We start from the raw sequence: 115,771 nt of genomic DNA, 5'->3' as shown, positions 1-115,771 counted from the left end.
GAGCATTCCTGTGATATATAAATTGTTATAGAATTTGGTAAAGAACGGTAGCAAACCTCGCAAACTTTCTGAAGCTCAAGAGAACATTTTCTTTCCTACAAACAAGAAACATTTCGATTGCGAAGAATTGAATCTTGTCGATCAATTTTAATCGAATCTAGAGATTGATGTAAATATTCCAATACATACATATAAAGATGATTATTAAAGAGTCGATAGGATGGGGTTATTGGAGAATATCCCGAAGATGAATGATTCCCCAAGTAAGCATTCAATCTTGTTAATTAATAAATTTTAAACCATCTACACCGTAAGATTTTTATTAACATCCTGTTTCAGGATGACAGCCTGAATCCAATGAATAACAATAATAATAATATTTAGTTTAATAGAATACTTTTCCCCAATAAAAATCTGCCAATCCCTATCGCTGTATGCAGCATAAGGGGGTGAAAGCAACACCTAACTTCACGAGCAATTATCTCGTCAACAGCACAAGATATTCGAACAAACTAAAATGTAAAAAAATAGCCACATTCTTCCCGCACGTTCTATAATTTTTTAAAATTTCTAAAATTTTCTACCGCTGTTTGAGTACAGAAAAAAAACAATTCGTTACAGTCTAACTAGAACAGACAATTGCATCACTATTCAAAAGCTGGCCGTTTCTAGCGCAATTTCCAGTTCCAATAATTAAATAAACCCGTCACAAAGCATGTACATTGAATTAGGAGCAAAAGATTTGCAGCGAAATTCTATTACTGTTTGAACGTATGTTCTGAACACCATAACACTTTTCTGTACACCTGTTGCCACGGACGGCTGCGATCAACTGTCTACCGATACTTGGAACGTGTCCTGCTACCGATCATGTTTTACTTACTCTCTTTTTTACTTAACGTCAATAGATGTCGACATTGCCGTCTTCGCGTTATTTCTAACTCTTTAACAACGTGTGACATTCGCTGAATCATATCTGAACCCCCAGTGCCGTCTCTAAAATCCCCAAGGGGCCCGTGTGTTATCAATGTCCCGGAACGACGAAATCGAGAACGCGGAACGATAAAGAGTAGGAAGAAAATGGAAAAAAATGGGGCTGGAATCGTGATTTACCAAGGCTCGTCGCGTTAGCTAACGAACACAGATATCTCGTATCATCGGCAGAGTTAGGCGGTCGCCGGCGCGAAGTCAGTCGCGCTGATGGTGCTGGTATGACGTGGTAAATTATTTATTCACCGGCGACTGCGGGTGAATAATGGATCTTCCTTCGGCGCGAATGGCACCGGAGGAACGTTATTGATCACCGAAATATCAAAAGTAGGCGTATCCATCACCGATGGACCACCATACGCACGCATGGCTGGAGGGGGGGTGGGGTGGGGTGGATAGGGGGAGAGCCGGCCGTGTGTCGAAACGGTACGAACGGTTTCAACCACAACACACCGGGACCGATGTGTGGATATCCAACGACCCAGACGAGAGACGAGACGAACACACCAGCGAGGAGAAAACGGACGGACGGATGGACGGACGGACAGACGGATGGAATGCTCGGGCTGCAACGTGCCAGGGCCTGTTCCGACAATAAAATCGATTTTTCATACCGGGCATTTATCATACACCCACGATAATGGGTATGTATGGAGATACGGTATAAATATTTCGAGGTAAATAATCGTTAGCTCGAAAGAGAGAGGCGGAGAGGGGGAGAGGGTAACCGAGAGAGAGTGCGGAGAGAGCATTAATAACGCCGGTGTCCTTTTCACGTGCTAAGGGAATTGACAGCGAGGCAGAATCCTTCGTTACCGGGCTGCGCCCCGCCGATAATGAGCTTACGGATTATTTTATAAGAGGAATTCTGTTTCCTCTTATTGAATAAATTCGAGAATACCGGGAGATCGAGAGGTCGATCCGACACGGATAAAGCGAACAGTGAATTGGACCGTGGAATATCGCGCTGATTCGGCGGGGGTTGTCGCTGTCTTTTTCGAACAGACTGTCTTCGGGGAGCAACGGGATGCCCGCTGTATTGACGAGATTTGATTGTTAGGCTGTGTGTGTGTGTGTGTGTGTGTGTGTGTGTGTGTGTGTGTGTGTGTGTGTTTGTGTGTAGGATTTCATTCGGAAACTGTGTTTAGGTTTTAGAAGTGTTGCAGCTACCGTTGGTGTTGTTAACAATTTTTAGGATACGTTGGATAGTTTTTCGTTCGGGTGTGTCGAACTGGAAAAAAGAGGGAACACCTTTAGCTCAACTAGGATAGCGATTTTGGTCTGTTTTCGAGTATAATTATCTCTATATTTATCGAATAAGACGTATGAAATTTTCTCGTTATGAAATAAACGAAATAAAGGGGAAAAAAATTTAATATGTCCCAGTTTTGCAATTTAACCTCGCGAAGCTAAATTATCATGATCCTAAAAATGATTACTATGAATGCGACGTGTTATGCAACGTATGCACTAAAATTTTTGCTAAACTTTGAAGCAATTTTATTTAATCAGTTCATGAATATTTAACTTTGATAGTACATATATAGTTTCTAAACATGTTTAAATATGTGGATTTATTGCAGTGATCGTTGCTTCAAACGAAAACTCATTTCTACCCCTTGTTGAACAGTAGTGTCACCCATGTGCGATCGGTATGTGACAAATTAATTATGAATTATCTAGGCTAAACCCAGCATTAGAATTGCAAACAATTTAATTGGAGAAATCAAAAAACGATAAATTAATGGGGTGGAATTAGGGTCGAAATATTGCGAAATTAATTCGATCGGTTCCACGGTCAATTAAAGGTTTATGGCTGCCATTGTTTATGGGATGGCTTCAGGAAGAGATGTTTGAAAAAAAGGAGGACACACCCGAAGAAGTATTTGGAAGGTTCTCCAGGAACCGCTGCATCAAAGATTCTATAAAAACTGAGACCCCATAAAATAGTCTTCACGGTGGCCTTGTCCTGATCCTAGATTTACGCGTATTAAAAGGGAATTACAATATTAATAAGGTCTGTTTAATGGGTCGGTGGTCTGATTTTGAGAGCCTTTACAACACGTTACGATCTCGAGTGGAAGAATAAAATAGTGTAATCACTGTAATATGTCACGCGGAAGAAAAATGTTCTTCTGCTCCGTATATTTCTCACCTGCACTTACCGACATATGTTACCAAACAGTCACTTAAAAATTAAGTAACTTATATTTTATTATTCCACTTGCACATGACATTAAGTAAGCAACAGAACAAATTGTATCTGCGCTAGTATTCTAGGTCAAAATTTAATGGGATAAAAATTGTTATTCAATTTCGTCGTAATTTCAATTCAATTACATCGTCATTTTTATTCAATTACATCGGTAATTGGTAATTTTACTTCAATTACATCAGTAATTGGTAATTTCAATTCAATTGCATCAGTAATTGGTAATTTCAATTCAATTACATCAGTAATTGGCAATTTCAATTAAATTACATCAGTAATTGGTAATTTCAATTCAATTACATCGCAAATTGCAATTCGTCATTTTAATTCAATTACATAGTAATTCATAATTTGAATTAAATTATATCATAATTCATAACTAATTTAATTACTTAGTATTTTGTAGTTAATGTAATGTAATTTCTTAGTATATTATAATTAATGTAATTTAATTATATATATATATACTTAGCGTTCTGTAATTCTACTCCAATTGTAATTGCGAATTACATTCTATTATACATCATTGATATGAATGAAGATCTAAATTACGAATTGCAATGTCACTGAAGTATAATTGTAATTCCAATTCCTCGAGTAATTCAATTGTAATTCCGCGCAACTCTGAATTAAACATTGCAATCATTTGCCTCTAGAACATCGAGTAGCGTGCCGTGGCATCGTTGCAATGTGACAATTGAGCTCTAGGTAAAAAGAAGCGAACCTAAAAACCTGATTTCCGGTGCAGCTCCTAGATACATAGGGCTTTCGTTCGTGTAAGAAAATTAGTAGACTCGCGTGACACATGGTTGCAATAAACAAATTTCCCCGGACAAGGTTCGGCCTCGTGGCGCATAGATTCTCGGCGCTCGGCCCGATATTTATATGCGTGCGGGCTGTATCGAGATGCACTCTCGTATCCGTGGAGGTATTCGTGCCGCATTCGGTGGCCCGACAATGGCGGCCAGTAATAAATTATGAATCGAAAAAAGGAAGAACAACGGCAACAAGAAGCGGCAACCGCGGCGAGTTACGGTTTCGCGTTAAATATGAAATACTGCTGTCCGCGTCCCGACCGTGCGCTCACGCAAACACACACGGCGGAACGGGTACACACAGGTACACCGATGCTTGTAGCAGCACGGTATTAAGTAGCTGTTTAACATATTTTAATTGCCACATTAAAATTCAAAATGTCACGGCGCCGGTATCCGTCGTCGCGCTCGTAACGGCCTCGGCTAATAAACCTTCGTAGATCGTTTGTCTATAAAAGTCTGATTTTTAGGGATCATCCGGGATCTATGGCGCGGCCATTATCTCCCCGTTCGTTCCCGGTACGCCTCTGAGAAAAGCCGACAGCTCCCGTCCCTCGGAAATTCAATTATTCCGTCGAAACTAAAAAAGTTCGTATCATTTTTTAGCGAATAGTCACTTGTGTTTGTAATTTAGCTTAGATGGTAATCAATTATTTAGTTCACGTTTCTTTCGGTACAAATTGTTGGAAATAATTTTGCATCGTTCATTTTCTGCATCAGTTGCAAGAATCGAGAATTGTGAATCAAGATTGATCGACTATTTTAACGATTATTAAACAGTTGAAACTGATCTAATAGTACTACTTTTAAATTCTACTAACGATTCTATCGTTTTGTATTTCATTTACTTACTTTTTCCCTAAATCAGTCTTATAACAAATAATTGAAAATACACGTATTCAAATAAATAATAATAAATACACTTCCTATTAAAATCGAATAGAGCGGTTGCCATATTTTTTTAACAATGCCCCAGAGATTGATTTCGAAAATGAAGTCTAGCAGTGTTATTTTCAGAAAATTCTTTTTTTAGTGTTATTGCTTTTTAATGCATTTATTTTTATCACAAATGTTATGCAGTCCAATAACGAATAATTTAAAAAACCATGTATTCGTATAAGTAATAATAAGCTATGAAGTCCAATAACGAATAATTTAAAAAAGCATGTATTCGTATAAGTAATAATAAATATACTTTGTTTTAATATTGAATAGATTGTTTGCCATCTTTTCTAACAAAGATTGATATAACAGATTGATATATTTTAGGTCGTTTTTCTTGATGATTTCACTGTTTTGTATTGCACTTACTTATCAAAAAGAGTAATGTCAAATATTCTTTACAATAAAATATATAAATAAATCATGCATTACTTTGAATGATTTTGTAGAATTTTTCTATATAATTGTTCGCGCCATTTTAAATAATTTTACGTACCATTTTAAATAATCTTATGTATCATCTACAAATAATTTTGTATACCATTTTAAATAACTTTATGGATCCTTTACAAATAACTTTGTGTACCGTTTTAAATAATTTCGTGTGTACCATGTAAAGTAATTGTTTGTACGATTTGAAATAATTTTACGTACCATTTTAAATAATCTTATGTATCATCTACAAATAATTTTGTATACCATTTTAAATAACTTTATGGATCCTTTACAAATAACTTTGTGTACCGTTTTAAATAATTTCGTGTGTACCATGTAAAGTAATTGTTTGTACGATTTCAAATAATTTTACGTAGCATTTTAAATAACTTTATATATCATTTTAAATATATTTCCATGTGCCTTCCCTAAATAATTTCTCCTTATTTTGCTCGATAAAATTGTGATCGCGATACAAGGTCGAGAACTGCGCAAGGGAAAACTGCGGGATTCTAATTAATACCGGTGTAAACATTCTCACAGACGATTTCCAAGGCAACCAATAAACCGTGTCGGTCCCGACCGCCGCAATTAGCGTCCCGCTGATTTTCAAATGGGGGTGTTACAATTTGCTTGCGAAGTACGCACTCGTGGGACACTCGAGGCCGCCTCGTCTCCCCTTTGTCGGAGCAATCGATGACATTTTTCGGTCGGCTTGTCGGGATCGAGGGCCAAAATTATCGGCGACAAGTGCCCTACGCTCGAGTAATCGGCGCACAGCCAGATACAATAGCGATCGGCTCGCAAACGAACGTTCTTATCTCGGTAACAAACTCTATTTACGCGGACCACTTGCTCGTGAGTATCTCCCTGGAATCTATGCGAACGAGCCTCGCTCCTATTTCCATTATCTCCTCGGCTTTTTTATACTAATCGGCCGATACGGTCTCGATAACTGTCCTTTCTATTCGGGAATCGTTATTCTGTTGCGGGAACGCTAATTCACCTGTCCGTTCATTTCTCCGCAGCGTGCGGAATACGATTTCCATGTTAACTATTTCATAGTCTATGAAGAAATTGATTTTTTTCAATTGCTTCAACACTTCGAAGTTACTTTAACTCCAAAATCAAGACGGTTTTTCCAACCTAAAACACCATTTACATTTTCTACGATTATTTTCATTTTATTCGTATCATATTGATCCTGTTTGCCCATACAACGCTTACGTTTTTAACAATTCATTAAATATACGTTTTAGTAACGTAAAGATTCTTTTGAAAAATAATTTAGTAATTTTTCATGGTGTGTCTCTGGATCGCCAGAATTGTATCTAATGGTGTGATGGCATTTAATTTTGAATGCCATTAATTTGGTCCTACAATTTTTGCATTTCCTTACAATTTTTAAACGAGGATGCTTGGTCATCAGAATTTTATTTTGCGATATCACGTATTGTGTTCGTGCAGGATCCTTTAAGAAAATAGATTAATAATTTCTTAGCGCTACATTGAAATTTATTTTTAAAATGACGCTGCGTTCGACCAACAGAATTTTATTTTATGACGTTGAGTATTATGTATTTATTAAAAAAAAAGAGTTTCATTTTTCGTTAAAAGAACTATGTACGATTTCAAATAATTTTACGTAGCATTTTAAATAACTTTATATATCATTTTAAATATATTTCCATGTACCTTCCCTAAATAATTTCTCCTTATTTTGCTCGATAAAATTGTGATCGCGATACAAGGTCGCGATAAAAGAACTATGCAACATTCGTGTTCATTAAAGTCTGCTTGAAATTTTCATCGCAGATCAGCCCGATCATCGCAAGAGATGAAACAATATTTTTAATGATTTTATCGGCAGTGTCGTAGCCGAGGGAACCAGGACTCTCGGACGGAATTATTAGTATAAAATGCGACGATTGCACAATTTCAAGTTGTTTACAGCGTGACAGAAGTATCATCCGCGGATCCGGTGCCGAGTTTCCAAGTAGAAACGATCCGACCGTTTATCCGAGGGGTTGAACGCTGTAATTATCATTAGCGGTCGTAATGTACTCGAAGGCGCGCTGCCTATGATGTCAAGAGACTCGTTCGTGTACGGCCACTTCTCGTTCGTGGCAGCGAGATCTGGACGCACACAGTTGCATGCAAGTACAACCGTGGACAGGTATATTTACCCGGCAACGTTTTCGACCCGTTGCGTTATTAGCGCGTATTTCACGGGAAACGTTTACGAGCAAAAACCGCCGCCGACGCCATTATAGATACCGCGATTTTTATTGAGCCTCGGATCGTTTGCATAGTTGATTACGAAACCGTGATTGTTGCTGCAGTCCTTTGAAGATTGCTCATTTAGGCCTGACGCCCTCGTGAGCCTGATCGAAGCTTCTTAGAAAATGGCGGAGGATGTCCTTAAAAGAATGTTGGAAATCACGCGGTTCGCCGTTTACGAGCCGGATAAAACTCGTCGAATTCGAATTATTATCGCGGTGTAATAACAATAGAATAAACAAGAAAATATAAACAGATAATACCACATCGCGTTTAAATTGCAGATATTTACATGTTTATTACACGTACTCCGTAAAATTCAATAAATTGTTTATATCAGCTGCTCTTACTTCATTCATTCGAATCGGTTTTATTTCTCTTTCAATCGACCGTTTATGTAATTATTCATAAAAATAGGAATTTTCATGAAGAAACAGTGTATAATCACGTCCTTGGAAGTGATAAGTATGACTGCTGATTTTATGCATACATGATAAAAATGAGTAGATCAAATAGAACACATTGAAGACATTTATTTTATTCGAAAATACCATTATTCGTAACTCGATAAGATAATTAAAGAAAGGAAGGAATGCATAAGTGGCTTTCGTATCCTGCAATTAGTCCAGAAAATTTTTATTTTACATAAAAATCCGAGGTCTAGCGGCAAGACACCCTTTGCAATTTTGATTTCTGCCAAGGATTCTCAGAGTGCCTCTGTTCATTCATAGTTTATTTAAAACAATGTCATTTTCTGTACTAAAGAGTGCTGTAACAAAAATTATTTTTAATTAACAGCCTAAATAAAAATATCATCCCTGTGTCTCTTTGAAGAAATTTCTTCAAAACTAAATTTTACGTGAATTTATTATAGTTCCCTAATTTTATTGGAATTCGCAAAACGCAAGAATGTTGACAAAATAAATTGATGTCGTACGACTGAATAGTTCAATTTAAATTTCCTTGAATAAAATACTTTAATTTCATAACATTTTTGAGGCTGTTGGCGTGGCAGCCAAAGTGTTAAACGGTGTTAAAAATTAATTTAAATAAATGTTTATTTAAAAATAAATATCATTTTTCTATATTTCATATAAAAATCTTTGGTACATAAATTTTCTCCGTATTTAAAATAGCTTGTACTCGGCGGTATGTAAACTTGAAATACTTCTGGTCCGCTAAGGGTTAACCCTTAGCGGACGACGACTTTTTCGGCAGAGTCAGGTAGCAGAACGAGACGATTTTTGCAAATATGTCAAGTGTCTTATATGGTACAATAAAGTGATCTTACATATAAATTATCTTAAAAATACGTTATGTTTCGTTAGTTTATCTATATTCACACTTTTATGAACATAATTTTACAAAAATTATGATTTGTAGTTTCGTTCGGTGTGATAGTTTATAAAACATTGACCAAGATGCATTCTTGGTTTGTCTGGACATGTATCACAGAAACAGGTCGTCTCATGTATTCCCCCTGGTTTGTTTTGATTGGAACAAACTTTGTAATCTTTCTTTGTGACAGTAACAATTACCTGCAGTTTTCCGTTTAGACGAATTTCGTCAGAGTTGGCCGTCGAACTTGAAGATCTATCTCGTGGTTGACGATAATCTCCTCTCAATTTGTTGATCAAAATTTTGCGAAAGTTCAAATGTGTAACTGGCTGTTCGTTTCTCTGTCTTTTTACATGTTTGTAGAGAATGTACGAATCGATTAAACAAATTTCCAGTCCCCGGAAAAATAATTTGCTCCACCACTTCAGGGACTTTCACATAAAACAGTAGGTTGGATAATGTTGGAGATAACAAAATCTAACATAAACACCGATTGTCGCCTCTCACTCGCCATTCGTCCTGCCGCGCGAAACACCGTGGCGACCGAGAGTCGCCTCTCGTCCGCTAAGGGTTAAAATATCGTTCGATCAGTAGAATGCTACCTGACGATAAAATAGATTGCCTTGATGTCCTATCTACATTGTTAGTACTGTTTCGTCTTCTGTTGTTTACGTTTCACCGTGTGCAGACCGTAAACGAAGAACAATCACATATTTTCCTTCCGATCCTGAGATTGTGCGGATCCCCGCAGAGGCTCCGCCGTATTACGCGGCGAAGAATACGAGGGTGAAGACATAGGCAGGGGTTGACATGCGGTTGAAATCCGTGGCACGACAGGGAACGCAACCGGGGGACTGTATGGCGCGGTGATGACATAATTGGTATCATTCGGAATCTTCTTTCGAGGTGGCCCATGGAACGATGAAACAGCCCCTAGTACACACGCCTGCTCCATATGTAGGAGCCTGGACGTCCTCTGACAATCTGCCAGTGTTGCTGTGCTGACAGTGAATATCGTGTTATCAACCATTTTTCAACATAAAGATAATCGTCAAAAGTTGCCAATCAATGTCTATTAAAATGATCAAAAATTAAAGAAATCGTTCAAGCGAATTGTCCAGTTTCTCGTTTCAGAGAGATTAAAGAGAGACTTGCTCTTAAGGTTTTAATTGGAACAGTGGCATCTTAGTTTTATTGATACTATAATTATAAGAGTTTAACTATATTTATGTACACATGCACGTAATGAATATATCGATAGATGTCGCCTAATAGGTGTACAAATATATTCGTGACTTTCAATGGAGAGACTAATTGGATTCACGCTATACTTGTCATTGATTTGTTTGTTATTGTTATTGCCAATTATTGCCAATATTGCCAATTTATTGTTATTGCCAAAACATGAAAGTAATTTAAATTAAGAATAGATAAAGAAAGCAGGCAGAATTAATTAGCTTCAAACCTCAACAATTTTATAAAATTGAAGTATTTTATACAATGAAATTAATGAAATTAAGAAATTCTAATGGATTAGCGTAAAAATGTAGAAAAAATTAAATTTTCGATAATTCTGTCACCCGCATGTGGATGACGCTCTAGTCAAAGTGTTAATAGTGTAATTATGATGCACTTTTTTAACAGCGCAATTATAAGATACTACATTAATAATATAAATTATATAAAAAATAGGATCAATTTTGTTGATAATATAATCATGCTACATTTGTTTAAAAAACTGCGCTGAATTGATTTTTATAATTCAGCAAGTTCTTTTGAGATTATTATTGTAGAAGTTGTGTGGATTAGAAGGTGCGAATTTCTTTGCAATATGTATGTTTATTGTCTAATAAACGTCGATTTATTGACATGTCTTGTGTTTATTTTTAGATATCTAAAATTATTATAGCAATATTACTTTTAACTTTATATCTTTTGTCAATCTTGCTGTTATTTATCTATTAATTCTTCGTACTTTTTTGTGTAAATCTTTGCTTTTACTATTATCTATTATTAATTGTTTTCTTTTGATATTAGTCATTATAAAAATCTTAACTTTATATAAACTTTTATAAATTTTTGTTTTTCTATATGTATCTAAATTTGTGTACAAAGACTACCAAATATTAGACATCAAAATAATCTTTATAATCTATTAATCTCTGTATATTTAATTCTCAAATGTATTTGACATGTATTATTTATTTATTTTTTGATGTTGTTTATTTTATTTTCTATTTTACAACATTTATGCTTTTATTAGTCCCTTCATTCATGCACACTTATAGAAATCCCTTAACCCAGCTGTTAGGGGCGCAAATCTGAATGTAGAAAAAATTTTATAATAGCATTATTGATTTTATCTTTGTTTACTGCTATTAATCTCCATAAGTTTGACCTCAGTTGGTGTCGCTGGAGGTTATACAGGGAGCAGGAGAAAACTACTGTGCAGTCTTCGCGAGGAATTCGAAGATCCCGGATGAAGAGATTCAATGATCGAGGATGCCTCGGGACACGCGGAGGTCGCCTTTAATGTCAGATAGATCTAACCCCCTTTACACGTGTCACCCCGGGGGCCGAGGGCGTGAACTCACGTCCACGCACGCCCACGCACGGAGGGAAGATAACTGTTCCGGGGTCACTCGACACGACGACGGTTCTCGCACAATCTTCCCCTACCCCCGCACGGCAATACGACGGTGTGTAACAACCCTTACCGACACGACTGGCTCCCTCTGTTGGGGTTGCACAATCGCGGCCTGATTGATAATTTATACGGTGCGTGCAGGTTATTTGATTATCTGCTCCTCCCCAGCTGCTCCGCTCTCTTCTGCTTTCGTCTCCTTTCTTGCACCGTTCACTGCCGCGCCGATTCGCCTCTCGTCTTTTGTCCCGAAAGCAACAGCCAGTGTTTTCCTGTTTGCATGAAACGCTGACAGTATTTCGCTGCCGAAAATCGCTCTGGAATAGCGGACAAAATTTCGGTGGCGCTGGTTTTACGAAATTCGTTCAAAAAAAAATAGAACCGAATTCTTGATTTATTATGTTGCTAATGAAGTGGCGAAAAAAGTTGTTTGGCATTTCGAGGAACACTGTAGAATCATTGTTACGTAGAATGTGTATAATGTGTAGAATCATTGTGTTATTGTTAGACTTTATGCAAAATGAAATATTTCCATGTCAACTGCAAGAAACAGGAATTAGATAAAAATATATTCCTTTATTTAGCTGTATCAGTATATTAAAAATAATGTGATGCTACTGTTAAATTATTTTAATGTCTTTATAGTGTTTGTATTTCACCTACTCATTTTTGTTATAATTGAACAAATTTAACGTGACGTTTATTTAGGGTCAAGTTGATTTAAAGTAATTTTATAATTTCTTTCATGTGACTTTTGAACAATTTTGACATATATGTATATGTCAGATTTTATGACATGAGTTAAAATTTTCGAAAATGTGACTTACACACCACCACGATTCTAATCCACGCATATCTATGTATACATACAAGATGTATCATAATATATCTAGTCATGAGCACATGACTAAAATCATTTACACTAGAAAATAGTAAAAAAGAAAACGTTAGAAGTAATGATAAATTAAGAAATGAACAAAAGGATCGTTTACTCAATCTTGTTGTTCCCGATGTATTAGAATCCACATGGAAATAGCATAAGCAGTTCTTTAATCGAAGAACACTGCATGAAATGTTGTCACTATTTGTCTGCCAAAAAAATGATACTGCTTTCAAAAATTGTACTACAAAGTATTCCTCACCTGAATTCATTTAATGAACCATTTAATGAGTGACCCGCACTGGTTCATACCACCCATGATGTTCTGGAATTAATTTCTCTGTGTAAACCACGCGTTATCGATGATCATTCAGCGATAACAACACCGAACAGGTGGAGAAAGGACAATAGATTTTGAACTTGCAAATAAACGTTCTTCTCTCGTTGCTTTTGCAACGTGTCTAGTGTTGGACGCCGATGGGCTAATGCAGTTCGCATTCGAAAACGACAAAATTAGAAAGCAAAGGAATAGAAAGAGACGTTTATTCGATTTTGTTGTCGCCGATGCACGAGACCGCGCGTGGAAACGGTAAAGGGAGTTCTCCGGTGGTAAGAGGAGCCTGTGCAAGGCACACAAAGATGTTAACTAAGAGGGTGATACTATTATGCCGCTCCTCGACGGTGTGGGTGTGCGTACACATAAATCCACGCCCCACATTCTGCGCTGACACGTGCGGTAGGTTAGATGCGACCTACCCCGAGACATCGTCTGCGACATCGAACGTGTGCAAGGTGGGCAAGGTATATATACATATGTAGGATGCACGTGCAGGCGCAACAATGTGCAAGAATCGTGTTAATTTACGCTCAGGGTAACGCGTTGATCAAACGAATTAGCGAAAAGATTGGACGCCGACGAGCCAATGGAGATTTCATTAGCTTTGCCAATACACTATGCGCGATTAGTTTATCGTCGCATCTAAAAGGTGCACATTGACCAATGGAACGCTCTTTTCGTTGGAAATATTTTCATAATTATTCAAAATGAATGAAAATATATAAAACAGATGTAGAACTGTTTAAAGAGAGTCACGCGGAAGAGTTCTTGGTACGGTTATACCTTTTTTGTGATTCACCCTATACAAAATACATATAGTATCTACCAAGTAACGTAGATGACAATATATTTAAAGCATATTTATAGTGCAGCGAATGAAACAAGACACAGTCGAAGCACATTTACATCGCACAATTACGTTAATCGTAACGAACGAGATCAAACTAGAGTTTCACTCTTCAATAATTAGTTGAACATAATACGTTACATATCCCCTAAATTCTTTTAATCTTTTTATACAGTTTCAAACTTCGCCTACTAATTTGTATTATAAATACGTAAAATCCACAGTCTAATGTTAAATAACAAGAGCAGCATATTTAAAGTATAATTGTATTGCAATAAATAGAACAAGAGACATTCGGAGCACATTTACATCGAAAAATCTACATCAATCGTAACAAAGAAATCACCTCGCAGTGTTGATGCGACCACGCTAAAATACATAAATAAACTTATAATAACGATAACAAAAATAGAGTTCCATTGTCTAACAATTTCAATTAGCGTAAAATAACATGTAGGCGATCTTAAATTCTTTTAACGCTTTCACTGCTTCAAGCATCAGCCTACTAATTTCTATAATAAATACATCAAATCCGCAATCTAGCGATAAACAACAAGAACAGCATATTCATATTGCAACAAATAATATAAGACAGTCTACTTACGAGACATCTACATCGAATAAACACGTTTAAGTTATACATAGATGCACTATCTGCGATTCCATGTTAAAGTCGAAATAAGGGCAGAGCGATTTATCGCGTTGATAGATACTTTATAGGATAAAATGGCGTTATTGTTACTTCGAGCAGTCACTGTCGCAAATATCCAGTTGCCAAGCAACGTCGTCGTCGTCGTCGTCTTCTTCTTCTTCTTCTTCTTCTTCTTGTTACACCGCACGACTCGTGTGTTTGCACACTGTGTACACAGGGCGCCAGGCGTGTAGATCACGCACGAAACGAGCGAGAAACTGTACACAAATAGAGTACGTACGCGCCAGCCAATTAAGCGTCAAAAGGGTGCACCCTCGGGCATTTCGGCATCGACGACGTACGGAAAATTAATCCACGCGTAATTCCTCGAAGCGCGACGATCCGCTCTGTATACGCACGTGTACGTAAGTATTTTTCATGGATCTCAGAAAGAGAGTTCCTCCGAGGCGCAACGATGTAAAGAGCCTTTTCAACCCCTTCGTCCTATATTTAATTTGTCGATTTCATCGAAGCCCGTACATTGATCTATTTTTACGTGTTTAATCAAATTTCTTCGCGCATCATTGTCTCGCATGTTTTAAATCCATTTTGTTTTGCTCTCCACTGAAATGTAAATATCTTAGTAAATTATGTCGACACATTATTTTCGAAAATTTTTCTTCGCACGAACTGCTTCCATGGATTTATCTTTTCGAGTCTGTCGAGCTTGTTCAACCCCTTTCTTCTATACTTGATTTGCCGATTCTATTGACGCCTGTGCATTAATTTATTTTTATTTTTTTTTTTAATAAATTTTGTACGCGCGCCATTGTTTTTTGCATTTTGCCTCCAATCTCCCTTGTCTCTGTAACATGAAAATATTTCGATTGTTACGTACATTTTTATGTTACGTGCATATATTCTCTCAATGTTTAATTAGAATTAGAATAAAGAAACTTAATACAAAATGAAAATATTGTGAATCAATTGCGAGCTGACAAAATTAAATAGACATTTATTTCTTTGAATATATGTGCATATGTGTATTCGTAATTTCAATATATGTATGTATTGAGAATAATGACTTTACAGTCTCAAGTTTCGCTTACTATTTCTGCTGTTTAATTACAAGCGATTTTCATTTGTTTCTGCAAACATGCTCGCAAAAATGTTTCCCGCGTTCGGATAAGGGACAGAAAATGGTAGAATGCGAGTAATAGACGGCACCGGACTAAAAGCAGAGTAGTATCGCGAATGGTATCGTTTTACGGCGCGTTCTATAGCGGACCGAAGTCAGATTATAGGGATTCGGCGACCCTATCGGTCACCGGAGGGTTAATAAAACGGCGCACGCGTCAAAAGTGACGTTTTCCACGTCGGAACGTGAGAACGTCCCCGATCCCGTTGTCCTGCGACGGATGCACAATCGTGCACTGCCTGCGGCCATAGGAAACTATTAAACGTCCCCCAGGATCTTTTATCTCGGCGTGTGGCTGCGTCTTTTAATAAGAGCATTCCGCTTCGCGGAGCGGACACGCGCGTGCACATACGATTTCACCGTTTATTTAGTTTCTTTGCCAACCACCGTAGAAACGATCTTCGCGTTCGATACGAACGGGACGTTCGATCCTAAAGAATCACACGACACAACGAAAATAAAACCATCAGAACTAAAAAAAAGAGATTGTTCTCTTGCAAAATCTTCGATCTCCTTGTTCATTCAGAATCGCAGGAAATTTGACACAAAATTTCTTTACTTTTTATCCTGTTCTGGATGTTTTCTTCGAGAAATTTAGAAATTATTGTCATAAATGCATTATTTGTATTTAAAAAATCATTAAAAATTCACTGTAATTTCAGTTGATAAAAATTTATTACTATATTACATTTCTATTTAAATATCTATTAAAACCCCATTATAATATAAATTTGTTATAAAAATGTATTATAATTGATTTTAATCCTATTTAGAATCAATTAATTTGAATCTCTATTAAAAATCTATTATGGCTTAAAATTTATATTCGACTTCTATCAAAAATATATTTATATTTTTATCGTCATTAAAAATCTATTACAATTTGAAAGTTATAATAAAAATTCATTACGAATAAATTTGATGTATAAAATCTATTGTAATTAACTTCATCTTCGAATTTAAAGTTATGTAATCACTGTTAAAAATTTCGTTCACCTTAACATTTCTATTTAAAATTGCTATTGAAAATGTATAGTACAACACAAAATTTCTAAGATTTCATTAACAATCCATTGTAATGCATAAAATCCTCAAGGTCTAATTATTAGAAATGAATTTGCGTTTGTTCTCCATTTGGAACTAAAGTTGCAAAAGCTGTGCAAGCAGCAGCCATGACGAAACTAAATTCGAAACAGCTATTTTAATATTCAAAAATTTGACTTCGAATCACACGGGTGCTCGTACAATGTGAATGCTAATTAAAAGAGTCTGCTCCTACCGAGTTCCGCTTCAAACAAATCAAGAAATGTCAGAAATTTTCGAGGAACCCGCTCTCACGTTTCAGGATCGGGATCCGGGATTTCCAAAGGGATATTTATTGCGATCGATCGGGGCCTGGCTTTCGGTTACACTGCGAGCGCGTAAATGGCCGCGGGCCCTTATTTAATAAGTTGTTATAAATTAAAGGGCTACCGCATATTAAACCACTCCCGGCATATTTATAGTGATTCTTAAGAGAGTGCGCCGAGCGTACAGATATGTAAATCATTCGAGCAGCCGTTCCTCGCCAGTTTTCGATCCTCTCTTCTTCCTACGCCTCTATCTTGGCTACCGGCGAGTGCACCGTTTGCTCAGCCGCATGCAACTCCTTGCACTTATGAATTTATCTTCGAAGATGCAACGACAAACGGTTTTAATTGCTGCTCCGGGCTCCGAGTCATCGAGATCTCGCGGATCTGGCGGAATTTCATGCGTGTCTCGTTATCACGCGTCGATAGAGACACTCGATAAGGCATCGGGTTTCCTTAAACAACCGTCGTACTTGCACCTGTCGTTCGGAAAAGCCGTTTCTCATTTATTGCTTTATGCTAATTATTACTTATTAACTTATTACTCTTTAATTCGTAATTTTCATTCGATTACAACATATGTAATTCGTAATCTTAATTCGGTTGCATCGTAATTAGTAATATCAATTCCATTACAACATATGTAATTCATAATTTTAATTTGATTACATCGTAATTCGCAATTTTACTTCGATTACATCGTAATTCGTAATTTTAATCCGATTACGACGTAATTCGTAATTTTAATCCGATTACAAGGTAATTCGTAATTTTAATTCGAATACAACGTAATTTGCAATTTTAATTTAATTACTTAGTATTTTGTAATTGTGCTCGCGAATTGCAATTACAGTGTAATTTAATTGAATGGAGATTTGGATTGGGAATTACAGCGTGATTGCCTGCGGATTTTATGCGTTCACAAGAAAAATGGATGGTTCAAGCGCAAAAGACGGGTAAAGACGTTTGAAGAATTTACAAACACTGTTCTATTTCTATCAACCCGTCGAAATTTTTAACAAGAAATCTGGACGTGTGTAATTAATCCAGTTTTCTTCATTTTGCATAAAAATCCTATGTCTGGTAAATATGTCTCGAGCAATTCAATCGTAATTTCGCGCAACTCGGTTTCGAAGGCGTCCGAACGCAGTCGCGGCTCACCGTGGCTGTAGGCGGCGGATCGAATGAGATTCCCTCGAATCCGGAAAATTGACGACTCCCTTTCCAGATCGTTTGTATCGTTTGCAACCGTAATGCCGACAAATGCCGGCGCCGCGCCGTACCAAACACGACAATGAGGCCCGGCAGGGAGCAAGCACGCCGATGATCGGATTATCCTGGAAACTCCTTGGGCAGAGTACGCGAAGTTCTGCGTGCCGTGCACGGGTACGCAGCTCGCTGAAACTGGCATAAGGCATTGTTAGCGTACCCGGGGGACAAACCGAGATCAAACGCTGTTAGCGCAAACTGTGCCCCCGATTCTCTTCTTCTCCCTCTCTGTCACTCTGTATCTCCTTGTTAAGTTCATTTCGCTGCCTTGCCTCGCGAAACATGCCGGTTCGGCGAAACAGCCGGTTCTCGACGGATTTTCCTCGAATTTTCTTTCCTGCTTCTTCGCCTTGCTTCTACCGCTTTCCCTTTCCTCGTTCAACGCGTCACGCTACCGAACGTCGACCCGAAAACAATTCCGCGGCGTCGAGATAACGCTGAAACGATGCGACCGAAAATGGGAAGTGAACATTCATCGTGGCGATGATAGTTTAACACGTTAACTGCCACGCGTGTTTACAACAAAATCTCCTACAGGCCACCCGTGCCGCTATAGGAAGCGTGCGCTGTTAATTCATATCTGTTTCTGTTCCTGCATGAACAGTTGGAATCTTTGCCGAGTACCGAATGGTATAACTTAAAATCTCTGCCCTTATTTTTTTTCAATAATGAAAAGAGATCGGATTGCCCGGAAGGAGAAGCATAAATAAAATTACATCGTCAGATTCTGATTCGGATACTGATAAATATAATCTTAGTGATAATGAATGTTATGAAGATACTATTGACGAGATTTTACGAGAGAATTGGTCATGAAAGAAGAAAGAAATGTTGATGATACCGAGGAAGCTACAGTTCAAATAAAAGATACGAAATGGACCGATCAGAGGCACGAGCATATCTGAAAAAACAAACAACTTTTTGTCCAAGCTGTCCTGATCAAACTCAACTTTGCAGAGAATGTTTTAATGTTATACACTGCGAATAATTTTTTTAATAAACCATTTTTATAAGAATTCAATAGTTTCATTACCCCCTGTAGAATATTTGCCGAAATATTTTCGGAAATCCTTTGTAAGTAGTCAAATCAGCGTCGCCCGAATTACGGGTGACGTGGCCTGATGAGAACTTTTATTGTCACCCGAATACGGGTGACGCGGCAGTCAACGTGTTAATCGTTTAGCAGAGATCTTAATTATCGGTGTTGTTTTGTTGATCTTGTCTTCTCGGGTGCGGTAGTCTGTTGGGCAATGCAACGATGCGTTATGCATTGCACTAATACGTGTTTTGCAGAAAATTGTGTCTGACAGGAAAATTTTTCGCTTGCAACACGAAGAATATTACTACTTATTGTATTATTTTATTGTTAATAGATCATGGACTTTATTAGCACTGTAATACATACTTAATATAAAGATATTTGGACACAGAGTTACATTTCGTGTCGTTCCTCTGTCCATGATCGAAACCATGTTTCACATCACAACGTTCTTAATAACAATTTTGCATGAAATAGAACTGTCGACAACAACAAATTGTAGATGATTCAGCAACTTTGCTACATTTAATAATAACGCTAATAATACTAACGATTTTATTCGCGTATAACGGGTAAAAACCCTTTGTTACAAACAAAGAGGTAGGAAACAAGAGATTTTGCACAGTCGTTACGCGAGTACAATAAAAAAAAATATAATTATACAATACAAAAAGTAAGAAATAGTGTATTATATACAATAATAAATATATAGTAGAATTAACAAATATGTATAGTACAGGAAATGTAATAAACGAACAATTATCAGACATACAATTAAGTAATACCGTTGTTAGAATAAGAATAGAAAAGAAAGATTAATCAAAAGTGACAGAAAAATTAGGTTTGTAGAATGTTGAGCAGTAATCAAATGTATAGCAGAGTGTCTGAACGAGGTACGAGTTGTGAAAATAATTCAGAAAAGCTTCACAGCGATTTGTATAAACTACTAACTTATACTATTTAAACAATTCTGGTTTAAACAATTCTAGTAATTATTTCGCTGCAAGTATAAGAGAAATCAACAAATCCGACAATTTTACAAGTCAGTAATATAAACAATTCTCACGATGTACGTTCGTTGCATCCAATCGAATGTACTTTTCCGAGCGTAATCGGTGCTTTCTGTGCTAACCGAGAACGTAACATCGGCGTCTTAATTTCTCTGGCTGAAGCCCCAAATTTTTTTGTCGGCGCAACAGGAGATCGGCTAGAAAAGGTTCCGACTAGAGACGCGCGTACAGCCATGATCTGTTGTCCGATGGTATTTTACTAGTTCGTTCCACGGTGTTCCATCTCTCGAGAAACCGTGTTGCTTTCTTTTCGCCACTTTTCACTCTCCGGGACGCGAACGCCTCTGTCTTTCTCCCGTTCCCTCGGTCTCGGATATCTTCGATTCTGTTCTCTCGTCCCTTCATAGTTCATATATCAAACGCTTAGGCAAGGCGGCGACACATAAATACCGTACACGGTATATAAAAGCCAGCACCTCCGGAGGATTGTATCCCACTAGGTGAAATATATTAACCGAACCGGGGCCGCGTGGGTTTCACGATTTTCGGGGACACTTCTCCCTCTTTCTCCGTTTCTCCCGGCCTCCGTGAGACCGGTCGCTCGGATTCACCGAGTTTCGAGGTTCGTCTTTCTTTATCTTGGCTCTCCTCCCTTCTCCACGCCGACCGAATGACTTATGGCCTGCGGCGAGCTTTAATCCTCGTCACTATCGCGGGATTATGGCCACGGTACTAATAAGGACGATCGCGATCGGCTTCTTCTTACCCGGTGCTTGTTCTTCAAGCAGAAAATTCCGATCGGAGCCGGCTCTTCTGGCGAACGATACTGCGAATTTTGTTAATGTATTTCTTTCGGCACGTTGCTAAAAATTTACATGAGAAATTACGTAATTACAAAATGTACATAAATGGTAAAAATTGTAGTAAATTCGATCTCGTCATTTTTATAGGCAGTACTTTTATACCAGCCGGAATATTTTGATGCAATTTAACACGTTTAACACGTTCCTCCGACCCTTCATTGATTAAGATTTGTTTAATGAGATTCTCTACTGTGACAGGAATATTTTGATACAGTTTAACATCTATTGTCGTACGATTTCGTTCATAGTTGTGATAATTAACATGTTTTTAACGATTTTCTACTGTAACAGGAATATTTTGATACATTTTGACATATTTTTGTGTTAATTCGTTCATAGCTGGGGTAATTAGACTTTCTTTAATAATCCTCCACTGTGTCAGGAACATTTTTGATATAGTTTAACCTCTTGTCGTATAATTTCGTTTATAACTACGATCTTTAGAATTTTTAAGTAATTTCTCGCAAGACTAAGAAAATTTAATTTAGTGACTAAATGTTTGATAAAGGAAAGCAAAGTGTTGTTTCGATTTAAAAGTAACGAATGATGTGCATTTTTAGTAAATAAACCTTGCAGAAAATTCACAATAAATATCCAGCGTAGACTGGACCTGTGCAAATGAAATATATTGTATGTTCATGAATAATAAAATAAAGTATACACAAGGCTAAGATAATTACAGCATAATTCAGTATAAAATTATACTGAATAAGTGGTGTAATAAGCAGCAAACAATCAGACCGTTAAAAGTGTGGTGAAGGAATTTTGATCAAGTGTTCCGATGAAGTATTAAAAATATGTCATTTTGTGGAACAATTTTGTTAAAATTGTTATCGAAGACCAGTTTGCCCTTTGGTAAAATTATTTTTCACAAGTATGCGAAGTTACGTTACGTTTCGATATTTAATCCAGGATCAACGTGCAACAAAACATTTTTAAGATCGCAATGGGAAGTATAAAAGCGTATCCCCGACATCATAAATTGAGGATTTTATTATAGATCCTCCCCGTGACAACAATCGTAATGAGAGCGTCGAATCGAAGCCCCCTAAGAACGGAAGACACAGGAACGGAGAGGAGCGCCTGGTTGCTTGATTGGGTTAGCGCTTAGCCCCGTGATTGCCATTTGTGAGTCCTTTGCCATTTTCGCCTTTGAGCACCCTCGAGATTTCGCATCAGGGCCTCCTCTTTCAGCAGACCTTCCTTCGAAAAGTTTTAGTGGGAAAATGTGTGAACCATCCGGAGGAAACTTCGAACGTGATCGAGGAACTAAATTCCTAATTCGATCTCATCGCAAAATAAACAACAGTCGAGTATAATGATTAATATTCAATCAATTTTTTAAATATGATACATGATCTTGTGACTTTTTCCTTTGGTGTCTACTACACAGTCATCATTAAAAATATTACACGCGTGCTTGTTGTAAAAATTGCCGAAAGTTAAAGCAGCTGCTACAATTCAGCAATTTAAAAATAGTCAAAGTTAACTTGCCATTTAATAATAAAATGCTCTTTATTAAGAATTTAGTTCTCATTCGACGAGGTTGTGATTATTGAGAAAATAATTATAAGTCAATACGTTAAAGGAATGTATATTTGTTGACATTATAGTACAATTTTCTATCATCTTCTATCAGTTTAATGAATTTAATCATATCTAGCAGTGTCAAGATCTAGGAAACAGTATAATTTAACCTCAAAGTGTCGAATATTGTGTTAATAATTATCAGTCATTATATTAAAGAAATACTTTCACCTGGTATATCTTTATCACAGATTTCAGCCATTTTTAATCGTTTCAATTTATAAAGATAAAAATCCAGTCTAATCAACATCCCGTAAAACGATGATTTTAAAATTCAACGTAACTTTCTTAAGGAATAACTAATAGCACACAAATGAATATCAATCAACAATGTACTAAAGAAATGTCTCCTATATACCATAGATTTTAGAGCCAGCTTTCAGCATTCCTCTTTCTTCAATGAAAAACCGTCTAATCGATGCTTCCGGACTCCAAAATTTCGTAATTCCTGAAATTTCAATTTCCTGCAATTTATTTCTACAATTTCAATTCTCCACAATTCACTTCTACAATTCATTTGTGCAATTCACTTCTGCAATGTCAATTCTCCATAATTCATTTCTAATATTTCAAGTTTCTACAATTCATTTCCACAGTTTCAATTCTAATGGTAGACCTATCCACAACACAGCCCCTTGCAATGCTTCCCGCAAATGCTGTTCTCCTGATCATGCACATTGAAGAAGCATTTTTCCCTCAAGCCGTTCCTCAAGACATTGGTTTCCATCCTCGGCATCCCGCTACCATTTCCCTGATTAATTTCCCTCGCATAAGAGCGATTCGTAAACTCGTTTCTCCGCGGACCGTGCTCCACATTCGCATACCTCATAGCCCCCCTAAATTGTTCATCCCTTCCACGTTTAATTGTTTCGTCGACGGAGCTATCCCCGTTTCTCCGAACATCGTCGACAGTTTTCTGGCATGCAGGGGTCTCATCGGAGTCTATAATTATCCGATGATGCTCGACGCTTGGTTTTATCCTGGGTTTTGTCCTGGATCTAATCGAACCGCTATTCGCAGGATTTTCATTCTCTTCTTTCTCCGATGATCTATTCTTCGGACATCCTCTGAACTTCCAGGCAATGGGATTCTTCGATCTGAGGCGATTGCCTATCCGAATTGGCAACCTCGAACTCGTAGACAGTTCGGATCGGATCTTCTTTTCGATATTCAGACCCGCGAACTTCCTCGAGACGGAATCCTCGTTCAGGGAGTCCTCTAGCTTCCGTTTCAGACGCGCGGCAGCCTTTTCAACGAACTTTATGCCAGCCATATTGTCCTCGTTCTCCATTTTCTTCCTCTTCTCGCTCTCCATACCGTGTCTCGCTTCGTTTTCTCTTTTGAGGCTTCGACTGTACCCTGTCCAGCCGAAAGCCTGCATCCGAGCAACCTTCGGTTGGTACCTAGGCTCTCCGCAGCTCTGACCATGGCAGTTCTCAGAGTGTCTCGCATCATTCGCGAAGCAGTTCGAACACAGTTTCTCTCGGCTACCATCTCGATTGACCTCTGTCTTCGAACCGATCCTCGTTCTGTGCAGAACCTCCACTGACCTGGCAGATTTGTCGATTCTGTACGTGTCAGGAACCTCCTCCAACCCTCCCGGACCCGCAGAATTCAAGTAACGATCAACGTACTTCAAGCTTTCCGAATCGGAAGGTCGGTCCAGATCCAAGCTTCTCTTCAGACTCTCCTTGTCCGTCATTGGTGCATCGTTTTCGTTGACTAGATGTCTTCTCGGTGGATGATACTCGGTGTCCTGAATCAGTCTTTGATCCAGTACGCATCTGGCCCTCCTGTTACCAGGGATCTTTCGTCTGTTTTCGTCGTCCAGAGGAACGAACTCCCAAAAACCGATCACTTTCTCGCTCTTCCCTGTGTCTATCGAGGAAGTTGGTGCCACGGTGGCGTCCGTGGACGTAGAAACTCTCGCGATGTCCGATATACTGTCTTTGTCCACTGCTCGATCCACGAATCTTTGACTTCTCTCGGAGGATCGATCGCGATTCGTGTTCCCAGCTCGATCGGACGCGAGGTTGAACAACGAAGACTTTGGCGATCTTTGAGGATCTTTGGTGATCCTTGGAATTTGCTGGACCTCCACTTGTTCCGGCTGTTTTCGGCCGGGTTTGGAGCAGGATCGTGTCCCCCCGTGTCGATCCCTTGGCGGAGAATGCGTTCTAGATCGGATTCTGCGGTCTTCAAGTTCATCGAGGATTTCCTCGACGTTATCTGCCTTTGCCGATGCGATTTTTGGGTTCTTCCGGTATCTCGACGCCCGATGAGTCCTCCGTAGATTTTCATTGCTTGGTTTCTTGGCGATTCTCGGCATCGGCGCCCTCAGACCCTGCCAACGATCCTTGGACACGTGGCGATCAAAGACTTCTGGGTAATCCGGCTCCAGGGCCACCATCGTTTTCTCTTTATCGGTGGTCGGCGTTTCGTCGATCCTGGGTTTCATTTTGGGAACGATTCTCGGTATAGCTGATTGGGGGATCAGTGGTCTCTTTCGCGTTGGACAACTCAATGGTCTTTTTTGAGGGCACGCCGTTTCATGATCCCACTGAACTTCCGGCAGAGGTACTGGAACGTTTCCTCTGCTCCATCGATTCAGTCTTGGTTTCGCTGATTGCACTCTTGAACTCGTGTTTACGTCTTTTGTGTCTGGACTCCTCTTCGCTGTTGCAGCGTTGATCGCGTCGTCGTGGGTGGGCTGCTTTTTCCAACGTTGCTGGAAGAATCGATAGAAAAACCGCAAGATGATGTTACATAATGTCAGTGTCTTTCTGTAATGCGTTTCTGTTTCATTTGTCGCGACAAGGATTATTTGTTGCATGAAATGGAAACTGCATTTGCGACTGCGCGAACTTTGATCTTAATAATTGCTGCATTTTTATTTTGTTTTATTTTATTTAGTGAGCCATTTTGAGAAGCGACACGCACTTTAATCCTCACAGTCAATTTACTCTTTTACAATGAAAACAAACTGATGTTATGTATAAAACACGTAAATTGAATTGATAAAAATATAACGTGTAGATTAACGAAATAAATGCATGTAGAGTAATCAAAATATCTGTTTTCGATTAGCGGGAATAATACAGAAGGGATGGAGTACACAAGTTTCCTTTGATTAATTTACGAAGCTAGTTTACTTGTTACCAAAAGAATCATCAATGTTTGAAGTAGGAAACGTGTCTGTGACGATTAACATAAATTTTGAATTTCTATTTTTTTAAAATCGAAAAAATAATGCTGATGCTTTCAACCCCCACAGTAAGTCCAGTATTGAACTTATTCTTTTACCATAAAAGCAACCAGAAACAAATAACTATTTTCTAAATATTTCTGAGACTAGAACATCTAAAAAAGATTAAATTATCCGCTTCTGATTAACAAAAAGAATAGACGAATATTTTATCATTCTTAAAGAAAAAAGGATATAATAGAAAATCTATGAATTCATAATAAACGAAAGTGTTAAAAATTCCTATCTTTTGATTTACCTCGTCGATGTTTGGTCGATGATTAATTTCAGGCTGCTTGATGAACGTTTTTCCGAAATCTTTCGCGGGTCCATCATTCTGTCGCGGTTTCTCCTTGTGAATCTTGTTCGCTGTTCTCTCATCATGCTTTATCCTATTATTTCTTATTGTGGAAGTTCTCGCTGGATTGTATTGGCCATTATTCTGTAAAGTCATAGTCGGTGATACGGCATCGCAGCCCACGTCCGAGATCTCGATAATCTTTCTTTGATCCTCTTCGGGATGGTCAGCGAAAATAGGTGGCACGTTGTCCACGAAAAACAGGAATGGACTGTCAACGAAGCCGCTCATGTTCTACGAAATCTGTGCCCCATGAATTCGAGAACCACATAGCCTCAAAAGTTCCTGGTGAACGCGCAGTTTTCGCAAAAATGTTTCTACTTTATTTGCCTGTTGATCATGCCTTCTTCCATCGAAGAAGGTTCTTCGGCTTTATGGTGGAATTATGAAATCTGTTTGATAATTATTGTACTTGGGATTTAAATTTCATTGATTGCCGAATTAATTACATTTTATTGCTGAAATTTTTCATGGGACCGATTGTCAAGTGTTCATTTTAACTAAGCTGCGAATTTCATGTATTTTATTGTTAATTAAAATTGAAATTCATTCAAAATGTCATTAAAATGATCGAATTGCGATAGGATACTAACCGAATAGATAAAACAAAATTGATAATGCTTTGGGAATAGATAAAGTCAATTTTATAGTACTCTAATGTTATTCTAAAATTAATTTCGTTATACTTTAATATTATTATAAAATTAATTTTATGATACTCTAATGTTATTATAACATTAATTTTATAATACTTTAATGCTATTATAAAATTAATTTTATAATACTCTAATGTTATTATAAATTTATGATCATAAAAATAAAATTGTATAGATTGAATATTTTTTAAAATTCGTAATCTTTATTGCACTGCATATTACGAATAAGGAAACGATTGTTTCGCCTTTATTATTAAGAAAACAACTATCTATACTGAATAATTTTATGAATTTATCGACGGAGATTAATATGAACAAGCTTAAGAATCGAGCCATGAACTTTGCGCTAGCATCCATTGTGCATTTTATACTAACTTGGTCGTTTCACCACGGATGTCGCCATAAGTAAATTCGAACTATGAATCAAACGCGATTCCCGCTGGAATCTGCAAGATATTTAAACCGGAAGCCATCGAGAATCATTCGCGAATGCTTGCAAACGATTAATCAATTCACCTAAATAATGAAAGTCCATCAAATTGTACCGTCCAACATGCATGTTCATTTCTGGAATATTATATAATATATATATTAATAATCAGCATAATATATATACCTATATATATACCTATAATATATTACCCTCTATATATATTATATATATTATAATATATATATATATACCTATATCAGCATAATATATATATACCTATAATATATTACCCCCTATATATATATTTAACATCTATATCTAATTTATATGTATTTAACATCTATGAAAAAGAAAACCTGCGCTCATATTGAACAATAATATATATATAATATTATTATGTTTCGACGGACGAAAGCTATGTAAACTACTATTAAATGTAATTGTTCAATATGAGCGCAGGTTTTCTTTTTCATAGATGTTGGACGGTACAACAGCAATATTGAAGTCAATCGATGTCAAGTTTCTTGAAGCTTCCTTCAACGCCAGAATTGTCGGTCGCCGATTTTGCTTTGCCAGGCCTCAACGCCTCATTAACTCGTCTAGTTTGTTCATCCATCTGGAAGAAATCCAGATTGTCCTCAAGTGCTTTCACGCTTCTCTTGTGCAGCTCCTCTATGGGGCCTGCTTTTCCACCTGCTTCGGTCGGCAACGCGTCTATTGGCAGGAATTTCGCCAGCGTATCCAGGGTCGTGTGTGTGTGTGTGGAGCTAAATTGAATAGGGAGCAATGTTATCGAAATGATTAAACCGAACAAAAAATTCGTGCTTCTTTTTCGAGAAAGGATTGCAATATCTTGTCGTATAAATCGTCAGCAATTTTTCTCCTCCTTTTGTAATTGCATTTATTATAATTGGACCGCAGATCATTATGCAAAATGAAAGCGTGCATCGATTGCAAGAAACGGGAACTCTGAATAGACATTTATTCTAGTCCGAAATAATTGAAATGAGTTACAAATAATGTAATCAAATTGTTCAATTTTTCTGGCTTGTGATTCAACTTTCTTTTTTTTTGTCGCAGATGCACGAAATCTGCGGTCTTGTTATAATACTAAAACATCATAGGAACTCGTTGAAATTTTCTCGTCCGTTGCATCCATCGATTTTCGTATAAGAGAGAGAGAGAGAATGATATTAAAGAAACAAATTCTAATAGGTTTATAGAATACGAATTTACATACGCGGAATTCGAATTTTTTCTCCGTCTGTTGCTGGTAATAGAAGCTCGGTAAAATAATTATTTCATCTCTTAATATTTTTAATAATTCGAGGATAACGTTTCCGAATATTACCGACGATTTTACTATCTTGCCTTTTGCCTGTTTAGTTTTATAATAGGCAGATTTTACGCATTTACGAGAATATTGAGCGGGTGAAGTATAGAACAATGAAAGCAGTTTGAAGAATTTAAAAACGTTGTTATATTATTTCCAACTTACTGGATTTATTAACCGTGCCGATATATTTTTATTCGACTGTGGTTTTTAACAAGTGTTATCGTAATACTCGTCGCAAGTAATAACAGATGTATTGAATAAACAATTCATAAACGTATATGTTTGCAATCTGAGCAATCGTGAATTTAATAAATCCAACATTTCGACCGAACATTGAGCGAAATAAAAATTGAACATTTAGGATGTGTGATACGAAATATTATTTCACCTTTCAATCGTGCTAAATCGAATGAAATCGTGTAAAAAGCAAATTGAATTTATTTTTCTACACCTAGTCCCTTCAACATTTAAAACGAAATTCGAGTCGCATAGTCCCGTTTTAATAGAGTTATTGCGTTTTAAAAGGTATTCGAATACTTTTGGTAGGATATTGAAAGAAATTAGTGAATTTACATTGAGCTTCCAAGAGTAATAATATTACTGAAATATTTTTGTACTATCACAGACGAGGTATGAAAGTAGACTGGACAGCCATATGGGCACAGCCTTAGGTCCCCTTACCATTTTCGTGTCGCGCTCTGCGTTACCGATAGTTCACGAATTTAGGCACGTTAGCAAGAAGCGAATGTCCTATATATTTCATTTCTACGAGTACTGAATGTTATTTGAAGGCAATAAACATGTACGTGGAATGGTAATAGAGCTTCTAAAATCTTATTTTTGGGTGACAAAATAATGCATTAGATGTTCAGTTTGTTCTTATACCTCGTCTGTTGTACTATCTATTGCATTTCTAAGATTTCGGATGAGAGGTATATTCCCCATTCCAAATTCTACGACCTTCATAATCGGAAATGCTCATTATTACAAACGTAAAAGAAATATTCCGACCTTCCCATCATCCCCTGCCTATTCGCACGATCCGTTAAAACCTGATCTAATACTCGTATCCATAATGATTACACTGTCCGACAAAATCAAACTTTTTTTCTGGGTTCCTATAGCCACTATGAAATTCTTGTAGAGCTTCAACAAACAAAATGTACATCGTTCTGACACTTCTATCGGGCCGTTTCTTCTTCAGAAATGTCTTCATCTGTTTTCGTGCCGAACAAAAAACTTTTCGTAAAAATACAAAGATATTGCGCAGAAAATGCTCACGTCGACACTTTTTTAAACTTTCACATCAATTAATTGCTATTTAGGACCAGAAACAATTAATAAATTGCATGCCACTATATTCGGGAAACTCTCCTCTATCTTTTAACACCAATTAGAACTTTCTAACGTTTCTACTTTTCATGTAATACCTCATTTTTGTCGAAAATTTTGGGCTTTTAGAAAAGTTTGTTTATTTAAAAAACTAAGGGTGATGGAGCAATTCGGTTTTCGGATTCTTGTTCAGGGAGTGAAGCTCTACAAGAATTTCATAGTGGCTATAGGAACTCAAAAATCGTGTCGGACAGTGTTATCAGAATGGTTAACCGATGATGGAACTGCATACCTATGGTTAGATCGCTTTGGAGCATTAATCATCTTAAAAAATAACATGTGATGGTGTTGCGTGAGGTTCTAGTGGATTTTAATAAAGACAAAATCAAAACTCAAATTGTATAAAATATATTTAATATTCAATACGTCTGTGTCCGGAAAGAGCTTCGAACAACAAATATGACGATTCTCAATCGTTCGTTCCTAACATTAACATTCGTATTTTATTTCTATGTAGCGCTTTATCACATAGTTTTGAATATTATTAATTCTATAATAAACAAAATAAAATAGTTACATGAAGTTATTCTAATTTGAAGTTCCCTCCAAAATAATATTTAAAGATGGCGGTTTAATTTACTATGTTCACATACGGGCAAGATGAGAACCGTAACACCTTCTAGAAAGATGTTTCCAAAAAAAGTTTGGAAACAGCCTTTCCTGTTCATAATTCCATGAAGCCATACATGTTAGTAAATTTTGTGTATCATTAGTCATAACAGTAAGGAGACACAATATTACAGTAATGAATACAATCTCTAACTTGGGTGTTCCAATAAAATTCTTAAATTATAGTAAATGTAATTATTCAATTAAATGTAGTCTTATACATGCTAATTTTAGTTTGTTTACATGTGCGATTTTGAATTTTTTTATTCCTATGGCTATTTCAGTTGTCAAATCACTTAACATGCGTGTGATTTTATATAGTCCTAACTGTTCACAATTGGATTTAAAAATTTTCGGTTTTTTTAATAAATAAACATAATCACGTTCTTGAAACTGATAAGTATTTACAAGTTTGTCATAATATTCTTTATTTTTTCTTTTTCTTTAATGGAATTTTCTGCTGCAATACTGACTAGCAGTTAATTTAATTAATGAATTGCCTAAATAATCAATGAAAGTTTTTGATACTTTTTGTTTATCAAATTCCGATGGAATTATTGCCTTACTTTCAAAGATAAGCTCGTGTGGTGAAAAACCTGTAGTTTCATGAATTGAGATATTATAAGAGAAAATGCCATATCTGATCCATTCGTCCCAATGCTCTGTTGTAAAAAAATATTTAAGGTAAGTAATGAAAGTTCTATGAGCTTGCTCTAAAGAACCCAAAGATTCGGGATGAAACACAGTTGATGCGATTTTCTGAATTTTAAAAATTTTACAAAATTGTTCTATTGTTTTACTTATAAAATTACTTCCTGATCAGTATGAATCATTTTTGCACAACCAAATTGACATATGATTTCTTGAGCAAAAGCAGCTGCTACTGTAATATTTTCTATATCAGAATATACATAGCATCAGAATGTTTAGTTAAATTATTCTGGACAGTATTTTCACTTGATAATTTTTTGACTACCAGATAGAAAATATAATATTTATCTTGATAAGTAGCTAATGCTTCGCCTACATTAAATGTGTACCCTTTCAAATCCTCTATATTAAATTTACCTTGAGCAATTAAATGTGCATTAATCTGTGATACTGGTTCGAGATCTGAACTTACAAAATTAACAACATTATTTCTCTGCATTAATAAATGATCTTTCGTATAAATCATTGAACTTAAATCATTTATCACCAAAACTGTCTTAATATTTTCTCTTTCTATTATCAGTAAAATCAACTTATTTTCACTACTTCCTCTATCATTCCCCACCACAACTGATTCCTCATGCACAAAGGAATCAGCGACTATTTCTGTTTCTAAAAGTTTTATTTTATTTCTATCCAATTCAGCTTTTGAGAGTGATAACAAGTTAATGCCTCCTCCCAGATACTTTTAACTAACTAAGCGAATAATACTACTAATAATTACGTAATATTAATAGAAAACTCGATAATGGTGATGACCTCAGGAATACTTCGATAATGGTGATGACCTCAAGAACGCCTCAATGATGGTGATGACCTTAGGATCGCCTCGATGATGATAGTGTTCTCCACAACGCTACGCACGGGGTGGGTAACAATTTGACCTTGACGGAGTTGATCGTCGCGCTGCAGCTGTGCGAACGGACATCAGACAAACCAAATTAGAAATATATTCGACCGCCAGGTGGCACACGTATACGTTTCTGTGACCACAGGTATCGAACACGATGTATCGGTAAAAATGTAGTGGTAATTCTTCGCACTCGTGATTTCAGGGGGCGCGATGAAATTAACACGTTAAATGCCACGGGGGTCACCGGTGACCGGCACTTAACTTGGCGGTGACGCCATGGGGGACACCGGTGACCGGCACACCCAAATTGATAGAAATATATATAATTTAAAACAAATGTCAATATCTAAAATTTGGTATTATTACCATCGTCGATTCAAACAGTGACCCCTGTCGCAATTAACATGTCAAACATGGTTATACACTGTAACTTATCTATTGCAGATAATATTTCAACATTATATGTATCACATAAAAGAAAATTCATCGTGGCGCCACGGACAATTTCTGTAAAACCCGCGTGGCATTCAACGTGTTAACTTCACTACGGGGTCGCTGAAACTACCTTGCTCCGGTATTCAGCCTTTGCTTCCGGGAAAAACCCAGAACGGAGAAGAGGTGCTTGTTGCTGAAGAATTTATCTTGCAACTAATGTTGCAATTAATCTTGCAATTTATTTTGCAACCCCACTTTTGACACCAATTTGTTGTGCGAGGTTCTAGTGGATTTTAATACAGACAAAATAAAAACTAAAATTGTATTAAACATATTTAATATTTAATACGTCCGTCCAGAAAGAGCTCCAAACAACAAATGCAACAAGAGCTCCAATCGTTCGTTGCTAACGTTAACATTTGTATTTTATTTCTACATAGTGCTTTATCATATAGTTTTGAATATTATTGATCTTATAATAAACAAAATAAAGTAATTACACGAAGTTATTTTAACACATTAAAGGCGGGAGTCGTAGTACTACGATTTATCTCGACTTCTCATAAATATGTACTTTAAAACATTTTTTGTAATTAGTGTTTAGTTCTTTTTTAATATTTTTTTTAGTTTTAAGAGTTTAAATAAACTTTTTTAAGTCTAAATTTTTTTATGATTACACAAAATATTGCCCGCTCTAGGACGAAAAACGAGGCGGGGCGGTCGCTGCGTTACCTAGCATACTTTCGTCAAGATCCCCCGCCTTTAACACTACGCCGTCCGGTGGCACCACGCTGGTGCCATGCAAAAACTATCTGTTGTATGCCGGTGGTACCACTTTGGTGCCATTTTAAAAAACTGAAATAACATTTGAACTATATTTCTTGGGTGTTAAAAGGCAGCAAACTAACTATAGCATTGTGCTTATTTAACTAAGAATTAAGTACGAAAATTCTTGAATGACTTATATTAATTTTAGGAATTTATATTACCGCCATCTTCGAATTTTTTTTTAAAATCTAAAATTTCCAAGCTATTATGTCGGCGTCAAACAAAAGAATCATATCTAAGATCTGCGGACGGCATAGTGTTAATGTGTTAATTTGAAATTCCCTCCAAAATAATATTTAAAGATGGCGGTTTAATTTACTATGTTCACATACGAACAAGACGGGAGTCGTAACAGGGGTGAAGGGCCTCTCGACGGAAGTGCCTACGACTCTGAGATTAGTTAATGCGGTCGCACGGACGGCGGCGCGTACATCGGATTCCCGAAGCGACACGAGGCCCGCTCGCAAACATTCTACGACGTGTCTACCGTCCGTGATCCGTGGCCAAGTTAGCGGTTGGTCGCGATCAGTTGCGATCATGATGGGGATCAGTACCAGCTGACTCGTTCGTCGGGAGGTCGGAGCACGTTGTGTTCGCGTCTGGTCTCTGGAGACGTACCCTTTCGCGTTTCCGTCGGCGGTGGCTATCGACCAATAATCGGTGTACAAGTTCGTGCTAGTTAGGAACACGCGTCTATCGTGGACCGTTAAGATATCCCAGAGACTTCTTGGCATAGCCTTTCAAGCGCACGGCTATACACGATGGAATGCGCGCGGCAGTGACGAGGATTGTGACGATGTTTTGAAGGAACACGTTTACCCACGTGGAACGCGGTGCCAGTTTCCTTGGTGACTCAGCGGGGCCTTGGGCATTCAAGCAAACGTAAGAAGAGAAGTACACTGTTAGACCGATCGGAAAAGGAAACGTTGACATCCTTTTCTTCCTTGGTGTAGACACAGGAGAGGAGGACACTTGACCACGACGATGCGCGCGTGTGTGTGCCCGTATCCGTGCGCGTGTACGTGTGGGTAGAGAGGGAGCGGAAGAAGAGGGATAAAGAGTTTAGAAAAGACGGAGCGAGACGGAATACAAACGTAACGGAATGGATAAGGAGAAGGAGAGGGAAGGAGAGGGAAAGACAGTACAGAAGGAAAGGAAAGAATAAAGACGCTCTCGGCCGCGAGTGTGTCCTTCTGTTGTGTTTGATCGTGAAAACACGTGGGGTGCGACGCGGGAGAGGGTACCTCCCCCCGAGTATTTAACGAACTTTCCTTCAATAACGGCAGAACGAGACAAACAGTGTATCCCCTGATCTTGACGATCAATCGTTCTTTGCCGGGGAAAAATACCGGGTCGCACAGTAGAGACACATCAGGAAAACGCTGTCTGGACGTCATCCTGTCACGCAGAAATATGCGCGAACGGTAAAACATGCTGCGCATATACTACGACTAGGAGTATTGTGCCTGTGCACGTGTGCATGTGCGTGTCGCGGCACTTTTCTCGCCACGCGGTGGTGGTAGTGCGTGATCCGTAGTGCGTGAACGCGTCAGACCCGTGCGCCAAAAGGTCGGGGCCGAAGTTCTCGATGCAAAACGAGTCGCTTGATCCGCGTCGCGACACAAGACGCAACCGAGAAACGGCCGCTCTGGCCTGTAGCATGTCTGGCTCTGACGCGGCGCTTTTACCCTCTTGCTGTGCCTCTGGTGCGTGACGTAACCCATTCAACCGCTTACTACGCAATACGGGACACGGGCGACAGTGTTCGCGTCTCTTTTCCTCTGTCGTCGAACCCTATATACCCTCTCGTCCGTTTCTAGTCTATCTCTTTTTGTTTCGCCTGATCCCGAGCCGCTCGCGCGCCGTCATCAACGCCAACCCTTTCTTTCCTCGACCCTGATGATAATGGCGACGCGTGACACTCTTCTACGACGTTATTATTGTTGTCCCCGCGAACGCGTGCGAACAACCTTTCCTCATTTTTTCGATTACGCGTCACCGATTTTGTTTGTCCTTTGTCTCGGCTGCCGCACCACCACCATCTCTCGGTGGCCACTTAGTGGCTGGAATTAAAAACATCTTCTTATCGACTTTTTTTTCTCTATGGACTACGTACATGTAAGTATACGTGCGGTGAACCTTCGGGCGGGCGCATCTATTTTTCGTAGCACATGGTGTTGTACTCAAGTTTTCCGGCAGGGGATACCTGAAGTTGCGTCGCAAGTGTGAACTAGTAAAAGTGGGTTTTCTTGCGGAAGTACCTCGGTTGTTCTGTTGTGTCTGCACTGCGGATCATTGCGTGTTTAGAAGATAGATACAGAAATGGAAATTGTTTCGTGAGAAAGGATTTTGTTTACAAAATTTTTTCATTTTCTTTAGGGATTATGGGCATTATTCGTCTTGAGGGCCAGACGTATTTGATTTTATTTATGAAATTTTGCTCGAAGCTATTGAGATCATCTTTGTACATGTAAGGGAAAACTTTTTTATTCATTAATGATTTAATTGGAAAATTTTACATTTTTATACAAAAGGGTTTCTTGCTTGCGTTTATTTTTTTAGAGGTATTTTTGTGCAATTTTGTGACAATCGTTGCAACAATGTGTATTATCACACTAATTACATGTTGATAATAAAAATATTTAGTTCATCAAAGTTTTCATTAAATTCCTCTCTGCTTACTTTCGATTTCGTTAATTTTGTTGTCATTAACTATTGAGAAATTTTTATCCTTTTCGCTTTCAGAAGTCACATAAATATTTTGTAAGAGCATAACTGTATCCAACCACTGATAAAACTAAATTTTCAAGAATTCAATTCTCGACGCGTTGTTCAGAAAATTGTGAAACTTTGGCGACGTGTTGCGCTTAATTATGTAATTACGCAACAATGTATGCTGCTCAAATTCATTTTAACGAAATTAAAATTACCCCCCCCCCCCCTCCCCCCGAAAACATAGCTATTTTTACGTTTTATTTGTTAACTTGCAAACTTCGGAAGTAATTAATTCCTGTAATTAAAAATCATCAATGACACATTATTTAAACAATAAGAAAATAAATATAAACAAAAATATAAGCCATTTCTCCGAAAATTCGTTTCTTTTTAGCAAATATGATAACTTGTATGTTTTATCTTTTATTATACAGTTAGTAAATACGTCATAATTTCTTTATTACATTTATTATAAAATATATTTCATAATAATTAAACTGCTAATTTTGATCTTTTAAGTAAGAATTATTATATTTTTTTCATAACTTATTAAACAATTTTTATGAAAAGACGTAACTTGTGTTTAAAAACTTTCTATTATTATATTACAGATTTCGAGTTATAAAATAAAATGGAAAAATAGCCAAATTTTCAGTGGTTAACTGTAACTCCTTGAAGTGAACTTGTTTCATATATAATTTGTTATTAAGCACTACAAGGCCCAAACTAATGCCATATGTTACTTCAAAGGTTCAAGACCACAATACAATACAAATCAGCAAGAAATCAGTGATGTATACAATTACCTCGCAGTTTCATTACAAACAAAAATCCGCTTTGCGATTCGAGATTTTATTTGACAATTGACTTCTTTGCTTCGGAAGTTGAATATCCGTAATTAAAAGCATAAAGACAAAGCCTGCCCTCCAGGAAGAATAATCCCGTCTGCGAAACGTGTACCAACAACCTGTTTGAGGTGGGATAAGGTAAACACATGGCGCGTGGTCCGCAGCCGGTGTGTATCTCGTCGATTTAATCTTCGCGCAGCGGTTTCTTTCTTCATTCAATCCCATTTTTTATTGGCCGTTTTACCAACTGCACATCACAAACGCGTCCGAATTATATTCGCCGCGGAACGCATACATACATATTGTATAATGAACTGACTCGGTACAAGTGCAGTCACGATACAATACATCTTCGGCAAAAACTAATCTGAGGCTTGAGTAAAATAAAAGTGAGAAATTGAAAAAACGAATACTTTCAATTAATTTAAGAATATTATTTTAGAAACGACGGAGAAGGTAATTTTCTTGTATGAAAATTAAATAAATCATTTTCAAGCAACTTCTTATTTATATGAGATAAATAATTTGACATAGAAGGTCGTGATAAAAGTTTTATTTTGGCACAGAAAGTCGTCCGTAGTGTAATAATTCACTGTTTTAATAAACGAGACCAGTCTCTCCTCTGTTCTTCCATTAAAAAGTGCATATGAAATAAATTGAATAAAAAGTCAAACAAGAAATTATTTAATTGGATAGCCAAATAATGAAATAGCCTAGGACAAATTATTTTTCACAATTATCTCAAACCAACATCTAGACAAATCAGATTTATCAAATATGTTATATATTTGAATAATGATGACATTTGATTAAATTGTCACTTTTTTCCACAAATTTCAAAGGATCTACGTCGACGTTTAATTAATTATTACGATGATACTCGAATCTTTAGCGATCATTTGCAAGCTCGATATTTATGAACACATATTCAATTTCAATAATTCAAGTTTCAATAATTCGTGCCGCTTGCTCCGTAAATGAGTCTCGCATAATAAATACGAATCATGGATCGTCGAGTGCATATAAATTTCACGAGTTATTTGTGCTGCTGACCACTCCGGCCATACATTGCCAAAACTTAACCAAAACCTCAAAGAGGTGTGATGTCATAATAAATGTCAAAATATAAAAGATGTCAAAATAAAAATAGAAAATATATACAGCAGAAAATGGATAGTATGTAGGATTATGGTGGGAGCTAAAGATTGGTGTAAGGTGTAGATTTCAATATGCTTAGAAAACAAGAGTGGTAATCATTGGAGAAATCATTAGTTTAGAAAATATTTGAATTTTAGTATCTTTTAGAGACAAGAGTAAATCTTTGCATTCAGGCTGAAGATCATATTTTTGAACGCCAACTTTAGATAAATGAGTGCTCTCTAACACTGTGCAATACTAAAATTAAAATATCTTCAAAACCAAACATTTTTCGTAATAAATGCCTTAATATTGTTATGAACAGAATGACAAGCTGAATTGACTAGTATAATAAAAAATATATGATTCCATTTAAAAAAGTAAAGTTGACCTTCATATGTTCTCGACGTGTTCACCTAAAAATATCCTATTAACATCAAATTACGTGTCCTCTAAAAGCATTCAAATTTCGTTTGAAACATCTTTTACTATCATCGTCGGTTTCGAAGGTATTTGACTGGATCGATTTAAATGGGTCACCCTATATATCCTTCTTAATCAGTTGTTTCTGGTGAGTATACTCGTCAAGAAGAAATAACAACGTTTTGTGTTATGCCGGGTATTCTCGTCAAAAATAACTAACTGGTTTACAGGCTTGCTGTAGATAAAGTGTTAAGATGTTGTCCATGTTTTGGCAAAATGGGTTTACTTGGGCCGAATAACCGTTGGTTGTTTGCGGTACGAATCAATCGCGTCGCGGCGGCTAGGCTATTCTAAATAACCCCTGGAACGAAGAATGGGGAAAAAGGACGGAATTTGGTACGGTCGTTCTGGCGAGACCACGAGCCGTGTTGCCGCGTATCTTGTGAAATCCACGGAGCCTTGAAAAACTACCGACTCGGCTAAGCGACGAGGAAAAAGAGAATTAGTGTATTGCGTGTTTTGTAACCGACCGCGCTGTACGATACAAAAACTACGCATCGATCGCACTGAGCACTGAGGCTTCTACCGTTCTTTTACAACACAGTCGTTCAATCACACGCCAAGAGAAAAAAACCTAGTTCGTGCATCGCACTGTACAATTTCATTTGGAATCGAGTTGATGGCCAGTTACGTCCGATAATTTGGCGAAATTTTCGCTTTTCATGAAAGTAAAAAAAGATTTCAATTGCGGTAGAGCATAGATTTTATGCATTTATGACAGAGACGAGTATGGGAATTTTGGAACTACATAAAATATAGGTATACTGATGTTGCACATATAATAAAATCGTTACTTATAAAAAAAGTATATTCATACGTTTCCTAGTTTCTTGGAATTCTAATTAGGATAATTATTTCGTGCACTCGTGGCACAAGGCAGTGAGTAAAATTTGAAACGGCGGAAAGATTGAATGAATTCAAGGGTGTACATAATATTGTTATTTATAATTCTATCAATTTATTAGATAAATAAATACAAACTCATCTGGTTTCTGTTTCTTATAATTGGTACAGAATAATAATTTCGACTCTTAGATAATGAATGTACAGCGTGATCCACCTAACTTTAGTACATACATTAAATATGTTACTTCTATAGTATACTTTTATTACAAGACTAATGATTTTTAGGCGACCTTAGGTATCCAGAATAAATAGAAATATGCATAATTGAGAAATACAAAATTTGTTGTTTACCACAATCAGTGTTGCCAGGGAAGTGATGGTGTAATGGGGCTCCCCGGTCGTCGCAATTCCCTTCCCTCAATTATCCACAAGTTCTTTTTTCTGTCACTCCTACCAGAGAGTCTCGGATAGGAAAGCACTGAAATGGCGAGGATGCGTCGTGAGCAAAAAGCTGACCTAGCATCATGACGTGACGATCTAGTGCTGCTACGTATCTTCCTCTATTACTCTAACTTCAGTTTGGTGGCGGTTGCAGTTGCGAGAGAAGGGAAGGGCAAAGAGAATCCCCTCGCGCCATCGATTCCCTGGCAATACTGACCACAATACACGTTAAAAACTTGTTGAAACTTAGTTAAGGTTTCTCCTGTCATTTTTTCGTTAACCATTTAGTAAGATATTTGAAATGCTCAGGTTAAATGAATAAACAATCAATATATGTGTATTAATATCGTATATTATCAGTACAATATTGTCAATATATTGTAAATTGACAAATTGTGCACTTTTCCATACGTTCGGTATTATCGACTCATTCAAGATAAATAAATAAAATTTATTTACTCTTGCTATCATGGTGAATTGCACCGTCCATATGTATACGTAGAATATGGAATGCAAATATTTTTCATTAAATTCTCATCAACATTCGAAATATTGAGTATATATAAATGCTAATTATATCTTTCTTTTAAAATTGCTGTAGTTACGAAAACACTTCCACATGAAATAATTGAACATATTTCTTAATTCATGCATTCTCATTTATTCTTATAAAGCAATACATGCTATCTGGTGCTCGATATGTTTAGTGTTGAACTTTGTACTTCAAAACTACAATTGTTTGTGTGCCAACGTAGTACATATTATCGCGAAGTATAAATTAGCAGTTTTAATGTGTATCCTTGGCGTGAATATGCTCTACCCGGTATAAGCGCCGCAGAGTTTCACCATTCTCGATTTTCGCTTTCCTCAACAGGTCGACTGTTTCACCAGCGCAGCGATTTTGGAATATCGGCATGTCGAGCGATCTGGGATACGACAGTGGTGCTTCATTAAGTGATTGTCTTATTGACATGTCATCGTCGCAGCACGAATCCGCTATCAGGAATGCTTGTCTATCTACCACAAATGTAAGTAACTATTCGTAAAACACCCAACATGTTAAAACCGCCATAGTGTTCCGAGTCGTAAAGGCTAGTTGGACAAAACTGCAACTTTACGTTTTTCAACGTTAAATTTTATTCGAAAGAAGTAACGTAATACCTTTTCACGTTGACGTTATTCGTTCGAACAAAAGGATTATAAATTATAAATTATTAATCTCCTCTTCTCTGTTTAAAAGTGCCAGCCATTATTGCTAAACTGACTCTACTTTAGTTTTTTTGATCAATCTCATAATTTTATATACAATCAAGCTAATTAAAATTGGGAATCTCCATTAGAGACTTTCTGGAAAAAGCTTTTTGGTAAATACAATTACGTGTGGGAAAGGCAGCTCGAATGACCTTGTTATATTTTGTCAAGACTATTCTGAATAACTTTACCCTATAGATGCTATAGTTGCTCAGCCTTCGTTTTCAAGATACTTACAAAAATAGTTCCATATCTATACAATAATTATGAAATGCAAGTATTGCATTTGCAATGGTAATTATGAAATGCAAGTATTGCATTTGCAATGGTAATTATGAAATGCAAGTATTGCATTTGCAATGGTAATTATGAAATGCAAGTATTGCATTTGCAATGGTAATTATGAAATGCAGGTATTGTATAGAATGCCTGGCGTAAAAACGTCTAAAAAGACGAAGTGTGAAACATCCATTATTTTTATATTAATTATATTTTCCCTAGGCATTGTCTCTGATAGGTCTTTATTAACCCTTTCGCTACGGGCGGATTTTCCGCCGCGGTACTTCTGCTGGACGGCGCGCTGCGACATCGCTGCACGCTACAAGACGCCGATCGTTGCGGGGGTACCGCAGCGGAGAACCCGCCCGTAGCAAAAGGGTTAATCCAAATGAAGTTAAACAAAATTGAATAAAATAAGGCATATCTATTTATCCGTTGTTGAGAGAAAAATAAGGTGAATTAGCTTTCTGCAGTAAGCACTGACTTTATTCGCTACAAACGATAGTGGCCTGTAGTACCTGGGTGGCATCTTATGGAAGGCCACTATAGTGGCCCTTAGTACCTGGGTGGCATCTTATGGAAGGCCACTATAGTGGCCCTTAGTACCTCAATGGCATCTTATGGAAGGCCACTATAGTGGCTCTTAGTATCTCGATGGCATCTTATGGAAAGCCACTATAGTGGCTCGTAGTACCTCGATGGCATCTTATGGAGGGCCACTATAGTGGCTCGTAGTATCGAAAGGGTTAAAATAGGTTAGGCAATTATTAAAATAATTCTTGGATATTTCATATTTCGTTTAAAAATGCAAGTCATTCTATACAATGCCCGCATTTCATACATTGCTAGTAACATATACAATGCGATAACTTAATAGTAAAATAATTTTCGGATAATTCAGACTTTGCCTAAAAACGCCAGGCGTTTTCGTCTTAGCTGGACTTATTTATGTCTGATGTAAAAAATATGGCAGTGTAAGGAGGAAGACATTCGAGTTCTTTATGAATTTCTATTATGTCTCATTAAATAAGTGCCACCAAAGCATTTGAAGATAGATTTTTCTTGTCGATGTAATTTATGTATAAATGGAGTTTTAAATTAGAGATACACGAAATACATATTGAAAAACTGTGGAAGGTAAAAAATATGTCTTCAGATTCACATTCGCTATACAAATTTTTTTAGAAGAAAATGAACGATCGAATATACGAAAGTTTCCAGGCTTCAAAACGAGTCGAGGTTTATCGTTTATAATAGCTTTTTAGGGAATTATAACAGTTTAAATATCGATAGTTTTTCGGTTATCGGAAATTTATTGTGCAAATACTTTACAATAACTATACTTCTAGTCAATCTCAATAATACTCAATAAGCATACTTATATGCTGAATATGATGCTATCTGATACAATAATTTTAGTTTCTGGGACCGACGAAAAATAGAACTGAGGCGTACGCGTCGGCGCTGTAGAATTCTTGATTTATAGTGAACATATTCATACCTGGCACTTGAGACGTCGTTTAGTACAGTACTTGTCAAATTAGGAGAAACCGCTCGCTTAAGGGCGCTGGGATAATCTGAGGGGCGGTGGTAGCTCTGGGTATAATTGGAGGGTGTGATAAATATGATATTACTGCGTATGGGATTTTTTGAAAATTCGTATTTTCGAATTACTAGGCAGTTTTGTAGTCTTGTACAACTCGATTTTGAAGATCTTGTAATTTATTTCTGGATAGTTATTCAACTTTTTGAGTCATGAATATATTAATATTAACAATTGGAACGAGCTGAAAACAAACTTTCAAACAGGAAAGGAATAAAAATCGATTTTCGATAGAATAAATATCCAACCTTACATACTACGTATAGCATATGTATGTAGCGTATTTAATCTAAGTTGAAGCTAAATCGGTAAAATAAGTTAACTAGTGATACAAAAGTCAATATCGAGTCTCGGTACAGAACCAGAAATGGTTAAACAGTTATTTTTGGAACCGTTTCTAAGCCACTAATCGAAAATCATTGTTTGGCTTGGCCACGTGACACTTGATCGGTAAGAAAGATCGATTGATATCGAGCAGAGACAAGAAACGCGTAATCAGCACGTTTGATAGCAGATTTACTCAGTTTATGTAACGCGAGTCAGTTTCGAAAAATCAACGCAATACTTGTAGCCTGCGTAACAGATACCTTTGTCGCGATAACGTTATCGTGCCACCGACTGCACAATATTTCTACTCCTCGCGATGATTTATTCTTCTCATGAATGAAATTGAAATCCGTTTTCTTTTATTCTCGACTTTTAACAGCGCATTACTTTATGAACTCTATCGATTCGTTAGATACATTTTTACGTGGAAAGATTTAGTCTCATTTAGCACGTAAAGTGTCCACTGAGAACCTCAAATATTCACTTAAGACCAAACTAACCGAATTTATATGTCTCTTGGTGACTTAAATCTGAGCTGAAAATTTCATCGAAATCGGTTAACAACGTTTTGAGCTATAAATAGTTAGAGATAGCGAAAATCGCTGAATTTCGCGATTTTCGACTAATAATTATAAGAAATCTGAAGATTTCTACATTTTTCTATGACTGTAAGTATAAAAGAAAAAATTTTGTGTACTAAGTACAGGAGAAAATTTTTTGGAAATACGAGCTAGTATAAGTTTTGAAAATACGTATTTATTTCATATAGCTTAACAAAAAAATAACTATGACATTTTAGAAAACAATCAATCTTTTCTTTTTAAATGGCATAAACTCATAATCTTCATCGTTTGAAATATTTGGAAGTTCCGCTTCATTTTCATTGTTAATGCAAATTTTTTTGGATGATTTTTTCTCAATATTTTCTTTTACTAAGTTTTCAGAAATTTGCAGATATTCGCTGCAACATTTCATTAAATTTTGTTGAAATTTGAATGCACTTTGAATGTTTGGATGAATGTCTATGTATAATGGCACATTCCAACATTTTTGCTAATTCAAGAGCTTGACAAAGATTTTACTGGCTGTGTAAATACAGATCACGTAAATTGATATCGCGTATAAAAAATACCGCGGATATAGTAGATATAGTTATTATATCTATATATCTATAGTTATATTATATTATTTTTTTTATTTTTTTTATTATATTATTATATCTATAGTTATTATATTATTATATTAGATATAGTTATAATTTGCAGTATAAATTTAGTGTTATAATTTGAGGAACGGCTATGCTTACAATTAGGTACGTTGATTTCATAAATCATATATAAATATCATAGTGTCAAACTTTTCATAAATATTGCAAACTAAAAAATGTGACTCCTGCTCGCATTATGTACTGACCTTAGTCTCGAATCTCGAAACATCTTGTCACGATCCCGAACGAAGCAAAAGTGCGCGGGCGTGCGTTTTCTCACGGTGATTCTAGCCCGTCTTCCGCATTCCCGCGGTCTGAAAATCGATCCGCGGGGGTCGAGCTCTTACAATTTGATTTACGATTTGTATCGACAGAGGGGATGTTCAGGTTCTTTGCCGATCCCTTGCGCCCAGCAAATTCTCAAAGTCATTAACCCCTCGCGTGTGCATTTAACTGGCCTCCTATTGTGCGTTTGGCCGATCTTTCAAATAGCATTCCGGTTATGTAGATGCACCGCGTATACAAATTCGCAGCCATAAAGTGGACACGACTTTGGCTCTCTGGTTTCGGACATTTATCTGTTCCAGCAAGCTTCTTTTTGCCGTGAAATATCCGTACGACGACACAATGTTGTTTATTGAGTATGAACGCCTAAACGATTTTATATTGAAGAAGTTCATGAGATTTGCCACAATATCTAGTTATTTCCATACATCTGTTTCTACTTTTGATGACCTATTTTTCAAATTTTTTAAATCATTGTTGCAGAGAGATTCTCGATTAATATTCATTCACTTTCGTTTTACAATTTTATTGTGTTTTGTTCTCTATCTTAACATTTTTACGACCACGCTGGAAGCCTCAAAAGTAGTATTTTATTCAATTAAATTAAAATTACAAAGCAAAGTTATACAGTCCGCGACAAAAAAGTATCATGATTTTAGCGTGATTTTTATGCATTTAACATTACAATCAAGGTTTTGGTTTGATTTTTACAATCAACGGTTAAGGAACGAATAAACGTACGGCGCCAGAATTGCTGGAGAGAAGTATAGTTTTCAGCAAGATAATCGAGAAGAATTTCGCGTTTTGGATTGACCAGCAAGGTCACCTGAACTTAATATCATTGAGAATTGTTGAGGAAATCTTGAGAGATCGAGGTATATATGGAAAAGGCAAACAATTTGGAAAGATTGCTGTATTCAAAATGAAAGGGAGCAATTAGAGAAAAGAACTATTCAAAAACACTATAAATCTTAACCAAAGAGAATGATGGCTGTTACTAAATGTAAAGAAGGAACCATAAAATATGAAGCATTAAATATCATTCGCTGATTTATTGCTACACATCTTTTTAGTTAAATGTGCTATTATTTTGACGCACTACATTTGCATACAAATTCTTTTTGTTAAGAAAAGAATTGTTTAGACTGGCGAAACTCAATTTTGTTTCATTTGTGTATGTTTCTAGTGATACTTTGCAAGTTTGTACAGAACCAAAACCTTAGTTATAATCTTAAATAAATAAAAATCACGTTAATTTTATAGTGTGCTATTTCTTTTTGTCATGGATTGTATGACACCAATTATTTTAAAAATTCAATTTTAAATAAATATTTATTGATAATCCTGAGATATAGATATTCATGAAAATTAAAATTAAATTGAGATAATATGTTCTTTCAAAATTTCAACATACATATCTCCTTTTTATTGGTCATTGTGTGAAGTTATGAAAAAATAGTGTTAAGGGATTATGTTCCAATAAATTGAAAACGTATTTAAATGTGTACAATATTATCAAAACTATACTGTTGTATTTGAACACATATAAATCTATACGTATTGGTTTTGCGATTAAAGCAAAATTATTAAAGTTGAAAGTTTGATCCTTATCAGATTATCGAAACCGAAAAAAATGTTAATTTCTTCGCCAGTGTAGTTTAACTTCGTTATTCCAAATAATAAATGATGAAGGCAAGTTCATAAAAACGCACCCTTTGCTTTCTGAGTTTTCGATTTGTATGTTTCCCTTTAAATTCCACAGGAATCGATGAACGGTTCGCAAACAACTCGAGATGAGACTCCGGCCCATGTGTGCTCGCTCTGCTCTGCTCTTTTTCCTCGTTTGTGTTTTGCTCTTTTTCCCCGTTTCTGCTTTGTGGAATTCTGTGCCACATTTACGTAGCTCGTGCTACACTCCCCACGAGCTGAATGAATATTTACGGTGATTTCATTTTATAAAATCACGTGTGGAATTTCATTAGGTTGTTCATTTCACAGGGATTCCGTTTCAGAAAGAATTATTAAATCTTCTCAACCGTTTATAAAATGACTGACCAAGCTTAAACAGTAATGGACTACGAAACTTAGATTTATGGATATTTAATCTAGATTTATCGCACCTACAAAATGATAAAAAACCGGACCATGCTCAATTTAGGAAACAACATTGTAGATAAATTTGTGGCTATAAAGAAGATCGCCCATCTAAAAAATATAAGTTTATGCATTGGTGTGTTGTTTATCTAAAAGTACCAACAATGTATGCAAGCAATAATACGTAAACATCTAATATTGAGCAGACGCTACAATGTTTATACAGAAAGTAACGTAACTTTTTAAAATCGAACTGAATGACTTGAATATTAAACAAAATAGTTAAATATTAATATTAATTATTTTAATTAATTAATCAATTAATTATTTTAATTAATTAATCAATTAATTATTTTAATTAATTAATCAATTAATTATTTTTATTTACATAATAAAAATTGTGCTTTGCATTATTATGGTTATTGTAATTTTTTACCGCTAATTTGCGAAATTATTATCTATCTCAATTTTAAGGATAATTGATTTACAATGATTGGTTTCTGTGCCGTCCATATGTACATACGTCCACGATCATATCTTTATGTACATTTTCTCGTCATTTTCCATTTTCAACGCCAGGATAGCCTCAATCACGCCTAAAAATCGTACTAATGTTACGATGATAACACGTATATACCGTGTGATAGGGATCGTGTTAACAGATCTAGACAATTACTTAACACGTTGACTGCCGCGTCACCCGTATTCGGGTGACAGCAAAAGTTCTCATCAGGCCACGTCACCCGTAATTCGGGTGACGCTGATTTGACTACTTACAAAGGATTTCCGAAAATATTTCGACAAATATTCTACAGGAGGTAATGAAACTATTGAATTCTTATAAAAATGGTTTATTAAAAAAATTATTCGCAGTGTATAACATTAAAGCATTCTCTGCAAAGTTGAGGTTGATCAGGACAGCTTGGACAAAAAGTTGTTTGTTTTTCAGATATGCTCGTGCCTCTGATCGGTCCATTTCGTATCTTTTATTTGAACTGTAGCTTCCTCAGTATCATCAACATTTCTTTCTTCTTCCATGACCAATTCTCTCGTAAAATCTCGTCGATAGTATCTTCATAACATTCATTATCACTAAGATTATATTTATCAGTATCCGAATCAGAATCTGACGATGTAATTTTATTTATGCTTCTCCTTCCGGGCAATCCGATCTCTTTTCATTATTGAAAAAAAATAAGGGCAGAGATTTTAAGTTATACCATTCGGTACTCGGCAAAGATTCCAACTGTTCATGCAGGAACAGAAACAGATATGAATTAACAGCGCACGCTTCCTATAGCGGCACGGGTGGCCTGTAGGAGATTTTGTTGTAAATATGCGTGGCAGTCACGTGTTAATAGGCCTGTGTCTGGACTCCGAATACCGGTCAAAGAACAATGCGTGCGCGGTGAACGAGGAGGAGCGCAACGTTCCTCGTTGGAATCGGCGCGATTCATAGACACCGTTTTCACGCGGAACATATTTCCGGTCGTATATTGACAGAATACGATAAAGAATATTTATGGGCTCGCGGATCTCGTGACGCGCGGCGGTGGCACCGATTCACCATTCAACAACTTTCCATTCGTTGTCGAAGGCATTCGCAAGGATACACAGACGGTATAGTCGAGTCGTTGGGAACCGCGAAACGTTTGAACGAACGTCGTCAACAGCTGACTCACTATACAGCTACGCGTTATCTACGAGCGGTCCATAATTGGATGCTTATACTGTTCAGTCTTCGTGTCCGAATATTCCAGCTACACAGAAAACGTTTCCCGAATCGTTCCTAACCCTGAGATGGGTCACGCTGGGATTTTTCTAAAAATAGCGTAAAATATTTTATGAAAATGGTTCGGATCTCGATTATTTGAACCAGAGTTAGGACCAATTTTATTCGGATGACGGATAAGAGTTAAAAGATTAACGAATAATATCTTATTCGATGCTATCATCGATTTTGTATTCATCGAATATAAAATCTAGATAAAAATTTATCCGAATAAGAAATTTATATTCGGATTAGAATAAGGTTTTAGCCAAATAGGAATTTATTCGTACAGGAATTCATACGGAGTATCAAGTTTTTTGTATAAAAATAATAGGATATGTGTTTTTTTAATAGTTTATCGTTTTGTTTCTTCGATATTGCTTTCGGCAATTAACTTCTTTTCAAATATTGCAGTTTGTTACTTTTGGGTAGATTGATCACTGACGTATAATCAAATAATTATTTTACTAGTGCAGAGGAAAGCATCGGAAATTTTATCAAAGTGAAACGATCGATAGTAGTTCAATAAATGTCAAATATAAACGAACAGGTACTCTGTTTTGGACTTTTTCCGCGTTATAAACCAGTTTCAGACCGGCGTGAATCGGATCAATCGCAGAGTTCTAAATGAAGAAGTAGGTCCCGAAGTCTGCCGACGAGAAGATTACAGTTCAGGCTAGCCGATTGAGTAGTTTTGCTGTTTTTGTTATTATCTTCGCGAAATTTTTCAACGTCAGGAAAAAATTTCTTCCGACACGACGGTTCACTTAACAGAGACACGGACGTAACGAAGACGAATGAGATGAGGAAGATACTATTGGATTATGTATTTCTAAATACGTAAATTATACTTCGATTGAAAATATCAACCACTAAACGATTGAAAATATCAACCACTAGACGATTAAAAATATCAAGAAATTTTACGATCAGATACGCTCCTCTTTCAGGACTGAATTTGCCCTCACACAAAACGCGCATTTTAGTAAAAGTGTAGTTTATATCATCGGTATTGGGATTATGGAATGAAAATGAATATGATTCTATATAATTCTTTGCTTAAAAGGACTTTATTTTATTCCTTTATTGAGAGAAGGTATATGGGCGAAAACGATCGAGCGACCAAACTCTACTGAGGGTCCGGCAAGAAAAAACGCTTCTTTTATACCCCTTTTGGGTTCGTCTTGTCCACCAATCAGAGACGTTTTATTTGTCGCGTTTCACATTGTATACGTGACGCTGGGACTCCCAAACAGTCAGGGTACGATGTATATCTAATGGTACCGGTGATGATGTATCGCGGTATCTACTATATACAGTTTACATCACCGTCGTTGCCCGCTGACGGAACCGACGAAAATGTAAACCGATATCTTAGTATCTTAGTACTAAGTAAACTATAGATTAATTTTTGTTCGAGGCTAAAATTTCAACAATCGGAAAGTAGAAATCTCAAACTTTAAAACGTTATGTGGTTCATTTGGATGAACATTAACAATGTTATGGAAGTTTAAAGATTGAGCTACTTTTAAAATAGTCGTAACTGCACTTTCGGGACGAATACCCCACTGTGCGACGCGTCGGTGACAGAGAAATCTCATTTGCGTTGATTGTAACACCGGAGCGGTGTAGAGTGGCTCGGCACGGAGACAAATTACAGAGCCAAAAATTGCATCGTTGCGTCAGCACCGTCGATCTCTTGCGTCACTTGTTATTCGTTACATGTTATTTGTTATTCGTTAAAGATGCTAACTGTGAGATGCCACCACTTCGTGAGAAATTACTGCCTAACGATGAAAACATTCACCAATACATCTACACATACAGCATCGATTACAAGACGATGAATTTTAATTTCAGTTATACGCATATTGTCTAATTGTTATTTATTTGCCTCGTTTTGAAATCTGCAGATACAGAACAAGCATATATATTTAGCGCGGGTTTCCTCATAATACATGTAAAACGAAACAAATTTATCGAACATATTCCTCATAAATGTGTCTTTACAATTTCAATAACCGTAAATAAAAATGCGTTAATAATCGTAAACGTGAAAGGAAACAAGACGAAAGACTACGTAACCAAAAGAAGATATTTGCTGACCAAGTTAGTAATTATTGTTAATAGGCCAGAAAGTGCTTGAAAGCAAGCGTGATACAAATTTTTGAAGACTGGCCTTTATTCTGTTCGATTAAAAATGAATGCAACCGAAAAATTGGATCGTCGTAGCCATCGTTTGCGCGAGGGATCGTTTTTGTTCACATGTCAATAACTTATTGAAAATCAAGTTAGCTTTTAACTTTTTATGACCACTGTAGTTTGAGAAACATTGTTTTAGAGAACCATGAATTTCGTGAGGACCAATCGTAGAAAAATACTGGTCACCCCTCCTCTTCTTCTGTTGACATATTGATTCAGTTCCTTCTTGAACTTTTTAATATTCTCACTTGGCTATTTCACTTGTGACACGAAAGATTAAGTTATATACATATATACATATAGATGTGATAAATGGAACCGGTGAAAAGCGAACTACATGGTACATATTTCCTACTGGACAGTACAGAGTAAAAGAATTTTTAGTTTTATCGACACATTTTAACGAATACTGCACTCTTCGAAAATAGCGAAAGAGTAATAATTGTTTTCGTACTGATGTAATTAAGTTACACCGTCGAGAAAACGGTGTAACTTTTTTAAAACTGCAGGTACTAAACGTTTGCTGTTTAGTAGTATGTTTACTAGTTTACTGTACAGTAACTAAAATACTTTTTTCTAATTTTGCTATTACTTGGAATGTCGAAAGAAAATAAAAAAAAACTCACGTTCTTTCAACTTTCCTATCTGATCCTATAATATAACTTCTTACTGCGAAGAAGAAAAGTCTCCATTGTGAAACGAATTGAACAAAAGTTAATTTCTTAATTAACGGGCTGAGTAATAAATCTGATATCTTTTAAAATAAAAGATACAGACATCGTTCCCGGTTATGCTTCTTTCCTTTTCTTGTATAAGATTCCGATCTTTGCCTAGACCAGTGAGCAGGTTAGCAGGATCGCGCATGTTTTGTCAGAGGGAAACGAACCCTCATCTGGCGTTGACACGAATTCCTATGCGGAGTGAACGATAAGAAACGAGAGGCCAGGCACGAGTCAATCTCTCGCTTATCAGCTCGTTATCAGTACCGCGTTGAATTATGAATGGAAGGAGAATCGTGTCAGTTTGACCGTTTAATTTGAGATCCTGTTACGCAGATTTTCATTCAGGAGAAATTAAATTCTCGCCTGGAAATTCAGTACATTCCAATTTCATTTGATTAACTCATTGCCGTACTGGACGTTTCAATGTACTCGGAATTTAAATGTCTGCAGCCGGTCGAAACGTTTTAAAAGCTCTTGCTTTATTCGAATTAATATATTGGAATTTGTATTGCATTCTATGGTTCTATGGTCAAACTTACCGTACCTATTCTCTTTCTGTTTTAATTGTGTTGAAATTTTAGCCTCGAACAAAAATTAATCTATAGTTTACTTAGTACTAAGATACTAAGATATCGGTTTACATTTTCGCCGGTACCGTCAGCGGGCAACGACGGTGATGTAAACTGTATATAGTAGATACCGCGATACATCATCACCGGTACCATTAGATATACATCGTGCCCTGACTGTTTGGGGATCCCAGCGTCACGTATACAATGTGAAACGCGACAAATAAAACGTCTCTGATTGGTGAATAAGACGAACCCAAGAAGGGTATAAAAGAAGCGTTTTTTCTTACCGGACTCTCAGTAGAGTTTGGTCGCTCGATCGTTTTCGCCCATATACCTTCTCTCAATAAAGGAATAAAATAAAGTCCTTTTTAAGAAAAGAATTAGAATCATATTCATTTTCATTCCATAATCCCAACAAATTGAAACAAGTTTATTAACAACACCACTTTAACAAAATACAATTGTACGGTACCACTGTATTTTTAACTTGAAATCGCAGGTGAACGTCGCATTGGGGAAGCACTTCTCTCTTACGAGACGGTGAAACGAATGTCCCCAACGATGTATTCGGAGGTCTATGTATTGTGCCCTTGCAAAGGGCAGAATATCCTTTCTGACAAGAACAGGCAAACGCTTGGAAAAATGTGTGCTGTAAACCTAGCGGAAATCCTTTGGCTGTGCGTGGCCGACTATCAGGTACAGGGTTCCCCGGAAAGAATCATCCGATTTCAAAAATTTATATTTTAAAAAATTACACGCAGTAAATTATAATTCAAACACGAATATAACGGGAAAATGTGTGAGTTTTTGTTTACAAGTGTTCAATATGACTTCCTTTCGTTACACGTATGATATCATTGCGATATGAAAGTTCTTGCCAAACACGGTGTAATGTATCTCTGGTAATTGTTTGTACAGCATCACAAATGCGTTTTTTTCAGTTCATATACACTTGTAGGTAAAGGTGGTACAAAGACAAGATCCTTCACAAATCCCCAAAGGATGAAGTCGCATGGGGTTAGGTCGGGTGATCTCGGAGGCCAACTGTGTAGAACCATATTATCGGATGAACTGCGACCAATCTAACGGTTTGGTAGTTCCGTGTTAAGAAAATTCCGAACCTCCAAGTGCCAATGGGGTAAAAAGTAAAACTCGCACATTTTCCCGTTATATTCGTGTTTGAATTATAATTTTCTGTGTGTAATTTTTTAAAATATAAATTTTTGAAATCGGATGGTTCTTTCCGGGGAACTCTGTATATACGTATACGTATACCTGTAAATGGCCGGACTTATCATAAACCAAGGACACTCGCCGGCAGGACGATATTGGTCCGGACAAGTCTGGCTGCCTGATATGTTACCAGACCCATCATAAACAGCTCGCAAGCGGCCATTGAAGATAATGACCCTCGGAATTTTCCGGGCCTTGCTAGCGATCGGCTCGCTACAGAAACATTGGACACTGTTCTATGTATATCATGCAATAGCTTATAATTAGTCGGGTTTTTCTGCACATGCATAAATCAAGTATTAAAAAAAAACAATAAATGGGAGCGGCAGTGGTGTATGTATTTTACAATGGTGTACGTACTGCTGTCCGTAAACGAGAAGGTGGCACAAAGAAACTTGTATGAAACTATCCCCCACCACTTGATATCCCATCTATCTACTATACACGAACTATACCTATGAGTATCCGTGTTCATAATGCATCTGCACTTATGCATTTTATTATACTTGTACCGGTGTATTATTGTATATACGCCTGCTCGCGTATTTAATATTATACCTATACCCGTGTATTTAAATTACATTGTGATTCAGACTCGGATTCGCTTATTACACGTATACACGTGTATTTGAATTATCAGATGCTGGAACATCTGTTTCAATATATTAGGTTGTAATGTAAAGTCACTATGTATATAAGAAAACTGCACACTTCATACGTTCAATGATTTTATATTAGGATGTAGAAATAATATACATATTATTCTGGATGAAACGAATTATGAATGAGCATAACTTTTTAATGAGAGGGAAAGGTGCTGAATAACAAATATTTTCTATCATATTGTGTTCAATTATCATAAAGTGCATGATATACTGCACCGAATTCAATCTACTTCTGACTGTCTACACTACACTATTCTGTTCTACACTGACTGTTCAAAATACAATTTGCTACATTTTTCTTGCTATATTTATTTAAATTAAAATAATTTACCATTTCTCTTAGCAATTAATTGTACTCGTTTGAATTTTATGAAATGTATTGTTATTGAAATTATAATGTAATAAATGATGCTTTGAAAAACAGTGTAGGGATTCATTTCATTTAATCTTCAAACGATGGATCTAAATTTTGGTATTTCGTATAAGGTAACTATAGAATTTTTATTCTATTTGCAAATTCTCTCTATATTGTCATTTTTTGCTTTTACAAACTACGTTATTGTCACTCATCTTGATATTTATTATCAAAATGGACGTATAAAGGATCAAAACCGACCGAGAATGAGACGAACATTGCGTAATTCGAATTGTTCCGACTGATTTGGTAGCAAATTGAACAATGATTAACATCAGTATGATGAAGCATTTTATTATCGTTTCTGTCGATCTACTGCCTCTTGATTTCACCAATTATTATTGATTACTGACGAATAATGAGGAGAATGGAGCGAAACATTCGACCACAGAAGTTCATTTTCTCCTACATCGATTTCGTTTATCGGGATTCCAACAAATGAAACTACACTGCAGTTCCTCGAAATATTTTTCATTTATTCCATGAACGTTTAATAGAAGCCTTGAATTGTTTTTAGTGAGCTCTCGCCTGATGAAAATCATTAACTACCCTCTTAATCCTCTACGTATAGATCTGTGTAACTTAAAATCTACTCTTTAATCTCTCGATACTTTTAAATTTAATTGAAATGCAGTAAACCTTCGTCAAGTACAAGTATAATTTCTTTCTATACAGAGTGGGGGGGGGGGCGGAATTCGTAATACAGAGAGTGATTCTATACATGAAAAAATAAAATACAAATTTGGTATAACATTTTTTTATCAGGGATTCCGTTTTCGAGAAAATCGACTTTGATAATAATTGTTGCGAACTGTGTACTTAAGTGCTTAAGTGAACGGAATGTTCGTAAACACTATCTCGGACGGAGGCAAGTGAGGTAGAAGAATAGACGTCAATTTAAATCCTTTACAAAGATGAACAAACTTTAAAGTCGATTTTCTCGAAAACAGAGCCCCGGATAAAAAAATGTTATATCAAATTTATTTCTTATTTTTTCACGTAGAATCACACACTGCTCAGTTGTGCTGCGGATTCTGTCCCATACTGTATATCCTCTTTGAAATTTCAATTTCCATTTACGATCTTTCAAATCATTTGCACTTCAAACCACTTTTAATTTCGATGGGTTTGATAGTTTCCATTCATACCAGCATAACAGCAAAGAGAAACGATTTTTTTCGATTCAACATTTTTGCGGAAGCAGTATGATAGTATAGAGAGATTTTAGTGTATCAGAGAAGCTGTAACACACACACATGACCTTATGGCAGATCGTTGAATTGGTCTTGACATGAATTACAATAATATGAAGTAAAGAATATGCAATGCCACTTAAAAAAATGAAGGTAACATCGTCTTTTTATTGAATAAACTAAAATTTTTTAAAATTCAATATTTTATCGTGCAGTCGATAGAAAACCGATAAACTTTTATTCGATACATCTTTTTTGTCAGATTAACAGAAGTGCTCGAGAAACTGTTTGCAAAAGTTAAGGGAACACTCTGTAAACCAGTATAAAAAGCAATGCAGTTAATTAATTACTTTCGCATCATTAAATTAATATTTCATTTATTCAAGCTGAAGAACTATTTGATACTTTGGTTGGTACATTGAGCAACGAACTGCTCTCACGACTTCCTGTAAACATGAAATGTAGCATATGCATCTTATACTAGACATCCATTCAATTATAGTTATTTACTAAATAATTTCCGCATTGGTAGATCCACTATTTTCATTTAACTCTAAATATTAGAATTTATTTAGACCTTTCACTTTATTATAATGTATACTTGGACTAAAAGATTTGTTCAATGATAGCCTTTATATGTCAACAACTTTACAGCAAAAAATGAAATACCGGTCATTTTGACCGGCTGGGCAGGTTCAGTGCTAAATTGCAGAATATGCAATTACGACTGCAACGGACAGAGTAATCTTTTTGTTTTATATGCAGATAACTATGTAGTTCTGTGATAAATCATCACTGCAATTATTCTGTCGCCTGTAGAACCCGATTCTACACAGATACACTGAATTCGATTGGCACAGGGAACAGAGAGTCACAGTTCTTTTTATTTTATCACCGACTTCCTGCGAATTTCACAGCCTACTGCGCGCGCCGGAGATAGCATTTACCTACTTTTCGATCTTTAACTTCGTTTACTTTTACCTCGAATCGCCGGGAAACATTCACTTTCGATATTCGAGATACGAGGGAAGGGATAATGATCGTGACTGTCAAATTCCAGGAACCCCCACCGGAACAGCACAGCGACGCAGGTCGCGGAGATGACTATGAAAATGTTCATTCATGAGTTTTGGGGTTCGCTTGGAAGCAATCTCTCTTTTCTTTTTAACATTCATTCACGAATCCATTATCCTTTATGAAGACCGTCGACGTTTGGCTCTTTATCGATTCGTGGAATATATGTATGTAGTGTATTGTTGGAATAACGTGTTTGACCCATTAAGTTTCAACCAATAATAATGCGATTTTCCCGTGTACAATTGTTTATAGAAGTTTTCAGAGAAGCGTACATCTAAACGATATCAAAATATTTATTGGGCTAGTATCTTTTTGTAAATATTATAGGATCGTTTTAAAATCTTTTTTAATATTATAGGAAGGAACTTAAATGAAATTACTGTATTCATTAGTTTATGAAAATTTAAAATATTAGACACCATGAAAACTCACTACGCAAGAAAGACGTATAAAAATGAATTATGTAAATGATTTAAGACAATTGGTATATCACGTATATGTTTATGAACTCTCAACCATTAACTATGTCATCATACATGCAATGAGACTGTTAAAATATATTGAACAATGTTAATGAAGCTCGACGATAGCATAATATATGTAATTGAACTAATATTAAAAAAATCTTGTATATGCAAGAAATTTGCATTGTATGCAAAATACAAGTATATATTTACTCAATTTATTTCTTCAAAAATATTCAATACATGCCTCATAATGCTTCCTAAACTGTAGCATTGTACTGACACCGTAGCGAACTTCGAATTCTGTCGATTTTTATCACCCATGACAAAACGTCGTGTTCTACAGGGTCGCAGGAATTTAATGGGTTAAGTGATCGTTTAGTGTCACGGGTTTGATAACGACTACTGTCACAGAAAGTGTGACCTAAAAGGAATATCACAGATAGACTTTTAGAAAAATGTCTAACAAGTACTTTTTCTATTTACAGTGATTCATAGTTACGGGGTAAAAACAACACTCAGCTTTTTTATAATTACCAACATTCGTGGATCGCGGACCAGTCAGACTAACGATCAAATTATGTAAAACTTATAAAAATTATATCGAAATTGTCACTCAGTATAAATTTTGATTTCTTTAGAATTAAATAATCGCTTATTCCTGTTTGTTCAGATTGTCAATGTCTGCTTTATATGTATGTAGTTTTCTGTCGTGGTTAACGGTGGTTTTATAGAAAATAGATTTATTAACCTTTGAGTCCACTTGTTTTTTAATCTTCTATTGATCTCCCTCCTAGTCTCGAAATAGAATTGTAGCAAATGAGTATCGTGTAATATCTCCGTTCTGGCTGCTTTATCATTATCTTTCATTCCCACACCTTTGATATGTATTTGTAGTCGTTATTGTGTTGAAACTCCCAATTTTCCGTTATTCTTTTCTTTGCGTATTGCAGTATTTTTGCCACGACATTTTTCAACAACAAATTTGATTAAAATCCCTGATATGCTGTTTGAGATTCGACATGTGTTATTGTCCTTATCGGCACGCTACATACTTGACAATAATCATACTTGATACTTGACAAACTGTAAGGATAGATTCAACTATTTAATATTAACCATCTAGAAGCTGTGAATGTCTCGAATAATATCTGTAGTTACTGTCAGTCGTTGCTGCGCCAGCTCTATGCAAACATTCGATATCGGATAATCCATCAAAGCGTATATGTTCGATTGCTTGCAGACGGACTGCAGCCATGGGAGCCAAGAAGTTCTTCATCTTCAACGAAGAACTACTCTGAACATTGCCGCGATGTGAGCATTGGTGCCGCTCTGGAAAGTTAGATAGAAGTGCTCCAAGCATTAGTTGGCGGAGTAACTCTGCCAGGATCCTGCGGAGTCGTCGAATCTCACCGGAGAACGATCACAGATTGCAACGGCGAACAAGAACTACGAGAATGTCTAAATGAAGTCTAGAGGTCTTAGCGAGATCAAGGAGGAATCATCCGCGGTGCATCAGCTACAGGGCTCCACTATGCTGGAGTAGCTGCTCAAGATCCTTGCGAAAATTGCGAAATTGACAAGGCTCTGCTCGCGAGAAGTAGACTGGAAGAAGAAGAAGAAGAAGAAGATTGGACACCGTGTAGAAGCACGCAAACCGTTTTCTTGAGGTCAGGTCGGCAACCAAGTGGCTCGAGGCCTGTAATAAGGGGGCGGGATAATTTAAAAAGATTTGACGATAGCTTCGTCAATAGGAACAGTGTCGATGCGACAGGGAGATGAGGATGAGGTGGTCGCTGCTGATCGTCGTATTCCTCTGCGTCGCGGCGCGGTTGGCGCGCTGCCAGGACACGGCCTGGCTCAGGATACCGGAGAATTACTGGGAGAACGACCACATGAGCAAATACGATCTTGCTCGTGCGGACCAAAAGGACTACTGGGGGGACCACTGGAACAGAGACTCGATTGGATCAGGCGATCCCCAGTTTTACAATCGAGTCGTTAACTACAGGAGCAACAGGGCCATCGATGTCTCTAGGTACTTTGTTATTTCTTATGTCATCGATGCGGAAGAGATGGAGACTGATTTTGGGGTTGGATTTTATACGGCGATGTGCTTTAAATAGGACTCGACGATCTGAAAAACGCGTGATCTTTTGATATTTTTTGGGGAAAAATTCATGAATTTGAACGAGTGCTTTGTATAACACTAAACTTGCCACGGTCAAATCATCGATATTTCTCATTTTACAATTATAAACATTACAAAGACGCTTTTATGCGGAATAATTATTAAATAAATTATTGCAGCAATTACTATAATAAAAACTGCAGAAAATCTAAAGAAATTGGTTCTTGTCATTTTTATGAGACAATGAGTACTCTTAAACGATAGTTTAGCTAAAAAGCTTCAGAGTTCTTTATACAATTGCACAAAGATCAATGCTAATCTCAGAGTTCTCTGTTCTGTCGCTTATTTATATCTGCCACGATCGCATAAAATCTGGTCGGAAGAAAACATTGAGGGAAGAGATTCCGAACAGTTTCTCTGTTGGCACAGCTAAAACAATTTCCCAACACAATTGTAGCTGTAAATATGTTGAACTTTTACAAACAAATCGAAAATGTAGATTACTCGTGAAAAGCCTACATTTTCGATTTATTTGCTTCGATGTAATCGTACTGCAATAGTATTCTCCTTCTTCAGATCATGATTACATCATTCAAAGAATTCCGCAAAAGTTTATTCAGATAATTTTAGATTAAAAGAAATTTTAATTACGCATAGCTTAAATAAGATGACGAAAATCGGTAAACAGACAAAAAGTGACGAAAGACTCTAGGTCATCGTTACTGGACTGGCAAGGTATGGATGATCCCCAGTCTGAAAATACAACAAATTTCTGAAAGATTGGGAATATGTAGAGCATATACATATATGTAGATATGTACTACACTATTATTTTTCTTTGTGTAAATTTACTTTAAGGGACAGAGATTAACCATCAAATATTCGACTATTTTTAATTTTTTACTATAATTTGCAAACTGTGCAAGTAGAAAACAAGTTTTTAAGTAAAAGTTACTTTTTTTTTGTCCAAATCTATCATATGGTGTACGATGAATATCGATTATTTGTTTATAATTTTTCCCAATGGTGTAAAGAATTAACAAATGTTAAATTAACAAATAACTTAAAGTGAATCTACGCAAGAAAAAAAATTTCGTAATACATATCTATACGCATGTGCTCTATATATCCCCAGTTTGAGAATTTGTTGAATGTAATCATCCCTTGTAAGTATGTGAAGGTTGTGACAAGAAGGAATAGTATACCTTGGACCTTCTGCGCAATCAGAAATGTTTACTCAGTAGATTTTCTCGATCCCACGAGTGTGGCCACAGCCAATTGTTCCAATTCCAGTCATCTAAATGAAATCTTTGTTCGCCATTGACACAGATCGTCAGAAGTGAACACGAAAATGAATCAGCAGCCGAGCCAATCGACGAACCTTCCGAAACCGAGCACGAAATTCACGATAAGGCCGAGGAGATTGAAAAACGTGACGATCGCAGACGGTGTTTGTCAGAGCATCGACATCCGGAACAACGTGCAGTATTTTCCGGTGATGAAGGGCTGCCGCGTGATAGAGGGCTACCTGCAGGTAGTTTTGATCGAGAACAGCTCTGAGGCAGAGTTCCAGGATATTCAATTTCCTGAATTAAGAGAAGTCACTGGTTACGTCCTCTTGTATCGCGTGAACGGCTTGAAGAGTCTCGCCAATCTGTTTCCGAACCTCGAGGTGATACGCGGCAATATTCTGCTGACCGACTACGCCTTCATGGTCTACGAAATGCAAAATCTCCAAGAGGTGAGTCTTGCAGAATGCTTAATATTTTCATTATATATTTATTAAATCTATATTTTTATATTAAATGCGTGCAAAAGTTTCATTCTTTTCTCGGATTTTTCTGTATACAGAGTGAACCAGTAAAAAGCACCATCTAAAATAACTCTGTATCCACTGGTTGTATCAAAAAACTTTTCAATTTAACGACACCTAGAAATGGTTAATAAGGGTTACTTTATAACGGTGAAAAGACTGTAATTGGATTACAAAATTTGTTCTATAAAAGTCTGTATAATTTCAGCAACGTCAAGGAAAACGATGCATCAGCGGAGTACAATTTGATCTTTTTAGTTCTTATTTTGTAAGACATCAATATGTCCTTCAGTTTTTTCAAAGACAATGCACCCCGACTTTTAACACTTTGCGTGAATGGCATTATTGCGACTTTTGCATTAATGGTTACTTATTTCATTGGTTCACGTTATATTGGTGAATAATGCTACAAGTATGTGATACATAAGAATAATTTTAGTATGTCCCAACTGTTCTAGTTATATTACAAAGTTACGTGTAGGAGTACGCTAGAATGATATAAACGGTTAATACCATGTTGTTGGTGGTAGAAAGACGAATTCAGCTATCTACTATCTACTACTACTATCTACTATCTATATAATTATTTGATAGTTTGTAACATTTCATGAATAGGATAGGATGAGGCTAGTAAAAATCTGGATATGTATTTTCTTACTTTGTATAAACTATTTTGTATAACTATTATACTTTAATTTAGTTAACGCTATTGTTTCTTATGATTTGCAAAAAGTTAGTGTGTACCGTAAACGAAGTATATCTTTAGCTTAGTGCAAATATAATCCTGGGTCTCATCGCTTTAAAATTTACTCATGCCATCGCAAAGCGATGAATTGATCTGTGCAAATGGTTTTGTTTTCAATGCTTGGTGATGTTCATTTGATACTATTGAATGGACTTGATTAAATGGACTTGTTTTTTGTTGGAACTATTATTTAAATACATGTTTCTTATTAGCTTTATTGTTTAAATACATTGCTATGCTTCTCATCTATATAAAAAAATGATTTTTTCTGTAACGTTTATTAGTTTGAAGTTGATGTCTTACTAAGATAAGCCTGTCTTTTTTGATTTTTCAAAGATATTAAAGAACATTTTCAATGATATTATAATATTTTCATACCATTGTGTACCAATAATTTATTATATATAATATATATATATAATATATTGCTGGAAATATTGTTACAACGTTAAAGCATTACACGAAATACATGAGTACCTGTATATTAAAAATTACACGAAGTAAGGTTCAGAACTGTTAATTACACGTGTACTTAAATACATGTGAAATAGGGATCTCTAATATTAATAGACTTCACAAGTCAGAGACCTAAGGTATACAGTTATTAATTTGAATTTTATTAATTTAACTTATTAAAAAAAATGTTATTGTGTTATGTGTTAAATTAAATGTGTTAAATATGTGTTAAAATGTTATGTGTTAAATTTAACTTATTAAAAAAAATAACAGTTTATCTCATGAAGTATTTATTGGAAATGGTTTGAAAAATATATGAATACACAAAATTCGACAAACTGGATATAACTTTCGATTTAATATTTTCACCGATGATGGGAAAAATGTGAAACAAAAGTCCTGTCAGCAGGTCAAAAATTTTTCAGCGAGTACGGAGCTTCCCCTCGTAAAAGGCCATTCATCGCGTGGTCCGTGTTATTTTCGCAGGTGTGTTGTGTTTGAAAATAAACCTGAATCAATATTCGCTTAGACGGCAAATATTTATCTTACCTCGTTTCGCTTTTTGCGATTTATAGATATAGTAGCGTGCTATACGTCAATCGCAAGCAACAAGTTAAATAAGTTAAATAACAAAATCCGTCGTTTCAAAAAATTTTTTACAGCCAATAATCACAAAGATCAGTAGAAATTTTGTAGATAATCTAACAAATAATATTCGTAACTGCTTGGAAGCATTAATTCAAGTAAATGCAATCATTACTAAACATAATACAGTTTGTTTACGAAAAAATGTTGGTAATCGTTTCAATTGAAACTAACAATAAGTAATCCACGTACTGCAAGAATATATACAAGTAAAACTTTAGGTATAGAACGGTAATAAATCGCGCTAACGTTCACGCAAATCGTTTAATCGTTAACGCAATTAATTCAATCCACTATTGTAACTATGTTAGTGAGAATGAAAACTATACGTGGAACGCGCTACTCTGCTTTCCGAGAATTTATTACCGGTTTGTTATCGGTCGCGAAAAAGGATATTTAAATATTATATAACTATTATATAACTAAACGTCGTTTATTTGCATAACTTTTGGCGAAGTTCCGAGTCCCGAATGACAAGAAACAGTGACCAATGAGAGGCGAGATCAGCTGCCGCAAGGTGGCCGAGCCAGCTCAGCTGGTGTGAGTCGGCCGAGCCAACGGCGCCAGCGGTCGAGCGGTCGAATCCCAGTTCAGCTGGCGCGAGGCGGCCGGGCCAACGGCGCCAGCGGTCGAGGCGGTCGAATCCCAACTCAGCTGGCACGAGGCGGCCGGGCCAACGACGCCAGCGGTCGAGGCGATCGAATCCAGGCTCAGCTGGCGCGAGGCGACCGAGCCAATGAGCGGAACTGGGCTTCGTGCGCTGGTTAGCTGGGCCGCCTCGCGTCAGCCGTACTCGATTCTTATTGGTCACTGTTTTTCGTTAATAACTGGTTAACGGTGCCTCGGAGAAAATTTTTGTAAAGGAAGAAGTTGCTTCGAATGATCCGAGGAACCCACCATTTCCGGATTGGGAGACATTTTTGGGACACCCTGTAGACTGTTGTAAATCTATGTGAAGACAAAAGAAGTGTGAAACAATGCATATGGAGACAATTATTTGATTCAAACGATGAGCGAGTGAGCTACTAGAGCAAGCCACTATAGTGGCGCGTCGTCCAGAGAGATGACATCCGCGAAAGCCACTATAGTGGCGTGTCGTTCTGAAAGATGATATCCGCGGAAGCCACTATAGTGGCGCGTCGTGCCTAAAAGGTTAAAGCAAATCTTCTTTTTGTAGTTTGGTTATGTCGAGATTTTGCTATCGACATCGTGACAATGTTATTCGACAAGTTAGTGCAGATGAGGTTAGGGGATGTTCATAAGAAAGAGGCGGGAAAATTGGAATAACAATAGTACAGCGTCTTTATCTCATTGATCCTAAAGTTACCGAGGAGAGTTTTTTTGAATGTAGAAGTCGAATATTCTTAATATTAAATCTACCGTGCATTAAAAGTAACTAATATGTATTGCTGTACAAGAATGGCGAGGTTGAATTTATTTAGATGCAATAAGTTTAGTGTGAAAGTAACACCATTTCTCTTCTGCAAGATGTTATCAAAACTTTAATTTCTTATTTCTGTTTATGCCTGTGGTTGTAAGGAAAACGATACGTGACACACGCATGCTTTCACTCCCTAAATAGTATTGTTTCGACTTCTTAACACTAATTCTTCTAGTTGACACTGTTTTCTAGTGTTCTTTCTACGGTGTCAATATGACGTTTTCTTTACTTTGCCTCAAATATCTCATATTTGTATAATTGAAGTATGTAAAGAAAGTGAAATTAATCCTTAACTATTACACCCCGCTATTAGCGGTCTCACAGATCGCTGTTAATTAAATACCGTATCTTTTATTAGTTTATTATGCAAAGCTACAAATTTGATGTTGTTGCTAGACAATAGAGTTTAAGAATATCTGTACGTTATATTCAAGTTACTGAAATTGTTAAGAAAAGAAAGACTTTTCAATATGACACCTGTTTGTGACAATTAATAAATTGGATTTTTATTTTGCATAAAGATTCGCTATTTTGTTATCATAAAACAAGTCGAGCAATGTTTATGAATAGATATGACGCCGACAATTTGTCCAGCGAAAATGAAACAAACACGTGCATAATTCATCTGATTTTCTGCGATTAAAGATCATAATTGATGAACATCAGATGGAAACAATTAGAGGTTTGCAATCATGGGACAAACTAAATACAGACGTCCACGAGTTTGGGATGAAGTGAGCAGATAGAAATATTGAAAAATAACAACATTAATTTCATTATGCAATATTTATATTGTTGTAGCATCAGTGGTCGGTTTACAGCATTAAACGCTAATTTATTGACCGATCATTCCCATGGCGTCTCCATGACGAGATGCTGGTCTACGTAGTTTTGTTTCAATTCGCCTGGCGCGGCTAGTTGACCCCGTCGGTCAAGTGACTGTAATTAGCCAATCGAATTAACCGATAGTTCGACCCCTGGTTGCTAATATCGTGTCTGAATCATTCAAGTCCACACGGTTCTCTTCTTGTAGATTGGACTGAAAAAACTCATGGAAATCTCCAGGGGCAGCGTACGGATCGAGAAGAACCCAACCCTTTGCTATACGCACAACTTGAATTGGGATCTTATCGTTTCGGCTGGCGCCAATGTTATTAAGGATAATCGGGAGGAATCGTCTTGTCCAGGTATGTGTTAATTATGAATATTATTCCGTTCTGTTTTGAAGCGGAATAAAATTCTGATTTCTTTTCGTCAATATTTAGGCATTCAAGAAAATGTAGGCACACGATGAATATAAATCGTTGTTTCTTTTTAGAAAGTATTACATTCGAAAATCTTGTAATCATTATAACTGTGACAAAGATATTCATACACGGTCCTCGAAATACGAAAGCTATTCACTTTTTTCTGAATCGGAAACATTTGATTCTTGTGTTATCAAAATCTAGAGATGAAAATAAATGAAGGTATACAAAACACACATCGAAAAATTTACTTGGTAATGGTATTGGAACAAAACACTATAAAATGTTTAATCATTGTGGTATAGTGAATAAATGAATGCAGACAGAGAGATAACTATAGTATATTTTTATGAAAGTATAATGCAGCAACTTTAATAGTTGCGTTTATAGTTCTCTAATGTTATGCATCGTGTTCCAGGTTGTTCACATTGTCCACAAGGTCTTTGCTGGACCGCGCAGCACTGTCAAAGTTTGGAGAAACCAAAATGTCACGAACAGTGTCTGGGCGAGTGTCGTGGTCCAACTGATAGCGATTGTTACGTTTGCAAGCATTATCGACACGAGGGAAAATGTGTGGAAAAATGTCCCTCGCATTTGTGAGTAATAACATTGTAATATTACCGTCCTTTCTCTATGCAAAAGATAAAGACCATCTTGGGATGGAAAGAAAAGAGCTTCTTAGTTGGAGGATACCCGAAAGAGTATTGTCATTTGCCTATCACTGGCTTATGTCAAGTTTACTGGAAAGCCTTTTTATTAAATTCGTATAGTGATCGAATACTTTTACATTGCGTTCATTACTACACTTTAAAAGAAGACTAAATCAATGAAAAGAAACATTATTTAGCACGTTAAGTGTCGAATATCAACTCCAAAAATTGCCACAATATCAAGGTTGTTTAATTCATATTAGCTTAATTCTTTTGTATTCTAAAAATCCTAGTAACATTAGTTTGTTCAATATATTACAATAAAAATGAATTTCACAATCTAATCAAAAATTAATGTCATCCATATGTGATCGATGGGACAATGATTATTTATGGCTAGAAAGAAATCACCTGGAAGAAATGCGAGTCTAATTGATTGTTAAGTCCACGTAATTTTGCTACTGGTCAAATTGACAGTGTCAGTGGATCAAATTACGAGGAGACAAGGTCACGTCTTAGCCTTCTCCCCGGTAGTAGACAATACTTACGATTACTGAATCGCTGAATCGGTATCGCAGATACGCCTATCTCTCAAGACGCTGCATCACCACGGATGAATGTGTGAAGATGAATAGTCGTTTGAGGAGGATATTCGTGCTGGAGGAGGGACAAGCTTGGAGGCCATTCAATGGATCATGCTTGATTCGGTGTCCTGAGGGGTACGAGGACGCTCTAGATCAAAACAATGTAAGTTTTTATTCCACACAGGCACAATTCCATCTCATTTTTTAACTCTTTACTTGTCGCGATTTAACACATTGAACGCCACGCGAGTTACGTTTAACTTATGATTTAACTCCCGAATCAATACCTGGAATCAGTCTTTTAGTAATTGTTCTTCAGGATTAATACAATACGATACAGTACAAAATTTTTACCATGTTCAATTTCGTGATTCATTATTTTTACAGATTTTTCTTGATATATAATAGAAAGTTCAAAAGTCTGTCACTATATAACATGCGCCATAGCCTTTTTCTCTCTTTTTTTTGGTTCATTAATTCAAATTTTACATAAAGTTGCTAATACTCGTGTACAGAAATACAAACTTTTCTTTTGTTAACCGTTTCATTCAGGTAACTTGCTCCAAATAGTCCAGTCTGCATGCTTTGTATACAGTCTGTACAGCACGTGGATAATGCGAGTTTCTGTCAAATTACAGATGACCACGTGTCGGGTCTGTGAGAGCCAATGCCGGAAGGTGAATCATGGTGCTTTGATACGTCATATATCGGACGCGCAAATGTACCGTGGCACAACTGTGGTAAGAGGGGCTCTTGAGTTCCAGATCCGTAACGGGAATCCGAACATCATGAACGAGTTGACCGAGGCGTTCGGCCAGATCGAAGAAATCACGGAGTACCTGAAAATCACGCACTCGTTCCCCATCACGTCGCTGAGTTTCTTTAAGAAGCTGAAGGTGATTCGCGGCGAGAAACTAGACATAAACAATGCCAGCTTAGTGGTTCTGGACAATCCGAATCTGTCGGATTTGTTCCCGCTGGAACAGAATATCCAAATTGAGAACGGCCGACTGTTCTTCCACTACAACCCGAAGCTGTGTCTTTCGAAGATTCTGGAGCTCAGCAAGATGGTGAACATCACGAATTTCACGGATATGGAGGTGCAGCCGGAATCGAACGGCGAAAAAGTCGCCTGCAATGTCGTCAATATCAATATCACAGTGCGGGATTTAGGATCGGATTACGCGGACCTTGTCTGGGATAGCTACCAGCCGACCCCGGGCCAACAGTTGCTTAGCTACCTATTAAACTACATGGAGACGGAGAACGAGAACATCAGCTACGAGTCGAACGCTTGCGGTGGCAATAATGCGTGGCAGATCCTCGACGTCGACATCCCGAAGTGGAAGAATACAGTGTCCAAGCATATCACCAACCTGAAACCGTACACCATGTACGCAGTGTTCGTGAAGACGTTCAACGCCCGCAACACCAACAATTTCGTGAAGAACGAGGTCGGTCAGTCCGAAATTATCTTTTTTAGGACCAAAAGTACGATACCGTCTCCGCCAGTCAACGTAGTATGCAGTGTCAACAGCGAGTCTGAAATCTTGGTTACGTGGAAGCCACCGATCTTCCCGAACGGACCCATCGGATACTACATGATTTCTAGCTCCATGATTTCGGAAGAGAGCTTGGTCGCGCACCGAGATTACTGTAACAATCCTCTGCAGAACGAGGTCGAAGAGACAGTACCCGAAGTGTCCATCAAGACTCCCATTATGAACTCTGCTTCTTGTTGCTCGAAGGACAACCAACACGTGATCATCTCGAAGAAGTTCGAGATATTTTGCCACGAGAATACAACCATCAGCTATATTTCGCCCGGTTGGAGGGACTACTGCGTCTACAACAGCTACAACTCTGTCGACGACAAATTCTACGAGTTGTCGTCCTCGCTCCAGGAGAAGGAGAATTCTCAAAAGCCTGACAATTCGAACACCGTCGTAGACGCGTCCACCGTGACCTATAATGTCAGCGGAGCGAACAATTCGTTCGTGATAAAGAATCTTCGGCACTTCACACGATACAGCATATCCATTGCCGCATGCGGCATCAAAGTGAACGACTCGCACATGTGCTCGTCTATCCAATACACTACCGCCAGAACCAAGAAGTTGGATCACGCGGACGACGTGCTAAACGTAAAGGTATACGTAACCAACAACACCATCGTAGAAGTGATTTGGGACTTGATCAAGAATCCTAACGCCATGACAGTTACGTACACTATACAGTACACTAATCTCGACATCAAGGACGCTAAGAAGATTACGGAGTGTATTCCTAACATCGGGCAAAAGGAGAAGTTGAACAGGTTCTTCATTAAGAACCGTAGCCCTGGCAGGTACAGTCTGCGGATGAGATCTACGTCTCTAGCTGGCGATAGTCCCTTCTCCGATGTGGTTCACTTCTCCATAAACGTGTCGAACACTGCCCCGATTACTATGATATCTTTATTGACAGTAGCCACTTTTTCTGTTATCTCGATCACGATTTTCGTTCTGTTGAGGATACAGCATAAGAAGAAAAAGCAGGAGAGACTGATAGCAATCGTGAACCCGGATTATATAGAAACTAAGTACGTGATCGACGACTGGGAAGTGCCTGCAGAGAGTGTCGAGATCGTGGAGAAGCTTGGCCTGGGCAACTTTGGCATGGTATACCAAGGAGTCTACGACAAGACCACACCGGTGGCCATCAAAACGATCTCAAAGACGGCCAGCCAGAGGGAAAAGAACGAATTCTTGAACGAGGCTTCGGTGATGAAGAACTTCTCAACGTATCACATTATCAAACTCCTAGGCGTGGTGTCCATCGAAAATCCTCCATACGTTATCATGGAGCTGATGGAGAACGGAGATCTGAAGACCTATCTACGCAAGATTCGCGACAGACCGGATCTAGTTCCGGACGCCTGCGGAATCATGAGAATGGCGGCAGAGATTGCCGACGGTATGGCCTATCTGGAGTCGAAGAAATATGTGCATCGTGATCTGGCTGCGAGAAACTGTATGGTGTCCAAGGACCTGGTCTGCAAAATCGGTGACTTCGGCATGGCTAGGGATATCTACGAGACTGACTATTACAAAATCGGCCGGAAAGGCTTGCTGCCTATTAGATGGATGGCGCCGGAAAACCTCTCCGACGGTATGTTTACGTCCGATTCCGACGTCTGGTCCTTTGGTGTGGTTCTCTATGAGATCTTGACCTTGGCCGAAATGCCGTACCAAGGTTTCTCGAACGAGGAGGTGCTTAGCCACGTATTGCACAAAGGAACGTTGAACATACCGCGGAACTGTCCCGAGAATATCCACAAGATCATGGAAAAGTGTTTCAAGTGGCGGCCCAGCGATCGTCCCACGTTCATGGAGATCGTGGGCGAGCTAGAGCCTTGTCTTAGGCAGGACTTCTGCGAGAACTCGTTCTACCACTCCGCGGAGGGTGTGGAGAGCCGGAAGTCGGGCTTGAAAAAGCCTTATCATCCGGCTGCTCCTATCAGGTTCCACTGGGGCAACGAGACCGCCCGCTGGGTCAAGGAGTTCGAGGACAACGTGACGCTTTTAGATCAAACTAAGGCTGGCACCAGCAGAGGTCGCATCTTCAAGAACGGTTTCCAGCATTTCGGTAATGTAACCAATTTGGAGAACGTGCCTCTGGAACGGTGAGATTGACTTCGATGAACCAATCGTCCATCCAAGACCTTGTAGATACAATATACAGACGATATTCTGGGCAATATTGCGATTCTCCCGACGATCACAGGGGAATGTTCTCGTCGAGCTCCGATTATAGAACCTACCGGGGCTCTTTTACCAAGAGAACCTTGATGGTGACGAACGATTAATGAGATGTCGCCGTTCTGCGTGTCCAAAATCTTTTCCAGGAAGGAACTCTGCGTGATTATTCGAAAGAGTTTCTGTTGTATTAGAAGCGCAACCAAAAGTTCCTCGACCTTTCGAGGCAACCTCTGACCTCTTGTTCGATGAGCAATTTTAGCGTTTAGTAGCTGTAGCCGTCAATATCATCAAGAACTGATTAATTATACGAAGTTGAGTTGCATGATTATACATTGAATTTTTTGTTATTCGATATTCCTTAGAGTTTTATCATTCTGGGTTATACCTGGGTTGAGCATTGCAATGCGTTTTCCGAAAAATTGGAATCAATATGATACTACTTTTCTTGGGATTATCCTATCGAGCTGTTCACTTATTAATGAAACGATGTACAGTCAGTTTAAACAAATTTAGTATATCACTGATCGAGCAGGTATGAGACGAATCACTTTTACATTATTATATTAGGAAACACAAACATATATGCATATATTCATTTGGTAATAGTTAAAATAAAGAAAAAGGCAAACATAGAAAAAATGGGATAATAAGTGCATATAAAATTATTAGGCATGATTGTTTTTAAATAATTTTCAATCGGTCTTCTTCACTTGATTAATTTGCTGTTTTTTACCATCATGCCAACCAATCTTTTTTATTAAAACTTGATATATCAATTAATTATATTTTGATGTTGCATTTTTAAATTATGTTTACGGTTGTTATTAGTTGAATAATAAGCGATCCTTCTAGATTTCCTATATAGTAAAAGTTTTGATCATTGTTAACATTTAAATTTACAAGCAGACGCTGAAAACTATTAGCTATGCTTATACCAGATTTACTTCTGATTGTACGATCTATGTTTCAATTATTCCTGCCAATTTCGGTACCTTTGTACACGAATCATATTTTATTGCGCGTAGAATTTTGCCCCTCTACTTAATTCTCATTCACGAATTGCAGTTGGTGTTTCCAAATATTTCCAATAAGATCTCGTCTATTTATTGACAAACAAGAAACTAACTTCTACTTGACTTCGGACCACCGCACCAAATCTTGTTTCGAAATCTCGTTTATTTTTGTTATGTTTGTCTCTTTTGTTTCGATTGTTAACTGTTTCGTTAATAATAAATATTATATCTCTGAATAGAGTCATATACAAATTATTTAATTCTCATCTCCTCGATCGGAGATGTACAGCATTAAGAATATTTTACAACGTGTACGGAAACTTCTTCTACTGGCTGTACATTAGATGAAACTATGTTGCTTGTTTTTGTTGGCCAAACCGATACGCCGCGAAGAGTGTCTCAACAATGAAATCATTGTACACGTACGAAGGAAAGGTTCCCGAGCACTCGTTTCGCGTTGCGTCGCATCGCATCGTGCCAAACTCGACACATCAAGGTTTGCTTATACATATCTCTACAAACTCTACGTTGAATTGTTGTAAATAGAGATGACACGAGACACAACGTACATTGCTACCATTCGCGATTTTGGCCTATGTTACCTCGTCTTTTATAGAGAAATCTTGATCCGTTTCCACTTCAGTGGCACAGGATTACTGTTTCAGTGTGTTCTTCAGGATATAACCAGTTCCACGAGGAAGCTACTTCTTGGCTCGTGGATTGACTGATTTATTAAATGATATATAACAGAAGCGGAAAAAAATGAATGGAAAACGAAATCACTATAGTCAAGGGAAAACATCCGTTCCTTGTGAGAGAAAAACCGTAGCTTTCTCGCGGTGCCTCAGTATCTAGGAGATAAGTAGCGCAGGAGAAACACTAACACACGAGAGATAATTTCGGATCGACCAACCGGAAATTGCTTGCGCATTCGGCATACGCGATTCCAAACATACACACATCAGAGTTCCTTATTGAATGTATACCGTTCACGCGAGCCGCAATCCCGACGCGTTGCGCCAAAAAACTAGTGCCGAGGGTATTTTCCTCCGACAAGGAAACGGTCTCGAATGGGTGCGCGGTTTACTCGTAGAGGTATCATCTTGGTAAACTTGCAATAAGTATGCCAACAACCTTTGCAATAAGTATAAAGTAAGCTATGGGTTTAAGCGGGGAGAACCGAAGAAGACAAAAAGAGAGTATCTGTATTTTGTAGTAATAGATGTCCGGATGAGTATTTTTCTTGGCCGTATTTATTCTTAATCGATCGACTGAGGCAACGGGAATAATACAGAGACGCGACGTAGTCGAGGGTGGGATCGATTCGGACTGCGTAATCCAGTCCACCCCAATTTTGCTGAAGTGTCCTCCGGTCCTTCGTTGTTCCACGAACGAAAGAATAGCCGAATCGAATCGTTGGTACAATATTTCAGAAGCCTTCGATTATATGAGCCTGATGTTCCATTATTTTGTCGTGGGCTCTTTTGAAAAGATCAAAGAATTAGGACATCTTAGGTGTGCAAAATTCGTAACATCCTTTCACGGCTTCTTAAACTGCAGATTTTTATGCACCGGTCGATTTGTAAAATAAATTTAATCGTTGATGTCAACGAAAATTGAAAAGATTCATAATTTATTGTCCATATATACGGGAGATTTTCTTTTGTCTGATATTTAGAAAATCACTTACGAACATCATTCATAAAGATCCGCAGTATAACTATATGAAATTATATGAGAATTCGGAATATAGCATATTTATTACAAGATTTGCGCGAAAAATTCACACTTTAGTTAGTATCTCGTTTAATTGGAAAGCTACTTGCAAAATAAAAGATTACACAATCGACGGGACATTGAAAAGGAATACTTTTCTGATACCAGAAGAGTTAAAACTTTTACAAACAAGGAAGTAAACAAGTTCGATATCGAAAAATTGGAAGGTCTAATTCAGCGTCAGAAAATTATTGAACTTATGGGATATCCTAACATTTAGAAGTTTCTCGAATTTAGTAACATTGTTTTTGTTCGATTGATATTTGAATTTCTTGATGAGTATCGTAAGACAAATCTTACTAAACCATTATTACCAACATTTTATTGGAACAAAAATAACATTTCCGTCTCGTACTCCATTGTTTCGATTCTTGTTTGTTTTAGTTATGTGTTCAATGTATCGTCGATTTCGCAGCAGTAGTTTACTTAATTTATAGGGAAAGCTAATGGTGCATGTAATCGAACGTCCAACACAGGCTGACATTACATATTTTACGAAGTCGATATTCTTTCTTAGGTGGGCGGCTAGTGGTTGAGAATAATGCTGGTCGGAAGAAAGTGTAGTGTTTAAGACGGTACGTGTGTACAGTACACAGTCGGAGGTATTCTAAGATGTTACTGCAGTTTAATAGTAACGAAAGAAAGAGATTAAGCGTTAAGTAGCTTCGCGTTTCCGAAGTGAATCTCGAGGACAGGTGTTACTTATTGAACAAGGACAGGCAATGATTATCAGGAATGAATAATTGAATGAGTATCCATGATAATTCTCTAAATAATTCTCTCTGCATTTGTTCTGTTCTATATGTAACGATTTGCTTGAATGTCGAGTTTACTGATAATCGTGGACCATGGGATAATTACACTTGAAAACAAAATTCACGTCAACAGAGTGACAAAAATGAGTAGATATAATTTATAATAGTAGAGACAGATTAAAAGAACTTAAAAATATCTATGTATTATTTTGAATCTACTAAAGATACGCAATTTTTATTTGGCTCGTATTCCTTCCAATTGATGTATCGAATTTTCACTTTGCATAAAAATCCACTATACGTCTATACATACATCTAGAACTTAGAATTGCTGGCTCATGCTGTTCTCCTTAGTTAAATCGTACTAACTAATATTTCTGAACATCTAAAAACCAAAGCTTTAAATTAATAAAATAATCTTACAAATAAATAAATGGAATTACATTTGAAACTCTTATGAAGGCACGCGATGTTCTAAATATTTTAAAGTATCCTGAAAAGTGGTAAATTAGTAGATGAGTCATTTTAAATAAGGACGGCCGTATAGTGGGCAGAAATTAATCGGAATTGACCTGAATGTTTAGAGCATCTTCGATTGCTATCGTTTCTTGTTATAAATAGAGATTGGATAATATTACGTTATCAGAGGAGTACGTTTTGAGGTGCAATTGTGTGTTTAGATTCCGCAATTTTCAGTATACATACGACAGAAGCTTGAACCGTGTCCCGAGTTCGCACGATCGCACACGTTGTACATACTGTGTAACAACAGTAACGTTAACGATAATAAAATAAAGAACGACTACCCAGATAGAACGGTTTCGACAGATCGTTGGTCCGACGTTGCTCGTGTATGAATACAAATTCCGTCGACTTTACGGATGGTAGAGAACACTAACGAATTTAACCATACTGTCGGAGTGGCATGCAAGTGCCACAAGTTGTTTCAAACGGTCGAGAGAAGTTTGAAACAGTGAACGTGTCTTTTCCCCCATTCCATTTGGTGTTCATTATCGACTAATACGTACGATCGATGTACAAGGAGAAGAAAGAAACGGAGGATTGAATTTCACTGAACGCGTAAAAAAGAGACGAGAGACTGGAAAGTAGAATATTATCGAAATCAAAATACTCTTAATGGGCATTAACGTATCTCCCGCGAGCTTCAAGAGGAAAAAGAAGTTGAAAAATACGAATATTTTGTTACTGTTGCAATAATAGAGAGTTAAATCGTGTAAATAATAAGGGAACCCGTGCGCTCGCGTGTCTTGTCCGGGGCTAATTAAATAAATAAACTAAATAACGGCGAAGGGGATTATTAATGATATTAGGTGATAATAGAAAAAGCTGCGACGACCGAGTCAATCTCGGGCCAACGGTGGCGATCGATCCGCGTCGTGTTCTATCTAGGTAATTAATTTAATATTTATTATTGTCGTCTAGTGCCTGAAGGCAGGAAGATGTCGTTTCAAGTGCGTTTCTTCCGTTGAGCAAGAGAATCTCTGAATTCTCAAAGGGAATGCGCGACGCGACCGGAGAAACAGTTTTCGTTGGTCGTCCCAAGTGCCGTAACTAGAAGGCCTTTCCTCGCTCTATAAGTCACTAAGATACGTAATTACTAGTTTATACTCTGTTTTATTTAAACCGACTTGTATGTAATACGCGTAACAAGTACATGTACCGGTTCGTTCACTGTAAACGCTGCATAAGAGGTCCAATCGCGATATATATATGTATATAAATATTAATATATGCAACTCATTAATCCCTGTACACATAGAGAAATCTTGGGATTCTAGGATTACGAGAAATCGGGTTTAAGCCTTTGCGGACGAAATCAGAATTGATCGATGAATTCGTTTCGGAGAGGAGCGTAACTAATGTGTCTACCTTCTGCATTTATATTTTACAAAACAGAAATCCTATCTAGCAGATTTCAACTGCGGTAATCTCAAACTTAGCGTCTCACGTTGATTCGAATCATGATCATATTACATAACTAGACTATTTTGCAGATGTTTGTTCGCAAAGTGTTAACTCAAAGCTCTCAATGAGTGATCAATCAAGCTTAGCCCGTGAAATTGTAGACCCGTTTTTACGGTTCGCAATAACGTAATTTATTGACAGTCCTCGAACCGTAGCTTTCCTCGCCACGATATTTGTACAGCACCTTAGTTACCTAAGTGACTAACGTAAGTAGGCGTGTCCAACTGTTACAAGATAACGACTAAGGGTAGTATCGGGATCGAAGTTATGATTTTTCAAACTTGTCTCACTTCGAAACCATGCAATAAACGAAAGATAAATTGCGAACTTGACTAAAACCTCAAATAATAACAAAATTTAATGGGATTGCTTGAAAATGTATGTTTTAAAAGCGTCCAAAAAATTGCATGAATTGTCACAGTCTATTTATTATTTTCGAGAGAAAAGAAGAAGCATTTGTGACCAGTGCCTGTGCTTCAACCTTGGACCATTCCACTAGTGGTTTTTCACTACTGGTGGCGTGGCTTATGGCCCCGGCTGCTCTGTCCTAGTTGGACACGGATCGACTAAGCGGTTAATTAGCTGATATAATGTACACCTTTGTTTCTCATTTCGAAAGCATTGACTATGCTACCGAAAACTGTTCGCGCCCCTTGGCATCATCACACACGATCCTATTTCATTTGTTGTTAATTTCTGCTAGGATATTGCAGCATTTCGAGAATAGTGGAGCTCAAGTATATCGAAAGGCAAATACGACTCGTCGTAGATCAATTCCATTCGGTAATCGTTCTAGTTACGGTACTGTAGACGTAGAACGCGCGTACGGCAAAGTTTCAACGGACTTGCACCGAAGACTTGGTTTTAAATTAGAGGTGTCTCTCGCTTCATTTTGATAGTCTCGTTTAACCTTTTTGCCGAATCAATTGACTGCGTGGTTTTTGGGCTGCTGCTTCGTTCGTGAACCGTGTTAGTAAATACGGTTCATCCGATTCAAAAGGCAAAAAACCATTAAAATAAAACATTACCTCGCAGAGTAACAACATGTAAAGGAAACAACGACTTTAGTTTCGGATGCACTGTCGCTCAAAAATGCTTACGATATTTAATCCTCGTACATTGCTCAGAAACGATTAGTTAAAAAATTCGGGGATAGTATCTCGTTTGTGCCATTTTGACCCAACAGCAGTTTTTCGATGGCAATCTTTTTTATCTACGAATTAACGAACAATGCAAGATTCATATCACTTTTCAGAACTCTTCTTTTGAAAAATTCTGGAGCTGTCATTTCTCTTGTACATAGTTGTTGCTCTATATTATTTAAACGTTAACATCAATAACTTGTATACATTGTACACGACTTAAGGAATGTTTTCCAGAGTTGAATGCCAATTGTGATCCAACTGAATTCGCAAAATATAAATAACCTAATTTTCTGAATAGCGCATAAGCGTTAAATCAATGAATTATGTTTCAGCTACCTTTAATATCATATTCCAAGAAAAAATTTACATCTAACAACGGAAAACAATCAAACGAGGACAATTTTAGAAACGCAAATTCATCGGTGATCAAACATTTTTGAGCGTTAGAGTATCATTGATCGAAAATCGTCTTCATCGTCCAAGATGTAAGCGAGTCTTTGGTTTTAAGTTCATCGGCGCGATCGTTGCTTAGAATATAAGTTTTGAAGAATAGATGTGGAACGCGTTCGTTTGCGGAAGGAAAAAAAAAGACATTGAAAAACGATCGACGAAGCGTTCTCAGCTCCGTATCATTTTTCGTTAATTGAGTAGCGACGATGCTGATTTGCGAGACCAACGAAATGGGTCGCATCTCTTCGTCAGAGAAAGATTTATCCATGATCTATCAGCTGCCACTATCCTCTCAAACGATTTCTACCGATCTTCCATCCACGTCAACTTCGCTCTGTGTGACACTCGACTGTATCCTCACATTGCATCCTAATTGATGTCGTATAATATGCGACTGTTGTACTATTTTAAGTACAGAATCAGTTTTTAAGATGTCTTCGACAAAGCGGTAGTTGTCTTTTTTTTTAGTGAAAATGATTATATGAATTATACGTCATTTGCAAATACAAGGAAAAGGAAACCAGATTCAATAGAACAGGTGCACAGAATATTTTGTCGCAAATGAAAGATATACAGCATGAACGAATTCAACATACTGACATAAGCAAAAAAGTTCATATTAACGAACACTTCTCGCAATCTTGTTTTAGGTTGCAATCTTGATCTAGCTTTCACGTAGACGTAACCATATCTTATCAAAGATTATCGAAATTCGACTTTGTGTGATCTTTGTCAAATCGTGTAAAGAATTATTAACCAATATCTGATTTCGTTGTATCTATACATGGAGAAGATTGTTACAACAAAAAATATATATATAATAGTATAAGTTTATGTGAGCTTTTTTGCTTCTTTTAGTGTGCTGAATTCGTCCCTGCTGCGCTTCCGACTTGCGACGCAACACCCTATGTAACGTTTAATAAGAAGATGAATAGAATTTCACCAGCAGAAATGGGATCAAGTACGTTGTAAGTAGATTCGAATCTAACTTAATAGCTTTGAATATCTCATTAATCCTTCGAAAAAGGAAAGCTGTACTTTCAACTAGAGTCGAATTCAAAGGAGGTAGGTTCGGTTACTTTAAACTCAAGTGATGCTTCCAAGTAATACTAAAATCCTGGTTGAGAGTAAATTTAAACGGTTAATATCGATGTAACTACCATCGAAAGTTCTCTATTCTTTGAAACAATGTATACTCCAGTGAAAATTAGGCGCAAGTAGTTGAGATTACGTATTTATATTTTTTAACTCGAAATAGTTTGTCTTTTACATGTTAAGCAATTAATTTATCTATTTCTGCCTGTATATTTGTAAAAATTCAAAAATAATATCCGGTTAAGAATTATTGGCTTTAACCTATTTGCTTTTTTATTGATAATGTTTCCTGCCCTCGAGAATAGTCTTTCTGTTTCCGATTCAACAGATGTTCCCATGATGCAAAGGTATTTGCGAACTACTTTTGCTCAAATGAAATATTGGATGCAATTAAGAGACTAGAACAATACAAAATTGACCTTACGATTTATTTATTGTGATTTCATATAGTTTCGTATTACCGTAAGTAAGAAAATTGAAAAGTAGGAAAAAGAGGTCATAAACTGAACATGGTTGTCGTATCTACTCTTACTGAGCTATATCTATTGATATTTAAATTATATTGAAATCCAAGTATTATTTCTGAGGGATTCTAATCTTTTTAAGATTAAACTAATTACGAGTACTCATTTCGAAATTCGAAAGTAATTTTTATAAAATTATCGTGCTACAAGTATGTTCATTAAAATCTTATTAATTTTAAATAGCAATCGTAACTGACTAGGATTTCTAAGTACAGTAAATTCTCTCCAATTCTCTCAACTTTTAATTAAAAAATGAACAATTAAAGCAGAGGAGATACGATTATTCGAGGCTCGCGGCTCGTTTTTATAATCGCCGATTGTCAACGATTATAAGCATGAGCTATACAAGGCTCGAATAATCGTATCTTCTCTTCGCAAATTGTCCATTTTTGTTTCTAAGCTGAGGGACAATTGGAGAGAATTTACTGTATATTGAACTTGATCCCATGCCTATTCATCAATTTTGCTGTCAGACGCGTGAAAACGACAATTTTTTCTGCCAGAATAACACGAAATTCACCATTTTAGACATTATGGTTGCAAACGTCGTGGTTCCATGCGACAAATACAATTTTGTTACTTCGCACGTGTCATGAATTTGGACGCAGTCACAGTCTATGCTTTTGTTTGTGTCTTGTGTTAATCGATCGGCTGACTAGGACTAGATTCTAATTGAATAGCGCACAGCGACGAGTTGTTACAAAATCGTTCATTACAGAATTCGGCTTCAGTCCGGATCTCCGCAGAATTTATTTCTCTACCGAGCTGCAAGTTTGTTTCCTACAAAATTGCAAGATTTCTGGAACGTTATCGTGTTGCGAGGATAGTGACTCGTTTTAACGTAACTTTAGGCATGGATGACGCCGTGCTAGAATGAAAAAATCCATACTACAGACCTTCTCCTAAAAGACACGATTCCTACTAAAAAAAAAAATCCTGCCATACGTATCTTCCAAGACAGAGACTACAATTGTTTCGTCCAGTTTTCTAATAGTTAACGAATTATTTAAAGTAGGTGTTGTTAATCCTCACTGTGGTCCCTTAGTTCTTCAACTTAATGTGTTTGTTCGTGCCAAATTGATACAGTGGTTCAAAATCAATGTGATGGAAAATTAAGTAATCGATTTTGCAAAATCCTTTACAAAGTGAAGGCAGGCAAGGTACAATAAGTATTAAAATGTTCAGTTAAAATATTTATTTTTCCATATTCTTTATTATTATCTGCCGCAATATTTTCATTGTACCTATAATACTCTTTTTGGCTTATTATATCGGTTTAAAACGATATGCAGAACGTGCTACTTATTCAGAATCAATGAGAAATGTATAAAATTGATATAACTAACGGGTGAGGACTAAGAGTCAACTTATTACTATATGTGGCTTTTAAAATGCTTCACCGAATAGAATGTATTGACACGCGAACGATTTGAGTTTTATCCGCGATTGAACAATGTGTTATCATATCTGTACTTAAAGTTACGGGTGAACATGTAATAGTTGTTAAGGATGAAACATCTGGCGAACATATATCAACGATCAGCTTGATAGTGGAATCGTCGCACAGGATTTTGAACCTGCTAGCTGGACAAAAGCCAAAATTTAACTTGTAGTTGCTGATGGCATTTCTTCGTAAGTGAACTGAAAAAAGAAAAATTGAATTCGACGTATGCTGACTTGTTAGACTGTATGTTGAAGCATGTTAAATCAACACAGGAAAATATAGTTTTGCCCAGCTAGTTTCAACCTTCCGAAACACTATGCGTCGAAATGATTCTCTCTGGTAACAGCAGAAGTTAGTAATTTGAAAATTCGGAGGATCGCGACGACAGAGTACGACCCAACCTGATTTGCAATCCGTACAAATTTGTGCAAGTTCCGGCTTCACCCTGAAGAAGAATGCGAATAAGTAAACGTTGACCGCGTGAAATCGAGAATACGCCTAGCGAATACAGTGATTCTGAAGAACCGATATCACTAAGATTGTACTTCTAGGAACAAAATCCTAGTGACTTTTAAAAAAGTTGATGTCTGGCAAAGAGGAATAGATTTTTTTCGGGATTAAGTCGGCACAACGCAATAAAAGTGCCGACGGTAAATCTATGAACAGAGGCACTTAGCTATTATATGTATATAAGCAAAGACGTGCACACGATTAAAGGTGAAAGATTAAACAAGCGAAGCATGAAAGGCAAATTATATACGTAATAATTCCTACGATATTGTATGTATAAGAATAGAAGAAGAGAAGAGTATCTTTTCAGTCTTATTATCGCCAAAATTAAGACATTGCTCAACATGTAAACAACATACATAGTCTCGCTTATCCTTGAATAATTTTTCCACGGCGAACGACACTAATGTCCGTATTGCACGTCACACATTCAATCGAATAATGAATTGGATATAGAAATTGGATTGAATAATGAATTAATAAATAATAATGAATTGGAATAAGGAATTGCACCAAAATGATTGGCGATAGGCTACGGGGAGCCAGAGACTTCAAAGACTTTCGTTAGTTATTTGTAGCTCTAGATATTTCTTGCACCATCTGTCGTAATAAATAGATAACATATTTATTTTTTATTCCGGAGTTCAGAAGCAGAAACTGTCTCTTAAATTAATTACTTTGAATTAATTACGAGAGTTCGTCTCTGCCTCACTATTTAATTGAGCATAATCGGTATTTTCATCGCTACTTTCAGTACTATAAACAATCGTCCGTTTTTCTTCTAGTTTTGTTTGTGTCTTGCCTTCCAGATGGCATTAAAAGCGATCGTAAAATTATTAAACGTGAAATTTACAACTCAAGAGCGAAGAACAGCGACGATTTTTGAAATCTCATCAGAACTCTCCTGATCGTATTAATTGATCATCTAGAATCTGGATGCCAAGTTTCGAATTTCCTCTGTTGGATTGTTTATAATCGTAATAAGCATGATCCAAATACGTATCCAAATTCGATATAACCGATTGGCAATTAAAATGATTATGAAATCTTTTAATGGTTTTTTGTTTGTCAGGAGTATGGAAAAAATGTGTTGTATATAGTGTACGATAAACGAGAACAGTATAAAATTATTAGGCAAATTATATTGCTTCGTATACACCACACAAGAATATTTCAATTGAAGAATGTTTGGTTACTTGTCAGATGTGATTTACTCTTGCTGAAAATCGTTCGGCTCATCCGAACCGTCGCGCGTTGTCGCCGCGACCTTCACCACGCTCACCAGGTCTAATTATTATATATTTATACAAATGTACATACTTACATTGCACTAATTTAGTATTGCCGCTGAGTATTACAACTAGTCACATAAGCCAAAAGTTTGTTACTCTCGCAAAGTTTTCTTTTTTCTCAGTTTTGTAATAAAGGAGGATGTCTAAAAACTACGAGTTTGATTTCTCACCCCGACAGCCATATAATAATCGTGCGTAATTTATTTGTTTATACGATGTAACAATAAAAATACTAAAATATCTAGCGTATTATGGATTGCTACGAGATATATCAGTTTCTAGATATTTCTTGCACCATCTGTCGTAATAAATAAATAACATTTATTTTTTATTCCGGAGTTCAGAAGCAGAAACTGTCTCTTAAATTAATTACTTTGAATTAATTACGAGAGTTCGTCTCTGCCTCACTATTTAATTGAGCATAATCGGTATTTTCATCGCTACTTTCAGTACTATAAACAATCTTCCGTTTTTCTTCTAGTTTTGTTTGTGTTTTGCCATCCATTTCCTCCATATTTAATTTTCTGCAAGTTAAACAATAGATACGTACTAACATTAAGTTACATTATCTAAAGTGACATAATCGAATGAATCTGTTTTATATGATGTAAGGCAAGCATGGGCGAATCGCGACCCGTGACTCGTCCCTCACAGACTCCTGCGACACAAGAAACGATATGGATATTGTTTCTTTTGTGCTTCACGCTCCATGTTACGTGTAGCAATGTGCATGAAGTAGTAGTAATGAATTTTGTGGCCCCCAGCCGAAATGACTCGCCCATGCCTGAATGTAAACGAATATTATAAAGTAAAAAGATCTACGAACAACAGATATATTAGGGTGTCCCATAAGTTCCTTCCGCGCCGCGCTACGAATGACTTTAACACTTTATCGACCGCTAGCCTATTTATCGGCTTTTCGATTGCCAATGTTTATCGATCGCTAGCCTATTAATCGGCTTTTCGATTGCCAATGCTTATCGATCGCTAGCCTGTTAATCGGCTTTTCGATTGCCAATGCTTATCGACCGATAGCCTATTAATCGACTTTTAGCTATCGACGGTTTTCGCTTCTTTACTGTTTTGTTAGTAGCTGACCTCCCCATATCCTTATGAATTATAATTATAATAATTATATTATTATTTATTATTATTTTTAAAGGAATAAGCACAACACAATGAATAGCGAAAATTTAGCCGGTACTGGGAGCAAATGCGCGCGCGACTAAGCCAGTCCTTACTGAGTGGCAGCCTCAACCACGACCGAACGATAAAGTGTTAACTGGCTGTGTTTATATAAACACGAAGGCTTATCTCTTGGCTGTTTAGGGTATCGGTTGCAGTCGTCCCAGAGCTCTTTTAGAGTATGTTTCGTTGGTGAGACAAAGTTCCTTATCAAATTTTTTCTGCGCCGTTCGATATGGATAGCCAAAATAAGCATTTGCGGCATGTTGTGCTTTATTGCTTTAAAAAAAGTGATAGGGCAAAGGACACTGCAAACGAGATTTGTACCGTTTACAGTGATGGTTCTACGACTATTAGGACAGTCCGCAATTGATTTGAGAGATTTAGATCTGGCAATTTTGATTTGAAAGACGAAGACCGCAGCGGCCGACCAACAACGACGGATGCGGACCTTGTCAAAGATATGCTCGCTGAAAATTCGCGATATAGTGTGTGCGAGATAGCGAATGCCACTTACATACCCAGGACAACGGTACATAAGCATTTAATCAAGATGAGATATGTGAATCGATTCGAAGTTCCACACCGTCGATAGGTGTTGACACCAGCCTTATGAACCGCGTCTCTACGTGCGATTTGCTTCTCCAACGACATGGAAGAAATCCTTTCCTATAGAGACTTGTCACTGGAGACGAGACTTGGATCTTATACCAAAATGTGCATCGAAAACGAACTTGGTCAAAAGGAAATAGTCCCTCAATTGTTGCGAAGTCAGGACTTCCTCCGAAGAAAGTTCTTTCGTGCGTTTGGTGGGACTGGAAAGGCGTAGTCTACCACGAGCTCCTTTCTCAAGGTGAAACGATCAATTCGGCTAAATATTGTAATCAACTCGATGAATTGAAAGCCACCATAGCAGAAAAACGGCCAGAATTGGCGAACCGACGCGGCGTCGTTTTTCATCGCGGCAACGCAAAACCGCGTGTTGCGTTGTTTGTAAGACAAAAATTATTGCAGTTCGATTGGAACGTTCTACCTCATCCTCCGTACTCTCCAGACATTGCTCCATCCGATTATTACTTGTCCTTCTCGTTAAAAAATTCTCTCCACGAAAAACGGTTCAAATTCGTAAGCGAAATAAAAACGCACCTTGAACAATATTTTGCAAATAAGCCTCAACAATTTTGGAAAGAGGGCATAATGAGGCTTCCTGAGAGATGGAAGAAGGTTATAGAACAGAACGGTTCATATATATCATAATAAATCCATCTTAAACAAAAAATATCGTGTATTCATTTCGCATCAAAAAAAGGGAAGAAACTTATGGGACACCCTAATACTTATGAAGTGTAAAAATGTAAGCGATTATAAATTTCTATAATATTGTAAGCATTTTACAATATAATAAGTTACATGGTTTCCGAACTTGTATTTATGACGAAAATAATTCCGTATTCGATGAAGGATCATAGCACATATTAATATTAACAACGTTCCCGATAGACCAAGTACTACTGCCAGGAGAACGGTGTCAATTTCTAACCAGGGGTCTTCGTCAACGTGACTCTTGGGTGCTAAAGTGATTGGAGACCTAGAATTGTAAAAAATGTAGTTAATCAACGTTCGAGAATATTTTTCTCTTGTGCTGTAAATTTTGTATCATTCTGTATTGAGAATATTCATGAATATCAGGATATGATATACTCTCAAAAGGTGGAAAATATTTATTTGCATAAAAATTATAATTTCATGCAAAACCGTTAAATTTTGCAAGTAAAAATATTACAGATAAAAACGACTGTTGTGTGTTGCTTTATAAGAATGATGAGACAAAATTTATGTTTACTTTTCGCCATTGCTATTACAACGTACGCTTTAATTAAGAAATGTGTGTGCGTGTGTACGTATATATTAGTGGTATTACACAAAGATTCTTTCTTAAATAAAATATGGAAGAAAGAATTCCATATATTACAGTATTACAAAGATTCTTTCTTAAATAAAATATGGAAGAAAGAATTCCATATATTACAGTATTACAAAGATTCTTTCTTAAATAAAATATGGAAGAAAGAATTCCATATATTACAGTATTACAAAGATTCTTTCTTAAATAAAATATGGAAGAAAGAATTCCATATATTACAGTATTACAAAGATTCTTTCTTAAATAATATATGGAAGAAAGAATACCAACAATTTTAAAATAAGCAATGTGTTAAACCGATCGTTTTCGTTGACATGGTAGATTTAGTGTTTAAGTAAAAATATTTACTCACGAAGGTTCGCTTTCCTCTTTAGCGAGTTCATCAAAGGATTTTTCTACTACTCTACTGAGATCTTTCCCCAGTTGTGTGAAGGTGGATTTACCCAACCAATCAGCTAAGTCGTCGCGATTTATTTGACGTAATCTGTGCGTTAATGCTTCGTGCGTTTTTCCTTTACCCTCGGAGGGAGAACTGTTCCAATGGATCAGGTGTCGAATACAAGGTATGTCATCGTCTACATTTCGTTCTTACAAAATTACGAATAACTATTTCATTAGGTCATATGAAGCGTATAATCCTGATGATAAAACTATTTTATATACGAACAATCTTTGAATAACACGGTTGTATTTGAATTACACAAAGTTCATATAGCAGGTTTAAATATTGCTTTGGACTTCAACCCTTAACGCTCAGTTAGCTCCAATACAGAGACATCTAATGTTTATTTCACAGTTTAAGCGGAGCGTCAAGGTTTAATAGTTTTAAAAGTTTCCTTGTTAACTAAATATAATTGTCTGAAGACAATTATATTCCTTGTCTAGACTTGATCATTACTTAGATTTTACAAGAAAAATATTTATATACTATGATTTGATTTATAGCTAATACTTTCATGGTGAAAGATGTATTACAAATAGTTAGATATATTATAAAATATAATATTTTGAACAACTTTTTCCTATATATAGGGTGTTCCACAATTATTTTAACAGCCGAAAATGAGGGGTAGCTGAGGTCATTTGAAGTAAAGGTTATATCAAGGTCATGTCAAGGTCATGTAAAGGTTATATCAAGGTCATGTCAAGGTTATATCAAGGTCATGTCAAGGTTATATCGAGGTCATGTCAAGGTCAACATATGACATTTTTAAGCCAGGTGTACAGTGAAGATTAACAAAGTACGTAAATAATATTTTAATTTAAACAATTCCGTGTACGAACACAGTTCATCGAATGATTCGCATAGCTAATTTGAATGACCTTGACATGACCTTGATATAACCTTGATATGACCTTGATGTAACCTTGACATTGTACGAGGTCAATGCACTATCCTGCACACATTTCCGTGCATCAAGTGGATTTGCAACTAAATGGGTGAGTTTCTTATTGATAATATTCTTCATATTTCTCTAACAAACATATCCTTTAGATCCGTTAACACGATTATTATTTATTAAATGAGCTTTGCGAATCATTCGTTGAACTGTGTTTGGACACGGAAGTATTTAAATTAAAATATCATTTACGTACTTTGTAAATCTTCACTGTACACCTGGCTTAAAAAATTCATATGTTGACCTTGACATGACCTTGATATAACCTTGATATAACCTTGACACGACCTTGACATAACCTTGACATTGTACTATCCTGCACACATTTCCATGAATGAAGTGGTTTTACAACTAAATGGGTGAGTTTCTTATTGATAATATTCTTCATACTTCTCTAACAAACATACCTCTTACGTCCTTTAACACGATTATTATTTATTAAATTAGCTTTGCGGACACGCAATTATTTAAATTATAATATCATTTACGTACTTAGTTAATCTTCACTGTACACCTTGCTTAAAAATTTCATATGTTACACACGAGGTGTCATGCACACTAGAAAATTAAAACGGCCGTCACGGTTAAATTACTTATTATTTCGGGTCCGAAAAATTAGTAAATATTCATCAGACGTTCTAAAGTAAAAGTGAACAGCGTTTTTCTTACAAAATATCACTGTTACGTAGTAAAAAAATCCGGAAAGTTCTCGCTTCGTGATTTCTTCAATACTTCGAACGCGGCTCGAGTCCGTCCCGACCATCTGTCAAAGCCTCGTGCTGCGGGCTCTCGAACTTCGCGCCGTCACCTCTCATTGGTCAGTGTTTTCCGTTAATAACTCGTAAACAAAGCCGCAGATTGCATTTTCGCAAAGGAAGAAGTTACTTCAAATCACCTCAGCTACCCCTCATTTTCGGCTGTTAAAATAATTGTGGAACACCCTGTATATATGACAAGCACTCGCTTAGTTTCTGAAATATTAAGGAAAAATTGTTGCTACTAGTTATTGAATTTCGTTTATACGTGCATGTTGCGGCAGCGTGTGTGGGTGAGTCAGCGGCCACCGCTCGGTTAAAAAAAATGTTCTTAAATGCATTATACCAGTGCTGTTCGACAGACCTCGCGGCGGCGAAGGGAAAAGCCATGGGCTAAGAGCGATGGACGTTTACGTTTTCATGCCGTCCTTCCTCTCTCACTCACACGCATTGCCGTTATATGCTGATCGTCCGATGCTGATTCAATTTCACTCAATCTCGACGTAACCTGCAATCGATCTCTGACACCGTCCTTCAGCCAAATAACGTGTCGTTACTGGTGGGGAGTCTCGCGAGAAGCTAAGGGGCACCATAGCCCTCGGGAGTGGGTCCTAGAGCCCGCCGATCGGTGTTTGCTCTGGACTGAAAATCGCTGCCCGTGTAGTCAAGCTGTTGAACAGTTCTGTATTATACGTTGCGGTGATCGATGGACAATAAAGGTTCCTGCACAGTTGCTTCTACGAGACTGCAATAAATCCGCATTTCCCATGAACGTTTGCATGTATGGTCTTTTCGCCTCCTACACTTTGCCAACTCTGACCAAACCATGGACGCGATTAAATTTTTGTAGAACTTGACGAAAAGCTACGACCTTACTAATTTGGAGATTAATCTGGGTTTAAGAATGTACGGGAGCGGAGTTGCGAATGCAAATATTCATAGAAAGTGCAGATTTACTTTACGATCGCGCGAGCCTTCTTTTATAGGCAGAAGAAGAATGGCTTCGGCTGGCACGGCGTTCATCGATACCGACATTGACGCATAACTATGTAATCAGAATTCATTATCTAGTAGCAATAGCACGTTGACTGCCACGCGTATTTACAACAAAATTTCCTACAGGCCACCCGTGCCGCTATAGGAAGCGTGCGCTGTTAATTCATGTCTGTTTCTGTTCCTGCATGAACAGTTGGAATCTTTGCCGAGTACGGAATGGTATAACTTAAAATCTCTGCCCTTATTTTTTTCAATAATGAAAAGAGATCGGATTGCCCGGAAGGAGAAGCATAAATAGAATTACATCGTCAGATTCTGATTCGGATACTGATAAATACAATCTTAGTGATAATGGATGTTATGAAGATACTATTGACGGGATTTTACGAGAATTGGTCATGGAAGAAGAAAGAAATGTTGATGATACCGAGGAAGCTACAGTTCAAATAAAAGATACGAAATGGACCGATCAGAGGCACGAGCAAATCTGAAAAAACCAACAACTTTTTGTCCAAGCTGTCCTAATCAACTTCAACTATGCAGAGAATGTTTTAATGTTATACACTGCGAATAATTTTTTTAATAAACCATTTTTATAAGAATTCAATCGTTTCATTACCTCCTGTGGAATATTTGTCCAAATATTTTCGGAAATCCTTTGTAAGTAGTCAAATCAGCGTCACCCGAATTACGGGTGACGTGGCCTGATGAGAACTTTTGCTGTCACCCGAATACGGGTGACGCGGCAGTCAACGTGATAGTCTTTCTTTAATATCTCGGAAATGAAGCGAGTGCATGTCAGATATGTATAGAAAAAAGTTGTCCAAAATGTTGAGTTTTGTAACATATCCAACACCATCTAAATCGGAGAAGAAGTAGCTTCTACAATTTGACCTAATATACGTATGTACATAATGTACTTTCATACGTTGGGTGAATTATGCTATTTGTTATCGTAATATAAAATGCAATTGTGGAAGATTTCATCTGGATTGGACAGAAATAGTTAAGAGCTACAGGGAAATCACAAACAGATATTGTATAAATTTGATATACCAGCTTCTGCTAGATTATTTGGTAATTCGTACGTCGTATAATGAAGAGCAGCGATTAATCTTCGACATTCGAAAGGATTCAGACGTGCAGCCAAATATTCTAACTCGTTCGCGTTAACGTCAATTGTACTGAAAACTCTGTATTGCGATAGAATTGTAATATAACACAGGCGTATAGACCATATGGTCGTTGTTAATAACATTTTCGTTGTGAAAGGTTACAATACGACTTCACAATTGCGATGTATGTACTTGAACAAAAGAACTGACATCTTTTAAGTAACATAGTAGCTTGTGGAAAAAAGCATTTGTTTAGAATTCGTCAAACAAAATGATAGAAAAGAATTTCTTCTTAGGATGATCAATATCTTTTTACATGTGGCAGAACAATTTAAACATTTTTTTAACCTTTTCTGAAAGTTTCTTTCAGAATTACTTTTTCATCCATCGGTACACTACTGAAAATGAAGTTATTTATTCGAAATTAGTGCAGATTACAATTAAAAGACAGGAGTATTGTTTAAGATAATAACTAAAGATCGCAGAACATTAAAAGGATTTACAATGTCAATTTACAAGTTTCATCTGTGTGGTCTTCTCGTGCTTTTCTTTCTCTTCTTCTTGTAACATCTGTAACAATTCGTTGGTGATGGTTCTGGTTCTGTTTCTGCAGGTGTAATGAGCATGGCATTCTGTGTGCCTGTATTTATTAACTCGTACGATGGCGATTTTTTCTTCTTCACTCGCGATTTTCTTATAAAATAGCTTCTAGATACGTCATCGTCGTCCTCTACCGTTGCTATCAATTTCCTAATCGAAAAGTATATTTTGTGTAACAACAACACCCGTAATGCTATAAATAGATTGCCTATAGAAGTCATGGTTATATATATATATATATATCTTCAACACTCGTAATGCGATCGTAATGACTCGTAGTCATGATAAATAATTTAATATGTTATTCACCCTTTCTTTTTCTTTTTTCTTCTAAATATTCTGCTGCACAGATTTGCTAATCTGTTTCTTATAAATAAAGTGCAACAACAAGTGAGAAGTATAGTGGATGCTACAACGAGCCCGGCAGTCCGTAGCGAAATCTTCAAGGTTTTTTGTCCTAAGGCTTATTGAAACAAAGTTAATCGATGTACAGACAATTCCTGAAAAATTGAAGCATTGGCAAGATGGTTTATTACCACTGACTTTAGTTAACGTTTTATTTGTGGTTTGATTGTCAGCTTTAATGTCCTCCGCTTTTGTAGTAACGACTGGCACTGCAATTGTTGCAGATCCTTCGTAATCTCTGAGAAGAAAGAAATATTGGAAAAGAACATTTCAGGTGTCCAGTTTGGTCTAGGACTGTTGCTAATCCGACGACATCATTACTAATAATGTTCAATTAGTGCAAGGAAGTCTTACTCCGAGTCGTCGGCTAACTGAACGTCACGAACCACTTTCGGCGATTTCGAAGTTTTCATCTTGAGTTCGGTAAGGCACGCAGCTAAATCTCTTCTTCCGATTCGTTCAAGTAGGTCGTTTACAATTGGGCATGTGTTCTTTGTAACTGTCCTTAATTGACAAATCCATTTCACTAGTATTCGGAAACAGCTCTGTTCTCGTGCTAGCTTTTGTACTTCTTCGTCTGACAATGGATCTAAGAAGTCGTATCGCGAATTATAGTTTGTAAAATGTAACTCGGAGAAAATAGAAGTAGCATGAAATAGCGATATACTTAAATAGAGAGAACATAAATTTTTATCGAATCTTGTATTTTTTATTAAATTTACATTCCTCGATGTGGATCTATTAAAAATGATTAATTTTTATTCACAGATGATTGCTATTATTGTATTAACTAATATGATATTAAAACAATTTAATAACGAAGAACGGAATATATATATATATATATATATATATATATATATATATAATTTATATTATATATTTATATATATAATTTAAATGAGTACCTATCTGGCGGGTGTTTATCGAGTGCTTACTGTATACTGTATTATAGCATATCCGGCAATGTTTACTTACACGGAGAATCCAAGGAGACAAGTTTCACACATTCTTCTGGCTTTAAGTTCGATGCTAATAGTTGGAGTTCCGGTACATCGATTTCAGTAATAATCTTTGCAAATTAAACAAAATAAGTAATAAATTCTAAAGAAAACTGTGATATCGTTATATCAGAGAAAATTCTCTTCTATAGAAATACAAAAGATGAACGTACCTGCAGAATGGAAGTAGCAAAGTATAATGGAAGTAAGAAAAGAACATGTTTGAAAATGTTCTTTAAGCGCATCGAGAGTTTCAGAAATTATGAAACCCTTTCTACATTTTTCTGCAGCGAAAGTGTTGCAATGAATTCTGTACTATTAATATAATTGATTAGGTACACGAGTAATCGATATGTATGCGGAAGAAAAAGTTCAGACATCGAAAATTAAAATGTTACTAATAATATAATATTTTACGTACTTGGTACAGATAATGGTTAAAAATATTAAAATCGGGACGAGGTTATTTTATTTCATTGACAATAGTCAGGAAACATAAGCGACAGAAACTGTTCTAAAACATACATTCCAAAATGATCATCTCTCGTGCAGCACAGGTAACATTATTTACGAACTTACTTTGATCTCGCATTTACGCGAATGTATCCTCAAACTCGAGTACTAAGCAATTTGTTATACATTTCAATCATTAAAATGATTGCTAGTTGGTACGGTTCATGATGGCAGATTTCAATATTAATTGCAATCCTGTTTTTATTCTTTTTCTTTTAATCTAATATATTTCTAACAAAATATAGCAAAATGTCTGCTTTCACACAATAAGGTTAAACCGTAATGTACGAATTTACATATGCCTGTGCATTTATTTAATAATTAATTAAATATAAATGTGGAATCACGAGAGCCATCACACGACAATCGATTTAATCGAAACAACTGTCAGTTATAGAACTCTCTGTCAAAGGCGAAATGTGACTCATTTAAGGATTTCTAATAAATTTTAAACATGTTCATCCCAGAATGACATTTGTATATACGCTTTATATTTTGATTATTGTTTTTGCAGAAAACAAGGTGAGCTTTCTAAAGTTACCTATGTATTTTTAATGTGTTTTAAAACACATTAATTAATTATGTTATTGATAATATACGGGTAAGCGAACAATTTTTCTTTAATTTTTCTTATTAATTGATATGTGCTTTCATTTAAATCTCTGTTATCAGCGTTATGTGAATGTTTTCAGTTGATAAAAGCTACATACGAAATAATTCCAGAGAAAATAGAACATGACAGGACAAATTATAAAGTATTAAGTGAAGATTTAAATTGTTCATCGACAATATCGAGCGTGTACTTTCTTGATCTCACACAATGGACCAAGCATTATCCAAGTAAAGATTATTACTATTTCACAATTACTTTATTCATATATTAATGATATTTTAAAATGCGCATAAATTGCCAGTACCTAAGCTATTCTAATTTATATTATATTAAACTATTTTATATTATTGTATAATCGATAGTATGCCTTTTATTCAAAACTCAATAGAAACATCAAAAAATGGTAAGAAATTAAACATCAAAAAGTTTAAGAAAATAACAATTTCTCAATATTTTTTAAAGACGCTGCAATTTGTAAAATTTCTGAAAAAATGTGTCTTGAGTTTCTCGCTCGCTGCAGCATGAAAAAACTTAGATTCATTATTGCACCATTCGTTTTTGCAAAATTAAAAGGCTCTAAATATTGACAATTTTTCAAAAATTTGAAAATTAAAATATTCAAATGTAGTTTTAGCCTCTCCGTACATATTGAAATATGATATCATTTTAAAATTCAAAGCATACATGTAAACAGAATAAAAAGTTGTTTTTATTTGTAGAGGGAAAAATATCTAAGGAGCGTTCAACAATGGAGTTGACACGAAAGTTGTTAGGATACCCGGACATCGTAAAGTATATAAAAGAAAATCGCAGGCCGGTTAACTTATTGGATCTAGAAGACTACCATTTAGCAAATGTGTTAGAATTTCCAGAACACAAAGTTGTGCGAAGGTATGCGTCGAAAAATGATAAACATTCGTCCGTTAGGAGAAAGAAAGGAAAGAAGAAAAGAGCCCATAAAGAACATTCTGAGGATTCTATGAAGCAAAAGAAACGAAACCACGGCGCAGCATCAACGGGATATCATGCTGTTACGTAAGAATTTTCAATTTCATATACAGTATGTTCCAGTTATAATATGACAGCTAATTATTTCACATCTATTGATGATATAAAAAGGTTTCTGTGTAAAAATGATAAACTAGTTTCAAGCGGGGGCAATCATTTAGTTAAAATGTTTACCAAATTTTTTATCAAATCGATATTCAAGCATATCGATTAGATAACACGATTTATTAATATTATACAAAACAGTAAGAGAATTCAATTTAACAGTATAACTAAAAGTAAGTAAATTAAAGTAACGAAGTACACATATAGTATAGTATGTATACTTACGTAACATGTGATTTGGAATTATAAATATGTTAGTAAAATAATAGAAACCAAAATTTATCATTTCAAATTTATTTCAGTCACAAAAACCATAAACTGAAAAAGAAGGAAAACAGATTTAACCGGACGACCTGCTACCTACAGAAACATCAATCACTCTGTATATCGATCGTGTTTGTTCTAGTTTTTATCATTTTAATACTGGTCGCAGCTTATTACCTTCATAAGCGGAGCCGTTTAAAGGCACGTGGTACGCGATTCAAGTAATTATCATATACAGGTTAACTTTCATATAAAAGTGCATCGCTTCCAGACTTGTACAATTTTCCCGAAATATTTTTAGTTAGATCTCTGTTTCTCCGGGTAAAATTATCTTTGCACATACATTCGATTTAAAACAAAAATATGAGATATGTCAAAATTGTGGAAAGCTATAAAAACCTTGAAACTTTTCAGAACATGAGTGCACGAATATAATTTGAAAAGTGTTTTACATTTGCCATTAGCCATTTTCCAAATTAAGAATTAATTTTTGAGACGTTAACTACAGAAAGATAATATAATTGATAAGAATATATGGTGATTATTGCTAAAAGAAAATTGTAACGTGACAATGGAAGTCTTCCAAGTTTGAAATACACTACTATTTATCAATCCTGACTTCTTTTAATTTGTGTGTTTCTCATAATAATATAGTTGGGTCGAGCATAAAGAAGACAAAGACACTTTAACCGATTACATTGAATGGAACGATGAAGCTGTATGTACCTGCTCGGACGTTCATATCGGAAGCACAAGAAAGTGTCCACTCTGCAATCGAATTTATCAAACTACTTCGCATATTTCTAAGAAATGTTTAAGTTGTATGGGTGTAAAAAAGTCGACAGATAAGTCCAAGAAAAAAAGGTTCAGTTTCCTCCAGAAATGTCTTCAAGATAAGAAGAAAGGAAAGAATTTGGAAAATCTAGATTGGAAGTGCGTAAAAAGGAAGAATATTGGTACGGTAGAACCTAAATATGTACAAGGTGTCAGATAGCTGCAGCATCATTTTCAGTATTTATCTTTGTGGAATAATCCCTCTTTATTTAAAACGCTATTTTAAGAAAAATATTCTATCAAGTTCCTTGAAAAGTGAATCTCTTCAAAAGAATATTTTAAACAAAAGAAACATAATTTCACAAACGATGGGTCAATTGTCTGTCTGAATCAGACTAAATGTTTTTCAATGGTATAAAAAATGTATTACATGGATATATAAGGTAATTAGTCTACCCTTATACCTCATAAACGAGTCATAAGAATAGATCTAATACCTCACGGTGTTTGAATTTAAGTGAACATTCAAACATTTTCCATTCCAGATGTAATTATAGTTATTACTAGTTTTTTGGATTATATTACCCAACATTCGCATAACATACTGTTAATGTACAAATCCTTTTTAAATTCAGGAAAACAGACAGAAAAATGGTTCTAAATAAACAGGAAACTTTTCCAAGCTCTATCCAGAAGGATCAACAGTGTGCTTGCTGTAAATGTAATTTGAATAAGAGAGGTATGTGCAATACAAATTTGTATACTATTTTCAATATGTGTGCTGCATTAATCTATTATAAAGATTATATTATATACTAAATATATACACTCATGAACAAAATTAAGGGATCAAAATAGCGATCGAAAAATTGCCAATGTTTGAACAGTTGTAACTATGTTGAAAAAAAATCGCGCAATAAAGAATTTTGCTCATTTTAAAGGACACAGTCCCTACTATTTGAGCTTTGTTCCAATTTTATTTCGGGATATTTTTTTACTCTGATGCAGGGAATGATGTTAAGGTACTTTAATCTTATTACAGAAAAAAACTCGACAAAATTTTATTAAATTCCATGCAAACGTTTGAAATTGGAGAATTTTTGCGAAATAAAAGCACCTTTACGTTTTCGCCTTGCATCTGAGTAAAATAGCATCTCGAAATAAAATATAAACAAGGGTCAAAAAGTAGAAATTTTGTCCGTAAAAATGAACGAAGATTCATCTCTGTACGATTTTTTTAATGAAGTTACAGCAGTTCAAACATTGGTAATTCGATCAAAATTATTTTATCTCTTAATTTTACTCACGAGTGTACATTATCGATTTTTAATAGACAAAATGGTCCGTGAGGAAGAACATAGAAGAAAAATACTGCGGAAATTGAAAGCGAGAAAACGCAAAGAAAAAAAAAGAAGAAAAGAAGAAATACATAAGACAGAGAAATACGCGGACATATGTTTCAAGGATACTTGTAAATAAATTACTTTTTAAGTATGCGTTAAAAATTAATATTGGTGAAGTAGATAGCTAATATTTATGTACAAAATATTAAGATATATGAATAAAGATATAGTCATACTTAAACAAGGTGATATTTTTAAGATAATATAATAGAATATAGTTTTTCAATTTATTTTCGTAAGTTCTGGTTTATTGTCAAATATCAGAGATGAGAAGTAATCAGATTTTATTTTATTCTTTTTTTACATTCGTGCATGACTATACACAATTGTATATTGACACCAGAATACTTTTATGCAGAAATATTTAAATAACAGCATTACATGAACTTGAATGTTTAACAAATTAAAAATCTATAATTTGTGATTTAAGAACATCCAGGATATGGATCTCTTCTGTTCGTTCTTAAAATAAATTTAATTTTCCTGTTCATATCCTCATTATAGATAGCCCTACATTTCTCATAATTTACTCTCCGCCTTGTTTGTGAAGGTATTTCATGAAATCTAGTACGCCTATATTGATCAAAGATTTTTTCACTTGTCAATATACGATTTAGACATCGGTAAGCTTTATCAACATTGCCATCTGTAACCAGAACAGTCCTAGCAATAAATTGGGCATGCCGTCTTGTTGCCATCTGAAATCAAAATACACATGTATATTACAATTCCATTTCAAAATATGAAAATTAAATTTTCAAGTAGAGAATAAGTAGTTAAATCATTATTTTAAGTTGATTTAACTGTATCTATAACATAATGTATTCCTTTTTGTAATATTTGTATGAAGTACATTTATAGGTTATGTGTACTCCGAAAACATTATGAAATATATGCAGTTTTTTAACTTCGTCATTTCAATTACTGGAAATACTAGTTAATAATAAATTATTTGCTATACCTTGTATTAGAAAAGAGTAAGTAATTCTATGAATTATAATCAATATTTACAGTACCACACAAGTCACAATATCGAACGAGTACTCTTCTTTTGAGCAATTGAGCATAGATCAATAGACTTTATGGTCAATGAGTGCGCATGCTTGAAAAAAACTGAATAATCATATGTCGGCAAATTGTGTATCGTATGTCGATAAACCGTGTATCACATATATCGATAAATTTAATTATAATTATAATAAATTACTTTTCGAGTCTACGAAAATTCTTTTTATGAACATTGTTTTAGGCAAAAGAAAAATTTAAACAACATTAAAACATAAATGTTATCGGAATCATTTAAAGCATCAAATAGCTCTTAAAATGTTTAAAGAAAAGCACTAATGAATTTCATTGTAAGAAACTGAAATTGAAATGAACTGTATAATCCTTTTTGATCTTTTAATTTTACAAATTATCTATTATCAATAAACTTATACATTAAACTATCTTTAGAAATAAAAATGGGAAAGAATAATCTTAAAACATACCTGTAGTAATTCATCGTATTTACCTGTTGTAATTAATCGAAATTAATTTTTCATCGCTTGTGCAGAATTACAGTAAAATTGTATGTGTCCCAAAAAAAGCATATTTAATAAGCTAATGACGATAAAATATAGGATCAGGCAGGAAAGAATCTAGACACGTAAACAAATTAATAGAATATTTATGATATACAGGATGGATCACCATATATTGCTAAGTAGATTTACATCATTATTAGTACGCGCATTAATGTCTTTTTAAATGGAGTTATATATTTTTTATTGCATCAATTAATGCATCTTGATATTCTTTACAAAAAAGTATGAACGTATTTGTGTTAAAAAATCATTAGTTTAGGAGATATGTTAATTTGAATGTTGTTATAGCAAACGTTATCGATGCAGAAAGTGTCGCGTATAATGTAAATAGTTATCACCCTGAATTCATAACATTCTTGAGATTGTTATGATTTCTTGAAAACATTAAAATTAACATATCTCCTAAATTATTGATTTTTTAATATAAATCGGTTAATATATATATATATATATATATATACTTTTTTATTCTGATCTAATGAAAGATATGTAATTTCATTTTTAAAAATATTAATATCCTTCATATGTCCTCTACACGCCCACCTACAAGAAAACTAGTATCATCAGAAAGTGCCTCTTTCGAAACCATTTAATTTCATCTGACAATGAATGGCAATATGTGATGACCCTCCCTGTACGTATGTATATGCATTCATACATAGCGAATGAAATTTATTTATTAAGAGTATTTATTAAGAGTAGTTTATAGAAAAGCTTATATGTTTAACGATGCAACAAGCGCGAATCATGGATACGATCTTAAGGAATGTTACAATAAATATCATATTGTTATTGTAACAAATTTCATGACTGAATTATAGATAATTAAGAAATCTCTATCGTATGTGTATCGATGTATTTGATGATTTAGTAAATTAAAATATGGATGTGATTTCAAGAGGCTATCTTATTTTGTAAAATTACATTCCTTGAATTCATAAAATGAGTTTATGGGATATGTTTAAAATTCTTCAATAAAATTAAATGTTAATTAAAAAGTAATTCAAGGAAAGCAGTGCAACAAATAAAATTAAATTGAAAACCATTACATTACTAGTATTGTAATGTTAATGTTTGTTATGTTAATTGTTAATGTTTGTGTAGTCTACATTTAAAATACATGTTTATAATCATGTTAAGTTTGATTTGCTATAGTCTTCCATTCATATTTTTCGCTGGTCTTTTTAATTACATTAATTCACCTAATTGTTTCCACAATTAATAAACGTAATATGGTATTGTAAAATTTGTATAAAATGCTAATAGAGATATTAAAGATGAGTGTTTTATCTATAAAATACATTAGGAAAGCCGCTTAAATATTATAACTGTAAATAGATTATATTTTAATTAATATTGAAAAAAATTACTTCTCGGTCTTTCAAGTTGTATCGAAATCCCCAACGACATACACAAAGCCAAACTGATAAGGATATCAAAAGCAGTACCACTGAAAAGGGAGTAGCAAAGATGTGTATGCGAAACATTTGACGTTAAGAATATTACAAACCACTCTTAACGCTTCTTTAATTCCACCTTTTTGTACTTCCATTAACTCCTTCATTGCGTAACTCTGTATATTATTATATATATTGTATTGTATTGTACAATGTTCAAAATACTTTGACGAAAACTTAATTTTTTACCTTTCGTTTCAGCGTAGTAAGATCCGCATCGAACTTTCGATTAGGCGATAAATATTTTCGAACTTCTTACCGCGATTTGTTATTACAAAACAATCGTTTCTGTCGATTATCTTTTGTAGCATGAATTTTTTACATGATTGTTTGTTGTTACAAAAATTTTCAGAAATCTTTCTTATTAACCTAAATCTCGAAATTGTGAACGATCAATAATTAGACAATTTCTTGTCATTTACAAATGCCAATCAAATCGATTAATAGCTCGAGGTTGTCAATTTTCTGCCTACAAATTACATTTTAAAATCACCAAATTTTACTTTCTGTAATTCAAATTTTTTAATATCGTTTTAATAGATAAGAATTAATTATTTCGCATTATCATCGCGTTTACGATTAAACTCGAGAATAAAATGCTTCAGAAGCGATATTAAAACGTTTTTCGAGAACCAATTACAGTGCAATGAAATTGCTACGCCATGAATGTACTTTGCGAATAAAAAATATGTAATTATCCGAGTAGAGAATTATAAAATGTGATCAATAGCAACAGTTTCCAGTATTATCTAAATTTTATAAATTAGTAATTAGGATTAAAAAATCAGTAATTTCTGATCATGATCTTTATCGTTATGGTGACAGTTTCGTAGACGATATCTTTCGCAGTTTTCGTTGTGCTCGTGTGAGGAATGTTCCATTAGGTTATTTTTCCGTGATCTTTACCATCTTCGTTCGTGTTTTCTACTTTGCGCTATTGAAGTTCGAGAAAAGACAAAACGTTTCGTTGGTTTTCTTGGCAACCAGTTCGCCAACTTGGTGAAAATTGAATAGATAGCAAAAACGAATGGGATTTGGTGCCAAGTTCTTCGACCGGAGAGAAAAAGGAGAAATAATCGCAGTTGAGATTTGGCGGTGAAATCATAGTCCTTTCGCATTTTCCTTTAACAAGGATCTCTCTCTCTCTCTCTTTTTCTCTCTTTCTCTCTTTCTCACTCTCTCTCTCTCTCTCTCTCTCTCTCTCTCTCTCTTTCTCTCTCTCTCTTCAAAATAAAATCACAATCAAAATTCCATTGAAACTATTCAAATTTTTAATTATTTTAAAAATAACTATGATTTTGTAATTAAATATTATCTTTTCTGTTCCACGAAAACTGTTATGAAATGCTACATACTAAAACCAAAATTTGTATTCCATGTAAAACCAAAATAATAAAATAACTTTTATTTTCTTGAAAATAGGAATATGTTTTATTTAAACAGAAATATTTATTCTGTTCTAAAAATGTTAAAATTATGACAAGCAGAAAGTATTGTGAGACTTCTGATTCGAACGACTTGAGCAAGATTTTATCAGTTTCAGATTTTGGAATTTGGATTTGAATTTATAAAAGTAAATAGATGGGTTTAAGAAAATGAATGATTTAAGAAACCGTTATTTATGCTCGCATAAATGTTAAAGAGCATCTAGTTCAATTATTAGGAAAACTGACATTTTAACAAGTTGTTGAAGACGGGTCCATTGGATATAATGCATCTATGTTACTGCGAAATTGTTAATGATATTTCCATAGAAATAGGCTGGAGATAATAAATTCGATAACAGTTATTTTAATCATCGAGTTAGTGGTGAAAGATTTTATGGCCAGACAGAAATCTGAATATTTAAATAAGTGGTAATCCGCGGATATGATGTGATATCATCTGGTAAATTTGCAATGTATGTCAAAGTCTCATAATTCAATATGTCTTTATTTTTGGAACGTTAGATATATAGTATTGTGTTTTATAAAATTCCTGGATAATACAGATTTTATTTTGTTTAACAATGACCAATTACAATATCGTTTAAAATTATTATTAGTAATTTTGAATATTATCATAATTAACTGTTCAGACATTCTGTGTCATTCGTAATAAACATTTCAGAACTCTTATATACATTTTCGAATTTATTTCAAAGTCTACGCACACACAATCTTAACAGCCGTTAAAATTAAACGACCTAACAATTCAATTTTGAAAAAATGGGCGGATATAAAATATATCTTAACGTTCTCATCATCTAGAAATGTTGATCGAACTTAAATGATCTTAAAAATTTATTAGGTTTGACTATATAAGACCTAAGCTACTTATAAATTAATTGTTCCTGCAAATACCGACAAGTTCCATTCAGTTTTGAACTGTTTGAACTATATGAACTGCAACAAAATAAGTGAACTATATAATTTTGTTCGTCAGTGTATTTTGGCGTTGGAGAACGATCGGTCTCGATACTCTGTGACACACCCTGCAGACGGATAGATGATCATTTTTAAACGACGCGATGCGATGTCCGCCTGCATAACCGACTTTCGAAATTAAACTTTCGCGCATGTAACTAACTAACTAAGTGGTAATTCGTCGGATAAGAACGAAAGGTAGTGTACCAGCCGTTAAATCCAGCACTGAATGAATAAGGATAGGGGAAACGCAAACGTGGTAAGCAGCGGCGAACTAGCGAAACGATGCGCAGAGAACGAACGAAATAGATAGCGTCCCCAGGGAGAGAGAAATCCAGTTCCAGGCAAACTGTCTTGCTAGTAGTCCAAAGATAGTTTCGGATTCAGATTCCCAAGAGTTAGGTGAAACCGCCTTCTCGACCCAAACGTTCTCTATTCTCCGCGGACACGATTCTATGCCGACTTCGAAATGATATCTACCAAACTGAACATTGACTTTTGCCTCTTTCGCTGGAAGCAATCAAATGAGCCATCAAATTTCTTATTGTTACGAGTGTTATGCGCGAGCTAATGTAATATAAGGTCATCCTCAAAAGAAATCGATTCATTTTGCATAATGCGATTCGTTTGTACAGAGTGAGTCACGAAAAATGGAACACTCGAATTTCTCTGTTGGTATAAATTGGTGTTTCAAAAGTGAAATGAAACCGATCAAAAGGATCAATATGATCTGATTAATAGATTTTCTGATTAATGGTTTATCAAGGTCATTCCACGGTCATCGATGTGTTTTACAAGGGCATTGTGTACTTTCAATCTCATTATGTGGTAGCTAGCTAATCCCGAGATGCGTTCAAACGACCGACGACACTATGACGTTGAAGTGATCTCGAGGGTAGAAATTAGAATAAAATGATACTAAATTTTTCTCCTCTCGTCCATCATTTACAGTGCCATCAAAGTGTTATTTAAAAAGACATCAACGACCTCGAAATGACTTTTGAAGAACCGCCAATTAGAAAATCTGTCGATCCCATCATATTGGCTCTTTTGAACTGTTTCATTTTAATTTTGGAATTTTTCTTTATTTTTATAAAAAAAAAACAGTGTTTTGTTTTTCGTGATTCACCCTGTAGAAGGATTTCGAAGATGTTTACGTTCTCGAAGAGCTTCCCCTACAATACGGTAACTTTGAAACATCGATTTTTATTACGTAGAATTTTCCGTATAAGCAAATTTTCTCTGTCATCATAAAATTATATGACTTCTCTAACAATTTTTATGCTTGATACACTATTGAGATTAAGGCTGCGGTGTTCTGAAAAATAAATATGGATTTGCCTGAGTATTACTATTCATCCATAAACCTTTATTAAAAATCCTATCAAGAATTCACTTATAAAGATTGGCATTTATTCAAATCGATTATTTTTCGACTGAATTCCTGTACGAATTAATTCCCATTCGAATAACGAATAACCGCTTATTTAAATAAAATTTGATTCGGATAATTGTTATCTAGATAAATTTTTATTTGATTGGATATTTATTCAATAATGTCGAATTAAATTTTATCCTCTGACGCAGATAAACAAAATTCACGCAGTATTTGTTTGTATTTTTTCAAAGCGTTTGACTTATTCGCCCGAACACGTTTCCAGTTTTGTTCCATTTTTGACAAAAAATCAAAACCATGTTCCTAAGTAACAAATTATTATGTTTCATTATTATGTTTCACCATTGTGAAAGTTACAAAATTCTATTGTTACAATCCAGGACGTACCTGGATTTCCTCGAGAACTTGAGAAATCCTCTATCATTTTACAAGCTGATGCTTCGTTTCCGAGATATTAGTAGTTGAAAATTGAAGGTTCAACTTCCGGCGAGGAGTTCAAACTTCATTGTCAGGCAGCTTGGCACTCGGCCACACGTACACGCACACATACAGTCTAAAAACAAAGGGTGATGTTACCAACCCGGTCTTCTCTATTGTAGGCCCTACTACAATTATTCCACGGTTTACAACGGTCTTTCGACTTTTTGAAATGGTCCCCACTTATTTGTAATTCGTTCCCTCCATAATCTCTATATAAACTTACTGACAAAAGTTAAGAAACAACGTAATCGTTTGATACATTTCGGTATATTCTCTACCTTCTAAGATACATAGGTTGGAACTAAAAATAGCATAATGAGATAGCATCCCATACATCAATTATCAATGAGTTTTTTCTCAAACATACTTGTACAAAAGCCATAATTAAATTGAATCGAAGAAATATGACAAAAGCTGCGCGACATAAGTTAAGAAACATACATCGCTTAAGTTATACAATCAGTTTTAATGAAAAACAGCGATGTGTCAATGTCTGTAGTTTTCATAACAGTTTAATAAGATGTTGGATGACCCTTGGATTTGAGGACTGCGTTGCATCTGCGTGGTATAGATTCAATTAATCGAACACAAAACTCAGTCGGCATTTCTGACCATATTTTCGTGATTGTTTCCATTAATTCTGCTTTATTGTTAAAAGAGTGACTTATCACCAAAATTATAAAACGATTCGATGAATATGGAACTGTTAAAACGGCACCACGAACTGGCAGACCGTGAAAAACATGAAAAACTAGATCGTCGAATTGCAAGACTTTCTAAGTCACTGCTTCTGAAATTAAAAATCAACTGCGTCTGGAAAACATTAGTAACAGGACAATTAACTGTCGTTTAGGTGAAAATAATCTTTTTTCACGCAAAGCATGTAAGAAATCACTGTATCAAATGTATCAAACGATTACGTTGTTTCTTAACTTTTGTTAGTAAGTGTATGTAGGCAAAGCAAGTCATTATAAAACATCATAAAATGTACGCGAAACTACAGAATTGTACGTAAGTCACGAACTGGTTTATTTTTGTAGTAATAATATCCGCACTTATTTGTAATCAGTTTCCTCCATAATCTTTATATGTGTAGGCAAAACATATCATTATAAAATATTGTAAAATATACGCAGAACTGGTTTAAAAATATTATAATTCTTTTTTCATTTGTTTTTGTTTTTGTCGGTGTTCATTCATTAGCATCCTCAGCCATGCAAAAATGTTGATAACAATAACGATTATTTCAAACATATACTATCTTATGCATTTTACGTAACGTTGAATTAAAATTACGGCTGTAATAGTACTTTATATTTTATTTTTCTCATTTGTCTTTATATTTTAATGGGAATTTTGAAATGCAATATACATATACTATTTTATCAGCCTTCTCTACTTTCTGTTTTGTGGAGCAAATCGATTTGGCAAATGAGCAGCTCGTACGGGTGGAAATAATAATGTGGTCATGGTTGAGTGAGCAAGTACAATCATGATGACAAAAGAACGATTTCGAATCGAGAGAACGCAAAACGATTTGGGAAGAGATAGAGAAATGACATTCATTGAAAAACGTGTCATGAAACCCGAAATACGAATACATACAATACAGCGACGTTCTTTTAAATATACGAGCCAATTCTTTTTTAATATAAATTCTCCATATCTTTACACATATACTGCTACATATCTCTGATAACATATATCGGAAACGGTCAATATAATATAAGTTATTATTTAATGTTTTAGGTACGGCTGAATTCTGCGCGAGGCTATTTCTCTGAACGGCAAAGTCTGATGTGTACTGTACAGAGTCTGTGTACCGTATATACAGGGTGTCCCAAAAATGTCTCGCAATCCGAAAGTGGCGGGTTCCTCAGGCCATTTGAAGCAACTTTTTCTTTTACAAAAATGTTCTCCGAGGCACCGTTAACGAGTTATTAACGAGAAACAGTGACCAATGAGAGGCGAGCTCAGCTGGCGCGAGGCGACCGAGCCAATCAACGGAAGTGGGATTCGACCGCTCGACCGTTGGCGCCGTTGGCTCGGTCGCCTCGCGCCAGCTGAGCTGGATTCGACCGCTCGACCGCTGGCGCCGTTGGCTCGGCCGCCTCGCGCCAGCTGAGCTGGAATTCGACCGCTCGACCACTGGCGCCGTTGGCTCGGCCGCCTCGCGCCAGCTGAGCTCGCCTCTCATTGGTCACTGTTTTTCGTTAATAACTCGTTAACGGTGCCTCGGAGAAAATTTTTGTAAAGGAAGAAGTTGCTTCAAATGATCCGAGGAACCCGCCATTTCCGGATTGGGAGACATTTTTGGGACACCCTGTAGACTGTTGTAAATCGATGTGAAGACAAAAGAAGTGTGAAACAATGCATATGAAGACGATTATTTGATTCAAACGATGTGCGAGTGAGCTACTAGAGCAAGCCACTATAGTGGTGCGTCGTCCAGAGAGATGACATCCGCGAAAGCCACTATAGTGGCGTGTCGTTCTGAAAGATGACATCCGCGGAAGCCACTATAGTGGCGCGTCGTGCCTAAAAGGTTAAGAAGAGGAGTGTAATGGGTCGATACATGTGTTATCGATAGACTGTTGATAATAATAAATTAAAATTCTCCAAAACCATTGTAAGAAATAGCAATTAAATAAAAATAACTTGTTTCTTTTAATAATTGTAACAAATTCAAAACACTATAACAATATTATTAAATTCTTCTTATATCTTCATAATTTTATATTTCAGCTACCCATTTTTATCATAAGAGCATAAAATCCGTAATCTAGTTATCAATATTTACGAGCAAAATCTAACACCTGATCTCAAAATACTCACTGATCTCATGCTTTCATGCATAACTAATAATTTTTACTTATACCCTTGTGTTCGTCCATCAAAAATGTGGTACCTTATGGTCGTAAAAATAGTTTAGTACATATAGGTAGTATTATTTAGCAATAATAGTGACAGAACATGGTAGCACCCAATGTAAGCAGCAACAGATTAATCTTTTCGCTATTACGGCCGACTGTAGCCGCTTGCCATGAAACACTGGTCATACTATCCTGTTCATAAGGATTCAAAAAAAATTATTCATAATATAAACGGAGCTGTAAAGAAGTTTTCAGAAGAAAGTTGTTTTCTTCAATGAGTACTATCGGATGAAAATGATTTATCGATTGTTTATGTAGTTAGTAAAACCTACGATACATTTTTCAATCTCTCTAAGTAAAGGCGTGTACCCCCACCATTTTACTGCACATCAAATCTGCAGTGAGTCTTGTCTTAACTTTGTCTTCAATCATAAGCCAATCAGAGCAAAGCAATTTTTATCCTCATCCTTAACTGTTTAGCATGCTGCGGTCCAAAAAGTGTGCAGGAATTCAGGTATTATTGTAAAATATTGAAGCTATAGGGGGTTAGACTGCAATTAGATTACAGACAAAAATTGTGTAATGCATATATATATATATATATATATATATATATATATATATATATATTTACACATATATCTTTTACATATCTATGTAGTTTCACAATTTGTTTAGTGGGTCGAGGATCTCGTTAGTACATAGAGAAAACGCATATTGAATGCTGCTTTTAAATCGACTTTAAATCGGGTAGCTGTTATCTCATTGAAAACACATTATCATAGAAGATGTATTTACTCGTTTTATTCATGAAAGCGACTCGCTAAGTTACGACTGGACTGCGACATCCACAAAGCAAGCGAACGGGACTGGCCCTCGTGCATATTGCAAGGGGAAGTCTCAAAATTACTTTCAAGCGGATCGTTAATGTGCTACGACCTGCCTTTAAATATTCTACTCCACTGAAAAACTTTGTCCACGATTGAAATACTACGGAATGCCGAGCAGTTTCTGCAGGCTCCGCAATAATGTTTCTACTGGACGTTAAACCTATTATGCTGACAATAAGTCGGATTGAACATGTTTCACGAAAAATCACTTTAACCCAAGTCGAACTGTCGATATACATCAAAACTTTGATTAAACCACGATACGAATACCGAATATACATATGGCGCCATAAGTTCATTTTCATATTTTATTAATTAATATTAATATTATTTAATTAAAAGATTCCTCATTGTAAAAATAGAGTGTACTGTTATTGTCGTTGTTATACATTTTGCATCATCAGATATTCATGACTTTATTAGAATTCATTAGCAACAAGTTCAAAGACAAGAATTCGGTGCAACATTGTATGTACTTAAAATTGAAGAGTGACAATTTCTATCATCGAGCAACGAACAAAACTGAATGAAACAATATCGACGAATGAAAAGAAAGGAGACGGGAAAACTCAATCGTTTCGTTCAAATTTTCAGTTCGAGATCAAAGGGCCCAGCTGCGTTATTCGTGCAAATATCAATCTGTTCCGGCAGTGCAGCCACACTTTCGTTTATTATAACCACCATACGTCTGTTACGCGTGAGGTGTATTATTGAAAATATGGAAAAATCTATTACAAATGTCGCTTTGATTTTGATAATTGCACGGTGAGTGCACGTCTTGTGAAGCATAGTAGCCTTCGAGTGCTACTTCAAATTCAAATAACATCTATGAAGTTGTGTTCTTGTTTTGAAAATATTTAAAGGGTTCGTAAATAAACGAGGAAATGTCGATTTCAACGAATTTTAAGTTGGACATGTTTTCTTGTACTTTTGTGTGTGCTCTTTATCAATGACATGTTGTATCATGCGCGAATGTTTCGCGAGATTTAGAATAGCTATTAGAAATTCTGATATACACAGGGTGTTCCACAATTATTTTAACAGCCGAAAATGAGGGATAGCTGAGGTCATTTGAAGTAACTTTTTCCTTTGCGAAAATTCTTTATATTTCTCTAACAAACATATCCCTTACATACTTAAACGCGATTATTATTTATTAAATTAGCTTTGCGAAAATTCTTTATATTTCTCTAACAAACATATCCCTTACATACTTAAACGCGATTATTATTTATTAAATTAGCTTTGCGAAAATTCTTTATATTTCTCTAACAAACATATCCCTTACATACTTAAACGCGATTATTATTTATTAAATTAGCTTTGCGAAAATTCTTTATATTTCTCTAACAAACATATCCCTTACATCCTTAAACGCGATTATTATTTATTAAATTAGCTTTGCGAATAGTTCGTTGAATTGTGTTCGGACGCGGAATTATTTAAATTAAAATATCACTTACGTACTTTATTAACCTTTACTGTACACCTTGCTCAAAAATTTCATATGGTACACACGAGGTGTCATGCACACCAGAAAATTAAAACGGTCCGAAAAATTAGTAAATATTCTTCAGACATTCTGAAATAAGGATGAACAGCGTTTTTCTTAAAATTATCACTGTCACGTGGTAGAAAAAATATCAAATTTCATCCTCCGTGACTTATTCATTGATTCGAACGCAGCACAGAATCCCCCTTCAGCTGTCAAACTCAGTGGTAGGAGCACGTGGCGCTCGATTGATCGACCACGTTATGGTTCGCGCCATCGCCTCTCATTGGTCAGTGTTTTTCGTTAATAACTCATAAACAAAGTCGTAAATTGCATTTTCGCGAAGGAAAAAGTTATTTCAAATGACCTCAGCTACCCCTCATTTTCGGCTGTTAAAATAATTGTGGAACACTCTGTATAATACATATGTATGACGGTGTAATATTATACATATTATATATACAGATTTGTTAGTTACTATAAGTTTCGATATAAAGAATACTGTAGTATCTTCCATGTATTAAAATGTGAAATATCTCGCGTGCAAGTGTAGAAAATTACACCTCCAAATTGATAATACAGCAAATGTCCGATCGCTATCGTTTCTAACAACGTTAGGACTTTCGTGGACAGTATGTCTAACTTACCGACCTAGAAATTGTAGACTGATAAGAGCGACCTCTTTTCACGGACAATATGCTCCCAGAACTATCTACTGAAGAAGTATTCCAGGGAAACGGAGTGTCTTCGTGAGTATAAATCAATCGGAGAATAAAACTAGTGATTTGAGAGGATAATCAACTAATAGTAATTTTTCCTATCTCTTATTACTTTCGTTGTTGATACTATTAATGGCGGTCTGGTTATCTATGGGATGCAAAACAAATGACACTTAAAAAAAAACATCGATGGCCTTGAAATGACCTTTAAAAAAGCATTAATCAGAAGATCCTTCGATATCATCATATTGTTCCTTTTGAATGGTTTCATTTCACATCTGAAACTTTCAGATTAACGTAAATTTAAACATATCTTTAACAATGACTCACAAACGAACTACAGTGGCTCACAAAAGTGATTGTACATCTTTTAAAACGCAATAACTTTTTTAAAACTTGCATATAAGTTACCGAAAGCTAAGAAAGGCATATTTTAAATTTTCGTGATAGGCTCAGATAAAAAAGTTAAAGAAAGGGTGTTTTTATTTTTTTTTTGTCATTCCAAGTAATAGCAAAATTAAAAAGAAGCAATTTATAGATTGTCTGGTAGACTAGTTCCCCTATCATCTAAAAAAATTCAACATACTTAATCCAGTTTCAAAAAAATGTTTCAAATGGTGTATAAACTCTTTTGTGGGCCACTGTATGTACGATTATTCATTCTCCGTTTTAACCTACTGTAAAGCGTTTAATTTCTTTCGGTTTATATTGTATCTATGTTAAGATGTCTTTCTTAGAAGTGTGACATAATGAATAAAACATAATTTATTGACTTCAGATGTATAATAAAAATGAATAACTATTTAGATATAGCTAACAATATTCGAATATGTCGTTATCATATGTAATATGTTATCATATAATTTTAGTAATATTCACATAGGACAACGTCTATTTAAGGGCACATATTATACTGAACCAATATATAAATGAACGGACAATTGAATTTCAAATTTCTTACCAGAATTATATGAATATGTACTCCAGCAGTTTACCTTTCGAGCGGCTAAGCGATCCCCTTTCTAATTAAAATCATGAATATCTCTGTATTGTACTACCCGTTATGTGTATCCCCAGAAAATTACAATTTCCGACGGATCAACTTCTAATTGGAAGCACGTAAAACTCTATGGAAAATCAGATTCAATTAACCGTAGATTTGTACCGAGTTCATTACTCACTGTTTGTATTCAATTTTAGGTAAAATTAAGTAGGTGTCGAAGTGTTCTATCGAATAAAAATCCAACGAGACTGTACATTATACAATGGAGAAGATTTATTCTCGATTATTCGTGTAATTCTTTGTATGCATTAGTTTTCTTTTAAGCAAATCATCATAAAGTGAAAATGACAAAGAAAGAAGAAGTTAGCTATACTTATCATATTATACAGGGCGGGCTAGAATTCGTAGTACAACCGAGTAGGGGAAAAAATAAGAAAAAAATTTGATACAACATTTTTTTATCTGCAGCTATCAAGGATCTAGTTGTCCTCTATTTTTCTATCGCAATTGCCTCCGTCTGAGATAGTGTTTACAAACAGTAATTATTGGGTATGTAACAAAAAGGGAATGTTTCCATCATTGTCAATATTTGTAAACACTATTTCGGACGGAGGAAACTGCGGTAGAAGTATAGACGACAACTAAATCCTTTACAAAGATGAACAAACTTCAAAGTCAATTTTCTCGAAAACGGAGTCGCGGATGAAAAAAATGTTATATCTTTGTTTCTGATTTCTTCACGGATATACAAATTGTCCTATCTAACCTGGTAATTTCACTTATTATTTTCGATAAGAGGAAATGTGACAGGAAAAGCGAATTCGCTTTGAATGTTTAAATTAATCAATGAATTTTTGAAGGAAACATTTTTCAAGATACAAAGGTCATTGATGATTTTTTAAATGGGACTGTATTTTTAGTGTCATGGTCGAAATGAATCCAATGATAACATCTTTCACTTTCGTGTGACCTTGGACACGAATGATAAATGGGCACAATTCAGAAATAAACCGCGGTAGAAAAATCGGTAGAAATGACCTCATTAATTGCTGTTTCGTTTAATGCTTTGTCTCTTAAGAACGTATCTACAGCGTTAATCGAGGCATCACTTTATGCATTCGTCATTTTTAATTACAAATGAAAGTCGTAAATACAATTCAACTGCGCTTCGTTGTACTCGCTTCCGTATTCTCAAGACTAAATTCATAAAAGAATACAAGTACAAATTTCTAATTCTTCAGTTGCCATTTTTAAACTTTTGTAGACTCTTTGTAAACTCTACTTCTGAAATACACAGTAAAGCAATTTTGGTCTTGTTTTTAATTGTTCTTTGTTTAGGCATAACGTATGTTTTACACATTAATCTTTGAAATATTTTATCAAGTTTCTTCTATCTTTCAATCAATTTTTAAATTCTGTCTTGCAATAAAATTCTTTAAATTCTGTTTTTGTTTTAAATTCTGAAGCAATAAGTGTTCTCGCATTTCAGCAATATTTCAGAAGTGTCTAATACACGGATTTTTTATCGCATTTATTATAGTATCGATGCATATGAAATGCCGGATGTTTGCTGAAAATGACGAGAATCGCGGCATCTACCCATCAATCTCCTTGATATTGTTGATTGCAGGAAGATGACACACTATTGATCAATGATTAATATTCATTCGCGAAACAAGATTTCTATTTAGTCATCTACAACTGTTTCCAATCTATCACGAGGCTCGTTTTTTATAGAAAAATTACAGAAACAGAATTTTGCAAACCAGAGCTGCATTTTCCTTTTATTTGTTTATGGTGAAGATGATCCTTACAACATTGCTACCGAGTTTGTGTTCATATACGAAAATTATACGAATATGCGATTTCCGCGATCTTTAATTATTTACAATACAAATCAAGGTGAACCATCTTTTTTAAATTATCGTTATAGATTCAGGTGAAAAAGTTAAAAGATGAGAGTTTTTTCATTTTCTTTTGTCATTCCAAATGATAGCAAAATTTAAAAATAAGCATTCCAATCATTGTATAGACTAGTCCCTCTATCATTTAACAAAAACTCAAGTCGTTTAGTTCAGTTTTAAAAAAGTTATTCCGTTTTAATAGGTGTCCGAATATTAATGGAAGTCACTGTATCCTGTCTACATATGTATAGCAGTCCGTAAACTGTCGGACAGTGTTTATTGATTATCTAGTAATGCCGTGTGACGTTGCAAAAATTTTATATCCTCCAAGCGGTGGGGTAACCGACTCGACCGGTATTTCGAAGGGCCAAACCGCCCACTCTGGGTGCTGCTTGATATTCGTAAATTAATTAAGGTCGTGTTTTAATTCGTACATCGTCCCGCAAGAAGTTCCCGCGAAGATTGACACGTTTACAGGATGAAAAACGGAAAACCATTTTTATTGTCAAAAATGAGCTCAATTAAGTCCCGATGGATGAAATTGTACATCAGAGCCTCGATCATTAGAACCAATCAAGAGATATAGGTGTTCGGATAATAGTTTAATTATTTACAATTAGTTACAGTACTAGATTGTATCCTTACTAATCACGTATTAGTAGAATATTACTGTAGTATGTTAGAGAGGGTTAAAGCGTGTTGTATATAGACCGGCTTTGGCTTGTGAACTTGTTTATGTGCGAAACATATCCATATGACAAGTAGACGGTTTATACTCTTTCGGCAGACGAAAGTCGTGGAAACGTGCTGTGTCACCATCGCCAACTGTTTCTAGTTCATAACATGGTCAACCAATTTCGATAAAATGTTCAACGTTATATGTTGCATATAAATTTTTTTATATATATATATAATTCTCGTTACAAGTTTAGATAAAAAAGTTGACAAATATTTTTATTTTTTTATCATTCCAATTAGTTGTAATTTTTGTAAACAGTTTTTTAGACATTATTTAATAATCTAGCCATTCTAGCGTTTCAAAAAATTCAAATCGTTTGATCTAGTTTCAGAAAAGTTCCGTTTAAGAAGAGATGTTTTTCTTCGAAGGTGTAGTTCAAGAATATGATTAGGAAATGACATGCGACTGTTGTTTAAAGGCTATAAAGTTACTCTGGTTTTTCGTATCTATAAATTCTTTATTCAATAATAACCTAATCTTGCCTCTTGATGTCAAATCCACTAAAATTCACTAAAATCGAAGATCTCCACATCTGAATTGTTTCTTGCATAATATTAGAACACAGTGTAGCACGTGCACTTTTCAAAAACCACACCGCCTTTAAAAATAAGTTTAGATGTCACAGAACGTCCTTGAATTCAGAAGTTTTCGCACGATCACATACATCATTCCAGAGAAATGGATGGGGTGAAATAGCGAGGACAAAAAGCATGAGAGACGCCAGGCGCCGCGACGTCGCCGGCGAGAAGGCGGCAGTCGAAGGGCGTGCGTCGATAATAACACAGAAAAGGGTAGTTCAGAAAATGGGAGCAAAAAGCGAAAAGACACTTGGTCCAGATAGCCACTTGCTATCGCGTATTTTGCAGTTGGCCTAACAGTCCTCGCATTCCCTTGTCATTCTCAAATATTTCCATATTGCACATCACACACTTATTTCTGTCATGGATATTACCGCTCTGGCGTTATTTTTCGGGGAATATGAAGAAAGTGTTCAGAAGCTATTCAACGTCACTCCCAATAAAGTTTTACAATCAGAAGCGAAAGATTTATTTTATTTTATTTCTTTGAACACAATTTGCAGTTTGGATAAAATTATTCCGCCCAATTTCGGATTTATGGTAACGCTTTAACATGCTGGTTCTTTATATTTTATTTTAGTATTGTTAAGACTAAAAGGATTTCTCGATATTTATATATAACAATAAAAATCATACAAAATCAAAATAAATTAGACACTTTCGTGTGTTCGATAGAGTCAGCGTTGAAAGTTGTTGAGGACACAATTGTGTTCTCACTTGTTAAGTTAATTCTACTATAAATTCTTAATCCCTGGTACTTCTTTCACGGCTAGGTTGACTAGCACCTCTTAGTCCATAATGATTTGCTTGAGTGAACGAGATAATTTTTAATAATAACCGTTAAACTAATAAACCATTTCCTACATACTGTATAAATTTCATTTTTTTAAGAATATTAATTCAAATCGAAGTGTAAATTGACAGAAAAATGCAAACTACAACGGAATGGCTCTAGTTGATAGATAACGTTTTAATATATCAAGAAACGAATAATGATTTTATTATTCCAGTACCAATAAATATCGAATTAAGGATCGTTCAATGGCTGGTTGGCTTCAATGGATCGTTGGCTATTCCTAACCTTGAGACATCACTTTTATTGCATATATGACATATATAAATGTTCGTTATTGGACTGATACACTCGACAGATAAATTGCAATATTTCTTGGAGAAGATACGTCTCCAAGAAATATACAAGATGGCAGATATACTCTTATATATACTATAGATATAGTCTTTACTATACTACGTCCAACTGTCTTCATGTACTCAATGCTTTAATAATTAGTTACAAGATTTATTTTTGTTGTACAATAATAATTCATTCAAGCCTAAATCTAATTAACTGCTATGTATTCATAAATATGTTTGGTAAGTCTTAAACAAAATTTT

General features: G+C 35.9%; 6 protein-coding genes and 1 long non-coding RNA gene across 19 annotated transcripts; 2 read left to right on the top strand and 5 right to left on the bottom strand.

Annotated features, from left to right (window-relative positions):
• Nucleotides 1–22,657: 22,657 nt before the first annotated feature.
• LOC117223749 (uncharacterized) lies at nt 22,658–26,750 on the bottom strand. 2 transcript variants are annotated; one of them, XM_033476235.2, is made up of 3 exons: nt 26,590–26,750; nt 26,170–26,511; nt 22,658–25,394 (listed from the first exon to the last, which is right to left on the bottom strand). In XM_033476235.2, exons 2-3 carry the CDS (start codon nt 26,497–26,499, stop codon nt 23,283–23,285), a joined length of 2,442 nt encoding a protein of 813 aa, XP_033332126.2. In that variant the 5' UTR covers nt 26,500–26,511; nt 26,590–26,750; the 3' UTR covers nt 22,658–23,282. The 2 variants fall into 2 exon arrangements, with proteins under 2 accessions (XP_033332126.2, XP_033332125.2); XM_033476234.2 differs by having other exon boundaries at nt 26,170–26,750.
• A 7,238-nt stretch (nt 26,751–33,988) lies between these two features.
• LOC117223791 (insulin receptor) lies at nt 33,989–82,943 on the top strand. 9 transcript variants are annotated; one of them, XM_033476302.2, is made up of 9 exons: nt 33,989–34,945; nt 40,866–41,019; nt 58,595–59,021; nt 59,106–59,389; nt 60,812–61,223; nt 65,616–65,769; nt 66,248–66,425; nt 67,058–67,226; nt 67,702–82,943. In XM_033476302.2, exons 4-9 carry the CDS (start codon nt 59,130–59,132, stop codon nt 70,729–70,731), a joined length of 4,203 nt encoding a protein of 1,400 aa, XP_033332193.1. In that variant the 5' UTR covers nt 33,989–34,945; nt 40,866–41,019; nt 58,595–59,021; nt 59,106–59,129; the 3' UTR covers nt 70,732–82,943. The 9 variants fall into 9 exon arrangements, with proteins under 9 accessions (XP_033332193.1, XP_033332194.1, XP_033332198.1 ...); XM_033476303.2 differs by having other exon boundaries at nt 33,990–34,403; nt 34,475–34,945; nt 58,595–59,389; XM_033476307.2 differs by having other exon boundaries at nt 33,990–34,945; nt 58,595–59,389; nt 67,702–70,690; nt 78,787–82,943.
• A 229-nt stretch (nt 82,944–83,172) lies between these two features.
• Nucleotides 83,173–90,331, bottom strand: LOC117223772 (uncharacterized). The gene is made up of 5 exons (XM_033476268.2): nt 90,110–90,331; nt 86,255–86,489; nt 85,519–85,566; nt 83,446–83,577; nt 83,173–83,317 (listed from the first exon to the last, which is right to left on the bottom strand). Exons 1-5 carry the CDS (start codon nt 90,309–90,311, stop codon nt 83,173–83,175), a joined length of 762 nt encoding a protein of 253 aa, XP_033332159.2. The 5' UTR covers nt 90,312–90,331.
• A 236-nt stretch (nt 90,332–90,567) lies between these two features.
• On the bottom strand, nt 90,568–92,851 carry LOC117223771 (uncharacterized). The gene is made up of 8 exons (XM_033476266.2): nt 92,754–92,851; nt 92,596–92,688; nt 92,348–92,489; nt 92,152–92,245; nt 91,528–91,762; nt 91,305–91,411; nt 91,078–91,231; nt 90,568–90,918 (listed from the first exon to the last, which is right to left on the bottom strand). The coding sequence occupies exons 3-8, from the start codon at nt 92,417–92,419 to the stop codon at nt 90,690–90,692; spliced, it is 891 nt and encodes a 296-aa protein (XP_033332157.1). The 5' UTR covers nt 92,420–92,489; nt 92,596–92,688; nt 92,754–92,851; the 3' UTR covers nt 90,568–90,689.
• Nucleotides 92,852–93,171: 320 nt separating this feature from the next.
• On the top strand, nt 93,172–97,038 carry LOC117223770 (uncharacterized). 2 transcript variants are annotated; one of them, XM_076522977.1, is made up of 7 exons: nt 93,172–93,288; nt 93,380–93,527; nt 94,020–94,335; nt 94,716–94,898; nt 95,332–95,610; nt 96,087–96,190; nt 96,785–97,038. In XM_076522977.1, the coding sequence occupies exons 3-7, from the start codon at nt 94,049–94,051 to the stop codon at nt 96,928–96,930; spliced, it is 999 nt and encodes a 332-aa protein (XP_076379092.1). In that variant the 5' UTR covers nt 93,172–93,288; nt 93,380–93,527; nt 94,020–94,048; the 3' UTR covers nt 96,931–97,038. The 2 variants fall into 2 exon arrangements, 1 of the variants encoding a protein (XP_076379092.1); XR_013033699.1 differs by lacking the exons at nt 93,172–93,288; nt 96,785–97,038 and having other exon boundaries at nt 93,397–93,527; nt 95,332–95,998.
• An 83-nt stretch (nt 97,039–97,121) lies between these two features.
• On the bottom strand, nt 97,122–97,974 carry mRpS21 (mitochondrial ribosomal protein S21). 2 transcript variants are annotated; one of them, XM_033476218.2, is made up of 2 exons: nt 97,816–97,974; nt 97,122–97,552 (listed from the first exon to the last, which is right to left on the bottom strand). In XM_033476218.2, exon 2 carries the CDS (start codon nt 97,550–97,552, stop codon nt 97,280–97,282), a length of 273 nt encoding a protein of 90 aa, XP_033332109.2. In that variant the 5' UTR covers nt 97,816–97,974; the 3' UTR covers nt 97,122–97,279. The 2 variants fall into 2 exon arrangements, with proteins under 2 accessions (XP_033332109.2, XP_076379093.1); XM_076522978.1 differs by having other exon boundaries at nt 97,871–97,946.
• A 365-nt stretch (nt 97,975–98,339) lies between these two features.
• Nucleotides 98,340–100,382, bottom strand: LOC117223743 (uncharacterized). 2 transcript variants are annotated; one of them, XR_004491003.2, is made up of 4 exons: nt 100,087–100,378; nt 99,951–100,013; nt 99,811–99,890; nt 98,342–98,494 (listed from the first exon to the last, which is right to left on the bottom strand). It is a non-coding gene; the product is annotated as an uncharacterized LOC117223743 (long non-coding RNA). The 2 variants fall into 2 exon arrangements; XR_013033698.1 differs by having other exon boundaries at nt 98,340–98,494; nt 99,811–100,013; nt 100,087–100,382.
• Between the last annotated feature and the right edge of the window lie 15,389 nt (nt 100,383–115,771).

Source organism: Megalopta genalis, chromosome 6 (assembly GCF_051020955.1).
Source record: "Megalopta genalis isolate 19385.01 chromosome 6, iyMegGena1_principal, whole genome shotgun sequence".
Classification (NCBI taxonomy): domain Eukaryota; kingdom Metazoa; phylum Arthropoda; class Insecta; order Hymenoptera; family Halictidae; genus Megalopta; species Megalopta genalis.
This window is presented reverse-complemented; position numbering and strand designations above follow the sequence as displayed.

Coding starts and splice junctions, on each gene's coding strand:
- LOC117223749 (XM_033476234.2), bottom strand. CDS start 26,499: ATGAGCGGCTTCGTTGACAGTCCATTCCTGTTTTTCGTGGACAACGTG. Junction 25,395..26,169: donor ATCGACCAAACATCGACGAG/GTAAATCAAAAG, acceptor CGATTCTTCCAG/CAACGTTGGAAAAAGCAGCC.
- LOC117223791 (XM_033476302.2), top strand. CDS start 59,130: ATGAGGATGAGGTGGTCGCTGCTGATCGTCGTATTCCTCTGCGTCGCG. Junction 59,390..60,811: donor AGGGCCATCGATGTCTCTAG/GTACTTTGTTAT, acceptor CCATTGACACAG/ATCGTCAGAAGTGAACACGA. Junction 61,224..65,615: donor AAATGCAAAATCTCCAAGAG/GTGAGTCTTGCA, acceptor CTCTTCTTGTAG/ATTGGACTGAAAAAACTCAT.
- LOC117223772 (XM_033476268.2), bottom strand. CDS start 90,311: ATGTTATTAACAACGACCATATGGTCTATACGCCTGTGTTATATTACA. Junction 86,490..90,109: donor AAATAATCTAGCAGAAGCTG/GTATATCAAATT, acceptor TAATTTTGTAAG/AACGAAATGTAGACGATGAC. Junction 83,318..83,445: donor TTCTTGTGTCGCAGGAGTCT/GTGAGGGACGAG, acceptor TTTAACTTGCAG/AAAATTAAATATGGAGGAAA.
- LOC117223771 (XM_033476266.2), bottom strand. CDS start 92,419: ATGCGCTTAAAGAACATTTTCAAACATGTTCTTTTCTTACTTCCATTA. Junction 92,246..92,347: donor TTGCTACTTCCATTCTGCAG/GTACGTTCATCT, acceptor TAATTTGCAAAG/ATTATTACTGAAATCGATGT. Junction 91,412..91,527: donor CAGTTAGCCGACGACTCGGA/GTAAGACTTCCT, acceptor CTTTCTTCTCAG/AGATTACGAAGGATCTGCAA.
- LOC117223770 (XM_076522977.1), top strand. CDS start 94,049: ATGGAGTTGACACGAAAGTTGTTAGGATACCCGGACATCGTAAAGTAT. Junction 94,336..94,715: donor ACGGGATATCATGCTGTTAC/GTAAGAATTTTC, acceptor AATTTATTTCAG/TCACAAAAACCATAAACTGA. Junction 95,611..96,086: donor TTGGAAAATCTAGATTGGAA/GTGCGTAAAAAG, acceptor TTTTAAATTCAG/GAAAACAGACAGAAAAATGG.
- mRpS21 (XM_076522978.1), bottom strand. CDS start 97,921: ATGCTCAATTGCTCAAAAGAAGAGTACTCGTTCGATATTGTGACTTGT. Junction 97,553..97,870: donor TCGATATTGTGACTTGTGTG/GTACTGTAAATA, acceptor TTTTGATTTCAG/ATGGCAACAAGACGGCATGC.